Consider the following 144179-nt stretch of genomic DNA (forward strand, 5'->3'; position numbering starts at 1 on the left):
AAACCAAGTGGCAGAGGCAGCAGGAGGTGATTTGCATAGCACCAAGGACACAAAAGCCATAACTGGTTCCAATACCCTATTGGGTGAATGCCATAGCATGCTTGAGGCCAGGGGTGTTTGTGGCTAAACAACAACATAGGGGTGCAAAAACAGTAAAGCAAATAGAGAGGGAGAGAAAGATCTATTTGTAAGCAGCACTCAATGTATTCATTGCCAATTCCCATTGAGGAAGAGAGTAACAAGAACAAGAACAACAACAAGGGTCTTGCTGTGGCGTGGAAAAGAGACCTCTGCTAAGTACAGGTTGGGTTGTGTTGCACTAAAAGTGGGAAAGGAAGATCTGGACCAACTGGTTCTTCCTTGCTATTGGCTAGTTGGATGGAACCTTGCTGCGAGATGCTGAACAGTCCTATTTCCTGCCTGGACCTCAGTTTCCTACTTCACAAAATAAGGAGCTTAGACTAGATGAGTCCTAACTGCCTTTTGGTCTGCACTTCTGAGATCATAGTGCTGTATCTTTCTCAACTCTGAATTTCCCATAGTGCTTTGCACAGACCAGAGAGTATCAAGGGAAGCTGAGCGACCTTTTGGACAGGAAGCACAGCAGGTAGCTTCATAGCACCAAAGTCCATGTGCCACCTTTGTGTAGACCTTTGCTGAGCTCAGCCTGCCCCGTCAGATGCTCACAACTTACCAAAGTTTACCACCTTTGGTTTCCTCACCATGAATGCACTGACCCATTCAACATGAGGAGGAAAGCCTGGTATTACACAAGAGTACTATGGAAATACTTGGAGTGGGCTTCATAAGAAAATAATCTTTCAGCCAAGAGACAGGGATGTTCTTCTCCTCGGGGATGGAAAGAATGCATTACAATCGTGGGAGAGAGGCAGACATTCACCACTCTTGCCACCCTCACCAAGGGAGGTCACAGTGTTACAGAGGCTGTGAAGATGAGTAAAGACTGTGGTATTGTACCCCAGGACAAGAAGTAATGAGGCTAAAGAGATGAAAGACGGAGGAGAGAGGGAGCCAAGCTACGTTCTCATGAATAGGATATTATATGAGGGAAGAAGAAGGGCAGTATCTAAGAAGACAGAACTCCTATTGATTTCCAAATCCGGATTGAATACTAGCCAGCCATGGGACAATATGATGACTTGGTGAGGCTACACTTAGACATGACTTTCCACCCTGCATGTGAGTCTTGAAGGTATCATGGGCCCGAGTGTGACCGTCAATAAGAATGAGGTGGCAGGTAACTACCTCAAAGGAATGGCTTGAAACTCCTGGCAAAGTACAAACAATTCTGGTGCCCTTTCCACCATAGAGGGAATTACCACTTGGCAAGGAACATCAAGTTTGAATGGAGGATGGAATACAATGTGCATGTCTTGGGCAGAGAAGAAGGGAGGGAAAGTCAAGAAAATGGGAATTTTCCAAAAAAACTTTCACGTTTTGCTGAGAGTTTGTGCTACTTACAAGCAAATCACTTAGGATGAAACACCTTAGGGTCTCTGAAAAAGCAAAAGGAAAAGGAAAAGAACATTGAGATGGGCCTATTCTAAAAACAGTAAAAGAAAAAAGAAATACACACACACACACACACACACACACACACACACACACACTTCCCAGTGGCCTGAGAATCATTTTGAATACCAGGTGTTAGAAATATATTTCCTAGGGCTTCTCCTGCCTAGATGAGATTCACATTTGTGAATTTTCTAGAACATTCTTTTACAACCTCTCTGTTGGATACTTAACGAATACCAGGATTTGTTCTAATATACCAAACATGCTAGTACCTCGATGCCACAATAATTTCAGAATTCTTGAGAACAAACATCCTGAACATATCCAAAATGCATTTGGCAGGAGGCCCTGTGGAATGACACAGCAGAATTTTCTGCATTCATTTCACAGCCCAGAATCTGACAATGAGTTGATCTTTGTGTTCTTTTTTCCATCACACTCATTTAAAATTCCAGTTTTTCTGTACCCAAAGTATTATGAGTGTTTTCAAGTGCTTTCTTTAACTTTTACTCATTAATGGAGCAGACTAATAGTAGGAAGGTATTGGTAAGTTGAAGAAAAAAATGGGTACAGCTGATGCAAACTTAGCTAAAAAATAGTAGGACAGAATGATCAAGTTACAGAAGGTAGTACCTAGAGTTTAGGAATATAAAACCATTATTTAAAATCATCATAATTTCCTTTCCAGATAAAATTGTGGTATTCCCAAAATTATAGAGCAAATGTCGGATGAGTTCAAGTGCCATAAAATTCTTAATTTACTATCCACTGTTCCCTATGCCAAGCTCTCTTTGCTAGAAATTTCTTGCCCCTCTGTATCTAACTTTTGTTTGAATTATAAAATGCTGTACCTCCCAGGTCCTAGGCCTAGAATTCCAATCAGAATCACAAAAGAGAAATTCACCTGCCAGTACTTGCCACCCACTTGGCACGTAGATTCAGGATTAGTGTGAGGAGTTACAAATCTCATAAATTCCAAGCACACACCCAACATTGACTCTAAAACACCACTTTAAATTGATAATACTCATCTGAAAAAAATATATATATGTTTCACACTCTATGAAAAGTTTCTCTTGAGAAGGGGCAAGTGTCTAGATGCTTTTAGGTCTGCATTTAATGGAGATTACAGCTTTGAGACTGTAATTTGTCTTGAAACTATACCTCATATCTATATTGGCAGAGTTGTTTTATGCCATCCTTCAGCTCTCTCCTAAAGGATATTACTGAAATACTGACTATTTAGGTGCTCAAATCTCTCATTTCACAGATGCTGAAACTGAGGCACAGTGGGTTAAGCATCTGGCCCCAGTCGCCAGACTTCTTTCAGTCTGATGTTCTTTCCACTCTACCTTTTTGTATTTCCTCTGCATAACCATTTTTGGAATGAGTCTGAAAGAAAAACAGTGTCAATCAAGTTCAGAAAAATAATAATGGACACTAAGGCTTTTATGAGTATAAAGAGGATGCTGGGAAATCTATATTCAAAGCCGGAAGTGTCCTATGTTTTAGCTTACCTAGTAAGAGAACTGTAGAATATGAAAAAGAAAGATTGGCTGAAGGGAGAATGAACATCACCTCCTGGCAGTCTGTGGGTGTCTTGACTCAAGATTAAGGGTATCTTCCCTGGGTCAGGAAGGCTCCAATGTGTACCTGCCACTCATGCACAGCCCTTTATTCTATATTTTTATTTTGCAATCAAGAGTGTGTTGTATACCAACTAGAATCCGTGGGTTACTTTCCTAGATAATCCAGACTCTGCAACCAAAAGCATAAATATGGTCCCTGGATCTCAGATGTCCTATGCAAATTTTAGATAATTCAAGCACGTTTAATCGACATTAAGTATTTGGTGTTTTGTAACTATTCATATTAGGTAAGTTATTCTAATAACCAACAATGTAACAGGAAAAAAGTCATTACCCGTTATCATCTAGGTCTAATTAATCATTCTTTAAAAATTTTAGTAATTTTTTTTGTGTGTGTGTGAGGAAGATTAGCCCTGAACTAACATCTGTTGCCAATCCTCCTCTTTTCGCTGAGGAAGACTGGCCTTGGGCTAATATCTGTGCCCATCTTCTTCCACTTTACATGGGAGGCCGCCACAGCATGGCTTGACAAGCGGTGTGTCGTGCGTGCCTGGGAATCGAACCCTGGGCCACTGCAACAGAGCGCGCACATTTAACTGCTACACCACTGGGCCAGCCCCTAAAAATTTTAGTAATTTCATGAATGAAATACAGAAGAATAAAGAGATAGTGAAAAACATCATCAGAAATTTTAATAAGAATTTAAGTATAGTAAACCTATATTTTTTTTCTTTATTTTCATGATTTGAGAGTTTCATAGACACAAAATGGGAAATATCCTCTGAATGCAATTAACTGCTCATGAACTACCATGCAACCTTGGTGGCATGACATAACCATCTTATAAATACTGATCTCAAATACATCTTTGGTACTTCCTAGCTTATCATTACTTCTGATTTGTCATCTTGCATTTGTATCATCAAAATGCAATACTTGAAAAAAATTTTGGAACGTTTGATGGCCCATGATTTTGTTGAAGAGAGGATGACTGTGTTCTTTGCTCCAAAATTGAAAAGTATTTTTATTTTGACATTTATAAAGACCAATTAGAATGATCAATTCAATGAGTTAAATGTCTACATCATCTATTTTCTTCCAGTTACCTTTGATACACACCTACCTTCAGCATTGGTCCACTTGTGAAGCATACTCGGTAAGTTTTGGTGCCCAAAAGTCGTTAGAGCTAAAGAATACTGTCACACGTCCTTTTAGAAAAATAGGAAGGCCAGGTTCTTGTCGCAAAAATTTGCATGGCAAAATTCTACTTGTTGAATAACTATATAAGAGTACCCTATATCTTTTTCATCCTTAAAACTGTATCACTCAACCATTGAGTATTTTGTTTGAGAAAATTTATCTAGATATCATCCCACCAAGATTCAGGATGAGATTTAACTTAGACAATCCATTTCACCATCATCATTAGAGTCCCAAGTGGCACTGTCTCTTTTAATTCATCTTCTGATTTAATAATTTTGAAGCATCTTCCTCTGTGAATTTTAATCTCTTTGCCACTATGGGGAGAAAATGAAAAATTCTGAATGCTTATGAAAAACTAAAAGCAGACTACAAAGATAAATGTCTCTCATGTTATTTCTACATCTTCTTGAAAAATGATGCAATACTTTTGGGCAACACTGTAAGAAACCTGGGTAATTATACTCTAGTAAATTCATTTCATCACCCTTCTAGGCTTCTTATTGCATCATCTTTCTAGGCCAGTTCTCCAACAGAACCAAAATGAAAGCCACTTACATAATTTTACATTTTCTAGAGGGCGGAGTCAAGATGGCGGCGTAGGCAGACTCTGAACTCACCTCCTCCCGTGGACACAGCCAATTTACAACTACTCGTGGAAAAATTTCCCCTGAGACAGAACTGAAAACTGGATAAGAGGAACTCCTGCAACAACGGACAATCTTAACTGGGGTAGAAGAGGCAGAGACCCCCTTCCGGAGAGGAAAAACGCTGCCTTCACAAGCCGCCAGCTTCACGGCCACCAGGAGCAGCGCACAGGTACGCACCCTCCCTGGAGGCGCGGGGCCCTGAGCCGGGGAGCGCCCCCGCTGTGGGCATTTTGTGGACCCAGCACAATCGACACCAGCGGCATAATATCTGACTGTGCCTGCTACTAAAGCATTGCGGAGCACCCCCAGAAAACCCGGTTCACAAAAAACTAAAACTGGCTCTTAAAGGGCCCGCGCACAAACTCACCCATTCCAGAAAGCATCCTAAAATCACCAGAAAGAAAGGTGCACAGTGCTGTGGTGAAAAGAGACTCACCTAATAGGCCCCGAGTGCATCTCGGTGAGAGGCGAGACCTCTCCAGGGACTGGGACATTGGCGGCGGCCATTATTGTGGCCTGGTGTGAGCGTGCTGACACAGACGCCCTTGGAGTTCTCCCTGAGGCCTGCTAGCCCAGGGTCTGCCCCACCCGCTAGAGCACCGATTTAATCCAGCTCAGCTAGGGCAGGCAGCCCACCCTAGAGACTGGCCCCACCCAACAACAAGCCCTCAGGCAACGTGTGGGCCTGCATAGATTGGTGACTGGATTCTCTGCAGCCTGGCAACTGAGCCGACTTGAGCGGGCAGGGTGTACACAAGGAGCGGGTGGAGAGTGTGGGGCGGTGGTGGAGTGTGTGGGACTCCCGCTGTGCAGAGACTGGGTCTGCTTGGGGAGGTCGGGGTGCTCACACGGGGCAGGACTGTGTTGACTGTGTGTGTGGACCTGTGGGCAACAGGGCTTGTCAGCTGCAGAAGACTTGTGCTTCTCAAAGACCCACATAGGAGGTTTGCCCCACCTTCCAAAGCCTGAAACAATTGGGTGCTCCCGTGCCTGAGGCCAGCCCCACCCAGCTGCAATCCTCAGAGAGCTGACAAGAGACCTAATAGGCTAGAGGCTTACAGCAATGGTAAGGCCCTGAGCCTAACAACCTGCCACGCTGGGGGCCTACTGAGTTAAAAGAAATACTGCAACACAAACGTGGTATTAGAACTTACAGCCAATTGTGCTGGGGCTCCCCACACCTGATAAAGAGACTGAAGGGCCCACAACAACTACAAGCAGCTGAGCATAACAACAGCTGGCCAGCAGCATAACTCAGCCTCCCTGGGCGCCTATAGGGAGAGCTAACAGGCCACAATAGAAGGACACACGTAGCCCACATAGGGGCCACCCCTGGAACATTGAGAACTGAGGGAAGCACACTGGAAGCCTCCTAAGGCATCACTTACATAAGGTCACCTATCCAAGAGTAGGAGAGGTAGCTGACCTACCTAATACGTAGACACAAGCACAGGGAAAGGGGCAAAATGAGGAGGCAAAAGAATACATTCCAAGTAAGGGAACAGGACAAAACCCCAGAAAAGGAACTAAGTGAAACAGAAATGAGCCACCTACCTGACAGAGAGTTCAAACTAAGAGTGTTAAGGATGCTCACTGATCTGGGGAGAAGAATAAATGAACTCAGTGAGAATGTCAACAAAGAAATGGAAGATATAAAAAAGAACCAATCAGAAATGACGAATACAATACTGGAAATGAAAAATTCATTAGAGGGACTCAAAAGCAGAGTAGAGGATACAGAAGAACGGATCTGTGAGCTGGAAGAAAGACTAGAAGAAATTACCCAAGGTGAACAGGTAAAAGAGAAAAGAATTAAAAAGAATGAGGACAGTCTAAGGGACCTCTGGGACAACATCAAGCACACTAACATCCGTGTTATAGGTGTCCCGGAAGGAGAAGAGTGAGACAAGGGGGCAGAGAATCTATTTCAAGAAATAATAGATGAAAATTTCCCTAACCTAAGGAAGGAAACAGACATCCAGGTACAGGAAGCACAGAGAGCCCCAAACAAGATAAACCCAAAGAGGCCCACACCAAGAAACATCATAATCAAAATGTCCAGAATTAAAGATAAAGAGAGAATCCTAAAAGCCGCAAGAGAATGTCAAGTTACGTACAAAGGAAACCCCATAAGGCTATCAGCTGACTTCTCAGCAGAAACCTTACAGGCTAGAAGAGAATGGCACAATATATTTAAAGTGCTAAAAGGAAAAAACTTACAGCCAAGAATACTCTACCCAGCAAGGTTATCATTCAAAATGGAAGGAGAGATCAAAAATTTCCCAGATAAGCAAAAATTAAAGGAGTTTGTCACCAAGAAACCAGTGCTACAAGAAATGTTAAAGGGACAGATTTAAGGGGAAAAGAGAAGACCACAAATAGGAAAAATTATCTATTTCCATGATTAGAACATAATGGATACAAATGCACAAAAAAGAGGTTAGATATGATATCAAAAACATAAAAGGAGGGAGGAGGGGAGTTAAAGAGTACAGCTTTCAGACAGAGGTCAAACTAAAGTGACCACCAATTCTGTATAGAAGAAGTAAGGAACAGAGAAGGACTACTAAAACACTGAGAAAAAAAAAAAAAGTTAAAAAATGGCAGTAAGTACATACTTATCAATAGCTACTTTAAACGTCAATGGACTAAATGCTCCAATTAAAAGGCATAGGGTGGCTGACTGGATAAAAAAACAAGACCCATATATATGCTGCATACAAGAGACACACTTCAGACCTAAAGACACTCACAAACTGAAAGTGAAGGGATGGAAAAAGATACTCCACGCAAATGGCAATGAAAAGAAAGCTGGAGTAGCAGTACTCATATCAGACAAAATAGACTTTAAAACAAAAACTAAAAAGAGACAAAGAAGGGCATTACATAATGATCAAGGGAACAATCCAACAAGAGGATATAACACTTGTAAATATCTACGCACCCAATGTAGGTGCACCTAAATATATAAAGCAATTATTAACAGACATAAAAACAGAAATAGACAGTAACACAATAATAGTAGGGGACTTTAACACTCCACTTACACCAACGGATAGATCATCCAAACAGAAGATCAATAAGGAAACATTGGCCTTAAACGACACACTAGAACAGATGGACCTAGTGGATATATACAGAGCATTCCATCCAAAAACCGAAGAATACACGTTCTTTTCAAATGCACATGGAACATTCTCCAGGATTGATCACATATTAGGCCACAAAACAAGTATCTATAAATTTAAGAAGATTGAAATAATACCAAGCATCTTTTCTGACCACAACGGTATGAAACTAGAAATCAACTATAGGAAGAAAATCAGAAAAGCCACAAATACATGGAGATTAAACAAAATGCTACTGAACAACGACTGGGTTAACGAAGAAATCAAAGAAGAAATCAAAAAATACCTGGAGACAAATGAAAATGAAAATACGACATGCCAGAATTTATGGGATACAGCAAAAGCGGTTCTAAGAGGGAAGTATATAGTGATACAGGCCTATCTCAACAAACAAGAAAAATCTCAAATAAACAATCTAACAATGCACCTAAAGGAACTGGAAAAAGAAGAATAAACAAATCCCAAAATCAGTAGAAGAAGGGAAATAATAAAAATCAGAGCAGAAATAAAGGAAATAGAGACCAAAAAAACAATAGAAAAAATTAATAAAACCAAGAGCTGGTTCTTTGAAAAGATCAACAAAATAGGCAAATCTTTGGCTAGACTCACCAAGAAAAAGGAGAGAAGGCACAAATAAGTAAAATCAGAAATGAAAGAGGAGAGGTTACAACAGACACCTCAGAAATACAAAAAATTATAAGATAATACTATGAAAAGCTATATGCCAACCAATTCGACAATCTGGAAGAAATGGATAAATTCTTAGAATCATACAACCTTCCAAAACTGGATCAAGAAGAAGTAGAGAATTTGAATAGACCAATCACCAGTAAGGAGATCGAAACAGTAATCAAAAACCTCCCCAAAAATAAACGTCCAGGACCAGACGGCTTCCCTGGTGAATTCTACCAAACATTCAAAGAAGACTTAATACCTATCCTTCTCAAACTCTTCCAAAAAATTGAGGAGGGGGGGAAGCTCCCTAACTCATTCTACGAAGCTGACATTACCCTGATACCAAAACCAGATAAGGACAACACAAAAAAAAGAAAATTACAGGCCAATATCACTGATGAACATTGATGCCAAAATCCTCAACAAAATACTAGCAAATCGCATACAACAATACGTTAAAAAGATTATGCACCATGATCAAGTGGGATTTATTCCAGGTATGCAGGGATGGTTTAACATTTGCAAATCAATCAACGTAATACACCACATTAATAAAATGAAGAGCAAAAATCACATGATCATCTCAATAGATGCAGAGAAAGCATTTGACAAGATACAGCATCCATTTATGATAAAAACTCTGAATAAAATGGGTATAGAAGGAAAGTACCTCAACATAATAAAGACCATATATGAGAAACCCACAGCTAATATCATCCTCAATGGTGAAAAACTGAAAGCTATCCCTCTAAGAACAGGAACCAGACAAGGATGCCCACTGTCACCACTCCTATTTAACATAGTATTGGAAGTCCTAGCCAGAGCAGTCAGGCAAGAGAAAGAAATAAAAGGGATCCAAATTGGAAAGGAAGAAGTGAAACTGTCACTATTTGCAGATGACATGATCTTATATATGGAAAACCCTAAAGAATCCACCAGAAAACTTTTAGAAGTAATAAACGAATATGGTAAAGTTGCAGGATACAAAATCAACATACAAAAATCAGTTGCATTTCTGTACACTAACAACGAAGTAGCAGAAAGAGAAATTAAGAATACCATCCCATTTACAATTGCAACAAAAAGAATAAAATACCTAGGAATAAACTTAACCAAAGAGGTGAAAGATCTGTACACTGAAAACTATAAAACATTTCTGAAAGAAATTGAAGAAGACACAAAGAAATGGAAAGATATTCCGTGCTCTTGGATTGGAAGAATTAACATAGTTAAGATGTCCATACTTCCTAAAGCCATCTATAGATTCAATGCAATCCCTATCAAAGTTCCAACAACATTTTTCACAGAAATAGAACAAAGAATCCTAAAATTTATATGGAACAGCAAAAGACCCCGAATAGCTAAAGGAATCCTGAGAAAAAAGAACAAAGCTGGAGGTATCACACTCCCTGATTTCAAAATATACTACAAAGCTATAGTAACCAATACAGCATGGTACTGGCACAAAAACAGACACAGAGATCAATGGAATAGAATCGAAAGCCCAGAAATAAACCCACACATCTATGGACAGCTAATCTTTGACAAAGGAGCCAAGAACATACAATGGGGAAAAGAAAGTCTCTTCAACAAATGGTGTTGGGAAAACTGGATAGCCACATGCAAAAAAATGAAAGTAGACCCTTACCTTACACCATGCACAGAAATTAACTCCAAATGGATTAAAGACTTGAATGTAAGACCTGAAACTATGAAACTTCTAGAAGAAAACATAGGCAGTACGTTCTTCCACGTCGGTCTTAGCAACATCTTTTCAAACACCACATCTGACCGGGCAAGAGAAACAATAGAAAAAATAAACAAATGGGACTACATCAAACTAAAAATCTTCTGCACAGCAAAGGAAACCATCAACAAAACGAAAAGACAACCTAACAATTGGGAGAAGATATTTGCAAACCATACATCTGATAAGGGCTTAATCTCCAAAATATATAAAGAACTCATGCATCTCAACAACAAAAAAACTACCAACCCAATTAAAAAATGGGCAAAAGACCTGAACAGACATTTCTCCAAAGAAGATATACAGATGGCCAACAGACACATGAAAAGATGTCTAAAATCACTAACTATCAGGGAAATGCAAATCAAAACTACAATGAGATATCACCTCACGCCCGTCAGAATGGCTATAATTAACAAGACAGGAAACAACATGTGTTGGAGAGGATGTGGAGAAAAGGGAACTCTCATACACTGCTGGCGGGAGTGCAACTGGTGCAGCCACTATGGAAAACAGTATGGAGATTCCTCAAAAAATCAAGGATAGAACTACCATATGATCCAGCTATTCCACTGTTGGGTATTTATCCAAAGAACTTGAAAACACCAATTTGCAAAGGTACATGCACCCCTGTGTTCATTGCAGCGTTATTCACAATAGCCAAGACTTGGAAGCAACCTAAGTGCCCGTCAAGGGACGAATGGATAAAGAAGATGTGGTATATATACACAATGGAATACTACTCAGCCATAAGAAACGATGAAATCCAGGCATTTGTGACAACATGGATGGACATTGAGTGTATAATGCAAAGTGAAATAAGTCAGAGGGAGAAGGTCAAATACCGTATGATTTCCTTCATTAAGTAGTAGATAATAACAACAATAAACAAACACATAGGGACAGAGATTAGATTGTTGGTTACCAGGGGGGAAGGGGGGAGGGAGGAGGGCGAAAGGGATAACTCGGCACATGTGTGTGGTGATGGGTTGTAATTAGTATTTGGGTGGTGAACATGATGTAGTCCATGCAGAAATAGAAGTACAATGATGTACACCTGAAATTTTTACAATGTTATAAACCAATGTTACTGCAATAAACAAAAATTTAAAAATAAATAAATAAATAAATAAATTTTCTAGTAGGCACATAAAATATAAAAAAAAACAGGTATAATTAATTTTAATGATAGATTTTATTTAATCTGTAATATTATTTTTTGATATGTAATCAACATAAAATTATCAAGCTATTTTACATTCTTTATTTTTATTTGAAGTCTCTGAAATCTAATGTGTATTTTGCACTTATAGTACATCTCAATTTTGAATAGCCACATTTCAAATGCTCAGTAGTCACATGTAGCTAGCTAGTGACTACCACATTGGCACAGTTTTGGACAATTCTGTCATTCTTCCTTTTTTAAAATTTTAGTCTTTAGTTTTTTGGCTCATTGGAATTCACTGATAAATAAGGATCGAGTAATTCCTAGAATGGTAAAAAGAGAAAACGTTTCAAGATATGGAAAAACAAAATCACTAATTTTCCATACTGCATTTTAGATTTATAAAAGTGCCTAACAGACCCTATGATAATTGCCAGAAATAAATTTTATTCTTTTTTTAAAAAGTAGTTTTAGAACTCTTAAAACTCAACAGTAAGAGAACAAACAAGCTGACTAAAAAAATGGGCCAAAGACCTGAACGACATCTCACTAAAAAAGATATACAGATGAAAAATAAAAATGAAAAATATGGTCCACGTATGTCACCAGGAAAATGCAAATCAAAATGAGATATCACTACACACCTGTTAGAATGGCCAAAATCCAGAACCCTGACAACATCAAAGGCTGGTGAGGATGTGGAGCAACAGAAACTGTCATTCACTACTGATGGGAATGCAAGATGGTACAGCCACTTTGGAAGACAGTTTGGCAGTTTCTCATAAAACTAAAGATATTCTTACCATACAATCCAGCAATTGCACTCCTTGGTATTTACCTAAAGGAGTTGAAAACTTATGTCCACACAAAAACTTGCACACACGCAAAACTTTGGCAACTTTATAATTGCCAAAACTTGGAAGCAACTTAAGATGTCCTTCACTAGGTGAATGGATAAACTGATACATCCAGACAATGGAATATTATTCAGTGCTAAAAAGAAAGGAGCTCTATTAAGCCATGAAAGATACGGAAGAACCTTAAATGCATATTACTACGTGAAAGAAGTCCATCTGAGAAGTCCATCTGAAAATCATACATACTGTATGATTCTAGCTATATGACATTCTGGAAAAGGCAAAACTATGAAGACAGTAAAAGGATTGTCAGACACTAAAAGCGGTTGCTAAGAGTTTTTGTGAGAGAGGGATGAATAGGCAGAGCACAGAGGATTCTTAGGGCAGTGAAATTATTCTGTGTGATACTATAATTGTGGATACATGTCATTTTATATTTGTCTGAACCTATAGAATGTACAACACCAAAGTGAACCCTAATATAAACCATGGACTTTGCGTGATAATGATGTGTCAATGCAGGTTCCTCAATTGTAATAAATGCACCACTCTGGTGGCGGATGTTGATGAGGGAGGCTATGCATGGGTGGTGGCAGAGGGTATATAGGAAATCTCTATACTTTCCTCTCAATTTTGCTGTGAGCCTAAAACTACTCTAAAAAAAACCCTTAAAAAAGTTTTTCTTTGCACTTCAGAAGACCTCTAAGAGAGAATAAAAGTCATGAAGTGTCAATCCATATAAATGGTTAGAACTGCTCAAAAAAGAAATAAACTACAACTGAGTCCAAAGTATTCAATAGTATATCAAGGATTAATCATTTTGATTCTTTTTATTTTTCTTTTCCTGGCACTATTGTATCATCTATTTCACTTTGGGGGGATTTATCCCCCAGATTTTAAGGAATAAGAATTGGAATCTTTTGGTACCCCTAATTTAATCTGAACCTGCCTTGCCTACATGAATGTATATACTCACTATGTGATTACATCTATAGATAGAAAAAAAAATTGATATCTTTAAATACTATATATTATATACAATGTTATTCCATAAAGTTATTTATAAACCTAAGGTATTAAATTGTTTTCATGTCATCTAATGTTAGCCCATAAAAGAACAAACTTTCTCATCTCTTTAACAAAAATCATTTAACCATTTTGATAGTAGATATTTTATTGGCTGAATCAATGTGTATAATTTAAAGGTGATATTTCACACTGAGTTTAAAGGGAAACATGGCCAGAGCCCGCCATCTGCAATGCTGTTCCCACTCCTGCAGTACCTAGGAGGTCATCGCTGAGCACCATGGGAAGGTCACTAAATTAAACATTAGGAGTATCCGCAGTCTAGTCCCTGTTCCAAAGAAAACTCATTCTGACCCCAATCAACTAAAATCTTAAATCTGTGAGTATCTCATGTACCAAATGAGGATATCCTCCTGGTCTTTCCTACATCATAGATTGGCTAAAATAAGAAAATAATGATTATTTGTTCTGAGATGAGAAGCATCAATATATGAACCTCTCTAATGTTTCTTTTGGAATCTTTTCCTCTTCCTTGAAGATAAAAATAAGGCCAAAGGACAGACACACAGATGCACAGACACACACATACATCCATACACACACACAATTAACACCATTTCTCAATGCGTTTTTATTTATTTTTTAATTTTATTGCATGTCCTGGCAAACATAAGTGGCTTGTAGACTTGCCTCTGGCTCACCAAAAGCCCATTACACAAAATACCAAAAGACAAGCAACTGAAGCGTAAAAAAAAAAAAGTATCAGGTATATAAGAACGAACATTTCAAAAACATTAATAAAGCATATAAAACATTTGACATTTACTTTCTTTCGGTACAATTATAAAAATAATAAAAAAAACACAACCTTTAACATTCAACACCCCACATACTATGTTTTACGGGAATATCAAGAAAACAAAAGGTAAATGGATTTAATGAAGAGAGTTCTATTCTCCATTTCTGTTTCTAACCTCCTCCAAACAAAAACCTATCCATTCTTCAGCTAACTGCATTTTGCTGAGGCCACAAGAACTCCATTAAGCCCACTCACACTTGTCTGTCCTTAATATTCTTTCAGCCCTATCCTAGCTACCCAAACACTCAAAGAGAGCGTAAGTTGCCACCAGGATGTGAGGCCAGTAGTAGCGCCTAGTCTTGGCTAATGCCAAACTGAAGAGATACAGTACAGGAATTTCTGAGTCCCTACTGCCACCTGAATCATGCTGAAATAGCTCAGAAAAAGTCCTAGGTTGATTCAAAAACTTAGGACAGTGGCTCTCCTACCATTCTCCAGCCATTTGCTCTCCTAGCATTTCCCAGGCTCGGCTTTCATTCTTCTGTTTAATAGGTTTTCAAAGCTGCATGCTTACTCCACAAATTAACAGTGCTTACTACCATTGAAGCACAATAAAACTTTGAAATCAAGGACTCACTCTCTTTAACATACACAATAACAAAAAATAATAAAAAACAAATTTCCCTTCCCCCCATATTACAGTTACGGGATTTTTTCTTATTTGACATTGTAGTTTTACTAAATGGCGTTTCCATGAAAATATAAAAACAATAATAATAATAAAAAAAGTTTCAATGGTGGTTCTGGAAAACCCACTATCCCAACAAGAAAAAAAAATAATCGAAACACAAAATATGTGATTTCACACACAAAACATATATGTACACTTTTAAGGCAAAATTCGTACTTTATATTTTTGAGCCATAGTAGCCCATTTGCACTTTAAAATATAAATGGAGCTTACGTGCAATGATAGCCATTTGCCAGAATGCACGGAAGGATTTTAGACCTCATTAGAATATATACAACATATTTGTTTTATAGTTTGAAAAAAAAAATTTTGCTACAAAGTATATTTCTGAAAGATCTAGGGGAATATTGTCATATACATGTTTACCTAAAGTCTGAAAACAACTCTTTGTCTATGTGTTTCAAGCAATAGCTTCCACGGAAGGCTTATCCCCTGATCTGTGAGGACATTTGTATGTCTACACACAGTCCAGAAGAGATGGACGGGTAATTGGGTTCTCACAGTTACTTTCCAACAAAGTGAAACTCTTACTGATCAAAAAAGAAAAGTGATACAGTAATGCAACTGATGTCACAGGAAAATTGATCTCATGATTTTATATTTTCCAAATCACTACTCCTATTTTAAACCTTGAAGAGAAAAAGAGAGACAAGCTTCTACATGCAGAATTTTATCGAGTACGAGGGTCTTTAAGAGAAACATTTACCAAATAACATTATTTATGTTTCAAACAGTCTTCCAAGAATTTCAATTCATGGCTCACTGAGATCTCTTACTGTTCAGTGGAAATTCAACATTTCTGTATGATTTCTGTTTTTCCTGGATATTCTTAATGGACATTACAACTTCACTATAAGAACTAAATTGATGGCATTCGTCCCAATCATATCAACCTTAATTCTAACAAGAGTATCAAATGTGTAATTGAGTTAGTTAATGTAGCGGTGAAATTTAGTTTTAAGGCTTCTGTAATGGCAGCAAATGTTTTCCTAATAAGTATTAAGAGATAAGGCATCTGGTATTAAATTTGAGGGAGTTGCTGATATACTCAGATTCATGATACCAGGTGTTTTTGGACTGGCTACCATGAACCTTTTAAGAATTGTAGCCATGACCCACACTCCCCATTCCCAACCAAAATCAAGAGAGGATATTTCCTTTTCTCTAGTGTGTGATAGTGTAACATGAACTTTTTCTTGTAATTGGACTAAATAACCCCAAAGTGAACCACCATCACTAGTAGGGATGTCAGTAACATAAAATACACCAACATGGAGAATTGGGTACATATGTATACAGTCTCACCCACATAATAAGCAATGGTAAATACAACTGGATCTATCCAAAAGTTTGACGTGGCGTGTGTTTATCATCAAAAGAACTGAAGGGACCTATACGTCATTGTCACTCACACGTACCAACAAGCTCCGACCCTTATTACCATACATGGTACTCCTTGAGAAAGGGGGTATAGATAAGCCACCCAAAACAAGTAAATTAAAAAAATAGAGGGATAAGTGCAACTCAATTTCTTTTCCTTTAAATTACATTTTAAACAATACTCAATGGCCCCCACCCAAAAATATATACTGTGTATTTATATATTTATATATATAGTCTTAGACTATAATGGTGAAAATGCTTTATAAAAGTCAATGAGAGATCTCTGCAGCTTAAGGAGACACCCACTGCTTTTTTGTTGATTTCTACCCAGTCATGACAACTTCAGTCCTGCAAGCAATAGATTTGAAGGCTTAAAGCCAGAATCAGAATCAGACGCCAGGTCAGATATTAGGTAAGAGGTAGCCTCTTACTTCTCCTTTCCTTAAGAAACAAGACTGAGAAGAGGAAGGAGAGGAGCTAGGGCGAATGCTTTGAAAGTCAAGCAATAGTGCCTTGTAGTGGGGTGGGCAGGTGGGAAGAGATTGGGAAGGGCTCATACAGTAGTGCTCACTCCCCTTCCTCTTTGATGCGCTGTTGCTTGTTGCGACGAGCATCCATGTCGAAGTTGAAATCATTCCACTCATCACGGGGTGGGAAGGAGATGGTCTGGCGGAGGGTGAAGCGCACGGCGTCAATAACACGCTCGCCCCGGGTCTCACTGGAGCCCACACTGACTGTAGAGGCACCACTTGGGGTCCGCAGGAGGTGGGGAGGGGAGGAGAAGTCATGGAGCTGCCGGTGGTCCAGGATGCCCTTCCAGATGGCATGTCGAAATTGCTCAGGGATTTTTAGACTTGCCAAATCCTGTGCAATAGGGAAGGCAGTCAGGGAGAATTAGGACAAAGGGACAAATTGACATTTAGTCCACACCATTTTGTCATTCCTCAGTGCTCTGGTTTAATTGACCTGCACTTAATTCCTAAATTGGAAAATAAAATTAGCTCTCTGACAACCTGCAGCACTATATGTAACTAAGAACAAAGGTACAGCTTTGAGGTGCCATCTCTGCTCGTGGATAACACTTCACTTATTCTCCACTGGTCTCAGTTTCCTCATTGGTAAAACAGGGATCGTAGTTAGATCAGAGGGCAAAATCCCAAAACAAAAACATGAAGTAAAGGTACTCTGACTCTTAAATCTGCTGGGGTCTAGTCACTAGAAGAAAGGTATTAACGGAACATCACCATCGCTTGAGGGAGGAGATAAGAAAAGATTACTAACAAGTATTGAACACTTCCTACATGCCAGGCACTGAACTAATTATTTCATATTCATGATCTCCTTTAATGCTCAGATTAGTAGTAGATATGATCACACCCATTTTATAGATAGGAAAGCTGAAGGTCAGAGAGGCTGACAAGTCTAAATTTATACAACTAAGTGAATGACTTGGGGATTTAGGACAGCTGCTGAGCCCAAAGCTGCCCTAATGGTCAAAAGGTCTCCTGGTGTTTGGATAAATCAGGGTATCAAAATGCAGAGTATGTGTCCATGTTCTATGGATGGGGGTAGAGAGCATTACAAGTATGGTGACTCTTAACTAACTGTGGTGGCATCTCTTACATTTATCTGCGTTAGCTCTTCATTAGCTTGTTTCAGGGATGGCTCATGTCTTTTATGGAGCAACATGGTAGGTAGAGAGAACATTGTGTTTGGAGTCAGAAGACCTTGACAGAGGTTCTTATTCTGTCACTGACTGGCTCTAGACCTTCATCAGGTCACTTATTCTCCAGTGGCTTCAATTTATTCATTGGTAAAATGGGATACAATTCTTTTTTAGGTCACCACATATTATAGATCCTATGTAAATGCGGATACGAAAGTATTTTGCAAATTATAAAGCACATGATACAAATCTTAACCATTTGTACCATTACTATGTTATATTACTGTTAACTCATCCTTGCCTCTTACAGGGGATACTTATGAAAACTCCCAAATTTAATCACTTTCCTTCTCCAGGAAGGGAATGCCACATAACTTAGACTGGTGTTGAGAAACAAGCTGAAAAAGAGGTGTGTATTTCCAGTAATGAGCAGGAAGAAACTGAGGTAAAGATGCAGAAATTAGACAGCTTCCCAATATTTCCCAATTCAGAAATTTGTAACATGGGTACTCCAATTTCCGATTCTAGCAGAATACATCACAATGAAGGTAATCCACAAACAGATAAGTGAGCATAGCTCTTTATGCTTCTGAAACTTTCAATAAGTCCAAAACTCTTTGTAAACTAGGCTCCACTAATCTGCATGACTGTGAGTAGATTTTAACTGATGACTGACAGGCGAGAACACTGTGGCTCAGAGACTGGCACAAGACTTAGCCAACACCAGCAGAGATGGACTTGTGGAGAGCATCTGAAGATCCTAGAAGCTAAGGGAGCATCCTGACATACTACCCAGTGGGGACAAATGAACAAGAGGAACATATAACTTTAAAAATATAGAGAAGGGACAAATTCCCTATTCCATCATGTAGGGGTCTTGAATATAGGGCAAACTCTGTTCTCTTCAGTGGATGGACGTCATTGTAAAGTTACCTGAAACCTGTTGGAACTTACTCCTAATGCTTTCTCTCTAGTTTTCACTTATAATTTATTCCATCAGGGAGTAGCAGACAAGGGCGATTTATGGGATGGAAAGGAGTGGGCATAGGGGCAGCACAGCATATACTTGTCCCCACAGGGCTGGGACATTCTCATGCTGCAGGGGCATCTCTAGCATCGGTGCTCAAGGAGGGGGGAAAAAGAAGTCCCAACTACAGAAGCAGCAGCAGAGGCAGAGAGTATCTTCTTCCATGAGTCCAAAGGGCCCTCCGGAAGCTGGAAGAGAGGATAGTAAACCCCAAAGAAGGCAGCATGAAGAGCAGCCCGAGAAGAAAATCAGATTGCCGTAAACCAGAAAAACATGAGCACCCATGTGAGCAGTAGAGCAAGAAGTGATGCAGGAAGCAAGAAAATCCCCCTCCCCCGCCCCAGCCAGCTTGCTCGAAAAGACAAATCAAATACCAAAGCCAGAAGGGAGTGATTTTTGAACCCAATTTGATTAACTGAGACCCAGAGAGGCAAAGGGATAACACCAAGTTCTCACTGCTATTAAAAAGCATGGTTGGGACTTGAACCCATGACCAGTGATCTTGCCCAATGATCAGGGATGTCAGGGTCCTATTCTGATAGAATTGAAAAAGAATGGACATATGGTTATAACTGCGAGGAACAGCTTAATCCTCCTTAAGATCCTACTCTAAGGAGAGGCAGAGAAGGCCAATTAATGAGTTCAAGACTAGAAGCTTACACCTCAGGGTCCTATTCCTGGTTCTGTCATCAACTCATCAGGGTAAATGACTATATTGTCATCTCTCCATGTTTTTAAGTGAGAATAATATCACCTGCTTCCTGCTATCCCCCCTGGGGTCTTAGACTGATTAATGAGAACATCCCAAAAGTTCTCTGAATTTTTTAGAGATTATAAATTTCTTGAATGTGAGAATTAGTCTCCTCTTTCCCACTCTGCATATAGTATGGATGCAATAGACAATTGTTGATTGATCAGACAAGCTGAGGAAGACTGATTGCTAAGCTTCTCATAGGTATAGGTTGAGGCCTGGGAATCTTTCTAATACAATTATGGGTTACATCAAAATTGAGGATTGGGAGTATGATTAAAAACAAATTTTAAAACTAGGGGTATTGAACTACAAGGAGGATGTTGCCAGAGGGAGAAAGTGAAGAAATAAAACTCAAGAGAAAAGTCTAACAGTTACTTACATCCATGGAGTAATGCTCAATCTGATAGATGGTGGTCAGCCCCTGGGTCGTGAAATAGTCCAGACATGATGAGCAGCCCAACCTCGCTAAGAAGCTGCAGAGGGAAGAGGGAAGAGGAAAGAGGAAACAGAAAAAGAAAGTTCACCCCAACTGCACTGGCGAGATAAAGGGAAACCCAACACTTTGCCCTGGGATGCCCTACAGAACAGACTAGGGGAAGATGAAATACATGTGGGCCTTGGATTCGAGGTTTGGAGATGATCAGTGAGTTGAACTTTAGGTCTATAGAAATAAACATCAACTGCAAGGATTCCTGCAGAGTAGCAATTTCAAATGGTGATCTGTGGAATTCTAGCGGTTCTATATAAGCGCCTTAGGAGCCATTGCAGGGGGTGAAAGAAAGGAGTCCAGTGGTCAGGTTCCCAGCCCTCTTGCCTCCTGGCTCTTCACTTCAAAAAGAGCATCTCTACTTTTAATCGTTTTGTATTTGGGGTTTCTGAGGATGGTTCATGTGGCTAAGAAAAAATTGTAGGCCACTATAGTATGAAGTCATCAATGCTGTTTGATTTCTGTCCTCCTCAGAATACAGAACCCCTCTTTTTTGGTGTTTATCTCAGACTGATGACGCCAACCACTGTCAAGAGCCAGACGCTGGGTGGGATAAGCCATGCACACTGCCATCTCTCTACTGACACTTGTACCAATCACATGGAGATCAACACACATTATTCCAGCAGCCAAATGAAAGAACATTCTGCACATGAAGCAGGGGCAGACGACATGCATTAGGCACGAGATTTGGGCACCTACTCTTGCCTCTGTGAGAAACAAATCTTTAAGGCTTCATGTGTTTCTTTCTTCTGGCTATTTGAATTTCCTTGCCTAAAGTGTACCCACTGCCCATATGGCAAAGCACCAGAGGCCATCTTGAAAGTCTGTGCCACTTTAGCTAACATTAAAACATTTTATGGACATCCAACTCCATAATAATGATCCCATGGTGGCTGAGAGCTATGAGGCCTAGAGAGCAGGAAAGGGAGCGAGATAGCAAGTTTACTGCCCTTTGGGGAACCCCAGCCCTGAGCACCAATTTGAAGCCCACAGCTGACTGTGTAAAACTATGAGGGAGGAGGAGGGGAATAAGTGAACATGGGGAAAACAGGCATGAAAAATTATATGCCTATAAACTCACATTTTCACTTTTCCCCCTTGCTGATTATAGTGGTTTTACTTGATTAAACAATGCTGACCACTCCATAGATCAGAGATAATAGTGGCTGAACTTCAACCACACAGCTGACATCTTTGTTTCCAAATGTGCTACTAACTTTGACAGTGTCCACCCTCCACCACCCAGAGATGCTTAGGACAGGCCCCCAGGGGCACATGCTGTGGACTCACCTGACAAGGCTGCAATCTGTGGGGTACGGAGGTGGGGGGGTGCAGTGGGAGGTGGATGGCATGGAGAGTGGGGGAGGGAGGGCTTGGGTGGGGCTGAGTCCATTCATGTCTCCAGCCATTGGCATGTGGGTGCCCATCATAGGAACTGAACAGAAGCAGGAGGAACAGAGAGGGTTACTGCCGTCATCATGTACCAGCATCCCAGGGGTCCAACTTGCCTGGTTTAATGTTACCAAGGGCATAATCTACTAGCCTTCCTTTCATTCTTATCTCTCACTATACCCCTTCAAGTACCCTATCAAACAGAATAGTCACCAAACTGCAAACTAATTACATGCTTCTTGACCTTTGTACTTTCTCTTAGGGCAATCTCTTCCCACTCCTTTCTATACTTCTAATGTTCTGTCCAATTGCTCATTGCTCCTGATGTTAATATATTCCTCCTGTATTTGCCTTCCTGGGTATATTTCTGTCTCTTCACCAGACTAATCTCAAGCATAGAGATTAGACCTTGTACGTGTCTAGAATCCCACAGACCCTAACACAGTGCCTGGCAGAGAGCAGATGCTCAGTAAACTTAGGTTAAGTGAAAAAATGAGTAAATCTGTGAATGAGAGAGTGACTTTTGGAGTATTTGTTTGGGAACAGGAGAATTTATTGCAGTATTTGTAGGGAACCATAAGCCTAATAAGGAGAATGTAATGAAAGATGCCAGTTATTTCTTATGGTCCATTTCAGGATTATATTTGGGAATATTACCAACATTGATTGTTTTTTTACTAAACCATAAACTGTAAACATTTACTTAAAGAGAAGAAAAGCTTAATATAAACAATATTTATGAAATAAACTTTGCCTTCAGCTCAAAAAAAGAGCAAAATAACATATCCACAAAAAGATGAATGTAATTTGCTTCTACTTTAGACAGCTGTGGTGTGCCCAAGGGGAAAGGCCTCTGCCACTAAGCAGCCAGCTAAAGAGCACAGGCCGATGCTGTCTCATTGGTTTCCCCATTGACTTTCCTGACAGCATCAAAGGATGATTGTGAAGTATAAATAAGAAAAAGGTGGCAAACTGTAAGATATATAAATATGAAGGATCATCACCATTACCACTATTTTGTCATCCCAAGAAAAAAGTGGAGGACTCTAAGATGTCACAAGAAAGAAAATAAAGTAAAAAATAAATGGTTCCTATTCCTTTTATTTTTTTTTTTAAAGAGAGAACTTTATTTATTTATTTATTTTGTGAGGAAGATCAGCCCTGAGCTAACATCCGTGCTAATCCTCCTCTTTTTGCTGAGGAAGACCGGCTCTGAGCTCACATCTATTGCCAATCCTCCTCCTTTTTATTTTTCCCCAAAGACCCAGTAGATAGTTGTATGTTATAGTTGCACATCCTTCTAGTTGCTATGTGGGACGCGGCCTCAGCATGGCCAGAGAAGCGGTGCGTCGGTGCGCGCCCGGGATCCGAACCCGGGCCGCCAGCAGCGGAGCGCACGCGCGCGCTTAACCGCTCAGCCACAGGGCCGGCCTGTTCCTATTCCTTTTGCAGTCAAAGTAGCAGGCCTGTCCAGGGATTGGGTTTTGAGCTTTAGGATGCACTTATCACTAGTGAGAGAGCAGTCTATCTCTAAAGTCTTTGCTGCCACACCAGGCAACTATACTACATACATCTCTATCTCATTAAAATATGAACATGTGCTGTCAGACCATAGAGAGTCACCATCCAAGCCTCCCTTAACTTCTTTAAGAAAACCCAGTCCCTTCAAGGCAACACTGAAATGCAAGTTTAAAGGCTTGATCAAAATAATGAAGGATTTCAAAGGACAAGATTGAAGCATCATTTTATGAGGGGGATTACACAATATATGTGCAAGACTCAGTCTTCTACATCCCTGAGGATATTATAGATCCTTCTACATTTTTACCATCTTTTCTTTCAAGTTTGGGTATCCACTTTGCTCCATTTAGTTTTACTGGACGAGATAATTATATTTACAGCAAAGCCATATACCAAACCACCATCCATTTGGAGGCCCAATTCTCACATTGCCCCTAAGTATATTTATTTACACTTAGTTAACAGGAGAAATTTGTGTGTCATTAAGTAAAAGGGAGACTCCTTTCTCTACGTCCATTCCCCAATGACTGTGTATGAGATGGAGCAGATGAGTTAAGAAGGTCAAGATTGTAGGCACATAGAATCATAAAAGTCAAATGTGCAGAGTGATAATTTTATGATTGGAAAACTGATCATTAGAGCAGAGAAGTGACTTGTCTATAGCTACACAGCTAACATTGCAAGAGTCCAGATTACAATCTATTTCTCTAGATTTTATGTCCGCCACACCATGCTACTTCCCACATGTTGGATATATTTCCTTTTGACTATCTCAAAGCATGTAGGAAGTGGGTCCCCATCCAGGTTGTCAGGAAGTGTACTGTTCTTTTCAAAGAGATCTTTAGCCTTTCTAAAGGAACAGCCTTCTCTATCTCTACCAATGTGCTTTATAATGAACATACACCTCAAAAGTGAGAAAAAGTTCACTGTGAGAAACCCAAGCCACTCGGCTATGTTCTGTTCTGTCCCACTATGCCTCTCACTTAGCTTAAGAGCAAGCCCTTCCCCCATCCCAGAGCAGAGTCTTCCCCTACACTAGCCCTGTTGGTCCTTCAGCTGCAGCTAAAGAGAGATGCTCTTACTGTTGGCTCCCATGCCATCAGGAATGGTGGTAGGAGTGAGAGCGTTGCGCTGCTGAGGGTTGATAAGCTGGCTCACGGAAGGCAGCTTGTTCATGCTGTTCATTTTGTTCAGAGGAGGGGAGCTGTTACCATATGAAGACTGAGACTGCATAGAGGTCCTAGGAACACAAACATGGGAATGATGGTGAGAATGGGACACTGAAGAGCAGGGACTGGTTATTTCCAACAAGTCTCAGATTAAGATATGGCCTTGAACTGTACACTTGCAAAAATATTCCTCCAGGATCGATGACAAGAAGTTATCTGTGTTTCCACCTCAGAACTTTTCCTGACTAGGGAGGGATCACAAGGCTATTATCAAATCATATCTTTCCTGAATGTGTAAAGCACAAAGTCGAGTATCTTCCTGACGTCTCTCCTTTATGAGAGGGAAAGTAAATGCATCCTTTTTCCTCTATTGCTTTCTCTATCCTTTTCCCCTCTCTTGTCCTTCAACTCAAATGAGTTTGAAAATCAATAAGGGAAAATAACTGAGTGAAGACCCAAAGGCTCATGAAAGACATAGAGATGCCAAGCTCAAATTGCAGCTCAGACATTTCATCTGTAGCTTCCCAGGCCATTTGGGGTATGCAGAAAACAAGTATAAAGCCAATCAAACTGGGCACTTGACAGCATCCCTGCTGTCATGCAGAGGCCCCAACATGGAAACATGCTTTCTCAGCTTAAATGTTCATGGGCCATGAGAGAACTCATTGGAATTCCAACAGCCTCTCTATGCAGGAGAACCGTGGAGCCCAAACAACTGTTGTGTTGTCTTTCCATAAGCCTCTTGGGAGACAAAGAAAAAAAAAAAAAAGAAGTTTTCCATTCAGCATAGCTTCATTTTGGAAATTTACTAGAATTGGTCTGTCATACTATGCATTATATTACATATGATATTTCCTACTCAACTGCCATTCCTGACTTTTTCTTTGAAAATAGAACTAGTGATGTTTACTAGAATCAGGATAGGATACAGAGTTGGATAATCAAAGTTTAAGCCTTCCTCCAGCATGTATTAGGAAGTTATAGGTTCCTGTGCAAGCCACTAAACATCCCTGCCTTTGTTTTCTCACAAGAAAACTATATAAACTACATACACATACACTTACTGCATGAATTAGATGTTAGAGGCAGGAAAAGTAATGAGAAACGGTCCCATCTTTGAGAAGCTCATAGAGTAGCGGATACACAGGGATAATAATCCAACCTACCTTGCAGGGCTATGGTGGGAACTGAAAAAGATAAGATGAGGAAGAACTTTATAGACTACATGACATTTACAGTGAGTATTTACTGTGACTACAGAACAAAGATTGGGTTTTAAGCATGTTTCTAACCTATGGTGGGAAAAGCTCCCCTTTTATACTCCTCAAACAAAATGTATCATTTTGTTCCTGTTTGTCTCCTTCCCACTACAGCCATATTTCTATTAGAGGAGAGAGAAAAAATATTTGAGTTTTATATACATATACATATAATACAAGTTTTGAAGGCTCTATAAATGAACCCAGGTTACGAACAAACATGGTATGATAATGTTTGAAAAGATAATAAAAAGTGACTCTAGCATGTGAGTGCTATAGTAGGACGCTTGGTCTTTGAAGCTGCCACTCTGCATTCTCCATAATTACACAAAACAGGGAAGGTACCATTCCATATCACTGAAGAGCCACAGCTGGAGGAATTCAAACAATATGCTGTAATATGCATTTACATAAATGAGTATTGTACAATTGTACATATTGTACAATAAATCAGGAATGTACAATTAACAATTCAGCTGCAATTTACAATCACTGCCTTTAAGCTAGAGGGCATTGATTTTTCTCTTTAGCCCTTCTCACGTACTCATAATTATAGACCCATATCATATAAACAGGTGTTTATATAACAAACTCTACCAACTGTAAGATACTTCAGGTTACCAAGCTCTCCTTTATCCATTTTATGAATGATTCTCACATCCCTGTTGAGGATGACATGGTGCGGCAGGGCAGGGATGGGCAGAAATGATTATGTCTATTATACAGATGGGTAAATATAAGGTTCTAAGAAAAAATGTGCCCAAGTCACACACTGTTAAATGATGAGTTGAGAGGTCTCCTGGCTCCTAGTCCAAGTTTTTTTCTTTCATTCTCTGGCACCTTCCCAGAAACAAGACAGTCATGTGTAATAGTTTGCAGAATCAAGAAATGGGTGGAATGGAAAAGAAATGTGGGAGACCAAAACAGAGCAGGGAGCAAGGGATCTAGTAAAGGGAGCCCCTCCAGCCATCACCAAGCACTTCCAAATCTACTCCATCCCTTTGTACAAACCTTGCATAAGAGTCAGCACATTTGGATATACTTAGGAACATCTGTAAGTCCATATCAAAGTGTAGGAAAGCACAGGGCAAGGTAGCCAAGAGATGTTTTGCTAGGTGCTTCTTCTTCCAACCCTCTTTGCCCACCACAAAGTACCTAAGATGCCAGGTAGTTCAGACTCTAGAGGCAGGTTGGTGCTCTATAACCTAAGGAGACCTCTATCTATCTCTCCTATTCCCCCAAATCAGTCAAATGTACAACGAAAGCTAATTGAAGCATTGCTTGAACTATTAATGTCCACCCTTAGGAAAATAAAAATAGATTTAAAAGCTTTGCATTTTCTCTGGACCCTCAGTTACAGTAAATGCCTTCTTCCAAATCCTCTTACAACCCATGTCTCCTTTTGTCTTTGTGGTCTTCAGTTTTGACCATTTTATTAGCCATTTATTATTTTTCATTATAAGTCACAAACTTTTCTAGTTTTGAGGAGAAATCCTGGTGAAGTCAAGTCCCAGTACTTTAACAACTTAGGCTTCTATACACATTGCTAAGAACAAAATTCAGTATCTCAGAACTATAAGTGATCTTTAGGTCATCAAGGATCAGAAATCAATTTCCTGATTCCAAGTCTAGTGACTATCTACATGGTAGAGAGTCAAAATTCTTGAGAAGACACAAATTCAAAGTCATCTCTACCTTGCTGGAAATGCCTAGAATTTCACCAAAAGATTCCCTCTTTTGTCTTAAATTTCCATTGTCAATTACAAAGCAATTCTCTAGTAGAATTTGGTGATACCTCAGGGTAAATCTATTTCTCCAAACCATTTCTCTAGTGCAGAATCTGAGAGGAGAAAGGGAGGTTGGGGGTAGAGCAAAAACTCCTGGTGTGAGGAAGGTCAAAAAAAGGGAAGACATGGAACCTCAGAAAAGGAATTGTTCTTCTTCTCGATTTTGCCCAGTACTGCTTTCCCTGTAAACTTTTCTCTTTAGCTGGGTCATCTTGCTTCTAAAGACAAAGGGCAGCATTTATTCTCTAGCTAGAGAACACAAAATTATAAAATACTGCCCATCAGTTCAAATGTGTGCATTTATATAAAATTCACTATAAACACATCGAAAATTTACATAAAAACAGGGTGAAAGAAAAAAACTTCTGAAAGAAAAAGCAAATGTTAAAAAAAAACTAAACATACTCATTAACTCTTTAAGGCATTGTGAATCAAAGTTATTAGATTAATTGAAAACACGCTGCAAATGTGACAAGATTATCTGATTTTGCTAATATACTTTTATCTCAGACATAAAGACATTTTTCTTAAGTATTTTTTCTAAGCTACTAAATTAATTATTTTTACTTACAACAATTGTTTTTAAAGCTTTTAAAAGCCATTACTCAAAAATCGGAACATACTGTCATTCTTTAAAAAAAGCATTGGACAACAAGCTCCACTACATATTTCTGGATGAATATTTGCTAGTGTCTATGTCACAGAAGCCGAATTACTTAATAAATTTTGATTTATTTAAATTCCTTTTAGTAAATCTGGTAACTTAAGATGTAACTTTAGACTTGTTCAGAGGCGTGAACAAATGATACTATAGTGCCTGTCCCCTTACGATGAAATTAAACACTCACAACTAAAATATATTTTCAAGTTAGTGTGGACATTATGATTTATTTTTAGGATTGAGGACTTTGATACAGAGAATCTTAAACAAACACACCAAATACTACCAGAAGTGTAGACAGAACCAAATGATTGTTCTATTATTCTTGTTCTTTAGACTTACATATGGTACTTCAAACACTTAAACGAAAATACTCTAGTATTTAAGGAATAAAAAAAAGCAACAGAGACAGAAAAGAAAAACAGCAAGATAAACCAAGATGCAAAAGTTTATTGAAAATTAAAATCACACATCCATAAAGCCACAGCCTCAATAACAAGAAATCAGTGTTGTGGTGACACAGAATAAAGAGCTGGTGATCTGGTCTGGGGAGGTAGGGGATGGAAGGGATTTTAAAAGTTTTTATACTATTATTTTAAAATATGTTTTTAAAACAGAAAGAAATACATTCTCTAAACTCTTTGAGCCAAAAAAGAAAGTCATCTACTCTATTTTTAATTTTTAGGCCAGGAGTGGTGATTTTAACATGTGTCTGCTTGGACATCACTTAAAACATCAGCTTCCTGGGCAAAGGAGTTTGATCAGTGTAATATGGCTAATTTTATAGTAGGATTGAGGGATAGGAGCTCCAGTCAAACAAATTAATCATAGATTTGGCGAGAGGACTTGGAACTCCATTTTGGGCATTGAAGAATGATATATAACTGCCTGGAACAGTATTACTGGGGTGGCTTCACCCTTCCATTAAAATGACAAAATAGGTTTACTTGTGTTGGCATCTAAACAACAGTTTTGGGGATAGCTCTCCGGGGTTTCCATGAGCAAGGAAGACTATCATATCAGATGCTGACATACGTGGCAGTGGTAGGATCTGATACAGCATTAATGAACTTTCTATTTACATATGAGGGGAGGATACTAATAACGCAAGTTTTCAAAAAGAAGAAAAGAACATCCCCCACATTGGCTACTTAGGGTAACTATCACCTCTCTGCCCAGCAGTACACTTGACACCTTAGTTTGTTATTATTTGCAATATTGTTGCATGACCAGCATTAAAAGGGCCTGACTGAGTCTCTCAGTCACTTACAATTTACTTATGCACAGACAATAACAACTTTTTCTCCTTTTCTTAAAAAGACATCTTAAGTTTGAGACCTGCTCAAAAGCTTCTTTATGAGTTTTCAAACACAACAGTAGGTAACAGAAAAGGGTTCCATAAACATCTTAATGCCCCTCTTCCCAACCTGAGCCCCTCCCTCCCAAGAAACAACACAAAAGCTCACAAACACAGAGGTTCTCGACTGACTAATGCTAGATCTAAGGATACAGAATCTGCAGAAAATGTCCTTTCTTGTAAAGTTTTGAGTCCCTTCAAAAGATTTTTCTCACTAGTGGCTGTGTGCCTTTGAGCAGTTGGGTCTCTGAGCCAAAGTGTCTTCAAGTCCTGCTTACAAGGGCTGGATACACAACACACACAAACACACACATAAAGAAACACAACAAACACACACGCTCAAAATACAGAAACGGGGCTCTATGGGTACACTGATCGGTTTGGGAGGTTGGAATGTCTAAAGAAGACGTCAGATTGTTTCGGAGCTTCTCTCCGGGGCTCCACAAGCTCATTCCTGAAGCAGGCTGAAAGGAGACTGCAGAGGAGAACCAGAGAAAAGAAAAGATGATGGCTTAGGACTTCATATGCTCAAATCAGTTGAATACAGAAACACACCCTCCTACCTTCATGATCATAGTATAGACAGAATAGAATGCCCTTAGAGCTGTTTCTGCTCCTTCTTCTTTATCCTCCTTTAAAATTATTCATAGATAACTTCTCAAGATTTTTATGAAGGAGAAATGATACAAGGCAGTGGTAGTTAACCAGAACTACCAGAATCACCTGTGGAACTTAAAAAATGTATTTTCCCGCATTCCTTCTGAGACCAGGCTGGGGCCCAGGCATACATTTAAGAAGTTCCATAAGTGATTCAGTTGAGGACTACTGAGACAAGGTAGGTCAAGGTGCTTAGCGCACACTGCTTGGCATATTGGACTCGACTCATTGAAAAAGGGAACACAGAGGCAAGAATTAACTTTAATATTTCGTAAAATGTCATCCAGCCAATTATGATACCTCATTACTGTTTCTGCCTAGGCTAACTATGAAGTGTGAAGAAATATGATCTTATCAGTCTGGGGGCTGTGTCATCATGCATTTCTAAAGAACTATTTAGCGAGCATTTTGTATGTGCTCAGATTGAGACGGATAGATATCTTAATCCCTTAACTCACAAATTTGGCCTATAAATGCACATATCAAACTCATGAAAGCAACTTTTGCATAATTTAGAAATCAATTATGCTATAAGGATGCCAAGGATAAATCAGTTTATTTTGCTAAAGGTTGTGCAACCCCATGAACTGTTTGGGAATTGTTTCCCAGATGGCTCTTGAATCACATTTGGTTACTCCTTGCAAAGGAACAAAGCCATTTCTACTTGGTTAGTGCTGGGATTCAATAAATCATCTCAGAAAGAATTGGTGTCATCTTAAAGAATATGCCAGAAATCAAATTAGTAGAGAAGCAATTTGCTGCCAACTAAAGAATATCGCTTTCACTTCTTGTTTGAATATTACATTTTAGGGCTTCTCTTGGAGCAAGGACTGAATGGGACAACATGCAGAAGTCATGTTTTAGTTATGATAGGAGTGTATGGACCACAGGAGTTCAAATGTTGAAACCTAGAACTGAGATCATTTCTGCAATGAGATGTAAGAACTTAGAAAAATGATTTAATCTTAGTTTAATTAATCTGATTTTTTTCCTCATTACCAATTCAGAGCTAATAAATCTCTGCCCTGACAACCTCATAACATAGCTGTTAAGTTCAAAAAGTATCAATGTGCAAACTGTAAAAGCTTGTGCAGTTCCACAACCTGTAAGGCTGAACCACATGAAATTGCCAAGATTCACCTGTTTTTTATCTATGAAACTCACAATTTCAAACAAATATTCTGGAAATGCGGAGGGTTTCTAAACCAAACTTAGAAATACGGTATTAATCACATCTCTCAGTGAGATAGAGAAAGATTTGTGTCCTTTGCTCTCTCCTACATTGATAATCCTGAAAATATTGCTTGTTTCTCCCTCAGATATGCAAATCTGAGGAAAAACTACCAACATTCTTGAAGAAAATCACAGACAAATGAGCTTAAGGAGATCGTACTTTACACTGAAACCACAAAGATAAATATCAACTGACTGAGGGGGCAGCTTGGTGGTGTAGCAGTTGAGTTCGCCTGCTCAGCTTCAGCGGCCCAAGGTTCGCTGGTTCGGATCCTGGGCACGGAACTGCGCACTGCTCATCAAGCCATGTTGTGGTGGCATCCCACATAGAGCAACTAGGAGGATGTACAACTGTGACATACAACTATCTACTGGGGCTTTGGGGAGAAAAAAGGAAAAAAAGGAGGAAGATTGGCAATAGATGTTAGCTCAGGGCCAATCTTCCTCAAAAAAAAAAAAAATATATATATATATCAACTGAGTGAAACAGAGACAGAAAAGAGGGAATAGATGCTTGCTTTAATTTTATTCTTGCAACTTTCTTAATTAATGAAGCAGACCAGAACATTGCAAAGAGCTCTGTCTTCCAAATCTGATTCTAGTCTTAGCTTTATTATGAACTGGCTATGAAATCACAGGTGTAGTTCATTGGACCTCAGTTTTCCCAGATACAGAATGAAGGGGTCAGAACCATGGTCTTGAGGATCCCGCTCTGCTCCAGTACTCTCCGACCTATATTACTAATGAGCCACAATCATAAGTGATCATAAAGAAGAAGGAACCCCTAAGGATGCCACATATTTGTATTAAAATTAAAATGAATTCATCCCATAGAAACTCAAGAATAATTTTCCAGATGAAAGCAAAAGTTAGGGTAGGTAAAATTTTAACAAAGTGATGTTGTTCTGAGGTCAGGATGGAAGCCAAGAAGGAGGATAAACTACAGGAAAAAAAATGAAAAAGAAATAATATTGGTCTAAAGTACATAAGTTAAAAGATTGCTAACTAGGCTAGGTCTCAAATGGCTTCTGCAAAGCTGTCTTAAGAGTTAATGTCCCTTGAAAATATGAAGGCAAGGAGTCTAGTGTTAAGAATGGGTCCAATCTGTCCTCCCACCAGATTCTGGCTTCTATAAACATAACCCCCTTTGTTTATAACAATGTGAGCAAATCAACTAAAATCAAATTTCTTTGTATAAAGCCTACTTACATCTATAACAATTTGATTTACAAAACCTCAGTTTTAAATTTATCCTCCATAAAGCCTATGATCATGAAGGTAATTGTGAAGGAATTTTTGAAAAAGGAAAACCATGCACAAATGAAAAGCAAGCAGAAAGAAAACGTATAGTGGGAAACTAACAGGAGTAATTAAACTGAAAATATTGTATTGCCACCTTGTAGAAAGTGTATTCCCTTCCCACTTATTTTCTCTCTACTATAAAGAAAAGTAAAAAATTGATTCCTTACCAGCATAAAATTGGTACTATGTTTTTAGAAAGGAAATCACAGGCTATCATAGGCATTTTCCAGGCTGATTTATTGTTTTCAAATGATTGCCAGGGAATTAGATTTCCATTTTTCTTTGTCTAGTCATTCATGCTCTTTCTTGGAGCTTTACATGAAAATAAAAGAGCTGAAAAAAACTTAGCTGAAGAATATAGCAACTGGAGAATTTATATAGATGTATATTAATCATTGGAGACCCATGTATATGTAAGTTAACAAAGGCATAATTAGACCAAACGTCTATATTTTGCCAAGATTTCATTTTGCAGTCTGTTAGATTTCCACGCACAAGTTATCACAGCTGAAGTTAGCTCTTATACACTGTGAGATAACAACTCAAAAACATGCAGTGATACTTTTAAATGGACACCCCAGAGAACTATGAAGCTACTAATTCTTCTCTATTTATCTGTGGCCACACACACGAAAAAGTGAAAATATATCTATAAAATCTTTTGGGCTTTTTAAAATAACCCAACTTTAAGATGCATTTTCTTCTTTGATGAAATAGACTGTTTTATGAAATATGTATTATAAATCAAATAATTTCCCTTTAGAGCAATGCCAGCCAGTCAGACTGGATAAGTTTTAAGCACTGGACAACTCATCATCTGGGAACAAAGGGCTATGTATTTTCCTGTATGCCATGTAAACAAACACAAATAACATATGCCCTCCACTGACTGAGGTAGATCCTCTTAGCTTGTAAAGTCTTTAAAACTATGACACAAAACTATTCCCTTTATTGTATGATCTAGAGAAGCTGTTTAAAATTGTCCTATTAACTTACACGATGCTGAGAATAAATCTCCAGAGCCTTCTTAAGACTCAAAAGGTGTTCTGGTTGGGAATTCACCATGAAATTGTAAACAATGGGAAGGCAGGAACCCCATCTTTCTCATCTCTATCCTTAATGTTTTCACAAAGCAGATCTTCAGTAAAAGTTTGCCACATGAATCAAGTCAACTATTCCAGTCTTAGCTGATGATATGGTTCCATCATTAAGCATATTCTGTGTCTGGATGGGCATGCCTAACTTTCTCAGACAAAAGAGATCTCTCTTAAAGGCTGTCATTTTGTTAGATATTGAAATGTCACCTTAAAAGATTTCCTAAGACCTTCTTCTATCTCTCTATTTTAGAATATACATATTAGCTTCCAAATACTCCCACCAAAAAATCTGAGCCTCAAGAAGCAATAAAGGAAGAGGCACTCATTTATCTAGAACAAGGATGGGCAAACTACAATGAATGAGCCCATAAGCTAAGAATGCTTTTTACATTTTTAAAAGGTGGGAAAAATTCAAAAGAAGAATAGTTCATGATATAAAATTTAAATTTCAGTGTTCATAAAATAAAGCTTTATTGTAATAGCCACTCTCATTTGTTTATATATTGTCTGTGGTTGCTTCTGCACTACAAAGGCAGAATCGAGGAGCTGCAAGAGACCATATGGGCCAGAAAGCCTAAGATATTTACTACTGATCCTTTACAGAAAAAAAGTATGCTGACCCCTGTGCTAGATGGTTAGATATTTTAAATCACACCATTTAATAAATATCAATTTGACCTGAAACAACTTTTCCTGTTAACCAGAAAAAAAACAGGAAATTATCACAGAGCAACTAGTTCAGCATGATATGCTACTGTGTAATTCTTCTGAGGTCATTTTGACTGAGCTAAACATGACCAGAGTGAACTGGAGGCAATTTAGGAGTGTTTCTCAAATATCATGACATGCACATCTCAGGGAAGGCATATATCCCCTCTGGGTCTGTAAATGATTTTACAGGTCTGATTCTTTGATCCTTATTGTATGATTTTATAAGAACTAAATCAGTTTTACACTTGAACATATTAACATATTTCTATCTGATATCCTAAAAGATCTATAGGATTGGCAATGGGAATTTGTCTGTACCTTGAGTTCTTTTTTTTTTTTTTAATAATTTTATTTATTTATTTATTTCCCCCCCCAAAGCCCCAGTAGATAGTTGTATGTCATAGCTGCACATCCTTCTAGTTGCTGTATGGGGGACATGGCCTCAGCATGGCCGGAGAAGTGGTGCGTCGGTGCTCACCTGGGACGCGAACCCGGGCCGCCAGCACCGGAGCGCGCACACTTAACCGCTAAGCCACGGGGCCGGCCCTGTACCTTGAATTCTAATTCTCCTTCGAAACGCTCTGTATCCTCAAGTAACCTCCTGATTAAACCTTCCACTCAGCCTTACATATAAAAGCTTATAATCACGATTTGCAAAACTTTCATGCTAAAAGTAAATGGTGAGATCCCTTCCAGGCAAAAAAGAGCCTTGAATACTCAACTAGTCTCAAGTCTTTTAAAGAGAGTCACTTCATTTTTATCCCTCTGCTGCTCACCTCACACCCTATAGCCCCTAGGTACTCAAGGATGTTTCCTGACTATCAGAGATGCAGCCCTGCCTCCTCAATTGAATTTATGTTGATGTTAAAAAAAAAGAAAAATGAGCCCTCTTTCTTACACTTTCCATAGCTATCTCTCTATAGTAGCTAATAATATATCAGAAAAGAACCATTATTTATTGTTGATTTACATTTCTCTTGTAAAAGACAATCTTTGCCTTAGGCAAGATGGTTTTGGCTTCATTTCTTTTTGCCTGAAGAGTAAAGTCAAATGTTTGAATTACTCAAATGGGCCCAAAATATACACATTTTACATTTATCTTCAGAGACTCTGGCAATACTTCCAGTACAGACAAATATCTTAATTAAGCCAACAAGTGATAATTCTTAACCACAGAAGGATAAATATAAACAGATCTCTGATTCACCAACTTCCCTTCCTTTCATCAGAACTATTCTATTCTGGTTAGTCATAAAACAATTAACATCATCAAAGATCCAAGAGTCAAGGTAAAAATTAACATATAAATAGAGTGTACATATATTCTAATATGTTTGCAAAATCTGGCCCAATTTATGTAAAAATGTACTGCATTGCTGGAAGACAACCCAGAGCCGAGATGCTGAAGCATGGCAATGTGATGCTATTCTGCCCTTCTGTATCCAGACATTTTCCCAATGAGCATCCACTAGGTCTCAGAACCCTCCTCAACACAGCAATCAAAGGAGTCACTATATAGTAAACCCTATGTGCTCTCCCTAGTCTATAACTGATTTCCCAAAAGTGGACTCTGTGCATCCCAGGAGATGTACAAGACAATCCATTGGGGTGAGGGAAGATTATATGTTTTTAAATATACACATTATTACTAGAATAGAGTGTGTGCTCAAATTTCTATTATTGATAGATATGTATGGATCAAGAGTATAGAGAAGAGAACTAACTGTTAGTGTGAGTCTCTTTATAATTCATCTGAAATAGTTTGTATTCAATTTCAGAATATAGGTGGAATTTCTTACAGGGAAGGTTATGATAAGAAACGTAGAAGTTTGTTGAAACTGAAAAAGGAGCCCCACACCAGCTTGTCAGAACCTGTTATGTTCTGCGGTCTCACAACCTCTTCAGGCCTCCTAAAATGACACGTTGACAAACTCACTGTTTCTGAAGTAAGTGCTGGTGCTGCTGCTGCTGCTGCTGCCTGTAGGTCTCAATCGTGTGCTGAGGAAGGTACTGCATGAGTTCCAGGGACTCTTTGATCTTCAGCAACATTTCGTAAGTCTCACGGCCCCTCACCTATGGAAGAGAGCAGAAGGAAAGAAAAGAAAACATGAAGAACTGTAGAGCTGTCAGAAGTGCAGTCGATCCTCATTATTTGTGGATTCCGTATTGGCGAATTCGCCTCCTTGCTAACATGTATTTATAAGCTGAAAATCTACCCTCGCAGCGTTTTGTGATCACTCGCAGACATGTGCAGAGTGACAAAAAAATTTGAGTCACCCATGCATGCCAGCTGAGGTGGAACAAGGGGCTGCTCTGCCTTCTTGTTTCAGCTCTCATGCTGCAAACAAGTGTCCTTTTCCTGGTCTATTTGGTGCCAAATTTTTCACATTTCTGCATTTTTTGTTGGTAATTTGCTTTTCAAATGGTTCCCAAGTATAGTGCTGAAGTGCTGTCTAGCGTTCCTAAGTACAAGAAGGCTGTGATGTGTCTTATGGAGAAAATACATGTTAGATAAGCTTCGTTCAGGCATGAGTTACAGTGTTAATGAATCAACAGTATATATTAAACAAACTGTCTTTAAAGAGAAACACATATAAAACAAGGTTTTGTATTGAGCAGATGCTGAAACGTTGTGACCAGAGGCTCGTAGGAACCTAACCCTGTATTTCCCCTAAGAGCAATGATTCAGTATTTGCAAGTACAGTGTTCACAATGATGTGACAAAACATAACTACCACAAATAATGAGAGTTAACTGTAACTATCTTTGGAAGGACGAAGTTTTCAGCTGGGCAAAATGTGCTTCTCTCTTTACGACAGTCTCATGCTAAAAAGTATGAGCAGGGCCAGGACCAGGGTGAGGCCAGCAGGCACGCAGGGCACTTGCAGGGCCTGAGAGTGAGTGTGTATTTAAATTCTGCACCCTGGGCACACTTCACCTGCCTCACCCCTGTCCCTCCCTGAGTACAAGAGGCAGAGTTTGTCAGAAGTCAGAAATGGAAAGATTTTCTCTACCTTTTGTTGGGTTAACTCCTACTCCACCCAGCTCTGGGGGCACCTTTCCTGAGAAGCTTTTCCTGACCTCACTCTTTTAGGTCGAGTCTCCTGTCCATCCTACGTGCTCCCACAGCATCACGCCCAGCACCACTGAAGTATTTATTTCATTACATTGTAACCATTTGTCTCCTCACTAGGAGGCACGCTCTTTGAAGGTAAGAATTATATCCTACTATCTCTAAATGCTCAGGGTCTGGCATATTTGCCACTCAACAAATATAAACCAAATTTTGTTAAATTAAAAGAGTTTTTTCTCTCTTCACACACTTCAGATTGGGTAACTCTTCACTAAACGTAAGATGTAACTGATTACTGGGTGCCTCCTTCATTAGAACAAACTGAAATTTCATTAAAAAACATAGCTTTTCAAGTGGTTCCTATCTCAGCAGTTGCAAACATATTAGGCCTTTTGTAATATTTAGTATATCAAGGAAAGGTTTAACTGAAAGTTCCCAAGTCAGTTTCCATATGCAGCCTGAGAAACAAGACACTGAGAATATTGGCTAACTCACTGTCTTGATTGTTCTGCCAGCAAGCAACCTATTCCCCTGACGACAGGGCCCAAATAAGGGAGAGAAGCACGTATGGCACACCCAAACCTGTTGAGTTGCTTTAGCTTCAATGCCAGGGTGGCAGCTCCCAGTCAAATCCCCTGGCCTTGCTTGCGTGTGTTGCATGTCAGTTTAGATGGTATCAAGGGCTATACTGGTTACCAAAACTTTGCTGCCGCTGTAGATGGCAAAGCCCTAAGGTAATAAGAATTCAATGAACTGCAATCATAGTCTACAAAAGGGCACCTCAGTGACCTTGAGAGGACTAATGTTCCTTGTAGGAATGAACAATGCTCTTACACAACAATTGGGCCAAGTCTTCTGGCCAGGCACATACAAGAGAGGATTCTACCTTGCTGGGCGTTCTTTATAGCACTCCCTAAAAGAAATCACAGTCAATTCTCCATAATTGTTGTATTATCAACTTTGTGAACTCCTTCAGACAAAATTTTAGTGCTAAATTGGTATGGCCATGCTGTCTAGGATCAACTTATCATGCTTAAATATGAGGTACAGATTCATTTTAAATATTTGGGCAAGAAAAATTCTATTAGGAGGGTAGCTTTGACCAAGTGAGTAGTAAGTAGAGCACACACTATTAATATATTCCAAAACTGTGGAAGGAAGGGATAATTTCCTCATTTTTTCAAGAAACATATTCTCTCTGTTTTATCTCACTATCCACCACCACCCCTTTCTCACTGCCACAGACGATCAGAAGATGACCACAGGGTAAAAGCTCCTTCAGAGAAGGTGAAAAGCAAGCAATCATGAAGACCCAAGGGAGACTCACTGGTAAGTATAACAGTTCATCATCTGGGGATCTTCGTTTCTTGATGGATGTCATCTGGATGCCATGTGTGTTCTGACGAAAAGCTGGTGGAGGAAAAACGCAAGTTTCATCCCGGGAACACTTCTGAAGCAATAATACATTTATTAAACAGACAATAGCACCAGCAAAACTTGTGAGATTACAGCTTCTAGTTCTAAGCATCCATTTAACTGGTGATGATTGCTTTTACAGTAAGTGTAGACCTAACAGTAATGAGGTGGAGGGAAGATGAGGCAGAACAAGTGAAAGGAAGAAATTCGGGACGCTGGGAAATGGCCTTTGGCTTAAGGAGTACTGCAGGAAACCCTGCGTCTTACTGGCGTGTGTCTACGAGCAGATGTTAAGGAAAGGAAGAGAAATAGGTTTTGTGTTTTATTTTTCAGGTCATTTATCTTCCAACGAGGTAAATGCATGTTGAGAGGCTGTCTTGCCAGTGCATTCAGCCTTGTGCATTCACCCCTCCCATGTTAGTACATACATCACATAACTTCTGACAAGCAGTCTCATCCTCCAGGACCTCAGTTTCCTCCTTGGTAAAATGAGTGAATTAAGCTCATAAATCCCTAAGGTTTCCAAAATTGGAAACAACACTCAGGATCCAGGGTAAAGAGATGATCCTTCTACCAAACTGCAAATAATCTGTCCTTACTGAAAGTCATTAGTTTGTAGGTAACTGAGATGCTTAGCGAAGAATACAGGAACTATGCCACCAGGCAGACTCAAGAGCAAAATTAGGTGGAGATCAAAGTATTTATATATATAAATAATATATATACATGATTTTTTAAGGAATAATGAGAGAGAGTAAGAGATTAACAGAAAAAGCAAATCATACTGAACAGCTATAAGTTGACGGTGACTAGTCACAGCATTCTATTGTTCTGTAAAATGCAATACAATTTCTATCTCTTCTGGATACTAATCAGTAATAAGATTAAAACCTTTTTTCATGAAATAAGTCATAGTGCATTATACTTTAAAATACTTGTTATAGTGATATCAGGCTTATGCAAGGCAACTTCTAGAATTAAATCTCACGAGTTAGAAGCACATGTGGATCAATGGTTTTCAAACTTTGTTACCTGAAAAGCTAGGCCTCTGTGGAGGTGTACCTCATGGGCAAGGTGTGGTTGTGAGTAGAGCGTGGAGCTGCAGACCACCCCCAAGTCCTGTCCCCTTCAACTAGAGCAACTCTGCTTTCATCTGTTTTGCATTGTGGGTTCCTTGAAATATTTTGTTTTTGAAACTGCTTTCACTGCTTAGAAAAACAAGTTTGAAAACAACTGCCCTAAACCATTAGCCTCACTAATGTGAGGTAACTGGGGCCCCAAGAGGATCACATCTATCACGTCAAGACTCAGTGAAAACCAGATCTGCATATTCCCCAGGCTATGCTTTATGGAACGCATTCTTAAATCCCCCTCTTCCCACAGACTCATGAGGTAGGAAGATGTTATTTTCAGCCCTCATGCTCAATAACAGAATGATAAGCTGATACCAAGAGGCTAAGATACGGGTTCTCAAGCTAGCCTTCAAGTCAGCTGGAGGGCTTACAAAACAGATTGCTGGGCCTCACCCCCAGAGTTTCTGATTCAGCAAGTCTGGGAACTAAGAACTTGCATTTCTACCCAGTTTCCAGATGATGCTAATCCTACAGGTCTGGGAGTCACATTTTGAGGATTACTGGACTAAGGAATCCTCACCAAGACTCTTGCTTATGTGGTGCATACCCGGAGTCCATTTCAGCACGTCCATCAATGCTATAGCTGTTCCCACCAGCTCTGGGGTCTCAACTCATACTTGCCCCTAAAGCCCTTAGAATCTTAACATGCAGCTTCTCAAATATCACTCGCCAGTCCCCATATCGGGAGAAGACTCAACCCTACCCCGTTTGGCCACTACAGCTACTTACGGCGCTTCGTACCATCGCCGTTCTTTGTGCTGTCCGAGACTTGCTGCTTTCTGATGCTGTCTTCATCCGCCTTCCTGTCTCTCCCTGGGCAAGCACAGATCCGGGCCTCAAAGCAGCGTCGGCCCAGGACTTGCCCACTAGGAATTAGGGAAGAGGGGAAGAAGGGGTTAGACTAAAAGAATTTTAAAAGTCCCCTGGCGTTCTCTCATTTCCACTTCCGCTGCGGACCATTACCAGTGCACCACCACCACCCGCTCAATCGTGGCTGCTTGGAGGATGGACCCAAAAGCGCTTGGCAGAACACAAAAGTGCTTACACGCCACAAGCAATATTAGTAAATAACATTCCATTTGTTCTGCAAAGAACCTCCAAGCCATTAGCTGAACAGCTGTATTTAGCTACATATTTTGAAGGAAACTTGTGTTAAGCCAGTGGATGTCTCCGGATAAAATCCCCTTAGGCAGCCCAGACTTACTCAAAGAAACTGTTAAATGCCTTGGGGGCCACAGAAAAACAAACCCTGTCTAATCAGAAACTGTTCCAGTCAAATGTCAAGAATTCAGGTATGAAGTGACTTGCATGCCTTCCTGGTTCTTTTTTTCCCTCTGCCTTTATCCACCCTGTTCTGTCTCTACTTTCTTAGATCTTTTATGTGTTTGCAGCAAGGATTTAAAACACAAAGGACAAAGGCAAGGGGAGCTCTTTGTTGTATATGCGAAGTTAATGATAAAGCAGACACAATTTCACTTTGCCTTCTGCCCATGGTTTTTGCAGAGTGACAATTTTGCATACGCCACTTACTCTCTGGTTTCCAGAGTAACAATGATTAAAATTGGACGGCGGTTCATCCCTCCAACACAACTGCTGTTACACATGAAATTGTACAACACCGTCGTGAATTCGGTGCCAACCTGAACACAGGGGAAAGAGAGCGTGTTAACAATGGTTTGAACTGATGTTCCTCCTTCTTGGTTCTTCCCACTATTTAAACAACTCCACTTCCAATGAAGCAAGCTCTAACCCATTGTAGATTCCTCTTTGCCTTGCCTCTTGGGAAGCTTAAAGCTTATCTTTGCACCATATATTAGGTGAAATAGGCTTTAAAAAATAATGATCTTTGACCCTATTCATTTGCAAGCTGATCGTTATCACCCAATTCAAACAAGGTATGTCACATATATGAATATTATTGAAAAGGGAGAGCTGAAAAAATTACCAAATATAGCAACAAGGCTCCAGAGATATTTTCCCTATTTGGATAAAACAGTATACCCTAGATTTGAATGTATGCTTCCATAAGTTACACTCTGGGACTTAAAAGGTCCTCAGAATTAAATCATCTAGTCCCAAGTGCTCGTTTATGGATGAGGAAACGGAAGCCCAGAGAGGGAGAGTCACAAGCTAAAGGTCCACACAGCAAGCCAGCAAACCAAAAGACCTGTCCTCACTACTCCAGTGTTCTTTGCACCACCCCATTCTGCTTTTCTAATATGCTACCTGTTTATTTAAACTTCAGCTAAGTGGGTTGGCCCCGTGGCTTAGCGGTTAAGTGCGCGCGCTCCACTGCTGGCGGCCCGGGTTCAGATCCTGGGCGCACCCCAACACACCGCTTCTCCGGCCATGCTGAGGCCAACTCCCACATACAGCAACTAGAAGGATGTGCAGCTATGACATACAACTATCTACTGCGGCTTTGGGGGAAAAAATAAATAAATACAATTAAACTTCAGCTAAGAGATACATCTTAGGGTCTCTCATCTGCAAGCTAGTGTAAGAATATCTGCATCCAGGATTGATGCACGTCCAGTTCAATTTCCAGTTAAATTCTCTGGATAAGATAATGTCATGTATTAATCCAATTACAAGTTCAATTACTATCTGCCTTTAAGATGGGAATATGGGCACAGAGCCATGTTAGCAAGTTAATTTAGTACAAATTCAGGAGATTTTGAAGGGGATAGAGATGAGGCCTGTGGAGAAGAGGGATAGAATATAAAAGAAGTTACATATTTAACGACAAGGACTAAGACAGAAACAGATGCTCAAATACCCTCTATCACCAAAACTAATGCTCTCTGAAGTCTGCCCAGTCCTTATCTTTTTACCTGGGGTGGCTCATAAGGTACCAGCACACTCTGTCTTCCTGTGATGGGGTCTTCTACGTATTGGGCATGGCTGTTCCCTTCTACTCGAATCAAATGACTAGGAGGGGCAATCTGTCCTGCAGAACAGAGAAAGACAAAATAGTTAGTTCTTCACCCTCAAAATAAAGAAAACAAAACTGCATGGACAGAATGCTGGTGGCCAAAGAAATAGTTCATGTAATAGAGGAAATATACATCCTTGAAAAAAGGAATGATCCTGTTGCCAGATATCTAATACATGAAGGTGTCATAACCTTTATAATAACAGAAAGGACTGGAATGCTCATCTATATTTAAGGGAATAGTCCTGTGTTTCTAGTGTCTAAGGTTAACGACTCAAGCTTTTATAGAACTCTATGACTATATCTCTGATCTGATCCATAAAGGGAATTTTCCAGCATTCCTGGAAAATGGAAGGCAAAAAGGAGCAAATTAATAAAAAAAATCAACTTGAGAGAAGATGCTGCCCCCAAATTGACCAGCAAAAATACTTAATAAATGGGAACAGGTGGCCAGGATATAACTTTGACTTCGTCTATTCTTTTCTCCATCATCAAGTGTCCATCTTTAGACTTTGCTGTGGTCATAAAGATGAGAAACTTACTGGTTTGTTGTGCTGAAAAAGCCCCAGGTTGGAGGATAAGAAAAGGGAAGCAATTTTTTTTTTTGTGAGGAGATCAGCCCTGTGCTAACATCTGCCAATCCTCTCTTTTTTTTTTTTTTTTTTTTGCTGAGGAAGACTGGGCTAACATCTGTGCCCATCTTCCTCCACTTTATACGGGACGCCGCCACAGCATGGCTTGCCAAGCAGTGCGTTGGTGCGCGCCCTGGATCCGAACCGGTGAACTTAACCACTTGCACCACTGGGCCAGCCCCAGGGAAGCAAATTTTAAAAAGAGCATAGTCAAAGTTTCACAAAATTGTGACACTTGGCAGAGCTCCAAAAGTAAAAAGCTGCTCCAAGAATTGGGAGTCATAAAGGTAATCTCGACCTTTGACAACACATTCCTATTCTACAAAAACTGATATTTAATATAAGTAAAAAGCTAAGTGTATCAAGGTGCTCTCTGAAGTATCATCTATTATGGCAAAAACTGAAAATAACTATTATGTCAAACAATGAGAAAACAATTTAAAAAAACAGTTACATCATCTTGATGGAGCAAAGGCAATTATAGAAACCTATAATGAAGCCTAGCTATGAGGAATAATCCTTATGGCATATTGTTAAAAGAAAAGCAAGATGCAAAGGAATGGCTAGTGAAGTCATGTGGACAAGGACTAGAATTAGCGTGAAAAATAGTTGTGTTAAGATGGGAGGATTTTAACTTTATTTTCTCTTTGTAAATTTCTATCCATTCTCTTCCTCCATTAATTTTTCTCTATCATCCATTATATTGTCTACATTCATACATTCTAGCTACATACCAATCTTTCTATTTTGAATATATTTTCTATATAAAGGATCCTAACTCCCAACCTTCCTGTCCCCTCATCACTCTCTGATGAATCCTTTGGCTTTCTCCTGTCCTTCCCTTCCAGTTTTCTGTGTTCTTTACTTAGCTCGCCTTCACAGAACCTTAGATATCAGAGGTAAGGGAACTCTTGGAAATAGTGACCTCTTCTGTAAACCTATTGTTGCATCTGAGGCTCAGAAGTCAGGGCATGACTTATCCATAGGTACAGAGCTTAAAGGTGACTCCAAGATACCTGCTCCCTGACTCCCGGTCCTTCACTTTCCAGTTCCCCCTCCCTAGCTTATGCTCTAGATCTTCTATTTACTCCTCTTGCTCATTAACGGTCTTCATTTATTTTTCTTCTTTTCCACTTTCCTCTTCTATTTTCTCTCATTTCTCATGTTTGATGCTCCTTCCTCTGAATTGGTCTTCCAGCTCTCAATTGGTCTAGCCTTGACAATCACTCTGGGAAAAGCACTAAAACTGAAAGATTCCCTGTCCTGGGCTGAACAGACTAGATTCCATGTTGTTCTCCTTACAACCTCTCATTTGAGGAAAATAAAAAGGTAGGAAGCCTTAGAGAGTAGAGAGGCAAGTCCAGGTCATCTAGTAACTATCAATAATAAAATTAAATAGTTCAATCATTGTGAGAGCCCCCAACTTATTTGTCATTATTCTCAGACACTGTGTCAGCCAGAAAGACAGACTGAGCTGCCCTCAGACTGCAGAGGTTGGAACCAGGTAGGCGGGCCCCAAACAAAGATCTCCACAGGATATCTATTTTCAAGAAATTTAGTCGAACAACCACAAATTCCTAATCTTCTTACCTTCGTTGAATTCCCGGCTCAGCTCGTGGTTGGGGCACCGTTTCACCACCTCGGTGACATGCTCAGCCTTCTTGTAGACAGGCATGGCACGGATGACAGCGCCCTGAGGAGGTGGGGTCATCACCTTGATCTGGATGGGGCATGTCTTGGCAATTTGGCAGTACAGTTTCTTCAGTTCGGTGGAATACTGCTTAGAGATGGGCCGATGGTAGAGGGAAGGAAAGAACCAAGAGGAGATATGGTCACATTCCAAATCAGAGCAAGGAAAATATGTCCATTTTTTACAGCCTTTACAACTGCATGTTTACCATTGGCTACAATATACACAACATCTAGTAATCTTATTAGAGGGAGTTATATTCATTAATCAATCATTTTTTTTCTACTCAAATAAAATCCTATGTCTACAGAAGTTTTCACATTTATTGAAAACACATTTATGCCATTATTTCCTGTTATCCTCTCTCTAGGATGAGGAAACTGAGTCTCAGAGGGGTTTAAATGATTAATATCATGAGCAGCTTTATAGAGTACCAGAAACTAAATGGAAAAACATTGTTCTCATGTATTAAGTGATATTAAACAGATTGTAATTAATCCTGCCCTTAACAATACTCTAGAGAGACTCATAGGAATTAGGGTTTATGGAAGTTTTTTTGTAAGATGGAATATCTGGCAGAGAGTAAAGAAATTTTACGCGAGGTCAACCAACTAGAAAATGGCAAAGCAAAAATTCCCCCAACCTACTGTACTTATCTTCTAATATCACAGCCTAGGAGAATGCAAGATCTAGAAGGGGCTATTTGATCTTATTCTCTCATGAAAAAAAGGACTGGCCCACTGCAACACAGCAAATCATGGCAGCAAAAGGATCAAGACGTAGATCTTTTCACTCACAAGGGACTGAAACTTTTCCTCCCCATACTTCCTTCTGCAGGGAGAGGAAGTTCGGTGGTTGGTTGGTTGGTTGTAGAATTGGCAAAATAGGGTGGAGAAAGCATGAGACCCAGAACCAAATAGAAGGGGAAGAAAAGTCCCATCCTGTGTTGCTTCCCTTATACCTCTGAATCAGTATAGGAAGTCTCCGTTCTAATTCTTACACTGTATTAAACCTTATCACCCCTGTCCTCTGGGTCAATGCCCCATCACTGCATTCCTACTCATTCTGACGCTGGAGTAAAACCACCCCAGCACCAGAATTGCCGGCCAAGAGTAGGGCACCTAGTAACACTTACCCAAACAAAGGTAAACAGACACACGCAGGTTGCAATGATAGGCTGGCAGCAACATCCTTCCAGGGGAAGGACACTGGGGAGCAGGAGCCAGAGTGGCAAAGGGATTCATTATTGATATGTTCCAACCCAACTCTGACTAAAAGCAAATATCCTACCAAAAAGCACATTTAAAAATAATTGTTTTATCTCTTCCTTTTGAAATATAATATTTATTTAAATAATCTTCCTTTTAATCCTAAGTATTTCAGTATATGAAATTTTCAGCTAGAAATTTCCCAGTACCAGAAGTGTATTGCATAATCAGTTCTCCATGCCTGCAGGCCAAGGATTAGACACAGCAAAAGGGTTTTACATAGCTTGAAGAAATAGGATGTATGCCAAAAATCAACCACAAAAATAAAAGTCTATTTGGGAAACACTGAATGAAATCTAGATGGATATTTTTGCTCTAGTGTTTTCAACCGACTTTACAAACAAAGACGTTGTCTTAGGATACAAGAATTCACTTTTATTGAGAACTCCAAGAAAATAAGCAAATCTGTTTGTGTTTTAGTTAGGAGATGTACAATCTAACTGTGAGTTTCATAAGGTGCACCTTAGGAAAGACGACTGAAAAATAAGTCTGTCAGCAAACACCTGAAGGCAAACAACAGCTAACACCACAAGGCAGCCATCCAAGTATGTAAAGATTGCAAAAAAAAGAAGGATAAGTGTTCAGAGTAGGAGAGTTCAGAGAAACATTCCATTTCAATAATTGATATACTATAAATCAAACTGGACAGACTGAAATATAAAAGTACTAAGAATAAACTTAGGCATCATCAGGTGTTAATCCTCACTCATTCTCAGGGATGGGAGTGAGGGATCTAATTTCTGTGCTTAAATAATGATAAATCATAATAGTTTCACCATTTTCTGAGCTCTTTTGTAAGAAACTTAATCCTCACATAACCCTATGAAGAAGATATTACAGGTATATAATCTCTTATCTGAAATCCCTGGGGCTAGTTGTTTCAGAATCCAGAATTGTTTAGATTTTAGAAAGGGGGTAAAGTTCATAGAGCACATATTATAAACACCTCCAGCAGGATTTAGGGCAGCATCCCATAACCAAATCATAACATTTCTTCAGAATTCATGAACAGTCACAGCAACTGGGAAATGATGATAAAGCTTTAAAGTTCAGGTCAGGTTTCACCACCAAGTGAGTTTGCCATGAACTTATGAAATTAAAACCAAACCAAACCAATTTTTGGTTTTCAGAGCTCTTTAAATTTCAGAATTGTAGACAACAGATAATGGAGCAGTATTATTATCCCCATTTTATGGATAAGAAAATTAAAGCATAGAGAGGACTTGCCTGAGGTCATAGAGAAGAGCTGGTTAGCAACCAGTATATGAGTCTGTCCTACTTCTATAACAACAGTCTCTTACCTCTATTCTCTTGGCTCAGGAATGTAAATTTTTGTACTTTTACATTTTTCTAATTCCCAAGAATGTGGCTATTTTCTGAATCAACTTAAAAGGTATACAATCTTCTCCAACATTAAAATGCAGATCAAAAGTGGTCTACTTAACATCAAAAATTCTTCTATATTTATTTCTCAGTATTATAATGTTTTGCTCATTTAATTGCAGGGAGCAGCAGCAAGTGATGGAACTAATAAAACCCCGGACTAGGAGGAATTTTCCCTGGATGCTAGTGCCAGCAGTCAGGACTTCTAGTACAGCTCTGGGGAATTCAAGAATAAGGTCCTGCTCTTTCTCCTTTGTATTCTGGCTCCATCTATCTCTGATTCTCTCCCCTCACCCGCTAAGCACATACACTTTTCACCCACTGTTCTATCCATGCAAACCTCTTAATGCCGCAAGCACACCATATATTCATCACCCGCAGTTCAGAGGTGCTATTCCCTGTCTGGAACACTCATGTTTTTCCTCTGTTCTCCACACTGTGCCAGGACAATGTAGATATCACCCCACAGCTAGGGCTGCATCTAGTACTGTAGACTATATTTTCCAATTTTAGTGATGAGAGTTTCATATTGACTAAATCTAAATATTTGGCCAGAGCCAAGGCACCTTCTGATTATTGCTTCTGATAAACTACCAAGCCTGCCATTCAGTAACTAGGGGGCTGAAGTGGTCTGGCGTGGTTGGTTCTTTATAAAGCCAAGCTTCTGCTACTCTATTGGCTTCACTGTTTGCAAACTGGTCCTGTGATGATGTTTAATATTTTCCCCGTACTAAATTCCATCTCCATGGCCTTTAATGTATTCATAATTCCTTGTAAAGATATAAATATATTTACATTAATTTTATATTATTTCATACATTTATTTGCTGTTCTTTTTTTTGAAGTGTCTGTTCAAATCTTTCTTTTCTGTTGAAATTTTTCATTGGATTTCTTGTGTTCTTGAGTTGAAAGAGTTCTTTAGATATTCTGGATATAAGTCCTTTATCAGATATAAGTTTTTTTTAAATATATTTTCTCCCAGTCTGTTGCTTGCCTTTTTTATTCCATTTTATGTGCTTTTTCAATACAGTTAATTTTGAGAAATTATCAATATTTTGCCTTTAAGGTTCACACTTTTCGTATCCTAAGAAATCTTGGCTTAACCCAATGCTCGAAGGATTTTCCATGTTTTCTTGTAGAAGATTTACCGTCTTAACTCTTGCATTTAGTCCTATATCTATTTTCAGTCAATTCTCCTCCTCCTCCTCCTCCTCTTCTTCTTTTTAACAGATATGCAGTTGTTCTAGCAACACTTGTTGAAACGATTATCTTTTCCCCCAGTTGAATTGCCTTGGCATCTTTTTTGAAAATTAATTGACCATATGTGTTCCAGTCTTTAACTGAACACTGTCTTCTTTTCTATTGATCTATATGTCTAGTCATACATCAGTATCACACTGTCTGGATTACTCTAACTTTATAGCAAGTCTTAACATCAGGTAATCTTAGTCCTTCAATTTTGTTCTTCTTTTTCAAAATGGTTTTGGCTATTCCAGGTCCTTTGAATTTCCATATAAAATTTACAAGCAGTTTGTTGATTCCCATAAAAATGTTGGTAGGATTTTGAATGAGATTATATATAGGTCATCTTGGGGAGAACTGATATCCTAGCAATATTGTGTCTTCTAACCCATGAACATGGTATATATCTCTATTTAATTAGGACATCTTTAATTTCTTTCAGGAATGTTTTGTAGTTTTCAGAGTGCAAATCTTGCACAAATTTTGTTAGACTGCTCTTTCAGTATTTTATTTTTTAAATTGTTGTAAATGGTACTTTTAAAATTTAAATTTCTAATTTTTTTCTAGTACCTAAAAATATAATTGATTTTTGTATATTGACATGTATCCTGTGACCTTGCCAGAATTATTAGTTCTAATAGCTTTTTGTAGATAGGATTTTCTATATAGATGATCACGTTACCTGTGAATAAAGACTGTTTCACTTCTTCCTTTCCAATGTACATTTTAATTTTTATTCTTCTGCAACTGCAAGAATTGAACTATGGTTCAATTTGCTATTGTTTTCTTTTGATTTCTTAAATTGGTGTCTTAGATCATTGATTTTAGACTTTCATATTTTTCTAATATAAGCATTTAATGCTACAAAGTTCCCTTTAAGCACTCCTTTAGCTATATTTACAAAAGTTTGATATATCTAATTCTTGATATTGAGGAACACAGGAAGCATTTCTTTGGGGGGTTCAATTAGTCCTCATATTGAATATAATAGGGACAACACTTAAACTCCAGAGAAAAATAATTCTTTCTCTAGGCCTTCTGCTTGTTTCATGGGTTCCATTTCTAGCTCAAATTTATTTTTCCCTTTGCACATTTTCATTCCATTCTAAACAGATTTTTTCATTGCTGTTCCAAGATTATTTTTATCTCTAGCTAGGTTTCTCCTACTTACAGGTATCAAATCAAGAACCTAGTTAAGTTTATATCTGAAAAGAGAATCTGCTATAGCTAAAAACTTCTTTGATGATGCAAGGCCATTGCACTGAATTTCTGGCAGCTCTTTGGGTGGATATCAAACATTTCAAATATATGTCTGAAGGTATAAAGTATCTCTCCCTGAGTGCTGTCACTATGAGAAGCAGTTATAGAGGATTAAAAGCATATAAACTTCTCCCCAACTTCTCTTTTTCTATAAAGCTGTCTGTTTTGTTTTGTTTTTTTGTAATTGTAACAATATGTGCACATAGAAATTCTAGAAAAAAGAAAATATATGACATATTCTCTCTACCCAGAGATACATGCCGTTAACATTTTAGACTTTTTTCTACACATACAAACACACACACACATCCCTTTATACAAACTGGGGGCATATCATAAAAAGTTTGGTATCTTTTTTTATTTAACTTATAATGAGTATAGTCTAATTTAAAAACATAAGTTTAAGTGGTTGCAATTATAGTACTAAAAAGTGATATACCATGATTTATTTAATAATGCTTTATATAGTATACATAGTTCTAATATAGTATAAATTTTACTCCAGTTTAAATTTACCCAATTTAAAAATTTTACTCCAGTTTAAATTTACTCTAGTTTAAAAATATACATTTTAGTACACAAATCTTTAGAACATAAATTAGTTTTAGCTGGATCCCTTGAAACTGGATAATTGAGTCAATGCATATTTTAGTGTTGTAGAGAAGTCCGAGCTCAATTTGAATTTTCTCGCTTTAAATTAAGTAATCTGCCTATTTCTCCCTAGATTCTTGCAGGATTTTATTTCCTTCTTTATTTTGCTTTAAAAAAAAAAGAAGTGAGAATGTTTCTAAATGTGTTTTTTTCCCCCTTGAAATTACTTGGAAATTGGTGAGCTCTTTCAACCTACATGTGTGAACTCAACTCAATAAAAATTTTTTTCTTTTTTTAATGTGTGTTTTTGTTCCTTCTGCTCTTATTAATTTCCAGAAACATGAAAGTCTTACTTTGGAACACCATTCTCTATCCACCACACACCTTATATACTCAACACTAATTACTAGCATCTTTTCCTTTAGTTTACATTCTGAAAAAGGTTCTCAAGTTTGTTTTCTATATCCTATGTTTAGTTTTCTAGAGTTAATTCTGTTCTATTCTACTACAAATAATAATTTTAATTCTTATACTGCATTTCAAATGTCCTTCCTTATCTCATCCATCTCTCTTTTTACCTTATCCAGTTGTCTTTTCATCTCAGCCTGCTGTTCTAGGTTTATTATTTTCTTCTCTCACTTTATAAAGCTTATGTTTCATTGCTTCGTACTAAAGCAATCTTCTAAACATTTCTTCCAGTTGCTAGGAGGAAGATGCATTTGCTTTCTTTGATTCTTTAACATGATGTTCCCTTATACTTAGTTGTGTGTAATTTTTTTTTAATATAGGCCCCTAATTTGCTCTTGCAGTTTTCTGTGAATATAGCAAGATATAGCCAGAGCCAGTAGATGCATCTTTCATGTCCCTTTGATATTTTTCAATTCAGTTCCATCAGCCTTTTAAGTCAAAAAATTGCTACAGGATTCTGTCAATAGCTTGAGTGTCCAATTTAGTTAGGCAGTTTTCTGAAATTCATAATATTTTAGTGGACATTTAAGAGTGACTACATTAGAAACTGCTAATCGGTTGCCATCATAAACTAGAAATGAGACCAATTTTTTCTCCCCATTTACACATCGTTCAGTAATTATCTGGTGTGAGGAGGATATTATTTTATCTAGGGTTATCAGGGAAATGATTCTTTGATAAGATAATATTTAAAGAAAGATCTAAAGGAAGCATTGGAGTGAGCTATGTGTATAACTGGAGAAATAGTGTTTCCATTACTGGAAACAACAAGTGCTGAGGTCCTGGAGTGAGTATGTCTGTCATGGAGGCCAGTGTCACGGGAGAGCAGTGAGCAAGGCTACATTGGGAAAGAATAAGATCAGAAATCAGAGAGAATATGGGGCCTGGATCATGAAAGACCTTCTAGGCCAGGGTAAGGACTTCAGCTTTCCTTGATGTGAGATAGGAAGCTACTGGAGAGGTCTGAGAAGGTGATATGATCTGATTTGCATTTTAATAAGATCTTTGACTGTTATGTAAAGAACATATTTTTTGGATCAAAGATGGAAGCAGAGAGACCAGTAAAGAGGCTACTGCAAATAATCCAAGAAAAAAATGAGAGCGGCTTTGACCAGCAGTGGAGGTGATGAGAAGCAGTTGGTTTCTGGATATATTTTAACCAGATTTGCTGATGAATTGGTGGGAGATAAGAGAGAAAGAGAAAAGTAAATGCATTCCACTAATGTAGAGAAGAAAGATTTCATAGAGGTAGTAATATTTAAACTAGGTTTCAAAGGACAAGTTATTTACCAACTAGATACCCAGAATGGGAAGAAGAGAGAGCCAAGAGGCAGAGAGCAGGTTTTCTACAATGAGAGAACATCATGAGTATAAGCAAAGAGATGTTAACTATGGTTGAAATATAGATGGGCTGGTGGAAGGAGGAGGAGGGGCAGAGCAGAAAGCAATGAGGCTAAGTTAGGAAGGCAGTTACCAGATTCTGAGGAGCCTTGGATGCCACCCGAAATAGGTGGACTTTACCAGCAGGCAAAGAAGAGTCACTGAGGATTGTAAAGCAGGGGAAAGACCTAATCAATCCTATGTATTAAGTAAAACAAAGCTGGTAGGAGCAAGACAGGAACAAAGTAGGAAGCAAGGAGACCCATCAGGAACTATTCAGGCAAGCAATGAGGAAGGCCTAAACTAGGGCAGTAGAAATGAATGAAAAGGTAGAGAGATGGGGCATGGGGGCCTGCCTGGTAGCGTAGTGGTTAAGTTTGCATGCTCCGCTCTGGCGGCCTGGGGTTCACAGGCTCAGATCCCGGGCATGGACCTATGCACCTCTCGTCAAGCCATGCTGTGGCAGGCGTCCCACGTATAAAGTAGAGGAAGATGGGCACGGATGTTAGCCCAAGCCTAATCTTCCTCAGCAAAAAGAAGAGGATTGGCAACAGATGTTAGCTCAGGGCTAATCTTTCTCACCAAAAAAAAAAAAAAAAATGTGGCGAGATGGGAGAAATGTTTTAGACTTACTAAATTCAGCCTTCTAGTTTTTATCATGAAAGATATGCATGGAAGCACCAAAAGAGACCAAGAAATGTTATTCATTAGAACAAAAGATGCTTGCAAAAACAATACCAATTATTTGCTTATCCTTTTTCTAAAATGGAAGAAGAATGAATGAAAGTTGGTTTTAACACAGGGCTCCCAATATTCAGTAGCCAACTGAGACCTGGCTTAGTCAGTGGACTCCAACAAATAGAGAAAAGAAAAGATAATTAGTTTTAATTCTGGGCAAAGAAAATAAAATAACATGAGGTAACACTGGAATTAATAGGCCAATTTTGTTGTGAAAGAGGAAAGGGCTTAGTTTTCAAAGCCAAGAGCATTGGAAAAGGAATCTTATCCAATACCAACATTGTAAGCAACATTTACTAGACTAAGGGTCAAAAGACAAGATTTAAATTCCACCTCTTCTATTTATTTCCTGGGTCTTTATGCAGTCACTTCACCTCTCACAAACATAAAATAGAAAAAAATTATAATACACAATATACATCTCTTAGAGTAGAGGAAAAAATTCACAGATATGAGAAGCGTTAGTCAACTACAAAGACCAACATAAAAGCCATATATTATAACTATTACTAAAGCCTCATACTGCTAAGATCCTCCACATAAAGCGTTTAATGTAGCTTAAGTAATCTGAGGTGCATTGTGAAAACATTATTTCGACCTGGTCAGAAGTGGTCGTTGCCAGATAATAAAAGTCTGCTGAAGTTTGAATGTTAACCATTTACAATGAATCCCACAGTTCATCTTTATCTGCTAGTAATCACTAAGTTCTAAACCATGTCAAGTTACTAGACTCACTTGTTTAAAAAAATAAATGAATTTGGTTTATCTGCTTCCATACATTTTTTTAAATACACATGCATATATCCATAAATATATGTAATATAATTTTAAGTGTCCTTAAAATGTACCTAATTACACTGCTCCAAAGTTAATCTTAATAATATGCTATTTCCACATCCCATGTTTTCAAGAGTTATCCATGTTCTTACATATAGACATATGTCAATTGGAAGGAGAGAGGGGAATGAGATAGAATGGAGGGAGAGCTTTTACTTTATCTGTAACATTTTATTTAAAGCAAAGATTTGAAGCAATATGGAAAAATTTTTAACATCTTGGTAGATTCTAAGGTGTCTAAATTTACCTACTGTTTTTTGTATGCTTGAACTACTTCCTAATTAAAATTTTTAATTCATGAACTTAGCATGGGCAGCACCAACCTGTAAAATTATGGCCGACATGATTTTAGAGGACAGAAAATATAGAAATAAGATGTTAGAACCCAGAAGGAACATTACAGCACCTTGTCCAAACCTTCTTTTTCTCTGAATTTTCAGATATAAAACAGGCTTAGAGAGGTGAAGTTGGTTTATTAATTCAATTTATATTTATTGAGCACCTGCTCCATGCCAGGCTCTGTCCTGGGTTTCAGGGAACAAGTAGCGTCCCTTATCCTCAAACAATTGGTGTAAAGGAAGCACTGACATTAAATAAGTTATTTCTAAAATTGTGATACATGTTTCGAAGAAAAAACAGAGGGAGATAGGGCAACATGTGGGGCTCTACTTAGTTTGGAGGGTCAGGAGGGCATCCCTGAAGAAATGATTTCTAAAGCTGCACAACCAAATCTAGGCACTGTGGGTGTGAACTCAGATTTCCTTACTTTTGGAAAGCTAATACTTTCGCAAGTACATCAGACTCTAATTACTGAGTTTCCACAGAAAACCAAACTGACATTTTAAACCAAGGACTTGGTTCTCTGTTTCTGTTATTGAGTCACTTGTTTCAAGGCACTTTTAGTTTAAGATACTGCCGCTAAGCTTTTCTTAGAAAGTCAGATCAGGAAAAGCTTAGAGATTATTTGGTTCAGCTGCTTCACTTACAGAAGAGGAATTCAAGCCCCAGAGAGGAGACAACACTTGCTCAAAAACACAGCAACAAGGACCATCTTGACACACAGACCAATGTTCTTCCCCATGGACCACGCAGTCTTAACACTCATAGCATGGCGCCAAAGGGGAACCGGTGTATTTGGTACCAGAGCGAAATTACATAAACACACAATATGATCAGAAAAAGAAGTATAAAGCTCAGAGGTTATCTAAAAAATATGATCATCAATTTCCTACAGGATTACGAGAATATTCCATATTACTTTTTGACTCAAGATCACATCCTTTTTAGTTTAGTAAATAAGTTTACCTAGGAATTGACATTTTCTTCCCTAAATTGTAACTATATTTTTAGAATGGGATCCTGAACATAAGAATAACATGAAATGCTCACCAACTGTTTTAAGAACCAATTCTATTCCATCAGGTCCTAGGTTTGATAAGTCAGCAATGGGATGTACTAATCTTTTCACATGTTTACATAAGACAGCATATGAGCTCGTGGCTCTTTAAATTATGCAAATATTAATATGAATTAGAAAATGAAATACTGTGATAGAGGGGAAAAAAAAAAGAAAAGAAAAGAAAACATATGTGAAGGAATTTACTTCCAAAGATGGAAGTAATTGACCTCTCAAAAATCATGGTCTTCTGACGCTCACTCACTGAGGAATTTCAGGCAACTCACATGATCTCTCTGAACCCTGAGCTAATCATCCATAGGGGGAAAATGAGGAAGCTCCGTTAGATGATCTATAATGTTTTTTCTATTTTAAATATTTTATGAACTAATGCTAATCTGTTAGAAAATCCAATTACCAGGTTTACACTGGCAAGGTAATTCTAAAAAGCATATGGAAAACAAGTGTTAATAATGTTTCTGATTTCTGATCAGAAATATATAAAAGAGTAGGAATCAATGTACATACTTATGTATATGTATACATATTCAATAGTGTCTTTATTCCTAGAAAGTACTATTCTATGAGCAAGAATGAAGAGCCAAATGTTTTGCTGGGCCTCAACGAAATTTCCTTTTACACAGTCTTAACATCCACATGAATGAAGTATTTCTACAGTGGCATGGAACAGAGGTGCCTCAAAACTAACAAATGAATTAAATGCTTTCTTGCTATAAAATATCCCTGACAAAATGGAAAAGCAAGCTTTCCCTACCTTTTGTGTTTTTTGGGGGGTGGGCAGGGGGTTTGGCATATTGAGGAGTGAGCTGCTCAAAGCCAAATATCATGTTCAAATAAAATAACTCCAGAGGATTGTGGAAAACAAGAGTAAATTCAGCTCCTTTACTAATAATATGTTGCAAAAAGAAGAGAAAAAAAAAACATTCCAGTAACTACGACCCCACCATCACCACCTGCCTCAGTAGACATACTATATTACACGCTCTTGGCTGCCAGACTGGTAATTCAGTATCACAATGCATAGAGATGCCAGCTAATATCAGCACACACCTGCATAATTTTTCAACAGCTCCCTTTCCTAAAGGTGCAACAAAGACCCTCCCTCCCCACTCTATCAAAAAAACAAAAAAAAAAAACTTTACTCTTTCAACCTCTTCTAGAAGAAATGCCATACTGTATGCAAATGCCAAATTGCAAGGCTACCTTGACCCACAAATCTCCAAGAATATGGATGGAATAAACTTCCATGGAATAAATTAATAATTATATAAATCACCTCACTACTCAATCCATCATCAAGGGAAGCAACTGTATAGAGTAGTGTCAGAGCCATCCTGAAGCTACAATGCCAGCTTCCAGATAAATCCACATCTGGCATGCTATCATGCTAAAAGGAAATGTTTTAAATTTTTTTCTAATGTAATACCATGTACTTTATGACCTATTGGCCATTAGCCCACAGAATGAATCTTAGCATATAAAACCAGATGCAGCTGTGGCCCATTAACACTTAGAGCAAATGACCTACTCTGAGGATGACTGGGACTTAAAAAGAGAGTAAAACCCAAGCCAAAGCTTAAATACATCAACATTTCTGGCCTTCTGCATGAATTTGGGTTGATTAAAAGAAAAGAAAAGAAAAATAATGAGATTTACAAATAATCTAAAAGATTCACTAACAGGAAGTGCTAGGTGCACTTCTAATTTATGGTTCTTACCTTCAGAGAGTTCAAAGAATACAAGAGGTGAAAGGTGCAGTCTGTACTACCTCAAATAACCTAAAGTATTTGATGAGGGAAAAAAAAAAAAAAGGCAAGCCCAAAAGCTGTCACAACTCCATTCATCCAAGTTTAGCAATCAAGTACAAAGCCTGTCTTAATTTAGACAGAGCTATCCTAAAACATTCAATGACTTAAACTTTTTTCTTTTTGAAACTGTATTCTTGGGAATTGCCCAATTAAAAAGGCCCTTTTATAAGGGTAAGAGGGTGACAAAATCAATAACTGGAATTTGTAGGAAAGAAAATCATACAAAACAGATGGGGCATTCAGAGAGGACAAAATAAATTTCTGGCAGCTGACTTGGCAGGGGAAAGATTAATAGGGAGGAGAATTGAGATACTTGAAAATAAAAATATAAAGATCAGAATATAATTCTTGATCAAAAGGCTTTGAAACATTAAATATAAATATCCAAGTCACTAAAGTGCAAAAAGAGTCTTAGCTAGAAAGAGCTAGAAACAGCCTCAGTATGGTCTGCTTGAAATATGTTGAATAACCTTATCGCCTGTAATTGTATGGGCTAATTATATACTATATTCCAGATTTGTTCTCTACAAATAAACTCACTCGAGAAACATTATAAATTCCACATCTAGGAAGAGAGGAGTTTTTTTAATTTTTAATAATTAAGAAGTGATCACTTCAAAGGTTTTAGTTAAATACATACACTCTAAACAAACATGAGGTTAATGTTCTACGATGGCTATGATGGATGGTATACCAAAATACCAAAAACAGAAAGGGCGGGGGGGTGAATGTGTGTATATAGTTTGGGGGTAGGGTGGGTGAGGTTCTCTTGAGAAGTCAATTTTAAAAGGTTAGGCAGAAAACTTACATCATTCAAAGCCAACTAATTATCCTTCCTGCGGCTAGACCACAGTTGTATCTCCCCATTTCTAACCTGCGTGTGTATAATGTGGTAGTAAATATTGCCAAAGAGCGCTCTAGTCCTTCACCTGCCCGCTGACTTCCTGCATCATCTTAGGCAAACCAATTCCCCTCTTGGGCTCCAACTTCTTCATTCACAACTAAGGCTTTCCACTTAGGATTGTATCCACTTCAAAGGAACGGGGAGTCTGCAAACTGAGCTTGCAAACAGGTCCCAGGCCACCATATCCTATTGGATCCACCATAAAGATCAGGCAGGAGGGGATCCCAAAATTGGCCCCAGAGTCGTCTGGCAAGGTATTCACTTCTCCTCCCCGTCTCCTTTCCTGCCACAGTCGTCTAGCTGCCAGACATGTACGAATTGTGCTCTTGATAGTTTAAAAAAAAAATCCTTCCTCCAAGCACTTTTCCTGATGGGCCCAGCCAAAGGGCCGCCTGTTGCCACCTGTCAGTTGTGGGGATTAATTACCTGAGCCGAGGCTGGGAGCGGCACATTCTTCCCGGGGCCGCGCCCACAGATGTTGACATCAAGCAGGTGGGCTGTCTGCTACCCGCTTACCGTGAAGACCAGCCTCGAGGGAGCCCACGGGGCCTGGCAGGTAGGGGGTGGGCGGGGGGAGGGACACTTAGACTGCTCCACAAAGCAGCAAAACCTTGGCAGGGAGGAATGTGCCCTGGGACCTCTCCGGGAGGCCACAAGCAGCTCTGCGGCCAGCCCTGGGCACCGGCCCGAGAGGCAGCTGCAGCCTCCCTGCTGGAGGGCAGCATGTTGGCACCGACTTCGGGAAGGGCTGGGGGTGGAGCCCGTCAGCCTCATTCTAGTTGCCTGAGGGTATGAATTTGGAAAGCCAGTTTAAAAAGATTTGACAGACCTGATTGGTAATTTTGCAACTTTATCTCCCCAGGAGGGTAACATGACCTCTCATTTAGTGTCTCCTGTCTGTGCGACCCCCTGCCAACCCCGCCTGACCAGTAATACCATTCACAGTTACCTTCACAAAGCAGTCACTGGAAGGCATTTATTAGAGAGACTGGTATACAGCAGGTACTCAATAAATGTTAGCTTACCTTTAATGTTTCCTGAAGTCACAACAAGCATGAGAAGATTCATGTAGTGAGGTGACTCTCCTGTTTTACCCGTGTAGAAACGGGCTCAATGTTGAAAGCGACATTCCAATAAATAGTAGAAGTGAGCCTGGAACTTCAGGGCGCTTGTCTCCTTCTCAGCGCTGATTAACCACCAGCCAACCAGTCTCCCGACTACCTGTCCATGTCCCTCAGTAAAACAAACCTGGACATTCCCTAGACGTACCGGAAGATACAATTATCTGGGGAATAAAACTTCTTCCAGCAGGAACCCTGGTGGGCAGAGAACTCCTACCTCCCCACCCCACTCGACATACGTAATTTAACTCCCCAACGTATGAATGAGAGGACAGACGCAGAGGAGAGGTCACAGCAGAAGTCAGCAATAAGACAGAATCAGAACCTGTGACTTCTAGCTTCCAAGCCCATGGTCTTTTCACTATAAAACATCCCTAATAGCTCTTCTCTCCAAGCAGGTGTTATCTGGAGGGTACGCTGGTGGCCACGTTGGAGTGCTTTCTGGGAGCACACACACACTCTAGACAGGAGACAATCTACGCCAACCATCGGCTTCCCACCCACAGCAGCAGTAGCATGTCTGGCTGACCAGGCCACCCCGCAGGGCACTGCTCTGGGGTTCAGCCGTTATTGCCCTTAAGGGAGAGAAAGTATCTTCCTCCTCCCTCCAGGTGACTCATTGTTCCCAACAGCCTACAAAGCCCTGGGCTCCTACACCTGTCTTTTCTCTCCCCTCAAGGCCCAAACTCCATGCCCCTGCTCCTTCCCTAGCCCCTACCTTGGCATACCGAGAAGGCAGCCTTGGGTCATGAAGGCACCAGTCTCGCCCAGAGCTCAGGTCACTGCCCACCAGGAATGTGTCCTAGCCTCTGGTCCAGGACTGTGCCTCACACTGTGGCTCTCAAACTAGCAGGAATCCCTTGCTGGTGTCCTTCTTCAACCCCTGGATGCTAGAGTTGAAGGTTATGGTCTATCCTTCCACACACACTTTTGTGCTCTCTTTAAAAATGACTCATGGTGTACAGTTCCTAAACCTCTAAGCCCTGCATCTTTCCGGTGAACAGAAACACATGTAGAAACTATTCATTGCTGGATGCACTTATAGCCTTACCCCTATGTAACAGCCCAGGCACCCTTTGCAAGATAATACCAAACTTGTTCGTTCTCTGTCATTAGATTCATTGCTTGCTGTGGAATTGCAGTTGTAAATTAACCCTAAAAGTGAACCCTCTATTCCAACTATGGTAATTTGTTTGGTTCTGTGGGATATTCTTTACTGGAAGACTAGGCCAGTCTTATGAGACGAGATGGGAGAGTATGTTAGACAGTGTGGAGGGTAATAGCATCTACTGATTTCCAGACATGACACCATCACCCACCCATCTGCGTAGTCCTTAAAGCTTATAGAGCATTTTCATACACACTATTCATTTAATTCTCAGCTAACTCTATGAGCAAATCATCTTTATCCCTTTTTGTCAATGAAGAAGCAGAGGCTCAAGTAGGTAAACTAGTTTGCTCACAACAAAACAAGGGTAGAAGACGAGGTCAAGCCTCCAATCTAGGTTTTAATTTCAAATCCAGGGCACCTACTGTCCATGTAATACACATCGTACGGTACATTGTATGATGTTTCCCTGGGCATTTATGGAGCCTTCCTGTGTGCAAGTCACTGCGCTCCATGGTGGGACAGGAAGGGGTGGGGACCAAGTCCCCACAGTCCAGAAACTTACCATTTGGGAAAGATCAATATACATGAAGATTGCTGACACACAATAGAATCTAAAATTAGGACACAAATATAATGAAACATAAATACCAAAGTGCTTTCTAGCCTCTAAGTCCCAGACGGTTTTTGAGAGGCCTTAAAAATTTTTATCACCTCACAAGGATGTAGGCTTATAAACACTGCAACAAATACCCTCCAAACCCTTACTGTGTGTGCTTACCATCCTCCATTTCTCTCTCTCTCTCGCCCTCTCACACACACACGTCAAGAGTTTAATAGCTTTTTCTTTTGAGAAGAAAAACCAACCCAATTCATTCCTAAAACAATTGTACAAATTCCCATTTCAAGTTTTAATTAGTAGACAATTCAATGAATAGGTATCTACAATTTTGAGGATTCCTGCATAAAAAAGAAAAATTTATAATCTGTACCTCACAACAAATGACAACATTCACCATCCCTAATGTATGCTCAAATTTCCTGAATACTGAGGGGTGGGTGATATGGCTGTAGGAAACAGGACTCATGTGTGATGTATATTAAACAAGCTAACACTTATTGAATATGAGTTAGTCTAGGCACTTTGCTAAGTTCTTTATGTCTTATATAATTTTCACAGTAACCTGTAAAGTAGATATTATTACTCTCATTTGCCAGATAAGTGAACTGAGACTCAGAAAGGTTAAATAAGTTGCCCAGTCTTTCACAGCTACTAAGTGGCAGGGTCAGGTTCAACTCCAGGTCCTCCTGATGGCAGCACCCTTGCTCCTAACTGCAGGGAGATAGTTCAGGGTACTAGGGAAGAATCAGTCTGACCCACTGCAAACCCTGTGTGACCTTAGCCAAGTGATGTCCTGCCCAAGCCTCAGGTTCTTCATCTCTAAGATAGAGATAAGCCCACCACACACCAAAGCTCATTGGGAGGGTTAAATGAGGGGAAAGCCAGGCAATGTTTACAGTCCAGAGCTAGGTCCCAGGTAAATTCTTGATGGAGAGCAGCTCCCATCATTGTGTCACCATGTTCAGTCTCCATAGTTATTTCCACCGTGCAGCTTCATTGCTAGACCAGCAACCAGCAAAATGATTTTAGTGACATAAAGTATGTTCAAAAAAAACTTCTGAAGATTCATCTTTGACTCACGTCCTAGCTAATGTAGGGCAAGATATGTTTCTAAGGTGAATCAGAAAACAAAGAAAAGAAAGTAGAGACAGAAAACAAATTGGAAGGCCAGTTTTACTACTTTATCCGAAATCCACACAGCTGGATTCTTAATTCTATTTCTGATGTTCCTAATAATGCATCACATTTGATTATTCCGGGGGGGGGGGGCAGCAGTACACATTCTACTCTGTGCTTCTACCTGCAGTATTTAAACTGTAATCCTACTGTACTGTCCTTCTGACAGGAACTAAGTCAGATTAGCAAAGAGGTTTAAATCTCTCCCTGAAAGAGGACCAACAATAATTGTTGAGAATCATTGTTACTCTGATATTTTATATCCTTCATTCCTTTCACCTCAGAGAAATGGATGCCCAGGTGTAAATATAATAGGATTTAAAAATGAGAGAAATGAGTAGCAAATGGATTTCAAAACATAAACAGAGGCCATGCTTGCTGATCTCCTTCAACTTACTGTATTTTTATTATACTTAAGATACCAGGTGCTTTTAAGCGTGCTATAATGAATTTGTGAAAAGTTTAAGAGACTTGAGGGTTCCTTCAACTACAGCTGTCCTAAAGTTTCCAAGCGAACAACAATAAGATGAATTTCTTTCAAGGCTACACCATCTCACGGGCAAATTACTGAGTTTCTTTATTCCACATAAGTCCAGGAAGTCAACATGCTGAAATACTGAGATCCTAGGAGTATTGTTAAGATACTGACAAAAAGGAAAGATGTAACTTAATAAATTAGATCAGATTTGCTCCTTAATGCCTTTAATCTGAGTCTTAAACTTTTGCTCTCCTTCCTCTTTTTAAATAAATCCATAAGAACTAAGATAATTTTGAGATGTCTATTTCCATGGTTGATAATTAGGGACTGTGGGGGCCACTAATATGCATGTGTCTGTGTCTGCCGGGGATGGGAGTAGGAGCTGGTGGGTGGGGAGAGATTTAAACAAACCCTTTCTTCTACTTGCAACACTCCTTAAAAGCTTATCATAAAGTTACTTCCTATTTCTTTACAGTTCATTTGTTTAAGATGGAAACATGCTTCATCTTGCTCTCTTTTTCAGCATTCCTTATAAACTTAATATTCTAATTAGCCCCAATGGGGAAAAGAATGCAGCATACCTGTCTTAGCTATGTCGTGGAGTTACAGAGTATATCTACTAAAATGTTTTAGCAATAACAAGAAAAATAATAAAATAAAGCTGTTAAGAGCAGCTGCCCTTGCTAACAAATTTGAAACATTACCAGGAAAGAAAAGAGGAAGGAAACAGATATGACACTTACAAAGAAAAAAAAAGGAAGAAAAGAAGGAAGAGAGGGAGAAAGAAGAGAGGGAAGGAGGAAGAAAAGGAGGCCCAAGAGGCAGTGGAAGACAAGTCTGATAGCTCAGCTTGTGCTAAACTCATGTGCAAACTTTTGTGTCACTTCACTGATGCTGAACTCAGTGTGGGTAGAGGGAAGAAAACTTCACTTCTGCTTAAAGAGTTGTTGTTTGAGCAGGAATTGCCAGAAAAAATCCAGCACACACATTGCAAAACCAGTGAATCAATTTTTAGCATAAGTATGTCCGAAATATTGCACGGGATGTACTTACGCTAAATTTTTTTTGCTGTTTATCTGAAATTTATATCTAACTGGATATCTTGGATTATTTTTGTTTTTTGGCTAAATCTGGTAGCCCTAACTAGGAAGGATATATAGAAATTTTCTTAAATTTTTATAATCAAAATTTTCAAAAGTATTGAACCCCATATACCCATCACCTATCTTCAACAGTTATTAACACTTTGCCAATCTCAATTCAGGATAAAGGGGATTTTGACAGGCAGGAATGAGAGGAGAGAGAGGTGAATATTTTGGTCAGAGAGAATAACAGACCAGGGATGAGGGTGGGAAAACAAAGCAAAAATCATCTTCTGCTGACTGTGAAAATTACCCCCGGCCATGGAGCAGAGTGTATATTTGGAATCACAGCATACTGTGAGGGACATGATACTCACCGAGGCAGAAGGCTGGCTCCCCTACGTACCAAATTGGTGTGTCATCTCAAGAAAAGTTACATAACTCTTCATTTGAGAAGTGAGGGTAATACCTGTCAACTTGACAGATTTGTTATAAGGATTAAATGTGATAATATATACATGTATGTGTTTTGAAAAATATATAGCATTTTATAAACAGAAAGGGATTATTGTTACTACTGGGAGATTGGGCCAAAAAGAAACACTCTGATCAAAGCATGACATGCTTAGAGCTCACTGTGGAGTCACCAACAACAGGCCATCAATCATTCTTGATCGGAGCTGTGTGTTAGAAAGATCCCTGTGCCTGACTGTGAAGAGGAAGAGTTGAGACAAGCAGGGATGGGGACAATTGCACTAGCTGAACCAGAGGTATATGAGTTTGCTGTGGAACAGGGATAACGAGAATAGGTATAAGAGATATTGCCAAAACCAAATTAGCAAGATGCCATTGACTCTAACTTTCCAGGGGGAGTGAGCTGAGAGATGGTGGCATAATTTGGCTAAGTGAAGTCATTTATACAGGTCACAGGGCAAAAACATTTTGGTTTGTCCAACCCTAGAGGAGGTACACTTTCTAATTGCCTGCTAATCCCAGTGCTAGAAGGTATTTTCTAAACAATTTCATTTTCCTTATGTGAAATTGCCATTAATAAATGATGATTCTTGTAAACCTCTTAACACTTTGAGCACATTCAGTTTCCTATCATACGCCAACTGAAACAAGAAAATCTACTCTTAGAAGAGGGATTCTTTAACATTCTAAGTTACATATGTACATTTGATTTATCTCCTTAGAAGAACCAAGTAAACAAATCTCTTCTTCCAAAATTGATGTTTTTCTGAACGTGGACTGTGGATAGAATCAAAAATGAAATCTCCTGAACACAGCAAATACTCACGGAAATAAACCACTATCCATTCAACCAAAGGAACGTGCATTCTGAGCACTTGCTTTGAAGACAGACCCACTAACAGTAACAGCTGACTAGTAAGCCAAATCTTTCCTAACCCACTTCTACGGAACATCTCATAATGGTTTGAACCCAGATTTGCTCTGGTTGCATGCTAACAGCTATTAACAGAACAGGGACTAAGCATGCAGTAAGAATGTACTGCAATGCTTTCATTATGCCCATTATATCTGAGATAGCAGGAGGCCAGTATACACACACCATAGTCAATATTTCCACTCATTTTATCCTACTGGCTAACTGATTCATTTTCAATTAGGACTTAGACAAAAAAAAAAATGCTCAAGGTATTCCCAATCAGAGAACCAAGGGGAGAGAGCTAGCAAAGATCTCTTGTTTCAAAGGCCTTCGTAACCTATAATTTATTCTTCCCCCTTCCTGTTGGCATTAGGAGTTGAAGTTTATCACCTTTGACCATCCATTTGTATTCTTTCAGATTATACAAGTAACCTCCTTTGTAGCTTAATAAGCTATATAGACTCTGAGAATATAAAGCTCAAAAGGGATTTAATTCTCAAACCCTATAACTCTACATCTGTGGGATCCCAATCTGGGCACAAGACTGGACTCCACCAAGGTCACAGTGAATCAGGGACATACCAGATTAAGAACTCAGGATTTCTTGTCTCAAAGGACTCCTTTCATAGGACCAGACCACCCATCTCTATCATAATCAAGATTAAAATATTTAGAAGTGTATGATCTAGTTCTCAAAAATCCTTTAACAGTTTAGCCAAAAAAAAAAAAGAAAGGAAAAGCAAATTTATGAAATCAACATCTAATTATATTTGAACAAAATATCAAAATACACGTGATTTTTTTTTTCCAAAAAATGACCCATCCCAAGCAGAGATTTAGGTACAGAGATTTAGGAATTGTGCTCCCAATGGAAATAAAAAAGGGTGTGCTTGCTCTGTTTGGTGCACCAGATTCTCTCATCAAACCAGTTGGATTAAGGTCTTAAACACCATCATAGATGAAAGCAAAATATAAGTTCGGGACCCACAGCCCAAGTGCTAGGAAGAATCTGTCCTGTGGGAACAGCAGCAGTATAATTGGGGAGACATGCACAAAAAGTACACAGAATAAATAGACTTGTTGATCCTCAGGAGAAACCCCTAATGGAAAATTCCTAATGTAGACTTTATTAGGAGGAGGAGCCATCTCATAAATTTGACTGGCACAGAGCCCACTTTCCCCTGCTACTAGCAAGTGGGTAAGCATAAGAATTTATGTTTTCCAAATAGAATATTAATAAATTCCCCCCAAGTCTCTCCTCTCCAAAACTTAAAAAGAAAAAAAAAAGAATCTGTCAGACTATCAAAGTATTGTCAGTGCCAGTAAAACACATCATTAAGGTGAGTAATTTTCCTGTTTACTTCAAACAATTTTTTTCCCAAACTCAAACCCGGGCAGGTCTGATCAGGTAAGGCTTTGGAACCAGTAAAAGCGTCCCCAATTTCTACATAAACGCTGCAGGCCATGAGGCAAAGGCAAGTCTCAACTGAGCACTCCACAGTAGTCAAGCTTCCCGGCGCCTCTGGTCTTGTCTCCCTCATACCTTACAAGTATCGTCATGTCTCCTAACCTTCAAAATCTGTTTTATCTGCAACACACATACACACATGCGCATACACACCCTACTTGTTTTCTTCCTTTTACCTCTAATTAATAATATATGCACGTTCGGAACAAATCTCCATAACAATTCTTTTTTTCTTGTGCATCTTTTAAGAGAAAATATTTTCCACTCTGAATTCATGGGTTCTTTATGTGAAGACAAGTGGCAGATTGCAAAAGAATAATCTTTTCTAATTGTTAAAACTGCTCTAGTTTTGAAATCCAGTGGAGCAGAGATCTGACTTTTCTTTTTAGGGAAACAGGTACTATTGTCTTAATAAAACAAATGTTTTCAAGATCTACCCTTTATGCAAATATATCTAAAACGAATTTTGTGTTTTCCTTCTTAAAAAGAAAGGAAATTAGAGAAATGGCTAGCTTCGACGTCAGATTAATCTGTCAGTGTGGTCTATTTCTAAAGAGCCAGGAAGCTGGAGTTAGAGTTTAGTTCTAGATCTATTTTGTCTTCATGGACAGATAGGTAGATCTTGAGTCGACTTCCCAGGCTATAAAATAGAGCATAAAAAAAAAAGTCCCTAGATACCAGGGGTATTGTGAGTTCTACTGTTTGCAAAGCACTTCACATTCTTTGGGTGAGAGGTGTCGGGCTTGTTATTAAGACACTGCACTTAATCCTAACCATGCTCACAAATTGGGCAGGCAGTTTTCAAGCCAAAGGCACAATATTTTTTTACACTAGACATGAACTTATTTACATACTGGTCTGAAGCACTTATCTGCTCCTTTCATTGGCCCTATTTTCTTCTTGATGCCATCACCATCATCACTACTGCTTCCCCTCACCATATTTACTTTGGAAATGGAAAGGAAATTCAATAATGATACAGGGCTTAAACTGAGTGGAAGCTCATATGATTTCCCCTCCCCAGGGATGGGGAGGTGGGAGCACAGTAAAGGAATCAGGAAAGAGGGAAGGCCTTAGCAACTCTGATCCCATTTACTGTTTACCAATAGGGAATAAGAGGAGATCAGCACACCTTTGCCCTTGCTCTCTTTATCTCATTAGAAGCACTTAAATTTGGGCAAGCAAAAATGACAGCTATAAAACAGTAACAGACACACAACAGTGAAAGTCAAGATACTAGGAGGAAGGGCCCTTCACTCAAGGGTCATTCATTCCTGAACTAGCAGCATAGCTCTGCTTTATTTGCTGGGTGACTTTAGGCCTAGAGAGGTAAGTAACTCTGCATCTGTAAAATTTGAATATTAATCACCTATCTTGTAGAATTGTTGTAGGAATCAGTTATCATAATGTGAAGTACCTTGTGGAGTTCTTGGCCTGATGCTCAATAAATGGTAACTACCAATTTCATCTCCATCATCTCAATTTTGGAGTTGGCCATCAGTTGCCAAATCCTGACACCATAATACCATACTCAGGAGAATAAACATAACTGACTGTACTGCCAGACATAAAAATTAAGTCAAACACTATGTTTTACTGGAAAATGAAGGAAGGAGCAAACAACTTTGCATTTTACCCTTCCTTGGTAAGTCATTACTGTCACTTTTGGTTTTAGCTAGTAAGCTGTCCCCAGCTCCAGCTCCAGCACCTGAGTTGTACCAGAGCTACTGGACCTGAGCTATACACTCAGGAAAGGTGGCCCTGAGCATCCTCTTCGGATTCAGGACTGTGGTTCTAACAGCTGTCCATCTGCCAGTCCTTGGGGTTGGCATAAGAAGAACAGTATGGCCCATCAGGCCCTATGCAGAGAAGTCAAAGTTAACTGTCACATTTTCCATTAGCCAGTCACTTAATAAAACTCAGTGAGAAGAAGAAATTTGAATGCTCATATCATCTGAAGATTCATTTCCCCTAAAGAGAGCATGATAACATTCACGGCACACCAAGTACCAAGACAAAAATTAAAATGCCAGCTCTATGTGTTGTAAATTAAAACCTACCACTTATCGGCCAAACTCCTGCTTCTTTAATTATAGTGCTCCTGTAACAGAGAAATAAGATTAGAAAGGGGGAGGGGACTCAGTGCAGATTAGGAACAGACTCGCACCGCTATTGTAAAATGAGCATGTGATCGGAAAACAAGAGCCCTAACTCCACCATCTAGTAGCCTAGAGACTCAGGCTCCTCACTCAACCTGTGAGCTTTCGTGTGCTCATGCTCAACAAAAAGATGAGGATGACAGCATCGAACTTGGACTGTTGTCGTGAAGTTCAAATGGTATCATGGAAATGAAAATAATCTGTACGTTGTAAATGTATAAGTAAAATCATTACTTTTAAAAAATAATTTAAGAACTGCCCTCAAAGAGAATTGTGGCACTTTCTGCCTACTTAAACTATACTCTGCAAGAGACCTATAGTTAAGTCAACCGATTGGGTGGAAAATTAATAATCAAGATAACCAATCGATTCAAGTGGCAATATTTAATAGGTACAGACAGAATTCAGGCGCCAAGGAACTTCAAGCAACAGCTTTAAAGAACTGTCTTCCACATCAAAATTACAAGGATTTTTGTTGTTGTTGTTGTTGTTACAAATAGTACAAGCCTCTTCTCACCTAACTAGACTCTGAACCCCCTATCGGTTTTCATTTCAGAGGAAGCTGGCAGCATTGGTACTGGAAAGTAAAACCACGCAGACAACAGAAAGGCCGCTCCTCTGAGTTAGCCCTTCTGGCCATCTCATCCAGAAAAAGCTGGTACAGGAACTTGGGGGTTTTTCCACTTCCCTAGTACTGTAGTGGGATGATTTTACACAATGTTTTCAAACCTTACAGAGTTCTACATGATTGTTCTGTGTTTCAATTGCACCAGACTTCATAAGTGATGTTCATTCCGCTTTTATACATTCATTCCTTTTTTCCAGCAATATTTACCAAATGTCCCTGTACTCTCTTACTCCTTCAAAGCCCTGAGAAATTTATCTTTATTTTTTCTTGTGACACATATTAATTTGTCTTTTATTATAATTATAGGTCTTCATTTGTCTTTTCTGCCAAAAGACTATGAACTTCTAGATGGAGACCATACCTTATCTATCTTCCACTCAAGTGGTAAACATAATAAAACAGGAACAAAATTGCATGCTATATAAAGGGAAATGACACATATAAAACAAGTAAAAGAAAAAATATATTTGAGGATTAATAAATACATCACTGAGGTCTGTGATACAAACTCACTATTATGAAAAGGAAAGATGCTAATGATTTTCAACCCCTGTTACTAAACTGGGAATTTTTCACTCCATTAAAATTAGTGCTGATATCCAATTTCCAGATGGTTTCAGAATATTTTTTTTAATTCTTAAAATGAACTTTGTCCCTAACCCTTGCCATGAAACTGAGAGTTACAGTAAATCAAATTGAAAGATGGTTTTTTGTTTTGTTTTGTTTTTCAAACCCACAAGTTATCAATCCTTTGTATCAGGAACTGTGACAGATTGTTAAAAAGGGTTGCTCTTAACTACAATTTATAAAGGTCTACCTTTTATTCACTACCCAGATTCTCTTTGTCATATCTAAAATCTGAACTCCAGATATGCTGAACTGTCTTTGTGTAAACAGTAGTTTAATACTCTCTCACCAAAGGCCTTCTACTCCATCTTACACTAATCCCGTAAATGGCCACTTGCCTTTCTTTCCAGAGTCCAAGAAAATGAAGGTTGACAATACAGCTAATATTTAATCAGTATTAATAACTCCCAAATTGTAAAGAGAGATTACTGTATATCAGATGAGATGGGCCTCTGAAATGAATACACATTTACCCCAGAAAAATAGTTTATCTTGGTTGAAAAAAGTTTTGGTTTGCTAATTAAAGGATTAAAAGGGCAAATATTTGAAGAAAACTGTCATAGCACTATAGAAATCATTGACACTGAATTTAGTTAGAAGTGAAATGAACTAATTTTCAAAGCAGTTGTTCTAAACTCTAGCTAGTTATAACTTTAAAATAATACATATGCTCTTCTCTAGCTCTGCCATTCCCTCCCTCAATATCTGGGTCAAATAATTAGGTGCAGGAGAAGGGGAAGTGGATTCTCTAAAAATTGACAGTCAGATTCTAACTTGTTTGCATGGATCTAGCTTTCAGAATAAACGCTTAAGGCTCTTAATCATATTATATTTAGTATCAATTAGAGCAATCTCTGTAGTATACTTCTCAGAAACAGCATGTTCCAGGCACTAAAGCAGGAAGAAACAACTAATTGATTTCCTGATTCCTCTTTTCATATGAGTCTCTAGGCAAGTGTTTACAAAGTCTTCTCTCTTGATCCAGTTCCTATAGCTAGATTTAGAAATATGGTATCTGTCAAGAATTTTAAGTCCTTCCTTGGGTACCAGTAAAAATAAAAGTAGTTTATTAACGATAAACATCCTCTGTAACAAATTCATCTCTAACATTCAGCAAAAAGGAATGAAAAGATTTTATAATTCAATTCACTGAACATTCATTGAGGAATAATCATGGGTCAAAGCACAAATATAGTTTTCTAGTTACTGATTTTGAAAAACAGCATTGTCATTGTTAATAGCATGCTTTTTTTTTTTTCTCATTATGCCCAAAGTAAAAGATGCTGCCATTTTCTTTGAGCTACTGTTAGATATATTATTTTTATCCACTAAAAGGCCAAAAGAGTTAATTCTTATATTTAGGATAAGAAACAGGAAGAAGGCTTAAAGATTTAGTCTAATACATTTCTTTCATAGATAAGAAGACTGAAGCCCGAAGCTGCAGAATGGCTTGGCCAAAGCCATCAAGTCAGTCACCGGTGCTCGGGCCAGAGCTCTTCCTTCTGCAATCAATAAAACTTCCTCCCAGATATTTCCAATACAAGGCAGAGCCAGAGAGGGCAGAAAGCGTTCCTTTATCCAGCCAACTAGAGACATGTGGGTCCTCTCACACACAACGCAGGATCCTAAGAGAAGAAAGTAAGGCATAGCACCAAAAACTCCCCAAACGCTTGAGGAAGATATCATTTGACTTGTTTATTACTGCAGTGCTGATAAGATGTGGCTCTAAAACAATTGTGTAGGAAATTATACAATGTTAGGAGTCAAAACAACCCCAATTATGGGAAGTGGGTTTCTATCTCTGAAATAGATGCTGTAAATCTACTTCCAACCCCACACACACCTCCATTTCCCTTGCCCTTATCTCTTATCTGAATTATTTCAACAGCCTCCCATTCAGCCTCCCTGCCTTTAGTCTTCCCACCTTCATGCTGCTGCCAGTTATCTTCCTCCAGTAGAATATGATGTCATCCCCCTACTCAAAGCCCTTCCATGTCTCCTCAATGCCTGCAAGACTAGAGCCAAACTCCTTTAGGATGATTCAGAGCCCTTCTCAATCCAGCTCTGTAGATTTCTTTCCAGCCTCATTTCCTGCTCCTCTCCCATTCCTCCAAACATTGTGTGGTCCGGGGATACCAGACTGTTTCCTACTCCTAGACTTATACAACATGCTCACATCTCCATGCCTTCACTCACCTGGATCCTCTACCTGGAATGCCCTTTCTCTTTTTCCCATTGCAAGACCTGCTCATCTTCGGAGCGCCAACTTTAAATGTCAAGTCCTTTGTGAAGCTAGGTAAATCAGTCTGTTTTCTGTGCTGCATTATACTTTGTTCAAGTATATTCAAGACAAGGAATATTATTTGACAAATATTTGTTGAGACTCATTAGATGTGCCAGCACTAAGACACAGAGATGAAAAGACAAAGCTACTGCCTCTGAGTACACAGGGTAATGGTGAGACAGGTATGCCATACACTGTGATTCTGAATATACGTACAAAGTGTAATGAACATACGAGAAGAAACATCTGAACAAGGGCGTGTGTGTATGGGGGGTGGGCAGGGGAGGAGGAGCAGGGAATGACAACGGAAGATTTCATCTACAATTAAGGCTTCCGAGGAGTTTCAAAGGATGAGTAGGAGTCTGCCTGGCAGACAAGGAGGGCGGTGGGTAGGGGGACATTCCAGACAGATTATAGCACCTGTCACACTGAATTACAGCTAGGTTTATCAGTTCACCCTGACAGATTGTGAGCTCTTTGAAGAAGGGCTAACTTACCTATTAATATGATTACCCTACAGTGTCTAGCTCTAATAATAACCAGCATGATTGATCAAGAGTCCTGCTTAGTGGCCGGCACTGGACTATGGGCTTCACAAACTGCACTCTCAACAAGCTGCAAGTAAGACTCCACCTGAGAGAGGAGGAAATCGAGTCTCAGAGGGGTCTGGTCAAGTCCTTAGGCACCCCAACTAGTAAACTATGGAGTTATGTCTATTTTCCTTCAAAGTGCACCTTCTGGTGCTCAAGAAATGACTTTGAAACTAAAGGAGCAGTTTAGTGAATTGTAACAACAGGGACCTAAGGATATGGGATCTTCAACTTAGCTGCAACAGAGGCACTTGAGGACATGTGTGCACACGCATATGATCCAAAACATAGAAAGCACCAGTTGGGGAAATTCTGTGACAGCCAGGATGAGTGCACACTTGGTCATCCCAATTTGGGTGGGTAGTAATTGTGAAGCTTCTGAGAAGATAAAATTTAAAATATTTCAAGAAAAAAATTTTAACACTGTCTTTTTCACGTAATTAATTACTCAGCTCCCCACATAGCTGGTATTTCTTAAAATTACTGGTAAAGAATCCTCTTTATCTTTTTATCGGGGCATTTCACTCAGATCCTTACTTCTGTATAGTTCTTCCATACTGTATTTTACTAATATTTCCCTCAAGTAAAAATTCTGTGTGTCTTGAAATGCCAAGAAAAGTTAAAAAGAGAAAAATAAAAAATAGTTAAAATGAAAAATATGCAGTCTCACTTCCTAGAGAGACCCATTGTTAACATTTTGGTCCATAAAATCATTTTTAAAGTATGTATGAATAAAAGGGAAATTAAGTTTCTGAATGTGAACTAATGCCTTTTGCAAGAAACTGATCAAATATAATCAACCCCAATTCATTTAAGTGACAAAATGCTTCTGAATTTTCCAAAACAGAGGGCAATTCTTGTCCTTGCTGCATACAATAAATACTTACAGATGCCTCAGAAGGTATAAAAAGATTTGGTTTTATGGTGAAGAAAAGTTTCATTACACTAACTTTCCTTTTAGAAACCCAAAAGATCCATTTTACTAAAAAGAACTACTAAACATTAAGTTTTGCAAGTTTCCTTACTATTTTTCTTCTTACTCCTTACCCTTTTCCTGCTTTCTTTGCCCATTTTGCCACGTACCTCATGTACTTGAGAGAACAGAAAGGAAGAAGGAGGAGGATGAGGAGGGAACAAAAGGAGGGGCTGTAGGAGTAATGGGGATCAACAGTCTTTCTTGTGAACTCTGAATGTTTGTTATAAATTACAGCACATACCCCCAACTTTCTTCCCAAAAGATGTGTCAAGAAGTAGATCCCTGCCATAAAACATTGCTACTTTTGAAAGCACATAGATTTAAGAAGGTACATAAGTAACGTCTATTAAAAAAAACAAAGCAAGTGGGTTTCTCAGTCTCGCACAGGATATTTCCTGCTATGTATATATGATAAAGACAAAGTGGAGCGAGGGGTAGAGACAATTTAAAATCCTGTTGTTTAACTGATATTGATAGTATTTAAGCTTATTCCCCCTCACCAACTTCTGTCCCCCCTTCCTTTCTTTTCTTTTTTTTTTTTTTTTGAGGAAGATGAGCCCTGAGCTAACATCTGATACCAATCCTCCTCTTTTTGCTGAGGAAGATTGGCCCTGAGCTAACATCTGTGCCCATCTTCCTCTACTTTATACGGGCTGACACCACAGCATGGCTCGACAAGCAGTGCATGGTGCGCGCCCGGGATCCGAACTGGTGAACCTCGGGCCGCCACAGCTGAGCACGCACTTAACCGCTTGTGCCACCTGGCCAGTCCCCCTTTATTTTCTTTTTAATCCAGTTTTGAGCAATACCTCTGAGTATTTGGGAGCAAATATCCAGGTACGTCGCTTGTTATTCTTTGCCTAAAATCTCTAACATGAACGTTAAAAAATCTGGAAAGTATAAATTCTTTGTGCCTATTGCTGGATCAATAGGTAGATTCATGAACTATTCCTGATATTCCTAATATTTTTATATCCATTTCATATTGACAACCATTTTTATACCACTTAGCTCAATATTGGCACTGCCCACACACGGTGAGGGTATATATTTTAACCCCTAGGCTATTAATACATATATTTATGATATGAAGAAATAACATTTTAAAGGGAATCCTTTGAAACTTTATAAATCTTTTTAAAATTAGACATGTTTGAACAGGCACTAAAACACAAACAAGTCTTGGCCCTATCTCACGCAGAATGGGTTGGTTACAGATGTTCTCCTGCAAGCTACGTCTTGCCTATTACAAGAACATTCATCTCCCAAACACATCATTTCACTTACTTTGCCTGAAGGAAAACAAAACACACACAAAAATCACAGGGCTTTTAAAATATTATCATTAACTCTTAAAGAAACTCTCATACTCATTCTACGTCCTTGCAGAGGAAAAGAACCAAACATCTGATTTCCAAAATGCCACTGTCTGACAATTGCTCGGTTTGCTTTCCCTCTGCACAAGCTAATGACGATAGGGGAGTCTAACCCGCGTCTTCATTTTCCTTACCTACAAAACTGCTGCCTGGGCCAGCACTGACTCATAAAGCTGGAGACATTAGCTCATGGCAATGATTCAGTCGTGAGAATTCTGACAAGGGCCTCTCCCCTCCCGGTGCTTCAAGGGGAAATCAGTCCCTGGAAGGTACGGCTTATGACCTCGGCACAGATGTTAATGTGTCTGTGATCAGTTACAGTGAAAAAGGGGCAATGTTGTGTGTGTGACAGCAGCCACACTAATGAGAAAACAACTGTGTCCACACAGAAGCATCTGCAATACACCCCATTCAGAAGGGCCTTACAGAAAGGTCCTTATCTCCCACAGCCAGCCATTTCAATCAGCCCAGAAGAGTGTGAAATCTATTCTACAGGTTACTTGGGTTTCTCCTCAAGGAGAGAGGAAAAGCAGAGGATCAAGTGTCTGGGAGCTAGTAGGCTTTATGCTTTTATTACCAGGGGTGAGAGAGAACATGGTAGGAAGTTTTGAAATAAGCTGGATAAGAATCATCTTATTCAATGAGTACCTTCAGCTTGGACCCCCGGTGAAAGGACGCGAATGTTAATTTTGCTGGAGAGGGAGCTCCAAGCCTTACCTGCTTCCTCTATGGCAAGGCAGCAATAGCAGTTTGCATGAGAACAGACTTCCGAGTTTACAAACTACCTTCACCTCCTTATCTCATTCGATGCTCACAACAACCCTGGAGGGTAGCATCATTATCCTGGTTTTCAAGATGGGAAAACTGAGGCACCAGGGAGGTTAAGCAATTTGCAAACGTCCTACCTAGAAAATGGCTGCCAACCCTTAACTAACAGATTCCTCCTGGTAAGACAGCTAATCATTTCAGCTCCTTCCTGGCTCTCCATTCCTGTTCCCTACCTTCCTATTCAGCCCCTGGAAGCAATGACTTCAATAACTGACTCTTGTCCTCTCATTTCTGTTCTTCCTATACCCAGTGCACCGTATCACTGAATGAGTGCTCAGCGCCACCACCTTGTGTCTGCACTATGGTGGCATTTTCCAAGCTGCTTCCTTTACTCCAGTCCCCCCTCCAACCAACCTCCAGACACTACTGGATTAATTGATTTTATATACAGATCTGAGCATGATGATTGCTGCGCCCAAAAAGTATTCAGCGTCAGCACACTGCCCATGGGATATAGTCCAAATGCCTTTATGTACATAAGCTGGCCATATTCTACCTTTCGAGCTTCATCTTCTGTAGTTTCCTACACACGACCACAGTTTCAGGCAGAATAGTCGAGTGGCTGCCTCTGAAACTGCACAGCAGGCTCGCCTCTGTGTTTTTACTTCAGCTACTCCCACTGCCTGTCTGGAAAGTCGACTCTCTTCCCCACTTAACCAACCACCTGGCACAGAGTTGGTCAACGGCTGTCCTCCTCTTTCTTTCCAGCTATGAAAGACTTCTCTCCTGGATGCACAGAATTTTAATTCAAAGAGAGCTTCAGACGCCACTGGACTCACTCTCTCATCTAAAGCTTGAGTCAAGTCTCCCCTCTATTTTCACACTCGCCAGTGGCTAAGAGCTCATTACCACTGGAGGCAGTGCATTCCATCCTAGAGAACCCTGACCATTGTTCACTCCGAGCTGGAATCTGCCTCCCTGTGACTTCCTCTCTTTTGTGGTAATTGTACCCTCTGGGGCCATCCAAACAAATCTAGAATGTGGCTAGTTTCAAGAAAGCTGGCAATAAAGAATGAGCTCTGAACAACTGATTAACAATATCCCCATTTCACAGCATAGGTTTTAGTTCTTTTGGGTTGAGGCTGTAAAAATAAAACCCCAGTGCTCTCTTCCAGAGCATATTAATTTATCTTAAAATTGTGCTTCTTAAACAATTGTTTAAGGTACTTGTACATCAGAAGTAGAGGTGGGAGTGTGCCTCTTGTAACTCAAAGCCACAAGATAAATATTACTCATCTTCCTGGAACTTCAATTTTAAAGACTTTTTTTTTTAAGTGAGGGAAGAAATATTTACATTTAAATATATATTTATATTTAAATGCAAAATTGAAATAAGTTTTCCAGAAAAATAAACAGAAATTAGAAGACATATGTCTTCTATGAAACACTTCAGATTATACCCTCAGGATGCCTAAGGTAGAAGATCATTTTCCTATGCTCCTAATTGAGATAAAAATTTTAAAGTATTGTTCTAATATGTCACCTGCACCAGAGAGTGGAAGGCTATGCACCAGAAGCTAGAGTTATTCCCTAGAGAGGATTCCCTATTACATTCCTGATGAATCTGTGAGTAGGGCAAGTTTCGTCTAAATTCTAATCCTAGATTTATGATCTGTCCTAATAAAAATCACCATTTACCAGGAACTGTGTTAGACCCTTTACATTCATTATATCTAATCCTACCAATAGCATTGCTACCTAAAGACGTATTATTCTTACTTTAAGGATGAAGAAGCTGCCCTAGAGACAGTGTCTTGCCCAAGGCCACATAGATAGAGAAAGGTGGAATTCAACCCCAGGTCTATCTGAGCACAAAGCATGAATTCTTTCCACTGGCCGCCCTGCCTCCTTAGGCACTTTTATTTGTCCTTTAGTAAAAGAGCCATAGTCTCCGCTTCCAGGAAGAAGCAAGGATGTGCTGAATAGCTAAGCATTAAGATAGGTCACAATATTTGTAAACTTCAGTCTTACAAGATAACTAAAAAAAAAAATACACTGTAAGTATCTCCCATAATTTACAGGATTACATGCTCTATATCACATCTCATTGTAATTTAGCAGTTGAAAAAACACTTTCATTTTAAATCAGGAATTTATGGAAAAAATATTCCCTATTCTGCTTAGCTGTTTCAAAGTCTTAAATTATTTGTTTCTGAAGTCTAAACTTCCATGTCAAAGAAATTAAGAAAGCAGTAAATTAGGAGCTAATCTACGCCCCAAAACCTTATGCATGCCCAAGTGACAACTTCAAAACAAATTTTCAAATCGTTTAAAAAAGAAAAATCTGTTAGTTTGGGAAGGCTTGTAAGCAAGTCTTAGAAGGATATAACCTCTCTCGCTATTCACACAACAGTGTGGGCAGTACCCAGACAAAATATACCCATTCTAATTCCTCCTCTTCTAATTTACTTTGTCTTGAAGGCTTCTCCTTGTGGTGAGCATGGCTGACCTTCTATTGAAGACCAGTGACAAAAGATATCCAAGTAGCTCTGGTCATTTCTTTGTATATGTGGGTACTCACTAGGACCCTCAAAGGCAAGCAGTATGAATGTCCAATCAAATCTAAGCTCTGTAAAGTTAGGATATGTTCTGAGTTACTGGGAAAGAAAACTTAGATTCAAAAGTAACTATAATAAAAGAATATTTCTAACAGGTAGAAAGAACATATAAAATGAAAAACGCTTCTACATGAAAATATTGCTTCATTTACATTATGGGACTAACTAAAGAGTTAAACCCCACACCTACCAAAATAACACCACCACTACTACACATGCAAAAAGGGCCTTAAAATTTATTACTTATCTTTATTTCACTAACATACAGGCAGATAATTACAGAGATCTTCTTTCCTGGAAATTTCAAAGCATTTTAGGAAATTACATAGAATTATATATTGACCATATTTATTCACTAAGACCCCTAGTATTGGGTATATTTTGAAGAAAATGCACAGTTCTCAAAAAAGAACAAGGCTTGGTAGGCAAAAGAAAGTAAGAAGTCCCCTCTCCTCTCCTTTTCTAAAACAGCTTAATCAGCTCTCCTAAGAAGATAACTGAAGAAAATAAGAGGTATGCTCTCATATTTTGAAGCAAAAACAGCCAGTAGATTGTAGAATGCAGTAATCAAGGAAGTGAAGATTCTAGATTGAATTTGAACATTCCATTTGAACTGGTTGGCTCTTTTCCTCAAAATTAGAAGTCCATACCATGAAACTATACTGCCAGAGCCACAAAAGTGTCTTAGAAAACATCCAACAAATTTAAAGTGTGCACATTATACTTTTATAGAAGGATCCACTCATTCTTTTCTAACAAACCATTTCACTTCCTCTCTCTCCTATTCTTCCTTCTGATTCTCCTCTCTCTACCCCCACACCTAATCCTAAAGTATAAAATGATAATTACACTTGAGTGGAGGTTGAGAAGATTCCATAAAAACTTAACAAAAAGACTGCTCCCAGCACAATTTTCATATCTTTTAACACCTCTGTCTACAATGCTTGAGCAAAGAAAAGCATTATAACTGAAAATCACAGAGTGCCAGGCAAGAAATCTATTCTGAAATATGAATACATTGTAGAAACTTATACAAATAGCTATATATTTTAATTACTTTTTGAGTAGGAAAGTAGATTGGAAGGAGTCTATATTTCCTTCTGGTTCTGCTGCTGAGTGAAACATTTCCTTTTCTCTAGACCTCAAGTTCCCCATCACTTGCCATTTTAGCTTTAAACCAAAAAAGTGCACAGACGAATTACTGTTTGTTAAATTATATGACGATTCTCAGACATAAAATATAAATATCTGCAAAATACACCTTTGTTACATCTATATACAGAAGTGTAAGCTGTAGTCTTTGAAGATAAACACAAAATATACTCCATTACCAGTGAATATTATAAAGAACCATAAAAGCCTAAAAAATGAGTTATCCATGGTAATTCTTAGAGGTTGATGATTTTTTTTAGAAAGACTGATTAAAACAGTTATTTGCCAATTGTTTTCCTAAACTCAAAAGGAATAAAGTTAGGGGCCAGTCAAGTTCATGCACTCTGCTTTGGTGCCCAGGGTTCACAGGTTCAGATCCCGGGTGCAGACTTATGCACCACTCATCAAGCCATGCTGTGGCGGCATCCCATATACAACATAGAGGAAGATGGGCATGGCTGTTACCTCAGGGCTAGTATTCCTCAGCAAAAAAAAAGAGGAAGACTGGCAGTGGATGTTAGCTCAGGGCCGATTTTCCTCACCAAAAAAAAAAAAAAAAGAAGGAATAAAGTTAGACTGAAGCATTTTAAAAGGATGTGCATTTATTTATACTTGTATAACCTTTTAGGCAAAGAAAAAGCAAAGGAGAAAGAGGTTAGTTATCTATGTGGGTTAGTTCAAGAAGAAATTATTAATTATTACTTTAAGAAGAAATTATTGATTATCACAACAGGATACATTTTCTACGTATCCATTCTAACTGTGGAAGTATAGAAAAAGTTATTCCATATTTCTATTATGAAAATATTTTCAATTTGACCTCTTGGTCAATCTGCTTTATCTAATTATCAACTAAACACCATTTCCCAAAGGTCTTACCCACTAAATTCGTGGTTTTCTACAGAAAGATTTGGAAAAGTGAGTGTACATGATAAACTTGGAAAGTGTTTAAAGGGAAGCACCAAACCCTGGGTCTAATATATAATTTGTGCCCTCAAAGACCTCCACTAGCCATCACCAAGGCAAAGGAACAGAACTCTCTCCATTAGCCCTTCCCAGCCTCTCCCAGCCCTTCTCATAACCAGCTGCCTTTAGGGACATTTTATCCTCTCAAGACTACTGTGCTTTGGAGAGTGGGGAGGCAGGCAGAAATAATAAACACACACAAAAACTCTATTTTCAAATTCAATAGGATCCAGTAATTTTTTTTCCTTACAAGCAAAATCTCTAATAATATCTTTAAAAATTAATTTAATTTCTTAAAATAAAGAATGGTCAACACTACAGAATTTTTTTAATATAATTCTTAGCAAAAGAAATATGTATGTAAGTATCCATTCTAATTTCCCTAGAGGAAATTTTGACAAACAAAAGCTTCTCAAATTATTACACATCAAATGCATCAAAATTCTGCAATTGTCAAAATGTTAATTAAAATATTTATTATAATAGCATATCAGTTTTAGATAAGTCAAGCTTATAAAAATAAGAAGATTTTATGTTATAAGTAAACTTAATACACATATGTCAAGGCACACAAGATATTTAAGTAAATTGTATATGACTGTGAGAATCACCTTGCTATTTTAAATGATTACAGGCTTACAGCACTCAGAGCTTTGCTTTTATGACATACAGTTAATCATATCTATGACTTACTTGATGACAATTCCTTCGTCAGAAATGTAATCCATAATTATAACATTGTTCTTATGGGAAAAGGAGATTTACTTTTCCAAGCATACAAAGTAGGAAAAAAAAAAAAAAAAAAAAGTAGAGGCAATGTATATTGTTTAACATCAGGGCTCTATATTCACAAATATGAAAATCTCAAATTAACACAGAGTAGAAGGAAAAAGTAAGTAACCGGGGAGAGAGAAGGAAGGAATACCTTTCCAGTCCAAATTATAATTATCGTAAATTAATTCCTTTATTACTGAACTAGAGTAACATAAGTGTATTTACACAAATATGCATATTTATTTGTGTGTATTTGAGAACAAGAAAGTAAATTCTTCTTTTAATGATCCCGTAAAAGTGATCACAATTTTAAACGTTTTTACTGGTTCTGCTGAAATGTTACCAATAAAACAATGAGACTCTAAGAAAAAAGGTAACTGATTAATAGTTACAGGGCCCAATTCAACATGTTTTAAAAAGAAATTATTTTACATTAGAAAAAAATACACATGTATGTATACACATATTTTCATCCCATATTTATTTCTAGGGATTTATATATCTATATTGTATCATTTCATGTCTACCTATAAATGGAAAATTGCCTGAACTGTAAGCATGGGGATATGATGTAGTATTCGTGCACATAAATCTAAAAATGAAAATCCAGGATAAGATAATAACATATTACGTTTTTAGAGCTTCATCTCTCAGGCTCCCAAAGTACTTCATAAACTTTAATTAAGCCTCACAGCAATACTGCCAAGTAAATATTATAATACCCATTTAACAGATGGGCCGAGACAGAGCAACTTGTCCCAGATCACACAGCTTGTTAGTACCCAGTAGTTGTCCTTCCGAGTTCTGTGTTCTACTTAATGAGCCACACTCTTCAGGAGCCTGTCAGAAGACTTCTCAAATTCAAATGAGGATCCTTAAGGAATTATTATTCTTCCTACTTAATACAACTTGGAAACCACTCAAAGAAAAAGAAATGATGTCTTTTGAAATGATGTCCTCATCTTATCCATTATATTTTCCACAAGATTTAATGCAGATGATACTGGCTAAACAGCATAAAAAGTAAAACAAAAATTAAAACTAAATGAGCAATCCACGAAGAAACACCTATTTGATGACCTTGAAAATTCAGTATTAGCTCTGCGTAAAACAATTAGAAATGCCATCCCAATTCTTCAGACATTTCTAATACAATAACAAGACGGCAAATTATACTGGTGTGTTTTTTTTTTTTCACTAAGAAATCATGAGTCTTCATAATCAGATTCAAACTAAAATGAGAAGGCTTATTCTACTTGTAAGGTGAGAATCCTTCCCTAATTTACCTCACAATAAATTAGATCCAGGGTCTCTAGCTACTATCAGTTTTCTTTTAAATTTCAGCTGAGGGAAGCCTGATGATGGGGTCATAATCGTTATTAAAAACCATGAGAGACACGGCTGCTAAGATCATTACTTTTAGGCCTCTAGGTGCCTAACTACAGGACTCCTCGTTCTGAAAACCATCCCATGTCCACAACACATCTGCAGGGCTTCAAAGAGTCTAAGATTTTCCTTCCTATTCTACAATAAACTCTTTTTCAATCTCAAAGAAGTGGAAGTTGTTGGGCAGAAAGCTGTGTTATCTCAAGTCTCCTTCCAGTCACGGTGACCTGAGTAGACGTACTAATGGTTATTGATATAAAACCATGAGGATTTATTTTATATGCAATTGCTTTTACTCACGACATGACAGCTGATTGCTAAATACCTTTCATGAGAAAAATACATCTGCCCCTCTCCACCTGACGGGGTGGGAACTATTGCAAGACTCGGTTACACTATGCAAACGGCTAATATTGGGGGATGCAAACAGGAGAAGGCACAAAGCTCGTAAATGGGAATGTACCAAGAGCAGCAATCCCACAGTAAGTGGCACACATCACTCAGGGCTGATTTAAGGGATCTCTGGCAAGCTTAATGATATACTGTATTTTTCTTGAGTCATTAAAAAATTCTTATGACATTATTCTGTTTATACCTCAATTTTCAGGTGATTTTTGTTCCAGTACCCTCTCTATGTGCCAATTCAAAATAAGCCATCAGTTAGTGAACAGAAAATTGATTTGAAGCTCTTTAAATCTCACTGCCCTTTTCTGATTACAGCTTTGGCCAATTTTAGAGTTAAGTTACAAAGTCCCACAAATTCTCTAATGATAAAAACAAAACAAACACATAAGATTCTGTCTTTATGCAAAGGATCCAACACTGCATACCATTATATTTTTTTATAAAATAAAATTTTATAGGGACGTGAGGGTAGGAAGGTCATTTACTGCAAGAAAACAAATTGAGAAAAATCTACTTTGACAATGTGTTGCTTAGTTTATTGTAGAAAGGCATTAATCTATACGACTTCTGAAAGAGATAGAGAATTACTATGTCTAAATGGAATATATTTACTAGTAACTTTTCCCTTAGATGCTTGCTCTAGTTTCCAGTTATTTTATTAAAACTTTAAGTAATCATCCCTTGTCATTGTTAAACATATTGCAAGGATGACGTTCAGTCTACCTATTGTTTTGTTTGATCTGTAGCATTTTACATTTTTTTTTTGAATTATTACTATCATTTAAAGATCTAGAGATATTACATGCAAATCCAGGTTTCAGGTTTCTAGCTGCTCTTAAGAAATTAATCTTTTAATGTCAGGCCTGCTTTCCCCCATGACAACAGGCTGGGGTTGCAAAGCAGATACTCCCATAGACAGGGCACAGAGCATGTAAGCTCACCTTGCCATCATCCCCATTCTCACCATTTGACTCATTTATGCTACCTCCCTGCCCTCACTGAGATTTGGGCTTGCCACTTCCAAGGTAGCCTATTACTAGTCAAAGTGATGAGATAAATGAATGGGTCTGATGATCTGATTCCTGTTTTTGATGGAAATTTCCATAGTGATTGAGTCATATCATGATCCTCCCCATAGTAATCTACTATTCTGGGAAAGCAAAGCTACGGTGAAAAAACAAGAAACTGAGTGGCTGGTAATACCTACAAAACCAAACTGACCACTACTAATGATAACCTAAGTGAAGAAGAAGGAGGAGGAGGAAGGAGAGGGAGGGAGGGAAGGAAGGAGAAGATGGAGGAAGAGGAGGCGAAGCAGGAGAAAGAACACGGGGATAAAGGGATTTGCTGTTATTTTTTTGTAGTAGAAAAAGAAAGGCAAGCTTTATTTAAATTTGCTGTTTATTTCTTTTCAATCAGTGGTCAGTCTTGTAACATTAGATGCAGTAAATCATAATACCAAAATTTTTTCTTTTAAATAGAAACTCTACAGTGCTTTCAACAAATCATTCAGGAGAGTGTGGGAGGGCCATAAACACTAGATTAGGTAAAACGGGCTTATCTCAAAAACGTTAACCTAGAGTCAATATAAACAAATTAGAGCAAACATTCTGATTAAGTTATTCTGCTCTGGACTGGGGACACCACCTCTGCAGCATGTCTTCCAATGGAAATTCATTTTCAAATCCCAAACCTAGAGTTAAGTAAATCACATGAACCGTCACTCAGAATCTCCAAGTCCTTTATTTAGGTCTTTCTTCCTCAATACTCTGTGAACTAAGAAATAGCTTGGATAACAGGTGAATATGTTCAATGTTATTACTTTCTTCACCATGGGAAGGACATAAAAAGATACTCCTATAAGTATCTGAGAAGATTTACACGACAGCTACGGCAAGAAGTGAAAATAACCTTGTTATGATTAACAAATGTATCACTGGCAGGAGCCAAGTCTACTGACTTCGCTCCTGCCCCTCAGCAATAAATTCTAACAGCCACTCAATTGTAAGACCACTCAAGCCCCAAATAAGGCTCAAACTTTGAGGAGAGAAGTGTTTCGTTTGTGAAAGGAAGCTGATAAATCATATTCACCATGGAAAAGTACATCATGTCCTTTGATGGGCTATTCTTAAGAGTCCCAAGATTCCAGAGGGCCACGCAATGGGCTGGCTTGCATTAGATTTCTGCAAAGCTGGCAGCCTTATTCTGGAAGTCTTACATTACAGGTAACCTGATGACAGGGAGGGTGGGCCACAGGCACGCATCTCAGATCGCCTTTGGAGCCAAGGGGAGCGAGCTTGAAGACCAATATGTTGGAATCAATGAAACTCTCTGGGGAACTGGCTGTTCCCCTTTCAAATGCCACCTCCCTAATCTCTCCACTTGCTCATGTCAGATTCTTCAAAGCTCTGAACACGACACGAGGCTGGCATGATTAGGAAAGGCAAAGGAAGAATGCTCTCTATAAATCATGGGTGGGGGCAAACGGCATCAAATTCATGGACAGTTGACAAATATCAGAATTGAGGGATACTGCTTGGAAGTATAATTGTTTGCTCTAACCATGAGGAGAAAAACAAAGCTTCTGAATATTTATTAATGGCCTACCATATGCTGGGCACCGGCTCAGGATGCCTGCCTTACAAGACCTTGAAGACTACAAAGGGAGAAAGTCACAACAGCAAAAAGTGATTGTACGTCCAAAGACCAGGGTCATTATCTCAGACTAAGCACAATAGAAAAACACTAGCCTGAGGATTTTCAGCGTGTTTGCAGACAGATAATACAGCATGTCAGGGGTTGTGAAAAACAGCTCTGGAACTGACGAAGGTGTGTGAGGTCGATAATCAAGACAGACTGACCTATATTCACAAAGAGCCCTGGTCACTAGAGGCCAGCAAGAGAAAACACTCTGCCCCAGAAGTGGTGTTCTTACCAGTCTTCTCAATTCTCAAGTAGGTGCCATAGAAAGCTTATCTTTCCCTCACAAGTAACGTCAAAAGCATTCTAGATCAGTACACATGATTCTTTTTAATGGCCATAGAGTATTTTGTTACATGGATTTGCCATAATTTATTGAACCAGTTCCACACTGGTGAGCATGTAGGTTGCCTCCAATACTTTGCCACTACAAATTAATATGCCAACTCTTTAATAAGTGAGGTCCACTATTATTCTTTATTTAACATGGGGAATCAAAAAAGGTATTCTCATAAATGAAATGGTAGATTAAAAAGAGAAAGAAATGCTGGAAGTCAACAGGTCCTTAAATCTGGAAAGATCTCTTCCTTGTGCTGGGAAGGAGAGCCTGCATCTGCTTGGGTAGGCTTTGGAAAGCAGCACAGCCAGCCTGCAGAAGTCTGCATAAGGGAAAGCCTGTTATCACTCTATGTCATCTATTCATATATTTGAATAGTGGATAGTATCAGTCCCTTGGGGCTGGAGTATGCATGTTAATACCCGAAAAGCATTAAGAAAAAACAGTAGAAGAAATTTTGCTTTGTATTCTCTCAAATTACTAATTATTGTACAATTAAACCTTCAACAAAACTATAATAAATTCATGAAACAAAGAGATTCATGTTCAGACTCAGTAAATACTTGTGGGCCTATGACTAGCCAGGCGATGCTAGGTGCATGTCATATAATCTTCATGATAAGGAAAGTATTAACCTCCATTTGTAGGTGAGGAAAGTGAGGTTTAGAGAGATTGAATTCTTTGGGTAGGTACCATATGCTGCTAGCAAATTTCAGGGTTGAAATCTGCACCTAAATTTCTTGCCATTTCCAAATTACCATCGTGTCAACTGTCTTATGGTTGATGATTCCCGGCTACGATACTAGACCAGCATTTCATTATATTAAACGGGAGGCCTCTAGAACTAGTGGCAATTACATTGTAGAAATAAGAAGAAAGTCTAAAACTAAATACTAAATTCAGTGTTGATTTGGGTGGGTGGGTGTGTAAAATAGAGAATGTGGAAAAATGTCATCATACTTCATTTTATTTCATTGGAAGAATTTTAAAATAAATACCACATTTTTACGGAACTGGAAACACAACCACATTCATGATTTAAAACATAGTGAAAGCAAAGAAAATATGCATACATGCTTTAAATATATTAATTATATTTTGGCAGGAATTCTGAGTAAAACCAGAAATTAAGAGAGAAAACAATCCAAAAGGATGACAAGTGATAAAATGGCACTAAAACGATTTTTATTAAAGAATCACCAGAAGACTATGCAGTAAGTATAGCCTCCCTCTAATGACAGCTGCTTCTGCTGCTTTCAATTTGTGGGCAGTTTTAAAATATAGCATTTTATTTTGAAAAATTGCTTTAAGATGCACAGATGCCTGAGAAATAGGTGTTGGTGTAATATGGCATAAAAAATATCCTCCATAAGTTGAGCCTCCATTCCATACTACACAGTGCCTGCATGTTCCTGTATGTCCGTGCCTTCTATCAATCAAGAGTAAAGACAGTCTAAATAGAACAGTGGAGAGATGTCAACTGGAAGTGAGGAGGGCCTGGGTTCCTCTCCCTCCTTGGCTGGTTATTAGCCATGTAACCTTTACTTCTCGAAGTTTCCTCATTTATAAGACTGAGGATAACAGCCTTGGTTATGAAGCCCACGTAAGATGAATGTAAGAGAAAACACTTTTAAAAATGTGAGGTTTACATATAAATGTGAGGATATATGATTTGGCTCAAAGAGGTAGATGCTGCTATTTACAAGACACTGGTGTCCAAGGCTAAGAACTGATATCTTTTAGGTGATCTCAGCAGCTACTGAGATAAGGGATCAAGTGCCCTGGATTTAAATAATGCATCTGGGCCTCAAATATCCTCATCAGAGGCACACTCTGAATTCTAGAAAGATGAAGTGACTTGGCTAAGGTCACAAAGATGATCAAGACGAGAATCTAGGTTTTCTGACTCCCAACCAGTGCTCTATCCCATGACCACAGGGCCTACCCCCTTTTTCAGAGTACTGATATCACTATCGTCACATGAAAGGAGATTTTACCAGTGTACTCCATAAAATATATATTTTTTTCTTTTTAACTTATCATTTAGGTACAGATCTCTAGCCTTTTTTTTTTTTTTTTGAGACAATGTACTTCTCTGAGAGAGTGGCTTTGATCGAAGATGGTTGAGGATTGTGCTAAACCTGAAAATAGCCTTAAGAGTTCTGTATGAGGAGGTGGTGAGGGAGGTAGGAGGGAAGAAGACCGATTTGATGTTGTACTTGCATCAAGCTCCATTTCCATGGTTCTAAACCATTTAGAAGGGAAGTAATCGATCATTTAGTGGCCCCAACATGCCCTTTATCCCTTCAGATGTGCTCACTCCTAATATAGTGGAGCTCTGTCTAAGTACGTCAAACAAGAAACTGTTAGCCTGAAAGATCAGTGATTGTAAACATCCAATCGATGACCCCTATTCTAAAACACACCAGTGCTCCATTCATAAAATGGTTACTCTAGTGGTTACTCAGCAAAGTATTACTTAGGTCAATCAACCATATTTATTTAAGGCCTGTGGACTCCAAGTTTACTCACCTGTAGTATCCATCTCCAGGATTATTAATATAAAAGAGATTAAGGATTATAACACAAATGATAAAAAAAAACGCATGGATGAGAGATCCGGTTTAAACTACTACTTATACTTGGTCGGTGAACTATGGGCCGTGACAGACCGCTTCTCAAATCACGAAAGAAAAATCATTAAAATAAATTCTTAGACAACTTTGGGACATCCTGATATAAAAGGGTGGAAAAAGAAAGAAAAGACACAATCTAGTGGGGGCAGGGAGCGTCAGAAATAGGTCCAGTGACACAAAAGCCTCTGCGACTTGAGGATGCCACCTTCTGTCACTAGTGAAATGGGAGTTATCGAACTTGTCCTACCCAGTTCACAGAGACGTAAGGTCAAGACGAGGGAACACACGTGAAGTTGCGTTGGAATGTAGTGTTAGGAATGCAGATTATAAATTCTGCACAACCGGATGAAAGCCTGTAGTGAGCTGAATGCTGTGACGTAAACATAGAAACGCTTTCCAAACAAATCTATTTGCCAAAGAGGGACAAAAACTGTTAGAACAATTCGCAAGCTACTTCTCCACAAGATGGTGATATTTGGAAGCATTTCTATAATCAAAGCAAACGTTATATTGTTTGACAAACACACATGCCACTTTGGTCTTGGGCATTCTTTGATCGACTACTTAAAACCAGTCTTGTAGGTCTCCTCCCTTATATTTGAGCTCTATTCATGTTTGATAATACATTACACAAGAAACCTTGAAATAGAATAAACATTCTTGTACCTTTTTAATGTTTGAAAATATTTCCATGTTTTCTTAGAAAAGTTATGGAAATTTTTTTTTTTTTTTTTTTTTTTTCAAAATTTTAAATCAGACTCTCTTTAGACTAATTCAGGGCTCTGATGTATAGTTTTAGAGGTTTCATTTTGGGAAAAGACGTTTCTGCATGTAATAGATATATATGCATCAATAAATTATGATTCATGTTATAGAACCTATCTATGTGTATAAACAAATTTAGCACTTCCTTAATGAGTGAGATTTTAATTTCTTATTATGCTGTGTTTGTGATTTTATTCCTTTTTTTTTAATCACATCTTAATGTGACATTTTCTTCTTCAAAATAATGAGACTGGGAACTATCCTACACTCTGGGGACTGCAAACACATATCCTATGATTATGATACTTGTTGGCATAAGGCTTTACATTTTTCCAAAAAGAACCACACAAAGAATCTTCCAACAGCGTGAAGCAGAGAAGAACACATCAGCTGAAACCGCTAGGAGTCAGCCAGAACACAGGCTTTTGGTTCCCAGATCCGGGCTATTCCCATTAAACGACAGTTTTTCTCTCTCTGATTCACTGTTAAATATTCAAAACCAAAATATCCTTAAAAGACAAGGGAGAAATTTTCCACCATTCAACAGGGATCTCTAAACTTTGAGGGGGGAGAAATCCCTCCTGGGGAGTGATGAAGACGACTCTTGAACTTAGGGGTCAACTTTAATGGCACATAGGCGCCCAGTACTCTTACCGTCCAGGTGGCCGACTTGGCTGTGCTGGACTGCTGGAAGGACACGTCAAAGCTGTGCGGGCCCGGGTAGTCGGTGTTGGAGGGGATGGCGGGCGACGGCGAGAGGGCGTCGAAGGTGGAGCTGGGCTGCGCATAGGGTGAGGGCGCCGTGACGCTGTTCTGCGCGTGGTCTGTGTTGTAGGGGCTGGTGGACGAGGAGCCGTTCTGAATTTGCTGGTCCATGCTGTTCAGGAGCCCCAGGTTCGTGTACTGTGGCTGCAGGACACCCAGAAATCCTGATGTTAGCCATTTAAACTGCAGATCATTGCTCCAATAAAGGCATCATTTGGTCCATGCATTCTACAGTGTTCGACCTCAGGTCATTCAAGGTAAAATGAGCAATTTGTGACACGCAGAAACACCAAGAAAAGTCTGAGGACTGTGTGTGTTGTGTAATGACCCGCACAGATCACACAGCTCTCATGTGCAGCCTTTGGAGACTGTGGTCTCTAAAAGAGCATTTGAAAGTAGAATATGTGCTTATTCATAAACTGGGCAAAAAAAAGTGCCCAATGCTCAGTAGCTGCTTAGGAATTCTTTAAATAAATGAACACCACCAGCTATTTCTTATTGATTTTCTTCTGCCATGGTCTTCAGAATGAGAAAAACCGTTAGAAGGGATTTAAGCATTAAATTATTGTATATGGGGCAAAATCAGATGACTTTCAAATTTCCTTTTAGTCTTATAATTTTATATTCTGCCTCAGGGTATCAAGAGTTCCCCATAAAGGACTAGTTTCATAAAGACTGGCGGGGCATGGGTAGCAAAATTAGGGAAAGCCAACTATATATTATAAAGGGTAACATGCTAGCGTATCATCCAAACACAGCCTAATTTTTTTGTTTTTTCATTTTCTTTGTAGCAGTTTATTCTTTTCTAGAGTAGGACATGTATAAAAGAAATACCATCTAGTTATGATTAAAATTCTATATTTGATATAATTCAGAAGTAGGTTAGCTCATGGAGCTCCTCTGCCAGATGCCTCGTCTTCTATGCAAATGAGCCTGAGCACAGAGTAGGTACTCATTAAGATGTTCAAGGAAAGAATGAATTAATTTCTTCTTATTTAATCTGCAAAACAACTTTACTGTATTACTATCAGAGAGAGGAAGTGATTTGCTCAAGCATTGGCTAATAAGCAAAGAGTGGGGATTTTGAAACCAAATCTTCTGATTCCAAGTCCAGGGCTCTGCCCACGCCATCACACCTGTCAGCCTGATCAGATAATTTAAGTCATTCCTAAACCTGAGTCCAACTGGACACGTTTCCCAAAGGGGCAACCAGCCCACGGTACAGTTTTCCCCTTGTGAAACCTTCTGACACATGGAAATCTCATTGTTTCTTCAAGTTAGTGAAGGGAAAACAAATCAAAAGCAGGAAGAGAGAGGCAGTCCTGTTGGTACATATTTTATAAAGGAAGTGAGGACTCTGGCTCTTCAATTGAAATAGAACTCTGCGAGTCCCAGTCTAAGTAAAACTATGGAGAAGAAGAAACTCACAGAGAAATAGACACTTGAAAAAATTTTTAATTAAACTTTGTTTAATAAAATTATTTTATTAAACTTTAATTATTTCACATGGGGAGGAGAAATGGACTCTGCCATTCCATTCAGTCCAGAGAGCATCTGTCTAAATGTTAACGGTCGCATGCCCATTCCATTACATTTATACATTCGCATTCCCCTGCCGAATGCCACGTCCCCATTTGCTCTTTAAATAGCTATTAATCTCTTTACACTTATCCCCATGCTGACAAGAGCAGCTGTTTGTCTCGCCTCCTCTCCCCTCTGACTTCTACAGCTCCTGTTCCTCTCCTATGCTCTGTCTTCAGCTTCCCTTCTTGACAGGTGCTGCGAAACTGCAGGTGAGACAACCAGGGGAGAAAAAAATAAAACCTGAGGCCGGTACAAATGCGTCCACACCCCTGGCTGAATTAAAGCTCTTAGGTATCCAAGCCTGCGGCAACAGCCTGGGAAGGGGATTGAAAAGATATTATTTGTGTTCAAGTTAAGGGTCAGTATACAAAGCACTCCTGAACGTCCTGTAGGAATCAGATAATGCTCCCAGAGGCACGTGCTTCCCTACAGCAGTACAATTAGGGAGGCAGCCGTCTCTGACAAAAAGGACAAAGAAACTTGCCGAGCACTTTCTCACAGGCAGTAAAATGCCTGTTGGGCCACCCCTGTCCTCCTCCTTCTAGCTACACAGAATGGAACTTCAGCTAATTGTGGGCTTGGATAAGAACAAAGAAACGTGGCCCTTTGAATTTGTTTTTTTAATATATATAAAGAGAAGAGTTTTGGGACCTAGCTTTAAAAGCCAGTGAGCAAACACTCAGTGCTTCTTGAAAGACTTAAGAGAAATGGAAACTCCATTTACCTCCGAGGCACAAAGGAGACCCCGAGAATAACAGGAAGACTGAACATATTTGGGTGGCACCAAAGAAGCAGAAACTCTATTCCAAAAGTCTTTAACAGCACCGTGGGTGCTGACAGGTATACTTTTAAACGCCGTAATTTACAATCCATATAGTTCCAGGTAAAATATTTTACTTAACAACAGTAGGATTTGCTTCCAATGCTAATTCCTCAATTTATGTAACATAAAGCTAGATTTCTCAGGTTTGGGCAAAGAGCTGTTTATCATCTACGATAAAAATGGAAAAACATATTTCAATTTAAACTTTTCCCCGATTTTAAAGAAACATAAGCCAAGTAGTATAATCGATTGTCGTAACAAAAAAGCATAAAACTGATACTAATAACTTCAAATTAATTCACCTAAAATAAACAACAAACCCACCAAAGTAAGAATTATATGATTGGAAATCTACGTGGATACTTTTCATAGCTTCATTAAAAATCAATGTCATAAACCTGCCATAGGAAACTGCTTTAGACGTTAATTTTAAAAACATTTAGTTAACAACAATAACAAAAAGCCTCTTATTTCTTTGATCTGAAGAGAGAGTGGACATGGTCCCAGAGTATGATTGGAAGCCAAGGGCAGACCAACATAGCCAAGAAGAACAAGTGTTACATAGACAGGACCAGCAAAATAATTTGCACAGCCCATTGCAAAATGAAAACTCAGGGCCTCTTATTCATAGGTTATTAAGAGTCTCAAAATGGTGATAGCAGAGCATTAAACAAGGCACGAGGCCCTTTGCGACTGCAAACTTTGCATGCCTAAGGAGCTAGCTCTGTATCAGGTTAATGTGCATAATATTTATTCCTTATTTCCCACCAAAGTGAAGCTGGTGGGTTGAAGGGAGCAATACCTGTGTCCCTTCTTTACTGTCAGTAATTCAATAAACACGGGGGAGAAACTTGTGTTATGCTGGAACGCGAATGTAATGCCTATGTACAATGACAAGAAGAGTCTCAGAAATTAGAACATGACACTTTCATAGCAGTCACAAAAACCGCTCTCGGGAGAACTCTAGGGAGTCTCATATGTCCCATGTGTTTCTTATGTAACAAAAGCTATTAGAATATTTGAAATGAAATAGGAAGTAGATTGATAACAATAATAATAATTTATGAACACTTTTTAACCACAAGGTGTCTTGATCTCAGAATAACCTTAACATACTCATGGACACTCAATGAATGAATGAATGAAAAATGTTACATATCTACCGTATCATGTCTGAAAGAGGAGACAGTCTTCTTCCCACAAAATATAAAAGGAGAAAATGAGCACAATTTGTCTCATGTCTACTGTAAGCTTGATAAAGTAAAGCAATTGATTTTCTCTGAATTCAAACAGATGCTTCATTTCCTATAAAATAACTTTGAAATAGGAAAGTCACCTCTTAGAGCCTGGAAAATTACCAACATCCTTAGCTGGAATATATTCAGGTTCATCAGACTAGCTGATCTGACCACAGAAAGGATGAAACACACCTTGGTCACAGAGACTTAACATACTCCGTATGTTAACTCTGTAATCACAGAACACCCTGGGGGTCTTCTGAAACATGGAGCTAGAGTAATAAGTGTAGGGATACCTAGGGGCTGAATCTCAAACTGCTTGCTTTCACCATTAGGAAAGAACAAGAATAACTACCATTTCCAAACATAGGAAAAGTGTTTTCTTGTTTTTCTTCTCCCATAAGTCCTTTTGCATTCTCATAGCCATCTACAGACTCTGATGTATTTCCTCACCCAACTTCAATTTGGATGCTTAGAATTAAAATAGCTGTATAGAAGATTTGATTTTTCCTGAATGGTCACTGATTTAAAAGTGTCCTATAAATGCAATCCCTTTAGTTTTATTTTATTTTTCTTTCCTGGATTATATTGTTTGATGATCTTACATTCTGAATATACTATGGGCCTGAATTATCTTCTCATCAGCTCAGAAATAATGTATCTATATATATTGCTGTAAACAAAACTCAGCATTGAATACCTGGGTTTACACTTAATTAAAGTTGAGGACGCAATTAATTTCCTGGAAAAGAATTTAACATCAGAAAAGGATTCCAACCAAGTCATTTGACCAGTACAATGGAACCAGGGACTTAGATATAATTTGTGTTTTTGAAAATCTCGCTCTTTCAGTTTATCTGTATAAAGGAAATTTTATAAGTTCTCTTTCCCAGATATTACTATCTGTAATAGCTAATTTATGGCTACCTGGTGACAATAGCCATCAATATACGGCAAGGATTAATAAAAAATGGGAATGAGAGGCAAATCAGGGATAGGAGAGGTTACTGTTGGGATATATAATCATAATTTATTTATCTCGATTTAAATGTTCCCTTGTCACCGGAAACAATAACTTGCCAAAATTTCATTTGGAAGAAAATATATTTACCATCTTTGACTGACTGTTAGATGAGGCTAGGGAATTGAACATTCTTCAGCACTCCTTACATTCCTGAATGCATTCTAGTAATGCAAAAGAACTCTGAACTTAGAATTGGTGATGTGGGGTCTAAGTCCCAACACTGCCACTAATGTGATGTATACCCCTCGATAAGGTACTCGACAACCTGGACCTTAGTTTCCTATAAAGAGGTTGATTCTGATGATCAAACATAAAGGCTGTGCCAGTTCTAACATTCTGGTAGATATGACCATCCTCAACCGTAGAGCTATTTGAAATGTCATGAGATCACTTTCAAAAAGTGAGATAACTGTATTTCCTTTATATGGATTTGCCAGGCCAAACCTAGAAATCGAAAATGTTTCAGACAGCATATACGATTTCCTCAGCTGATAGAACCTTTCACCTCAGGCTTCATGGAGGAGCTTTTGTGAACATTCTAAAGCCCCTCCTGGGAAAAGAAAACAGCTTTCTTCGTGACCCTGGCTTTACAAAGCATTCATTCGATTATGCTCCAGCAGACAGTACTACATTTTCATTCCCAAATATCAGCCAGATACTGACTTTTCAACAAGCACTGCCTTAGGGAGAAATACTTGTCATTTTTTAGTCTTATACCACCTGCCTCACGTGAAAGAATGATGGTTTGTGTTATGCTAGAATTAAAAACAATTGACTTAAAGTGCTCCATTGGAGGTCAAGAAGATATTTGTATTAGAATGTCAATTTACTGCACCATCTTTCCCCCTTAAGAATTTATTTAGTATCACATTTTTCTCAAAGCCAGATTTTGTTAGGTATAAAATATTTCACCTCTTTTGTCTTTCAAATGTTCTTAAAAAGTGAATGTTTAGAGGTAAAATATACTCATACCTTATAATGAACAACATGTAAGAATAAAGCACTTAAGCACACACGAACCTTCTAGAAAGACAGTAGGCAGAGAATTTACTAGAATTTTCTAAAATGTTCTCACACACAGTGTCAAGATTCCTTTGAGGACCAAGATTCCATAACTTAGGGAACAGCTCTCTAAGAGCCCCAAGCAACATAGACAATGGCCCATGAGACAAATAAATACAAAGTTGGCTGATCAGGTGAACAATGTCAACAAATATTAGACATAGCGTTTGAAAAGCCAGTAAGCGTGAAACATATCAAAGTTAAAACTCGATCCAAATAAAGCTAAATTACACTGTGTAGAGCTCAACTAAGGAAAAATAAACTTTAAATTCTATGATTTCTGTAAGAACTCCCTTCTAGTAATAATGACAAGTGAACAAAATTATAATCACGAGCACCTCAATTCTGAAGGAAACTGACATCACCATTAGATACCAAGGAAACATTGGGCTTAGCAAAAAGCAGAAAGCTATAATTTTAATATTCAATAATTCTTGATCCAGATATTAGGCAAAAATTCACAGAGTTTCAGTTTCTTCAAAGTGAACCAAGAGATATTTATTAAAGTGGGAACAAACATATGTTTGAGGACATTTTCAATCTGTAGTAATCACTGTTTTTAAAGCTTTATTTAGCATACAAGTAATGTGAAGGGAAGAAAGTACATAGTAATAAAAATCTTTAGTGAAGGTAGATCATCTATAGAAAAACAGACCACGGTGACTTTAGAAGCTCATCAGTAGTGCTTCATTGGTTTTTAAAGTGAGCTTAAAATGTTTTAAAAATAATTTTGAAAGTGTATCTGTCTAGACCATATCAGAAATTATGACCTAATACAATGGGGTGATTAAATGTGATTAACATTTTATCACAAGAGATAGCTCTGCTCATCATAACATGAAACTGAAGACATATCAATTTCAATAAAATAATAGTGACCATCAAGATTTTAAAAAGTCTGAAATATATTTAGCATCCATATTCAATCCTCTCTATGAAAAGAATATTAACCAGTACTGCTACTACTACTGTGAACACTATTTCTCAGTCCTTACTCTGATCCTTAGAGTGTTCAAGTGTTTTGCATGAACTCATTTAATCCTCATGAGCTAGGTGGCATTATTATCCCATGTTTTATACATATTTTCTAGATAAGGAAACTGAAGATCTACAAGATTAGGTAACTTGCTTACGGTAGTAAGTGACAGAGCCCGAATGTGAAACCAGTAAATCTGGCTTGAGAACCCGCTTTCTTAACTATCTTTCATTCTGATTGCATGTAAATCGGAGTCACTCAAATTTCTGCCTGGGATTTTTATCTAAAAGTTACACTCAACGAAAACATGCCTCTTCTATAGCTGAAAAAGAATGTTTTCCACTCCTTAGAGACAGGATATAAAACTTGAACCATTCTGAGAATGTGTAACTGCAGAGTTAGAGACCCAGCTTCTTGGAGCTACCAGATGGTAGCTCACTGCGGATCTGATCACCTCCTTCTCAAGTTTGACTACCTTGAGCAGGTTCCCATTCTCTTGGAATAATGGCCCCAAATCTTTAAAATGGCCTATGCGCACTATTGAAACTCCCCTTGCTCACTAAAGGGCAACCAAATAGGCATTATTTCTGTTTTTCAAAGGTGAATTCCTTCAGGCCTCAAGCCTTTTGCACTTGCAGATTGTTTTCTGACTCATTTTGCAGCTTTTAGCTTCAGTGTCATCTCCCAGGAGAAGCCTTCTTCGACTGCCCAGATAGGTGTTTTCTCATTTGTTCCACATTGTCATAGCACTCTAACTTTCTCTTTGCATCACATACTTATAATGGAAATTAATTATCTGTATAAATATTTTGTAATGTTGGTCTTCTCTGCTAGACCATAAATTTATGAGAGATTATATCTGGCTTGTCTAGTGCTGAGTCTCATATCTGGAACAGTGTCTGCAACACAGTAGAGGCTCAGGAAATATTTATTAAAAAAATAAATGTAAAACATTTCAAAATAAAAATCATTTTGAGAAAATATCTCTTTCATGCTAACACAACTAAGTATTGATTTTTTATGCTGAAGTAAGTCTGCCTCCATACTGGATTCACCTCTTCACATCCTCCTGCGAGGTGAATGTTATAGGCATTTCCAAATACTCTCTGTGACCTTTACTTTGTGTTTTGCTTTGTTTTGGTGGGTGAGAATTGTGCTGTTACCTTCAGCTTTTATGGGAACTAGTAGCAGAATAGCCAGTCCTGTCACTCACAAGGCAATGAGTAATACTTGGTAGCTCACACCTAGCTGGGAAGTTTATTAATGAGCTTCTACTTCCTTAAAACAAACACATACACATTTTTGTGCCACGGCAGTGTTTTTTACCTGATGGTCTAGAGTTTGTTTCTAACGCATCTAGGTCAGCAATAAGAATCCAAATGTTTGTGGTCATATAATTACTCACTTCCTACGGACGGTACTTGTGGCCAAATGCAGGTTGCTTAGGAAAGAAACCAGTCAGAAACAAGCTTAGGGTAAGACATTCATTTCTGGTAGATAGGCCACAAAATTGGTCCCTCCCTCTCTCCTTCCCATGATTTTCTGCCCAGTTCACCAGAATTCAGTTTAGAATAACGCCATAATTAAAGGCTTACAAAGGTAGGTTTTGAGGAACTGTGATTGTAGTTTATCAGACTTACAATCCACTTCTTGCAAATAGTCTACATTCATGACTTCATTTCCCAGACTTTATAACCCACACTCAGAGGTTGAAACACTAGCCTTTATTTGCAAATGGAAAACCAAAGCATGAAACAAGCAGTACACTACTCTGCTTTACTATTCTATACATATTCAAAAGAGGAAGACTGTTTCATGAGCGCTAATTCGCTTTTGCTTGTCAAAGTTCTTTGCTGATTGCTACATACTTCATTATATGTGAGATAAAGTGTTTAGTGATTTACTATGCTTTGTAATTAGACATGGTGACATATAACATTGGAGTGTTCCTTTAAGCTGTCACTTTTAATTGCAAAATAAAACTGAAGTTTCCAGCTATGCAGAAGACAGGCTTCCTTTGAAAAGGCACTCATCTATTCATTTTGTTCTATTTACCCCATTATGAAAGTAACAATCAATCAATCAGTTTAATAATTACAACAGCTCCTTAGTGTCTTATTTGAACAGGGAAAAAAAAAAGCTGGGACACCATGTTTAAGAACAAAATGACTTAAAGATTTCTCAGACATCCTTTAGTAATAACACCTTAGAACATAAAATGAGAAAGTGTTTGCAAATCGTCAAGCTTATTCACCCAGGGCAAACCACCCACCTCTCTAGTGACGATCGAGAGACATGCAGGGGACAAAATGAATTAAGGGAACAGTGTAGAAGCAAGTAAACACTTTTAAAAAGTGACTGCAAAGCAAGATAAAAATCTAATCTGTTCAGTTTTTTAAAAAAATCAAACAGATTCTCTGTCTTCATGGGTAATCAATTCAGTGAAAGCAGCACACACTTTACACTGTTTACCTCTGTTAGAGTACAAGTCATTCCTCACTCAGGAAACTACCCTGTCTTTTCAAAACTTTCTTGCTACTTGAAGTATAATAGAAATAAATACCCGGGCTCGTTTAAAAAAAAAAAAAAAGACTTGCAAGATGTCAAGGAAAACCATATGATTCAGGGCATACAGGTAGAGATAAGGCTTGTACAGCATGTGCAACTGCTTTGCTTTTTTTGCACAAGTCAGGGACAAAGAGCCATTTCTGTAAGTTTATTCAATATGCCATATTTTTATGTGAAGACACTCCTTTAAGCAATAGCAACAGACACTGCCTCCATTGAATTCAGGGACACTAGTTAGTGGCCATGGAGAGGATACAGAGATAAATACCACACATCCTCTACTCTCCAAGAGTCTTCAGCCTCGAGAGGAGAGAAGGCATCTGCTCCACACAGAGAGCAATGAGAGAGGAACAGAAAAGTACAAAAGAGTTCAGAGGAAGACAGAGTTATTCTGAATGGGGAGATCAGCAATTTTTTTAAGGGTGAAGTAGCCTCTCAACAGGGCCTTAAAAATGGAAAGGGTTTGACCTAGATAAATATTTGGGTGGTGCTGTTGGAGTGTAGAAAGAAGACAGGGAAAGTATCCTCTCTGAAATCTGACTATTCTGATTTTCAGCCTTTCAAGCTCTTTGGGATTGTCTATTGAAATAATTTCCCAGGCCTGAGGCTTATCAAGGGCTTTCTACCTCACCCAGTGTTACCATTTCTCTCTGTGTATATCTTGTACAGTCCACAACCTTAGTCTGGTGACAGAGTCTCCCATGGTCTATTTAAAAGTAATCAAGCCATTCCCAAAACACCTGATGTTGCCCTTTGAGAGGGTAATGGTTTTCCTTTTAATTCTGATTCCATCAATAGAGTGACACTAATCCAGACTGATTTGAGTAAACAGGGCATATTCCCCATTGTCTCTGTGATCTGAGAAAGAATAAACTTGAGAAAGATCACTGCTTGGATTGGAAATGGCCCCTTTGGGTGTTTTGCGCAAGCTTAAAAGGAAAAAGAAAATGCCTGTGCAGAGTTCTTTCCAAGGCAAGCTCACTTTGGGGGTGGTAATTCTTATAGGGGTATTATACTAAACTGCACCTATTAGTGGCTTTAGCACCAATAAGAAAGTAGAACTATTTCTTTTGTAGTGTTTCCAGAAGAGCTGATGAGAGTGTTTCATAAATTTCCGCCTCTGGCAACACACCACAGCTTGACTCAAAATTCCCTCTTTCAGCTTTTATAAGGAAATTTTTTTTTTTTTTTTCCATTTAAGAGACACAGACAAGATGCAATTCAGATCACAAGTTTTGCATGAGATATCAATTTACACTCTACACACATCCACTAACATTCCAAAATGTTTCATTCTTGCCAGTTATTCCCTCACCTGGAACCAACATGTGCTTTATCTTACCACCAGTTACTGAATATTAAATTGACAGGTGAATATTATCCGATGAAGACATCTCAGCTAGAATCTACAAGACAGTCCAATTTTACTTTGTCTTTGGAAAAGAAACAAACAGAATATACATTAGTCATTATCAAACATGAAATAAATTTAGAAATCAGAACTTTCCAAGATTTTTTTTTTGCAGAAGATAGAAAGGAATGCTTTTTGAATAGTAAAGGTGTGCTTTATTATCAGATCAAATAAGAAAATCAGATGTGGAGAAGTAAAAAGTACTGTTTCTGAAAAGACTTGACAGATACTTCATTTCACGACTTATTTCTGCAAAGGAGGTTGTATAGCAACGAGGTAGTTTGAGGACTTCACTGTTTCCCCTATGCAGAGAGTTAAAAGCAGCACAATCACATGTTAACGTTGGATATTTTCAAAATCTACGCAAGCGGAAGATTAGATTGAGGTGGAAGAGAAAGGAATGAGAGACGAGCTTGGATCTCCCCCCATTTATCATAGAGCCCAGTTCTCCCTCCTACCCCCTCCCTTTGCCTTTAAATCAAATCACTGAGTGTCCTCCCCTGTACCTACCCTCGCCTACCCCACTATTACCTCTGAAATTGCCTACATTTTCTTCCTGGGTGCGATGGAAGTGATGAAAGAGGTTTAGTGGAAGGAGAAAATATTAATGTGGGTAAAGACACGTCTTCCCTCCAATATTTCTGTTAAAATCTTAAGTGCAAATGTGTATCGCTGTCCAAAATGGAATTTGAAAAATTTATGGCAAATTTTTTTAAAAATTTGAGATACTAAGATCTTGATTTTTTGTTGTTGCTGTTTTTTGTTTAATTTGGGGGTTGTTTGTTTCTTAAATGGACATTCATATTTGCTTCCGCTTTATTATTTCCCAACTGGGATTCTCATCTTGGACAAATGTCATACTTGGCATATTCTCTCACATTTAGTTCCAGGATTACTATCTACATTTAGAGCAGTGACCAGAGAAAAAGGTTTTCCTTTCCTGATTCTAAGATGACTATTTTAAAATAAAGTTAATCCTAATTAACATAGAGAATCTATCTGGATTTTGTTCCTAGCTTTGATTAATTTAAAAATGTAATTACAGAGTCCCTGTAAGGGTCAGGCACCTTATCTGTCTCTATAGAGGTCTAAGGAATGGGAATAGGAAACCTTCAACTTCACCCAGCAGAAGCAATCACTTAGGCTAATAATTCCTCTCCCTCCCTGTAGGATGCTATCTATCGCCCCTTCACCATGCAGCCAAAGTTTTGAACCTCCAATTCTGAACACTGCCTACGCTTTCAAAATATGCATGAGTTCTAGCTCTTACTGAGATAAAAGCCCCTACCATCTTTTGTTGCTGTTTCTACAAAAGCTTTCCATTTAGACATACATATTAAATTGGATTATGTATTACATATTAAATACAGATCAGTGTTTAAGTCAACACATTCTCTTTTCAAGTCAATATATCATGCTCTTTCATCTGGTCCTATGCAGTTCCTCCTTGAATTTTTATTAATTTTCTACCCTCTACCCAGAATGACCTTGCTCCCTTCCCCCCTTGGCTAAATTCTGGTCCTCAAACCATGTGAAATATTACCTTTGTCATAAACAGTTTGAACCATTTTCACTGTCTTTGAGAGCCTTTGATGTCTTTTACCACAATTTGTTTTATACTGGAGTCATGTATAAACACCTTATGTACACCCTAAGATTGTGAATTCTCAGAGGCCAGTGGCTGCAACTTACTCATTCCTGCTTTCCTTACAGTGCCTAGCATTGTGACTATACTTAATTAGCTCTCAGTTAGTTGGGTTGTAAGGAAATGCTTCTTTTCGTGCGGGAAATAATCTAAACGGTTTGTGGCTAGGATATCAAAATCACTGTATCTGGTTTACAGCCAAATTTATATTACTTTTTCATTTTGGGGTGGGGGGTTGGGGAAAAGAATGGAATAAAAAGTGGGGTCTTTATTTACAGGGTGACTCTATACTTGGTCTTCTAAATGGAATACTTTTGAAAGTGAAAGTGGTGCTATTAATAATTACATTTGAATAGCAAGCATAAATAAAGATAAACCAAGACCAATGGTTCCCAACTTATCTATGGCACAGACCACAGCTATTAAAGAGAGCCATGGGCAAAGAATACATGAGTCATATGAGACTTTAGAAACAATCCATGTCTGCCCTTCCAAAGGTCCCAGAGAAGTGACGGATATTCTTGCAAAACAGGCAGTCAATGTACAATGCAGAGAAATGCATTTTTATACTTCTAAGTCGTCTTGAGCGAAGCCATTTATCCTTCCCAGTGTACCCTACCATAGCTCCAATGACTCCTCTCCTCTGTTCAAATTCCTGCCATGGGTTATCACGGCCACTATATTAAATGTGTTATGGCCCTCCACGGGCCATTCTGTCTTCCATTTCCAAGTCTATTTCCTAATTCTTTCATACTTTCAATTCCATCTGAACTATTTGACATTTCTGAGTACATCAGCATTCACCCCACCTCTGTGCTTCTGCTGATGCTTGTTTTTTCACCTGAAATCCTCCTTCCCTCTTACATTGCTAGGACTTAGAAAGTTCATCCTGTCCTTCTGAGTGCAACTGCCGCCTATATATACATGTCGACTTTCTCGGTCCTCCTGCTTCCAGCTACTCTCTTTCTCTTTGACTTTTTTTATAATCTTGCTCACACTTCTCATATGACACTGAAGATCTCTCCTGTATTATAACTGTATGTATTTATTCCCCTTATGAACTGTAAACTTCTTGGTATAGGAACTGTTTATTACTCATTATCATATCCTATGTACCATCTTACATGCAACAATGCTCAGTAAACATTTATTCAAAACGAGTGTCAGTCCTTCTTCTAACCTAAGTTTCTCCTCCTCCATACTACTATTCATGAATATTACAAAGTACAAGTTAACTAAAAGGTATAAGGGAACATTATAAAATATTTAGAGAAGTAACACATTAATAAGCCACATTTCACTATTTTCTTGTGCCTCCAAATTGTGTTCTTAAGAGAAGATTAGGAATAAGATGTATAGATTAACTTTTGGATCAACTGTTTTACCTTGACACTTCAATCCATTCTCTTACAGAACAAAATCTGCTACCCTACTGGCCACCCTTCATAGGCATCGGAGTCTACTGACTTGGCACTGGACAATAATGCTACATCAGTCATCTGCCTTTTATCTTATTATACATTCAAAAGAAAATTCTGAGTCCATTGGGCCTGAAAATTTTTTATTTTCATAATAGTAACATTTTATGGAAATAACTAAGTTGTTTTTCACTGAGGTATGTTTCTGGTATCTGTGTTCACTCTTCCTTATTTATTAAATGACATAAAACAATTAGAAGTTAAGAATGTATTCAACCGGGGAAAAAAGTTTAATTTCATAATATTACTATGAAGGGAGGATTTTTACCTATCCCTCTCTACCCCACCAGCTCAGGTCCCACCCAAAGCAATCACATGTATCTCAAAGCAAACTTAGGTACATTTGTGATAACATAGTCCTTAACTGTTTGACCCATATTCTTCCTTGATAAACACAAAATCTCATGACCTCAGATATATATCCTCCCTTAATAGAAAGAGTATAGACTCTAAGTTCTGTATATGCTCATTGTCTCAGAAAATTCTAGCAACTTTGCATTCAGAAAAAGTATGTGGTAAGATGTAAGAGCAAACGATATTTTTTTGGTTGCTATAGCTAACCCAGATATTCATTCATGCTTCCTACTATACTCTCCACCCCCCGTTGAGGATCATTGCTCTTCTAAAAAATAAAACAAACTAAACATGCTTTTTCCTTATCTCGGTAAAGGATAAGTGATTTACTGTTTTCACCACTCTTTTTTCCAAGCATAGTGAAGGAAGGTATGATCTATGATCTGTGATCTCAGATCTCTTTCTCCCAGTCCCCTCTGGGCTTGAGGGCAACCAATTGTAAAACAAGTAGTGCAATCTAAGACCGCAGCTTGGAGGGCAACAGAGCCTGGCTGACACCTGAATTAAACTGCAGCTTCTGCTTCTTACCTCCCGTGCTCTTACCTGTGGTGCTCAACATCTCAGAAGCACGACACAGGGAAGCTTAAGATAATACATTCGTTGATTATTAAGAGAAAAGTTACTCTCTTGGGAAAAATACGTTTCAGCCCTTGGAAACAGAGTTGGAATAGGGAAGATTACTGTATCTCCTTTGACCACACAGGCCCAGGGGTCAATTAAACGGCAATGACCTGGACTCCGAGAATTTATACCGCTGTCTCAGCACTTTTCTTCCTGCTCTCAACTAGATTTGCACATCAGTTCCTAATGGAAACTTTTTGGAGTATCTACTATGAATCACAATGGCCCTTTTTAGGGTGTATTCTAGCTCTCCTTGGTATTAAAGAGAAAAACGTTAAGTAAACAGGACTCATTTATACACCTATAGCTCTTTCAACTACAGAAAGAAAAATCATTAACCTCAGTTTGTAAAATGAGGTGTTTCAGTATATGAGCCTTGAAGTCCCGTTTAGTTCTAGAATACTATAACTCATTTACCAAAGTACTTTTTCCTCTTCATCAAAAACCCCAAATGGGGATTTTTAATAAAAATGTCCTTCTAAGGAGGAGTTTGGGAGCCTCAGTCTCTCTCTCCCTCTCTCTCTCATACACACACACAGCCCAGGTTTTTTTGGCAAGAAAGTTGACCTAAAACTTAATCTGTGAAGAATTTCCTTTCTTTTGAGCCTCTCTCTCCAAGCCTGAGACCAGTCCCAGAGGCTGTGTCATTCCATGCCTGGCACATTGGAGCCGTGCTTGCTTGAGGCCTCTCCATTGTCACCCAAGGGTGGAACCTTAACCTTAAGCTGTGCCTGTTACATCCTGCCTATGTTCTCCTCCCTTCCGGACCCTTTCCTGTTCATTAACAGCTTCCGCAAATCCAGATCTGCTTGGGGGGAAAGAACTGGCAAGTTGTGGAAAAGGGAATAGAGAAGGAATAGTATTTTTATATTGTTTTTGAGTTTTCAACCCAAAGAAGTTACTAGCAAATTAAAAATTATTTGATGTCAGAGAATGGGTTATAGTTTTAAAATAGCTTTCATTCTCACAAGGAGTTACATAGCCTTTTTATTCTTAATCTGCCCAATTTTTAACAACTTTTGTGTGATAATAGTGAATTGCTGTTTCCGTATTGACAGTTACTAATAAACGGTATCTTAAGGTGAATCCCAAAACATTTTAACCTTTGTATAAATTTCAGGAGTCTTAGGGCCATGTGGTCCCAGGCATTTCATATGCTCAGATGTAGAACTGCATGTTTACAGAGAGCTAAATATTAAAACATAACCCTATACGGAAAAGAAAGCTGCTCTTAAGCAATAGAATGGAAGTCAAGCCATGAAGATACCATATAATATGCACACTAGAAGAAGGATGTAAAGTTCATGATGAAAATATACAAAAAGACGCAGGAAGGTAGAGGAAGTCAGCCATATTTTTTCATAGATATCCTGTATGTACAATAGCAGCATTCCAACAGAAGACAGACAACTGCTGCCTTTTGAGCACCTGACCACACATTTACCTAAAGTTTTGAAAACCTCAAAACCGTGTAAAGGTATTTTCTTTCATCATAAGGATGCCATACTCTCACAAACGACATGACTCTTTTGCCTCCAAAAAAGGCAATAATTCCTACAGATATCTTCTAATCACAGTATTTATGCAGTGTCTTTCCTTTCATGAGAAATAATTATTTCCACTTTCCATCAACTTCATACTTTTTTAATAGATACCTCTAAACCAACTTTGCTTCTACCCTTGTATACTTAGACACACATAGATCCCAGCCAGCTTATAAATACTGTATGTGAGCTATGGACAAACACAAAATCAGCTATGATATGACTAACAGATTATTTTTTTAACGATTAAAACTGCACAACATTGGATCAAACAGAAACAAGATAATCTTAAAAGTTACCTCCATGCTTCAAAAATTGTTTGGTAACATTTTAAGCTAACTTTCAATATTAAAGCAAAACAAGAAACTCAAGTTTCTCCACTGAGGACAAGGAGGCCTGCTTGAATGTTTTAAAGGAAAATAGGTACTTCCTTTTCCTTCTTTAGATAACTCGATATTTCCCCTGCTATATTTACACAGTTCAGGTGTCTAGACAATAGCGCGGTCAATATGATAGCCAGGCCCTGCTCCATTGCCCTTCGTGGGACTCCTCCTTTTGCACCAGAGTGCTGTGCATTTTGTTTTGAATTTTAAGGAACTCAATTTGAGTTCTCGAGTCTACTTTTCCAAGCATTCGCCTGCAAGCATTTTCATCAGAAACAGTGAGCTCGCTCTCTCCACACCGCACCCCCCAATCTGATTAGTGTCAACACAGCTGCCCTATTCTGAGGAATGTAAACTAATATTGTTGTTAGACCTCCCTCAACCTTAGGAAACTTCCTCAAAGCCTTACAATCTCTTCAGGAGTTTTTCTTTCTTATCCCTTCGCCCAGTGATTTAAATCTCTAAGACACAATTTTTGAGGAGAGATCAGAGAGGGAAATCATCAATTCCTTAAATAAAATCCTATATGCTATAATACACATTGATATGTATGCAGGTATAAACATTTAATAATGCATCACTGCAAGATAACTTTGTCATTACACAGTGAAAGTCTAAGTCAATCACCAGACAATAGGGACGTGACTGAAGTCCCCTCAGGATTAAGGTAGGTCTCTGGATTGATAGAATTCAAAATGAAGATGGCTTAAAAAAAATCTCACCTGATTATTTTGAAAAAAGCTTCATTTGCTTTTAGGATGAAGTCTGGAGATAGAACTAAGAACTTAACTGAGTTAAGACACAGTGAACTAATTTGTCTCACTGAGATATGAATACCCAACAGAGGAGTCATTTCAATGTATCTAGCAGAATGTGATCTGCTTTCTCAGTCTATACTTATAAAAAGTGATTTCATAAACTCCTGAATATTGGGTTTCTTCAAATACATAATGTCACCCAGAAATTTTTCTTCTCTCTTTTCTCCTACTGTTTCATCTCCTACTTAAAGAAAAAAAAAATCTTACAGTCACCACAGAAAACATTTACCAAGAAAAGGAGATTCCTATATACAATTTGCAAAAACATTACGTTGGGTGACGGAGAACCACAATATGTAAGCTTTTATTTAAAAAATAAAAATGAAAAAGCACCTCTAAATAGAGTGCTAAAATCTAAAATCCTTACCTCACTAAATTGAGTCTGGGCATTGTTTTCCAGGTACAACATGTTAGCTGTAAGATTGATCAATGCCGCTGTCCTCTCTTCTGGCTCCAGGATTTTGCCAACCCCCCCACCCCCTCTGAGACCCTTACAATAGGAATCTACTAAGAAGATAACAGAACTCAAGTCCCTCTCTCTCTTTCTCTCTCTCTACATAATTTTAGGTTCCCTAATATATACCCAACTATAGGCATGAGGGGCGGGACTCTTCTCTTTACCTGTCCAATCCATCACCTTCCACCTGGACTCCTCCACTCCAATGGAGTGAGGCCTCTCCCATCTCATTAAGTAGTTAGAATTCCTTATCACCAATCTTTAAAAGAAAAAGAAAGAAAGAAAGAAAAAAAAACAGGAGAGAGACAGACAGGTAAAACTTTCCCTTGTCTCTTTCATAAGAAAGTGCACTCTCTCCTAAAAACAAAACAAAATCTCCCCAAACAAACCACAAACCCGTACCACCACCAGGGTTTAGAGAAGGCATTTCAGAAAGTTATTTTACACTGCAACTGAAAAGTAAAACTTTAGGGAAAGCTTTTGGAAGGTTTGTTTTTTTTTTTAAACCTCCAAGTGGAGTTTCAAGGATGATTATACAAAGTTAGAAATTGGGGGAAAATACTCAAATCCACAGTTATATTTCCTCAGTTTAACAATTAAAGTCCACTGCCTGATAGCTGAAAAGTTTTCAACTTATTCTCCCCAGAGAAATGCCAGTGGTTGCATCAAAACCAAGCCAACATAAGCCACTTGATTTTTCAGAGCATACTTCAGTAACAATTTAAACCATTGGTCCCGTTAACTTGTAAAAATAAACAAACATCCCTATTATGTACAGGAAATAGAAATCCTGGGAAATGTGCCGATTTTTTTTAATGCCCTTTAAAAAAAAACTGCTTCTTTCTATCATTATTTCTTGAGACATGGAATCAATACAATAGCTTATCTATTTGAATATTTATTTTCTCTATTGTATTTAGCTTTTATTAATGTTCAAAAATAATATCTTTTTCTCTAAACAGATAATAAATTACTAATAGAAAGAATAAATCTTAAAGTGTGAGAAACCAATTAGCTTTTGCCTTAAAAATATATTTATATAAATACATAAGAACGTTCATGTAGAATCTGGCCTTGATTACCATAATTTAGAAGACGAAATGCACCCTGATGGTTTTTGTGTGATTCATTACAATACTTTCATTACTGCTGAGTATTCCATGTAATTCAGTTAAATTTAGATCTAAACATCCCCACCCATACTTGGGAAATCAATTCCCTTGGTCCTTCCTGAAAGTTACAACTGGCCAAGATATCTATAAGTGAATATTTAGATTTCTTCTAAAATTTAGAAGACAAGAAGATTAGAAGAAAATTAGAAGCCAGACTAGATTTGTCTATAAACTTTGTAAATAAAGCTTGCAAATATATTCATGACTTTGGATTTGCCTCCTCTCTCACATCCATAAAATGCATGCACATAAAGGATGATGTGATCATTGGAGTGAGACTTACTTTAAAGCCCCTGAGTTACTGATAAGAAGGTTTCTTTCTTTGCAAAAAATTGTCAGTAACATCATTTGATTTCAAGTGTCCAAGAATACGACAACACTCTGTAATGTTACAAATTTACGTCAGACATAATGTTCATTTCTTCACTGAAATATTGGGAAGATGACCTCTTACCACCTGTAATTAACCAAATGAGCACTGACTACAAGGCAAAAAAAAAGAAATTACTTACAAAATTTAGTGTAATTATTTGTACCATGTATTTAAATTCTATACCCACTGACAGCTTCAGGGCCTATGGTGGAAAGCAGATGGTTGCTTTCTTAGAGCTGTATTCTAGTCCAGTGGTTCAAAAACTTGGGTGACCCTGAGAATCATCCAGGGTGCTTTTTAAAAACAGATTTCTGGACCTGGCCCCAGATCTACTGAATCAGACTCTTCAGGGATGTGAGCCCTACATCTGTATTTTATATACCCCACTAGGAAGTTCTGAACGAGTCAGGCTTGAGAATCAATGCTCTAGAGTAACTGCTGTTAGCACAACTGCCCAGAGAGTTATTATTGGATTCTTTTTTACACTAATGGGGTAGTCTAACCATTTGAACTCTTAAATCTAGGGTTCACAGTTTCAAGTGCTGATGATATTTTATCAAAATGTAAGCAAATGTCATCTTTCACAAAGTCAAAAGATACCCAACAGGATTTGATGGACTAAAAAATCAAATTCCTTCTATGTACCACCTCAGCATTCAGCACGATCAAGTCTGACTATGATCTCTAACATATCTACAAGATTCTGGACAAAATCTAAGACATATATCTTATATATAAGACAGGACATATCTGCTATGGCTACTCGAGTGCTTCGGGTAGTTGAGGGGAAAGAGCACTGGACTGAAGGTTGCAACAGGAATAACTAGGAGAATACAGGCTCTGTTCCAGCTCTGCCTTTAGCTAGCTCTGCCCTTGGGGCAGGTTACTTAACCACTCTGGATTCAGGTTCCTCATTTGTGAAATGAGGGGCAGAACTAAATAATTTCTAAAGACCATTACAAAGATAAGAATTTCTGTCCAGAATTCACGGAAGTGATTTAAAGGATTATTCACATTTCTCCGATTATATTTGGATATTTGTACCTCAATTTGCTCATCTGTGAACTGTAGAATTGAAGCAATCAAATTGTACACATATTAAGATGCTTAAATGACAAAAAGGTACGATATATTGGGGCAAAAAATCCATGTTTTTTGCTTTGAAGTATCTTCACCATAAAAAACTAGTAATAATCCATTTAAATTTGAACTTAGCACAAACATTTTCATAAAAGAGCTAATTAAAGTATGTCTGATAATGTTTGATTTCAGAATTAGTGTGAATACATGATGTAAATATCGTGCTTTTATTTAAGCAGGAGATTAGAAAGAAGCAGTCATTCTCTGCACTCACCACACAACAATGCTTATCCTGTGATCTCAAAGGTTTAGTAATGTGCATTAATTTTCCTAACAACCTAGTGATGTAGGTAAGTATTATTATCCCCATTTTGCAGATAAACAAACTCAAAGATCTTAAGTGGGTTTTCCAAGTCCTCAGAAGTCAGAACAATTCTGTTTATAGCTCATAACTTTCTATTCTCAGCCATTTCCCACAGATTTCTCAAAGCTTCATGGCCTCAGAATTAGGGGTCTGCACTGTACTCTGGATGAAAATGCTACTGCTGTAAATCCAGTGTATTGGGAGCAGAAGTCATCCAAGACATGCGATCAACATGCATGCTTTCCTGAAATAATACTGTTAACATTTTGTTGAATATCCTTCTTAACAGTTATTCTTGTAAGAGCTCTTTGTATATTAAAGATATTAACCCCTGATCATAAGTACTGCAAATACTTTTCTTCTGTATGTATGTATGTGTGTATGTGTATATGCATGTATACATCTGGTCTTTCAAACTTGTATATGGTTTTGTGGTTTGCTTTTTAGTGTAGAAGAATTCTAATTTTTTGATAGTCGATTTATCACTTTTCCCTATGACATTATTTTTCAAACATAGTTTGAAAGGCCTTCCCCAGCCCAACAGTATAAAATTCTTCAACTATATTATCATCTGATATTATTATGGTTTTGAATTTTTTCACATGAAAATCTTTTAACTCTTTGGAATCTATATTGGTATAAGAATCAAAGGAAGACCCACTCTCCCCCCAAACAGATAACTTATCTTCATCATTTTATTGAATATTTTTCTAATTTGACATTCCATCTTTATGATATACCAAATGTCATGGGTTCCATTTTATATCTCTATGTGAGAAAGTGAAGCAAGTATATAAATCTTTGGCACACAGAAAATGTTTGTTTGAAGTTCTTAATCCACTCTATGTAAGGTTAGATAGGAAACAACATGGGACCCATAAAATTCTAGAAAGTAAAAAATGGAAGCCAGCTTCCATGGATCTAGGTCTGCACTCAGTGGTTGGGGTAGGTGTAGATGGTAGAGAAATGCTTAGGTTTCATGAGTCCATGGAATAGAGATAAGTGTTCTAGTGGGTTCCCTCATAAAGATCTTAGTTCTATTGAATTGAGAGAAAAAGAGAAGTTAGGAGAGGCTTGGGTAAATTTGACTAGGATTACGTAGTCATTTATTAAAGTAAACAAAGATTGGTGACTTGTTTTTGTAGCAGCAGTTGAGACTCCAAGAAACAATATGTACCTGGTTCTAAATAATATCAATCCTTCTATGCTTTAATCAAAAATCTACCTGAGTGAGGTAGAAAAATGAATGTCAAGCAACGTCTCCACTTTCTCACCTCCCCTCTAGAATCCGCTTACCATCACTTTGTCACCATATGTCTCTGGAGTGATGGTATCCTTCCCCACCCACCAAGCAAGCTTGGTGCCTTTTGGTTTCACCTTCTCTCTATTTGCCCCTTCCTTTCCCCAGTATCAATTTCACTTCCTCTTGGTTTTTTATCAAATTTGTCATGATATTTCATCTGGGTGGTCTGAATATTACAGCTCTTCATTCTGGGGAAAAAAAAAATCGTCATCTTTCCTGAAGAACAACTCTGAACATGTCAGTCCTCAGGACACCTCAGCGGCAATGGGAGAAAACCAACTTTTTCCACAGGCCCTCAAGGCCCTTCACAATCTGGTCCCAAGCTGTCCTCTCAGCCTCACCTTCCCTTCCCTGTATGCCACGCTGCTTGCTACATGGCCCAGCTGACCATTTCTGCCCCTCTGCTCAGTCTGGTCCCTCAGTTTGGAATGTCTCCATTGTCTTTACCTGATAAATTAAAACATTTTCAGATTTTGTAAATGCCACCTTCATGAGGAGTTCTACAACTCCCTAGTTAAAGTTCAATCTTCTCTTTTTTTATATGAATGTTTTCTATAAGAACAGTAATGAAGTACTATCTTACAATGCAAAAAGTTGTACACTTGTCTGTCTCCCCCATTGGGCTATAAATTTTTGAGAATGAAGTACATTTCTGTTCATCATATCACATTTAGTGTCTAAAAGCTTGATGACTATAAGTTGAATTGAACAGTTTAATTTTATAAGAAAGAACTAGAAAGTTGAACAGTAGATTCTTTACCCAAGGTATTTATTTTGACACAGATGCTTTTCCTGTAGGAATCAATGCACAATATCTAATTAAAATAGAAGAGGGAAAAAATGATGCTTTCAATCTAAGCACAGTACCTCAAACCCTCAATAATTATTTGTCAATGGGGAAAATTGTCAGCATGATAAACCTGCAATAGTCAAAAAGATAGGACTTTTATAGAGCATATGTGAAAGCTAATAAATGTTGGGACTTTCCTGGCTGCTGCAGAACAAAATCAATTAGATCATTTTAATGCCAGCTACCGTAAAGTTAAAGGATGACCAGCAGAACACACTGGGTAACTTTCAAAGCTCTGATCTTTCTCAAGTTAAATGATTTCCTTCCCCTCTTGCTCCAGATAGGTGAGAAGAATTAGTATTTGTAGAAGCTATTGAAGGCCACTCAATTAATTCACTAAATTAATTTTCTCTTTAGTCTAAGGCTAAATTCCAAAGCAAGATATAAGATCATATCCATTTTAGGGTCACTAGCTAGGCTCTGAAAAATGCATAAGCGTTATGGGCAGAGAAGGGGAGATGAGTTTTGTCCTAAATTTTACAGTTGTACTGAAGCTACAATTTTTTTTTATTTTTGTAAACCTTCAAGCAGAAGGTAAAATGGGCAGGGGTTAGATTCTCTCTCTTTGTATTTTTTACGGGTCAGCCACTCTTCAAAGCACTTTATATATCTCAAACATTTAATTCTTATAAATATTTATGATTTAGGTACTGCTATTAACCCTATTTTAAAGTTGAAGATGAAGACACTGAGATGCAGACAAATGCTAAATGGTGAAATCGAAATTAGAACCTGTGCATTTTGGCCCCCAAATCCACGCAAACACTGTGCTGTACAGTTAGATTGTGTCTTCAAATCTCCTCCCCTCCATATTTATCCCTCCTTCAATGTCATGGCCACAGCACTCCTACAGCTCATTTACCAGATACCCCGCTCTGTGATTATAATAACAATATTTTTAACCACTTCCCCAGATTTAGATAGTACCTTACTTTTGAAGGGCTCCAAAACAGTCCAAGTAAATAGGTGTACAAATAAGATCATCTGTCCCCACATTATCTTTCATTTTGAATTTAAAAAATTTTAGATTACAAAAATAATGTGATATTTATACGTAAAAAAATCAAAAATCAAAATTTAAAAAGTGTCATCAATAAGCACACCATGGAGAATTATCATTAAAATTTCCATGGTCTTTCTCCTATGTTTATGTATGTAGTCTGTAAACAAAATCAGGATCATACTCAACATAATTTTTTTTAAGTTATCATAGTATTATGAGCATTTTCCCGTGTTAAGTATTCCAACAACTAAAAGTACTGGGTCAGAGGTTATGGACTTAAGTCACCTGTTAGGTACATAATCAAGTTATTTTCCAAAAGAACTCATCAAATTGCATTTGTATGAGGATAAGGACCACAGTATTGAAAATTATCTTTTCCAATTTTACAAATGAAAAAAATATTTTCTCATTTTAATATGAATCCCTTTGATTGCTAGTGAGATGAAATATACTTCAATATTTTTCTTATCCCTCTGCATTTCTTCTTTCAATGATCTAATAACATCATTTGCCTTCCCCCCAAACTCTACCCCATTGCAGTAGTAATGTTTTCCTTATTAATAAAGATATTAACTCTTTTTTTTTTTTTGTGAGGAAGACTGGCCCTGAGCTAACATCTGTGCCAATCTTCTTTTATTTTTTGTACGTGGGATGTCGCCACAGCGTGGCTTGACGAGCGGTGCGCAGGTCCGCGCCTGGGATCTGAACCCACGAACCCAGGCCGCCTAAGCAGAGCGCACGAACTTAACCGCTACGCCACTGGGCCAGCCCCAAGATGTTAACTCTTTGACATATTTGTCATATATTTTCAAAGTCTATTTGTTTTTTAGTATTATACATATTGAAATAAGAACTCTGATTACTTTATTACATAAAAATGATTTCTATGGTCATTTATCCCAGAACCTACATGTAATTACTGTTAACATTTTGGTATATTCTTTTTCACAGATATATAATCCACACATAAAACAACTGTGTGTTTTACAAACTTTACATATGATAGTATATATTAAATATATATTTTGTTAAATATGTATATATCTGTCTATATAAATATATGCATATGCCTATTTTTAAAAATTAGCCTAATAGGAGTGCGTACTCAGGTCATTAAATGTATTTTTTTTTTAAATACCATGTTTCTAAATTGCTACATAGTCTTACTGAAATAATTTAGCCATTTCCCGTTAATTGAGCATTCAAATTGCTTCTATTTTGCTTTAACATTATAATCTTAAAGCAAAAAGTACTATACTATTAATTAAAATACATTATTAGAAGCTGAATTATTCAATTAAAGGATAAAAATATTTTAAAGGCCAATAGATAATACTATGTTGATTTCCACATATTATGTCAGTTTATGTTTAGACCAACAATACAAAACAGAGCCCACTCTACCACAACATCTTTAGCAACTACTATTATTTAAAATATTTTCAATATTTTAAAGTAAAACCTCACGCACAAAATTAACTTCTTCCTCTTGCCATTGCACATTATTCACTAAAGTGAACACACTCATCTCCATCCCCATTGATCGGTCTACTTTGCAAAGGGCAGGTCTTTAAATCAAACCAACTTGTGTGTGAAAACTGGTGCATTTATTTAGCTTTTCTGAATCTTCATCCGTAAAAATCAAAATATTATAACCCGTATTATCACATTTAACATTTAGCTCATGTTACAACATTTAGCTTCCTAACCAACTCTGTAGCCGTCATTAGTCTATGATAGGTTTTAAATAGATTTCAGTACCCTTTTATCCTTTTGTTTATTCATATCTGTAGTTCTGGACATAATTACTAAATATCTTCTATAAATTCTTATTTTTTTAAACACTAGATTTTACATTGTTTCAATAGATAGTCTGATTAAAACTATATTCAATAACTTTCCTTTCTCCTTACTGCCATACCCTCCAAATGGCTGCTGCCACAGTAATGTCTGTGGTCACAGATGATGCCGTCAACTTCCAGCTTGGAAGAGTGGAAAAAGCACTGGAATCAACAGCTGAAACTGGGGGCCAGTTCTCCCCTCCGTGATTTTGAGTTAGTCCCTTTTGTTGAATGGATAGATAATGAACAAATATTCACTCAAGCTAATCGCATAACACATATCTTTCCTTCTGGTTCCATACTGGGTTATATTCCAAAATGATACCAGCTTTTAAACAATTTACCCCACCTAAAACCATAGGAAAGGCAACCTATTTTGCCTTTAAGGATCGTGCATGAAAGGGTATTGTCCCAGGAGTGGTAGACTTTAAGTTCTGGCTCTGCCGTAAATTGATGACCTGAAGCAGGACACTTCCCCGTCGACCTTGCCGTTGTCCAGTCTGTTAATTGGACTGACTTTTGTTACATATTCGGCATCCTATACTACTGTGATTCTAGTCTCCATGGAGTTCATGTTTGTCATTGAACCATGATCTGAATTTTACTGTTGATGAAGACAGACAACTTCCCTATCAACTTTATATCTCACATCTTTCCCTTGCGGTAATTCCTTCCTGATAGGCCCGGGAGATAGTTAATTTTAGAGACCAGTTGATCTCTACGAAGCTTTCAGCTCTGGAGATTTTAGGTTTCATTTTTAGTTCCTTAACTTTTCTTTCCTCAGCATGAATAATAAGTTGGGCAGGGGATGCCTCATTCTTCCTGGAGGCTGTATTTTGAGGCAACTCAGCTTTCTTTCTTACGTAAATCCTCCCCGCCCTTTCCAGGAAAAAAAAAATCCCTAGGCAAAATTTTAAATAGGGGTATTGACTTTGGAGTCCTGGATGAACTCCAGGGAAAGATCACATTTTGCCTCTTTTAATTCAGACTTTCAGAGAGTTCCAATGTCTTCTCTCTGTGACAACGGGCCGTTGGGGAAAAAGAACCTGTCTGCAGAAACCATTTCCACTCACTGTAAGTGAGGGGCGTAGGAGGACTTGGTACCCCAAAATAATAAAGACATAAAAATAAGTGGCTTCCTAGTGTCATTTTTGTCCTGAGTACAGAAGAAAGTGAAGCATACATGGGAATTAAAAAGCAAGGCCTAGGGGCCGGCCCCGTGGCGTAGTGGTTAAGTCCTGCGTGGTTAAGTCCTTGCTTTCAGCAGCCTGGGTTCGAGAGTTCGGAACCCCGGGCGCAGACCTACATCAATCATCAAGCCATGCTATGGCGGTGACCACATACAAAATAGACGAAGACTGACACAGATGCTAGATCAAGATGAATCTTGCTCAGCAAAAAGAAAAGAAAAAAAAAAAAAACAGGGCCTAGTAAGCAAGGTTTGGAGGTGAAACCTGGAGATTATTTACCAAAATGGAAAACCAAATCCAAGTCCCAGGGTACATGTAAATGTTGTGGTAAGAACCCCACAATCAATTCTAGCTTTAAAATATTCTATATTTCTGTCTAGTATAGTCTTAATTGAGAACATCTATTGAAAATTTTCTATTAATGGGCAAAGAGAGCTGCAGCACTTTGGGACTATATAATAAGAGCATTAGGATGTGTATCATGCATTGCAGCTTAAGAGCATATATATCTTATATTTCATAATTTTGCAACTTCGTACACCCTGGTTCCTCTATTCTCTCTGATAGGCAAATTCAAATGCATCCTTCAACGCATTCCTCCATTTTATTCAACATTTGAGTGTCTGCTATGTACCCAGCATTGTGCCAGCCTCCGTAGATCAATTCTTGTCTTCTCTAGGTAGCCAGTTGCTTTTGCCTCTAAATTTTTACCCGATTCTGGGGATACCTATATTCTTATAGATCTCATCTCGTTACTTTTTAATTCTGTTTTCATGGCTCTTGCACTAAAATTAGCTTCAGGGCAAGGGTGGTGCCCCATTTAGTTCTGTACTTCCTGCAGTTTAGAAAGTGCAGAACAGGCACTCAAATTCTGTTTTCCAGATGACTATTCTGGTTTGATCCATAAGATATATCTGTAAAGCAGGCACGGCCTTATTATCCCCAATCCTCGGATAATGAAATCACATTACAGAGGGGTTAAATGTTATATTCAAGTTCACACACTAACTATGCTTAAGGCTGCAGGCTCCCCTGTGCTACACAAGTTGCCCCGTCACAAAAAAGATTACCCTCTCACACACATGCCCAACAAGGGGGAGGAATTCGGTCTCGGGGCAAATCAATTTCTTTGCATGCTCTGTAGGAGAAATGAGAGGTCCTGTTGCCACAAATGACTCCCAAAGATATTCTTTCCCGTTCAGCAGCTTTTTCCCTTTCGTGTTGATCTCCTGAGCTTCCTACTGTTACAGACACAATAAACTCACTTAGTTCCAGCTTCCCAAGCCTGATTCACAACTCGATTAAAAAGTGGTGCAACCAAGTAGGTGTGCCTCTGTGACCCAAGTGGTTAAGCCAGATCTTCTAGCCTACGGAGGCCACCGGTCTGATTTTGTAAGAAAACATTATCTGCATCGATCATTAACTGGACAACTCTGCAAGAGTTGTCACAGAGAGATAAAGAAAAGACTCAAGAGGAGTGCTGCATCTAAAAAAGATAGGTAATTTCCAGCAAAGACTGAAATTTACTTTAGGATTAAAATATATGTTGCCTAAAAGTAAAGGGAAACTAAGTATTATAGCCTCTTAATAAAAATGAAGAAATCATTTCTTCAAATGGAAACCAGTACAGTTGTGTTCAAATCACAGAAAAAAACATAAGGCAAATAATCTGAAAATACACACACACAAGCTTTGAAGCAGCTGACCCAACAAAAGGAAAAATAAAACTGAGGAATTATTTGTAACTCAGTTGCTAAGTGAATGAAATGGGTATACTGCTCCCATCTTAATCAACTATTTATGCAATCTTCTTTAATTATTTGTTTTTATTCACTACGTTTTGTAATTCAGATACATTCTCTGCAGGAGAAGGGGTTTAAGTTGCAGTGACAAAGGGCTGAGTCAACGACAGTATAAGTGGAAGATGATGACCAAACCAGAGTACAAATGCTTCAGTCTGAGCATCTCTTTAAAAGATATGTTCAGTTTCTTCTCGCTCAACTCATTCCTCAAACAGTCCCCATTCTTATAATTTTTATTTAGCAACCATAATAAATTCTTAGTTACAGTCAATAGCTAGAAGACTAGGTAAACTAAAATTCATGCATGATCCTCCAACATCAGACCACTTTCCTTTTCATCTCCATCGTTACTAGAGAGGAACAGGTCAAAAATGCTTATTGGTTCACCTCATTGGGAAAATTGTCAAATTTGAGTTTTACCTCCTCTCTCTTCCTAACTAGTGAATCTAGACAGAAAATTGAAAGTCAAGGTTAAAGCAAATAGTAGCTGATTAAAAATTAGTTGATTTATGGGCCAGCCCCGTGGCTTAGTAGTTAAGTGCACGCGCTCCGCTACTGGCGGCCCGGGTTCCGATCCCAGGTGCGCACCGACGCACCGCTTCTCCAGCCATGCTGAGGCCGCGTCCCACATACAGCAACTAGAAGGATGTGCAACTATGACATACAACTATCTACTGGGGCTTTAGGGGAAAAAAAAAAAAAGGAGGAGGATTGGCAATAGATGTTAGCTCAGAGCCTGTCTTCCTCAGCAAAAAGAGGAGGATTAGCATGGATGTTAGCTCAGAGCTGATCTTCCTCAAAAAAAAAAAAAAAAAATTAGTTGATTCGATTTCATTCTAAGTTCCAATCATAGATCTATTTGGGGTATGTTAATGCAAGAAGGGATATTAGAGCCCATCAGTTAGAGACCATTTTATTTCTTCTCACACACATACCTGCACACATACACATTTCATTTCAAACATTAACTGTACACTTTATTGTACATGGTCCTGCAATGAGACTCAAAGAAGAATATGACTTGGTATCTGTCCTCAGACTTCCTGATCTAGCAGAAGAGAAATATCTAAAAAAAACTAATATGTTTACAAAATCAGGATGAAATATATGTAAATAGTAACTAATAGTAACTAAAACAATCTCTAAGGAAGTGTTAAGTTACAAGTAAAAGTTCTATGCAAACATAGAAGAAGGAATGATTAACTCCCCATGAGGAGATAAGAAGTTGAGTCTTAAGGTTGAAGAAGATTTTGGAAGAAGAGGAAGAGGAAGAAGATGTTCCTAAAATAAAATAATAGCATGGGCCAAAAGACAGAGGTATGAAATGATGTATTCAGAACTATAGGGGGCCGGCCCTGTGGCTTAGCGGTTCAGTGTGCGCGCTCCGCTACTGTCAGCCGGGGTTCGGATCCCGGGCGCGCACCGACACACCACTTGTCTGGCCATGCTGAGGAGGCATCCCACATACAGCAACTAGAAGGATGTGCAACTATGACATACAACTATCTACTGGGGCTTTGGGGAGAAAAAGGGAAAAAAAAAAAAGGAGGAGGATTGGCAATAGATGTTACCTCAGGGCCAGTGTTCCTCAGCAAAAAGAGGAGGATTGGCATGGATGTTAGCTCAGGGCTGATCTTCCTCACCAAAAAAAAAAGAACAACAAGATGGAGTTAGGTGAACATGGGGTGATGTGGGAGATGGATGATGGAGTAGGAGGATATGTTGGAATAAGACTGGTGGACTTGAATTCTCTTTATCTTTCTCATACTTAAGGTAACTAAGCCTTTATGATTTATGATTTAAAGGGCTGAAGATAAAGGGCAGGGATAGATCATCTCTTATTTCCTATGATTCTATTTTTCTCACTCCTTAGATTAAAAATGGAAAATCTTCATGTGAATTGAAAGGATATAAAAGACCCTAGAATTCCAGGGACTGTCTTCTGCCATTGCCATCACCAAAGATCAACATCAACTGCTCTTCTCTGTCTCATCCTCCCCAGAGAGGTGTGCCTGCCAAGTCCACCCAACTGTCACAACAGCGGTTGTCCTCTGACCTTTAGCAAACAATGCACAGAATGCCTTTTTAAACTGCTGGATCCTATAACCTTGTTTCTGTAAAGACTGACCTGCAAGGCTAATCAGAGAGTTCAATGTTCCGCCCATCTGCAGCTAACAATTACATTTAGAACTGTAAAGCAAAACCAGTCCTCCTAACAGATCCACAGCTTTGGAGGACTCTAACCTAGCAGGGGCTGCTCTATGTTCTCAGGATAATAAAGGAATCCAAACACACGGACTCATGTCCTCATCATGACTCTTCTATGAGACTATGAGTCTCAGTAGTTGGCAATCAATGAAGCATTTGCTCATAAATCCTTTTCCTATTACTTCCTAGGACTTTAAGTGGACACAACCATAACAATAGTGGTACTTTCTCTTCCTGTGCCCCAGCAAGAAGAGGAGGGAAAGGAGAAAGGGCTCTGACTCTTTCTCTGGAGGGAAATGTGGTATTCCAAAGATAATGGATGAAAGAAAATATCTGGCTTATAGTGATAATAATATGAGCAGTAATTATAAACACTGGTTAAACTAGAACTAAAGAATATTACATCATTAAGAGACCTTGGAAATCTATAACCAAGCCTTTTCATTCTAGAGATAGACAACATAAAACTCAAAAGTGGAAAATAAGTGTCCCAATGTTTTGCAACTATTTTCTGAATATGAAGCGGGTCTCCTCACTCTTAGTACTGCATCCCTATTTGAAAGAATTACACTATCCATTGCATTTAACTAAGAGAAATACACATTTACACACGTCACCATGGCTTGTATTCCAAGGATACCAGAATTACATCTCATGCACCCCATTCGGTTTCCTCAAGTTCTGCTTTGAAATCTGTCATGTTTTTCATCGCTAGGATAGGTTTTCTAATAAACAGATTAAGGTGTGAGTCGATGTTAACATCTGTTTCTCTTTGGTGAAAAGTTTTTCAGTTCTAAGTTTAGGCCTTCTAAAAGAAGACAGATAAGAGTAACGAGAGATATTAGTAAAACATGATGATAAGATACTACAGACACTCAAAAAAGTATAATAGGTGCCCAGGTATGCTGGAAGTTACTTTACAAAAGCCTGGAAGCAAAGAGCACACACAAACAAATAGAAAGACAAAACTAAGTAGAAACATGAGAGGAAAAAGTGACATTACAATCTAGGTCATTGTGCAGAAGGTTCTTTTCACCTTACACTGAAAGGGCAGAACACAGAATCTAGCAAGAGGAGCAGCATCCTCCAGGTTTGGGGTGAAAAAAAGAGGAAATAAGACTGACAGAGGAGGATGAGTTTGGAGTCGTAAAAACCTTATCTACCTATTAAGCTAAATCAAGTGGACTCAGTTCATGGCAAATGACTTATTTACATGTAGTTTTTAACTCGATTTCCTTTCTATAGAGTGTAGACTTACACCCTAGACAGCCAATTGAGTACCTGGGTCTGGAGGATGTATTTGATGACAGTATTTACTAATATTTTGTACAGCACTTCATAATAACAGACTGCTGTGCTATATCTGACGCTATATTTGAAAGCACTTTGAACTTGGCTTGGAGAGCAGTGGCATCAAGTCAAAAGGTCTGCCTTAAAGTCCTGGTTCTGACAGTTGCTAAATCTGTGGGCCTGGGGAAAAGCTGAAACTCCGTTTTCACATCTATTAAATGAGGATCCCACCACCTACACCATGTCACCTACAAGGTAACTGTGAGGATTGTCAAATGAGATAGAGTGTTTTATCAACTATAAAGTGGAAGGGAAAATTAGAAGACATTACAATAACCAACAGTATGCTGAGATTGCCAAACAGTGACACATGTAGTATCTATGTGTTCTCTTTACCACATCCCTTGCCTCTAAACACACACTGACACACACACAATTTCTTTCACATTTTATCTTTAATTATCTCAACTTGAGAACCATCAGTTCACAAAAGAATTTGGTCACAATGAAATTTGGCTGTGGAAGTAGTATTAAAATACATAGTTCTTTTTTATCTTCTGCCAAGTACGAAATTTGTTTTAAAGGAAACGCTGTTCGGTAAAAGAAAGCAAATTTACCTTTAGACAAACCGTAAAACCTGAAACATCTAGCCATGAATTACGTGTTTTTTTTTTTTCTCCCCCCAAACCAGTGATATTTTTCTGATCTTCAGGGGACAAAGACTGGATGAATCTGTGTTCTCTTTTCCTCCTAAGGTTATGCCAGTTACTAACATATTGTAATTATGGAGCTAAAAGCCAGACTTCTTGTCTGATTAGAGCTGATGACCTTTAAGATCTCTCCTAACCCTAAGATTTCTATGATTAAAAACAAAACAAAACCCACGCAACACAGTTAAACTAGCAAATAAAACAAAAATGCCAGAGACGGAGAGGATGATTCAACAATTTTTTAATGGCGCTCAGTATTTATATTTGGTGGTTTAACGTCTAGAAAGTTATGCTAGCCTCTGTTAAACAAGAGACAGAGTTACCTACAAAAACATGTGGCAGCAGTATTGTTCTCTAACTGTCCTAGGAATTGCCTTCTGAATTTTAAGTCATGGTCTGCCAATAGGAAACAATTTTGGCTTAGTAACTTACCATCTTTCTCTGAATTAACAAGATGTGTACAAAATTAATGAAGGCATACTCTAAGAGATCTCTAACGGGGTCCATCAACCTTATTAAACACAGCTTCACTTCACAATGGTCTCTTGGAGCCATAATGGCCTGAAGCTGTCTGAAAGATTTACTATGTAAGGACTTTGACCTAAAATAAAATTTACAAGGGAAATTTTTGAGGAGTAAAATAAATGCAAGAAGGAGAATTACTCAAAGGGAGTGAGTCTGACACAATTAAAGGGATTAAAAAATACAGTGAATGCCTTAGTTGGTTACAGTAGAAGTTTCTTTTTCAGATCCAAACATTGTAAGGGAAAGTGCATACAGAACATTGCATCAAGATTAAGATAACTTTTAGAGCGATTGCTTCATATCCTGGTGGCTTAGCTTCCCAGAGAAAGGAAAAAAAAAATCTTTACCACTGGTCTCCCTTTGGAAATCTTTTCACTGATTTATGGATCGTGGAGGAGGCCACCAAGTAAAAGGAAAGACCCCATTCTCTCTCTACACAGAGGAGCCTTGACGTTTGAGGATACAGCTGCCTTCAGATGCTCAGATAAAAGACACTAAATGCAAAGCAGTAGTATTATCTACTTATTACCCCACTTATCTGCTTATTCCTTCCTTGAAGTCTTACTTCTGTCTACAATATCAATCACTTCTCCAGCAGCTTGTCCCACTACAAAGGGAGGATTTGATTCTCTGCTTAGCCCTCCAGAAGCAGCAGACTCGTACAAGACTAATTCATTACACCACCAAGGCTGCAGGACAAGATTATCTGGGGGCTGGGGATGGCATGCTCTTAGAGGCAGAAAATGAGGCAGAAATTTAATCTCCCTCTCCATCAAACATGATAGTCTAGGCACTCAACTTGGCATTGAGTAAGCACCAAACACATTAGAGGAAAAGTCTTGATACTGTTCTCCAAGTAAATATGAGCTACAGTTAGGCAAAATGACAATGGGAGAGCAACTATTTAATGTTATCCAAAAAAAAAGTTTGATGGTCTCAAGTTGGTACATATTGAGTGGTGAAATACAGAGTTAGTTTAAAAAGATATTATATAGGTACTTAATTTTTCAAAGGAAGCATTATAGCAGAGTGGAAACAATCAGGAAACCTGGATTCTAGGCTGGCTTCTTCACCAACTGGCTGTGTGATCTAGGGCTTGTCACTTCACTTCTCTGAGCTTCAGTTTCCTTATGGGTAAAAAAACATTAGCTACTAGATAATCTCCAAAGCCAGTTGAGCACACATATTCTAAGTGAGTGAGAATAGTGTTAGGTTATGAAGAAAAACAAGCTGGCTTTCCATTAAATTCAAAATAGATGTTCCACTTGGGAAAAGACACATACAGGTTTGAACCAGGGAGGAGAAGCAAATTAGCAGACTGTGTCTGCATGAAATTCCAGATTCATTATAAAGGTTTGTTTATTTAACTGTCTTCATTAGCTGCTCTTAATACATCAAAGGAGTGTTTCCAAACCCTTACAATTAGCCATGTAAACAAAAGCACAATTTATCACTTCTCCATGCTCAACAAACAAGGTTTCTGATACACTATCAAATCCTACTGAGAATAATATCCTGACTAAAACCATTAGGTTGGGCATACAAATTTCAACACATTTTAAAAAGAAGTAAATCAATGAATTTGCTGAATGTTGATGAGAACTGACCTATTGATCGGCATTAACAGACATTGCCCAGACATTTTCTGCTTTAGTTGAATGACAGCCAAGATCTCACTCGCTGATAACCGAGCAATCAACCAAACAGACCTTTATTTAATCCTAAGTAGTATTGATACCACGGAGTGTGCCCAAACATTCAACTCAGAAGGTCTAAAAAAGAGTTTGCAATATCATTACAAAGAAGGCAATCATAGTAATTAAAGAAAGTGAGGGTTTCTTCAAGGCCAATCAGGTGATCAATGCTGAAAATATCTTTCATAGTTAACTTTATTATAAATGTCACCTGAGGAGAGTACAAGAACATTAAAAGAACATGTATCTTTGCGATGCTATTCTTTTCACTTGGAGCTCCAGGAACAAGAGCAATATTTTCAATTGTTTAACAGTATAAAGTATTGAGTGCCTTTTATTTAGTCATACATACTAACCTGTACACTAATTAATTAAATGGCTTTTAATAACACTTAATTAGACCAAAAATCCAAAGAGTTAATGTACTTAGAATGGCATAAGGTATACAATGTGTGTTGTGAAGATCAAGGGTGATAATGGATGTAAAATAACTTTTTCAAACTGCAGAAGGTTATTCAAACATAAGATATTTTATTTATTTGTTTGTTTTTGGTGAATAGGTCTCATTTTCTAAATCCTTACTGCAATTACCTTTGATTCATTCAATCGAAAACTTCTGACATAGAATACGATTTATATAGTGGAAGAGATTGATTAATTTCAAGAGAAAACTTGCAACATTTTGTCTGGTCTAACAATCTTTAGAGAGGACTTGGATTAGCCTCTTTGAATTTACATAAACTCAGAGAAAAAGTGTTCTTCAAAGGAAAAAAGAACAGCCTTCTAGGGACAATACTTTTTGATAATTCCCCAAATGCTCAAATTTCTGTTGCTTAATTCTATTGCAAATTGCTTCATAGATGTCAAAGAAGCATTTTAAATTAATATTTACACATTCCAGGTGAACAAAAAAAGCAATAGATAATATACAGAAATGGCAAAAAAAATCCAACAGGGATGGATGAGAAATTGTTGGAGGGATTGTGTCTAGTTTTCAAAACTTACCTCAAGACAATGGCAAAGTAGACTGATCTGATTTTAAAATAACACAGACTATTAAGGACCACTTATTATGAAATCTCCATTAGGTTCTGTGAGGAACTCAGAAGACTCAGATCGTACCACTTCCTTAAGGAGCTAACAATTTAGTTAAAAAGATAAGCCCACTGTACCTCCAAACCATTCAACGAACAAGTGCTGAGGACTAACTGGTGCCAGGTTTGGTTAATGTGGTTTACAGAAAAGAAAGTAATGATTCCTGCTTTCATAGAGCTTCGAGCCTGGTGAATAATCTGTTGTAATTTATGAATCAGTTTGTGACTCATTATTGGAATATAATCAATTGTGACAAATTTTCAGCCTTTAGAAAAATTAACCAAAAATGTAGTCAGCATTGCCAAACTTAAAGTGAGGGATCAAATTGGAGAAAATGATTCTAATCCAGAAAAAATTAGCATTGAAATACAGACACATTTTCTTATGCTTCTGATAAACTTTCGTTGAAGGTGAGTGACAACAAGAAGGTCCAACAGAATTGCCTAAGGTGGTCACTTGGAAGGATAGGATGCTTGAATGTCTAAATGGGCATAGTCATTTAAAAGTTTTATTTCTTTTTTTGATGCATACTTGATAGTGTACATTACCATCTATAGTGTATATTTATTATAATCATATTTTTACTCAGAGACCATATTATTTTATCTATTTGATTAATTCTAAACAAATTTAATAATTTGCTTCAAATGAATACCAACTAAGTGGGAGAATACCAACGAAACATTAAACATAGCTCCTACATCCACTGGGCACACAATCTCTAATCTAAACAGATGGTAGAGCTGGTTTGTTAGACATAAATTGCAACAAAAATACACACACAGATAACATCGATAACATTGTTTATGCCCAATGTTCTCAAAGGGACTGACTAGAGATAACATTTAATGAAATAAAATTTACTTTTCTTTTTACCCAGAATAAATTTCTGCTCTGCAACTCAACTTGATCATTACATAGAATCAAAGTTTTGAAGGATGGTAGAAATTATAGCACCTTTAATATTAAACATTTTAAAAATACACATACGCACAATAGAGTCAGATAACAATAAGAGCAAGCCTTTGTTAAGCACTTCTTAAGACTAGGCATGATTCTTAGTGCTTTATTTACATGGTCTGATTTAATACTCATATTAGCCTATGAGGGAGGTACCATTATAATCCACATTTTACAAATGAGGGAAGCATAGGGAGATGAAATAACTTGCCCTACATCACCTAACTAGTTAAGTAGTAGACCTGGGCTTTGAACAGGGCTACAGCCAAATTAACTTGCTTTTGTGCTGACCACGTATTGAAGCTTCTGTGGCCATCTCTGTGCATGTACTTGTACTTCTTGTAAATGTCATTGACTAGAAAGTTGTACATCTGTGCTTTTTTTTCAGGCCTGCACTTTACCCCTTATATGCACTTGAATCTCACTATGGCATCCATATGCTACCGTCAAATACATTTTCAGTACATGCCCTTGTCACAATCTAATGTTAAGTCAACTATACAATGACAAGTCAACCCTTAGTGCTTTTATATCATAAGTAGTTTTAGCGCATATGGTAAGTTTGGGATTTTTTGGTCAGAATTGTTTGTTGTTTATGATAAGGAATGAAAGTAACTGTTTAAGCAACTGTTTGATAATAGTCCTTTGACTTTACTATATATATATATAAAATATATACATATATTTTTACTATTGGTCTTTCAGGATTTTGGAGTAGTTTGATGAGCGATTACCCAGAGACTGCAAAGAAAGTTTAAAAAAATAATTTGCAAATACTTATAATCTTTGTGAGTCAAGATTTTTTTAAAAAAGAATTACACAATAATAAAAATAACACTGCTACCAAAATAAAAAAAAAGAATTGGATCTTGAGGCTGGCAAAACACTGTAACTTCTATACAAAACCACCTTTTAAATTGTGTTTATTTAAAACAACCCTTTGTGTTTCATGATTGGCCTAATAAAAAGTAAATATTAAAGAAAGCCAACATTTATTGAGCAATGCTATTGTGATAATTTCTTTATATTTACTATCTCATTCAGTTTTCACAATAATCACATTAATCCCATTTTATAAAAGAAAAAAAACCCTAAAGTTTAGAGAGTGTATTCATACACCCGGGGTTTTTGAACAGAGCCCAAAGTACTTAGCCCTTGAAATAAATCTCTAATAATAAAATCCCATTTGATTTGTTTTATGTGTTGGTGTACCACATGCAATTTCACTTTTATGGGTTATTCTAGGAAACCCTTGATATCTAAATCTAGATATCTAGATTTGAATATCAGTTATCTAGATTATTTTGTAAGCAAAGAAACTGAAACTAGAGAGGGTTAGTGACATGTGTCAGATCACTTAGCTAAATGGTATAGCATTCATGACCAGAATTTAGGTTCCCAAACTTCTAAGATAGCACCCTCCTCTCTATCCAACATCTATGCAAAAACAATCTATGTTTGCATAGACTGTACAGTCTATAGGGATGTTTGTGCCAAGAGTTTCTTCCTTCTTGTAATTCAACCATAAGATAATAGCTTGTTTCTATTGCCTAGAATTTAGCATTCAGACAATTTAGTATCCTAGACTCTGCATGGTAAAAATTTAGACTCATGGTTTTTCAACCATGAGCTACTCTCTGGCTGAACTTCTTGACAGATGAGTAAGGCTAGTTTCACCATATTGTTACAGAAGAGGAATTAGAAATTAAAACCAAACTTCAAATTTGCCAAACCTCAAATGATTCTGGGAATTCCTTCAAAAACAAAACCAACAAAGAGAAATGTCTATTTTATCCTTCACCATTGAGACGTTCACAAATAAAGCAGGAAATTCAACTTCTATAACACCATGAATAGTAGCCTATTTCCACCCAACAAACAGAAATCAACACACTTTTACTCTTTTTTTTTTTTCCCACTGGATTCAAGTCACAAACTATCCCTGTTTAGTTAGGAGCTGTACACAATCAGAATAAGAAAGTGCAATGTGAGTCATTACCACTCAAGGTTTTTTGGTAGTACTAGATAAGTAAATGGGTCAGAAAAGAAAAAGGAAAAAAAATCCCGATACCTCAGTTAATTGCCTAACATGCTATTATACAAAGAGCAAAAGATTTGAAGTACATACTCTGTAATTATTACCTTTCTGTCATAGATTGAGAACTTTTTATGTGTTTGTATGAAGGTAAGATTTGTCACATGGCAAGTTTGTGTCAACCCCTAGTTTATATCTTTTGCTTCACAGTTTATTATTTGTTAATTTAAAAATGCCAGCAAAGACAACATATCCTTAATATTTTCATAAAATCATTCCTAGACCACACGATGAGGAACGGAAGGAGGCATGTGTGTGATAAGGAGAAAAGATTACACCAGGAGAGTTTAATCCCTGTCACCCCAAAGAACAAATGCAACCAAGAAAAAAGTCTTCTCTTTAAAAGGAGCAAGGCAATTCTTGTCCTAATCGCTTTTGTTTTTGCTGTTGTATCCGGGCGGGGTAGGTAGGTTTATTTGCACATTTTTTTAAACCAAAGAAGAGATTTTGTGTGCAACATTTACCACTGTTTTTTGTTTTGTTTTTTAAACACGCTTTATGCTTTTAGAGAGGTTCATTTTCAGAGGAAATCTGAATGAGGAGACAGTCTGTAGAAAGACATTCCAATGAACTGGTTAAACAGGTAGTTGTTTGGAAGGAATACTGCCTCCGGGACTAGCGAAGAAGATGGAGGCAGGACAGTAGAGGAGGGAGGGAGAGTAACAGAAGGAGTTAGTTACTGGTACTTTCACCAGCTCCAGACAGTATTCATATTTATGACTAATCCTAGGAGTGCAATCCCTCACCGCCCACCTCGCCTCTACAAAAAGCACTGACTAGGAAGTATTCATTTTCTCAGATATAAAAATGTTGCTTTTGTGTTCTGATTTTTGCAAATCTCCCCACCTCCTCGCCCTAGAGAATAGAAAGAAAAGAGAGTCACAAACTCTTTAGAATCCATGCTACACAGCTATTACTTAGAACAGGTTTTGTTATACGTTTCAAACAGGGCACATTAGTTTGTATGTTCTTTTACTAATGGTTCTGGAAAATGTGCTTGCCTGCACACATTAAGACACAAGAAGAATCCTAGCAAGACTGAATTCAGAAGCGAGGGATAGGTCATTTATCTATTACGGAGGATGAGAAGATTGAGTAATTACCTAGTCCAGTTCCATGTTTCTACACATAAGGAAACTAAGACCCAGAGGGGGAAGTTATTTGTCCATCAACAGAAAGCCAAATTGTGACAGCAGCATGAGGACTAGAAGGCAAGGCTCCTGACTCCCAGGCCAGGGTTTTTTAATTAAACCTCATGACTATTCAAGTTTGAGTGCCTTTCAAAATGCCAGGGATGGGAAATTTATAAAGCCTAAAATTTAAAATCCTAAATTTCCTTCCTATGCCAAAGGACCTCCAAAGACCTCAATTTTACATGTGATGTGTGAATCCTTGCATCTCAAGAAAAAGAGAACACACTGGAATACATTTGTTTCCCAGTATCAATTATTCACGATATAGATTTCTTTCCTTTTCTGTCTCCTCCTTGGTTTTCCTTCCATAGGATCAATTTCAAGCAGCTGAGTTGTCTTTTGTTCTGAACAGGCTTATGCTGAAAGGCAAATAAAATACCCTGGTTAAATGGGAAGCGGGCTGCATCTATTTAATTTAATAGCAGAGATGTTTGCGCTGATTCCCTTCATCTAGGGCAGGCCAACACTACTAAATCGATAATGCTCCAATCAAGTTCAGGTTATAGAAAACTCATCTTGATATCCGACTCAGACATCTAAAAGAGAAGACTATTTTTAAAAGCCATTTTTTATAAGCCTATCTAGTCCTAATTTGAAAGAGAGCAGGTAGCAACGTCCATTGGAACAAAGTGTACTCAATTCCAAGACAAATTATATGGGTTTTATTTCTAATTTAGTTTCTGATTCATTATCCTGTGCCAGAGAGGTACTGAATTGAGATGTTAAAATACCTGCTTTCTACCTCTTTAAGAGGGTGTAGTGAGAAATGACTTGAATAATATCCATTAAGAGCTCTCAGCTTCTTGGGAGGATGATAAGTAAATACAATGAAGTAAGAACTGTTTTTTTAATCTATAGGTGAATTACATGTCTTTTCTAAACACAAAGAATAACTCTGACAGACAAAAGAGACCAGAATTAAGCCCACATCACTGCAGACAATATACTTCTGATAGACACCTCACTCAGCTAACCAATGTCCACAAATGAAGTGAGAGGCTTGTACTGTACAAACTGAGTGTCACACAGACACACATTTTTTTTTTAACATTTTACCTTTTACCAGATGAAGACTCTCATAATCCTTCTAATCAGAAATAATCAATGCAGCTACTAGTTTTATCAGCCTTGTTTTATCCCAGCGTTTTATCAACATGGTTCTTGTTTTCTAGTTAGTGGGATAGTGGCATACGCACCTTTATCCCCCAATAGATTGTCAAGTAAAGGTACTCTCATTTTCATCTCTGTTTCTTCTCCAAGAACTGGCACTTAGCATATTCTGAATAAATGTTGGAGGAGGAAAAGTAGACAATGAATAGGTCCTTATCTGAAAAGAACAGTCTGCCAGAAAGACTTAGTCATAATCCCAACACACCCACTTTTCCTGACAATAAGCACATAGCATTGCAGAGTTTGAGATCATATGCATATGCTGGCACCTCCACCTCTCCAACCACCCATCCTCTAGTTACGCACACTCTGTATCTTATAAGTAGTTCAGCAAAGCCACCAGGTTGGAATGTATTACTATTTTCCTTGAATTGACCCCAACTCAACTATTTGTCTAGTCCCACACTCTTTCTCTTGCCTGTTGGGTTCCAGCCAAACCAAACTGACACTTCTCCCATTACACAATTTACCAAATCATGTCTACACTTAAGTCAAGGGTCTCAAACAGATACCCCATATATATGTTCTGTGGGTCCAGGGAACTTTAAAAAAAAACAATTTGAATTACTCTAGGGAAGGCAAGTATTCTTCAGTTCTGTCTAATCATAACAATTTCTTATTCTCTTACACTGAATGCTTTACATATTTAAGCCTGGTCTCTAATTTAAATGGTTCTCTCTGCCTAGAATAACCTTTCTCCCTCTCTTTCACATGGCCAATATATTTCCCAAGCTTTCAAATACAAATGATCTTCAGAATTCCTGCTGAAGTTTATCTACCCTCTCCTCTAGCACTTAGCACTTACTATCTGATAAGAGTTGTGTGTATGTGTCTCCCGCCCCATCATACACTGGGAGGTCCTTGGGAGCAGAATGTGCTCTTTGTTTATTCCTTTATTCCTCAGACTGTCTCAAGTATAACAAGCATTAAATGTTAGCTGGATGTAGGACCACTGAGTTGCTAAGTGTCTAAGAGTTAATATTCGTATAGAGTATGATATGAATACTGTCTCTGAAGTTATGCAGCCCAGCAGTCATTGCTGATGACTGAGCTCTGGTCTCTTGTTCAATGATGGGTATCCATTTATTGTCTTTTCTATTTATTCCTCAATAGTTAAGCAACAAATATTTTCTTGGAGGTGATCATTTAGGTCGTTTATAATTTAGTTCATTAACTTCATATCTGTCTCTCCCATCAACTCTAAGTTACAGGTAGTGATAGATTCAGTTCTTTTATTTAAACTTGGTACCCCTAGCAGAGTATGTTGAACTTAGTAGGTAATCAGTAAATTCTTGTTGAATTGACAAGAACACAATTTTAGTTGTTTTGCCAGGAAGAGATTCTTATGAACCATCTCTAAAATGAAAGAAATCCAGGTATGAGAACTTGCTCAACATCTTACTGATAAAGACACATATAGCCAACCACTTAATAAATATATTTAATTACTTCTTCTAAAGTATTACATTCTACCTTTTTATTTTCTAAATGGCATAACCCAGCAGACCTTTTCACATGTTTTAAGACGAGTCACAGCCAGAAATATCTATTTTAAAGTAGAGACTGGCCTAGAAGTTTCTTCTCTGTCATTATGGCTGTTTACCTTTGGGCAAGTCACTCCCCATTGGAGCCTGAGTTTCCTTGCCTGTAAAAATATATTTTAAATCGCTGGATTGCACCAGTGGTACCCAAACATCAGAATCACCTGAAGGGCTTATTGAAAGATTATTGTCCTCTCTTTCCTTCCAGTTTCTGATTTAGTAGATCTAGAGTGGAACTCAAGGATATGCATTTTTTAACAAGTTCTTAAGTAATGTTGTTGGTGCTGGCCCTGAGACCACACTTTGAGAACCACTGAATTAAACTGTCTAGGAGTCCGTGCAGCTCTAACTTCATTATCACACTAAGATTCAAAGCCAAGTGCATCCGTATATCCAATACCAAAGTTTCTCCTCTTAATTATTAGACTGGAAAAGGGAATATTTCATTATGTAAAGATTACTGAATGACATCCAAATAACTAAAATAAAATAATATTTAGTAAAGTAAAAATGTTTCCTGTGACTTCTATGAGGCCTAAACAGACGCAAGAGTATATTGGCTTTTAGAAGAAGTCTGCTTCAAAATTTGGTTTTAAAAAATCTTAGTTTGAAAAAAAAATCTGGGGCCAGCCTGGTGGCGCAAGCGGTTAAGTGCCTGCATTCTGCTGTGGCGGCCCAGGGTTCACCGGTTCGGATCCCGGGCGCGCACTGATGCGCCACTTGTCAAGCCATGCTGTGGCGGCGTCCCATATAAAGTGGAGGAAGATGGGCATGGATGTTAGCCCAGGGCCAGTCTTCCTCAGCAAAAAGAGGAGGATTGGCAGATGTTAGCTCAGAGCCCATCTTCCTCACAAAAAAAAAAAAATCTTAATTTGAAGAAAATTCAACTCTATCAAGTTTCAAATGGGATACGATGGTCTAGTAAGATTTTAGAGCATGCTAGCATATCTTCAAATATTACCTTCTTTTTTGGAAATACAAAAATACAAATCTATGCAAATTTCATTTTTTTCCTGCACCAGTAATTGCTCTACTTGGGATTATTAATTTCCTGTTTCCAGATTTATCATGCTCTAAAGAGTAACAGCAACAACCATCACCACTAGGAACTGACCACATGCAAGGTATTGTGTTAACTGCTTTACATGTCTTATCTCAATTCTCAAAACGGCTTTTCTATGGGATGTTACTAACACCATCATCCTCATTTTGCAGATGGGGAAACTAAGGCTCAGAAATATACTGATTTAGCCAAGGTCATCCAAACAGTGAATGACAAAGCTGGATTCAGTTGCAGGCAGCCATCAACCTCCAGAGCCTGAACTCTTCACACTATCACTAGTAGACGGAAAGACAGATCTAGAAATCCAGAAAGCTGAGTTTAGTCTTGACTGTCCCACAAACTCTATTGGAAATGTTGGAGAAGTCAAAAGTAATCAACTCGGATCTTAATTTTCCCATCTATTAAAGGAAGGCTGGACTAGAACTAGATCAAGTCTAAAGTTCCTAAGTCTAATATTCTAGAATTTTCCAAGTTTTGTAGATTAAAACTATATTAAATAAACTGGTTGCCAAAGGAAAGGATAGGTGACCACTAGCATGAGTATTACTTCAAACAAATCAGATTCTCTTTAAGCCAGCGTGCTAGGATTTCAACGTGATCGGTTTTTAAGATGATGCAAGGTCAGAATCAGCTCCTGCATTTCTGCTGAAATCTCTCTCTGTTTATCTGCCCTCTTCAACTTTGTCATTCTGAAGGCATACACGCTAAGCCCAGTGTCTTAAGTAACATTGCTGAGGTTACACCAAAGACAGGTGTTAGGGGAACTATTTCCCTGGGGCTATCATTTCCAGCTCTCCCTCCTGAAAAACAGAAGGAGGGGATAGAAGGAAAAGGGTTTCTTTTCAAATTAAACACAGCAACTGCAAACACCTTCCCCTAGGCAATAAATTCTCTGCCAGTGCGTGCTGCAGTTTACCCAAACACCAAAGCAAAAAGCAAATAGCCCCTTTTGTAAGGGAGGAGCTGTCACCTGTCAAGTGATGTTTGTGAATTTCTAGGGAAGGGAAAAAAAGAAAACCCTTTCCCTTATTTTATTAAGCAGACTGTTTGTTCAAGGTTTGAAATGCATACTTGCGTTTAAGGTAAAGTCCCCGGCTTGGCACTCTTGAACAAAGTAATGCCTTCCGATTGGCTACGCTGTACAAAGAGCACAATAGAAAGAGTCTGCTCTTCTGGGGACACCTGAACTCAGTCTAAACTGAGTGGATATTGAGCCATCTCATAAGCAACATAAGTAACTACAGACCCATTTTCCAAAAATTAGAGGAGTTGTGCTATGTGGAATGTTTTCTTGTTTGCTTCAATTGTGTTCATAGAACTAGTACACAAAAGCCTATTTGGTACAAATTATGATTGAACAGTTGTTTTAATGGTACGAGCCAAGGAGTAAGAGTACCAGGAATACTGAAAGCAAGGGTTAAGAAGTGCTGGTTGGAAAAGGAGAAAATGTTACGTCCATTCCCATGTTCAGGGCTAATCCTGGGGGATAACTTGGAAATGGACTTTATCTATTCCTCTTTCACCTCTTTCCTCAATTGTTCTCATCCCAGTTAGGCCTGTCCACCCAACTCATAGATGCTCCAATCTCCAAGACGTCTTACTCATCTCCAGTCAAAACTACCATGCCTTCCTTATATTGCAATCAAAGTATAAAAGGTATAATAGGAAGAACTATTTCATCTTGATGTGCAAATGACTAGAAACTCCTTTAGTCACCTGGAAGTATTTGCATTTTTTAAAGAAGAGATTGTATAACCAAAATTGATTTCAAGTTTATAGACACTTTTGCACAGCTGATGGGAGTGTATATTGAAAAAAAACTCATGAAAATTAATGCGATAGTAAATATCAATAACGCTCGTGTTCATACAACTTTATTCAATAATTACACTTCTAAGTATCTAGCACAATATTTTATATATAAATATTCTTAAAAATCTGAGTAGAATAGTAAAATAAATCACTGTAAATCCATGTAGAGATATATAATACAGCAATTAAAGTTGTTTTGAAGATTAGTAAGAGAAAAATATTCACCATAGAATGCAAAGAAAAAGAAGTAGATTACAAAATTTATGTGATATGATCCAAATATGTTTTATAAAATTATTTCTTCTAGAAAAAAACTGGAAAGGAGACCAATAGATAATGAAAGTAACTGTCACAATTCTCTGAGGCTGATGTTAGATATTACGTCCATCCATACAAATGAAGAAAGAGAGTCTCATAGAGATTGTCAAGTTCATGTAGCTAAAATTGGTAAAGGCTGAATTCCAACTCTAGTGTGTCTGACTACAAATCACAGGCTGTAATTCTAAAATAAGTAATAAATTATAAAGCCCTATATTAAATATAAAGTAGTTATCAAAGTAAAAAAAAAAAGCCTTTAATCAAATCTGCCTACACTGAACTCTAGTGGTTTTCTGGAAGAAAAAGTGGAAAGTGGAGATGGGAGCGAAGCAGGAAACCTGAACAGGAGCAAGGGATTGTATAGGAGGAACAAATAGAGGAAGGTGGTAGTGGCATGAGGGTGGCTCTGGAAGCCTGAAGGAAACCAAAGTAGGAAGAGAAGAGAAGGAAAATAGAGTTGGTTTCCCTGAAGTGAGCTCGTGATACTTGTATCAGACTTACAGTTGGGTGTCATTGTGCATCTCAGGTGCCTAGGAGACCAGGACACATAGAAAATGACTGCTGTTTATATGAGATATCAAGAATCATACCCTTTCTACCTTTAGAGCTGGGAGAAGGCATGCAGGGAGAGAGATTAGAATGTTTGAGAGACACATGTAGCAATGCTGTTAACCATCCCTTGCAGCCTGACTGGAGTGACTTACTGAAAAATACCCTGTTCATAGAGTATATGCTTAAGGATAAAGAATCAAGAGTATATGCTTAATAATAAAGAATAAAATTTATTAAATGAAGACTTAAAACAATTGGCATATCAAAAACTATTATGATACAATTCTATAATATTAGAAAATATAGGTGTGGTTCAAATTAATTTATATGTGACTCAAGTTGTGTTGTGTGTGTGTATGAAGAGGCAGGGAGGGAAGGATGCACGAGGAAGGTATGGATGAAATGTTTATAAACTTTTAATCAACAAAAATTGAGCAAATTAGAGCTTTGACATAGTTTATGGTCCTGATTAGAAAATGTAAGTACTTATTTATTTTGTTTATTCTGATGAACAAAAGGGTGCATGGAATTCTGTATTCTTCCTGATAATATCCAGTTAGAACTTTAGCTTTGGTACAAAGGAAGAGCAATATCAATGATAAATATCCTGTTCAATAAAATAGATTCTTGAGTTCTTTAAAAGACATTTGACAGTTGAAAGCAAAATTATAACATTGTCTGATGGAGCGTTCAACGTAGACAGATGTAATATATATAAAAACTACATCATGGGGGAGGGTTATGAAACAAATACTGTGGTAAGGTTTCTACATTCCATTTGAAGTGGCAAAATATTGCTTCTCAGGAGACTGTGAAAAATTATGAATATTACAATCCCTAGAGCAACCGCTAAAAAATATGCAAAGAGATACAGCCAAAAACAAAATAGATCAACTAAAATCAAAAACTAAAAATAAGTCAAATAATTTGAAAGGCAGAAGAAAAAAGCAAAACAGAAGAATGGAGGAAACGAACACACAAAAATAGATGGTAGACCCAAAAAAACCCCAAATCAATAATTACTTTAAATGTAAATGATGTAAATATACCAATTAATAGAGATTGCCAGAATGGGTAAAAAATGATCAACTATGTGTTGTCTAGAAGAAATGCACTTGAAATATAATGATAAATATAGGTTAAAAGTAAAAGGATAGAGAAAGGAGTTACCAAAACTAACTAATCAAAAGAAAGTTAGATTGGCTATCTTAATATAAATATAGACCAAGTAGACTTCAGAGCAAAGGACATTAGCAGGGATAAAGAGAAAAATTATATAATGATAAAAAAGGTCAATTTGCCAAGATGATATAACAATCTTCAATATGATGCACCTCAAAATAGAGCTCATCAATATACGTGAAGTAAAAACTGACAGATTTGAAAGGAGAAAGAGACAGATCCATAATTGGAGTTGAAGATTTCAACACTCTTCTCTCAGTAATTAGTAGAACTAATTGACAGAAAATACACAAGGATATATAATACCATAAACCAATTGGATCTAATTGGCATATATAGAACATTCCACTCAAAAAAAGCAGAATACATAGGCTTTTAAAGTGCCTATGGAACATTCACCAGGATAAACCATATTCTGACTCATGAAACAAATCTTAACAAATCTTACAAAATTTGAAATCACACGAAGTATGTTTTCTGACCATAATGGAATTAAACTAGGAGTAATGGAAAGATAACAGAAAATATCTAAACGCTTGGAAATTAAACAACATGCTTCTAAATACGTGTAGGTCAAAGAGGAAGTCTCAAGGAAAATTAGAAAATATTTTAAACTGAACAAAAAGAAAAATACAACATATTAAAATTTCTGGGATGCAGCTAAAGCAGTTTTTGATGGGAAATTTATGAAAGTAAATACTAACATTAGAAGGAAAAAAAGACCTCAATTCAATAATATAAACCTCCAATTTAAGAAACTTAAAAAAGAGCAAAATAAACCCAAAGAAGCAGAAGAAAAGAAATAAAATAAGACCAGAAATAATGATGTTGAAAGCAGAAAGACAGCAGAGAAGAATAATGAAGCCAAAAAGCTAAGCTGATTCTTTGAAAGATGAATAAAAATGATAAATCTCTAATAAGACACAGAGAGAAAGAGAGAAGACACAAGTTACCAACATCAGAAATGAATGAGAAGGATATCATTACAGATCCCACAGACATTAAAAGGATAATGGAGTACTCTGAGCAATTCTATGTACATAAATTCAAAAACTTTGATAAAATTAACCAATTCTTCAAAAATCATAATTTATGAAAACTTACCCTAAAATGGATTATCTCAACAGTCCTATAACTATTAAAGAAACTGAATTTATCATTAAAGAGCTCCCCCCAAAATAATCTTCAGGCCTAGATGGTTTCACTAGCAAATTCTATCAAATATCTAAAAGGAAATAGTATCAACTCTACATAATTTTTCCCAGAATATGAAAGATACCTCACACAAAGCACAAATACAGAAATCACACTGAGGATCATGAACAATAGAATTACCAAGATAAAAATGACCACACATCATAACTACTATAACCATCTCTCAACGGGCTTAACTCTCATTTGCTTTAAGCCGTAGTTTCTTTCCTATCTATCAGAGTCCAAAACTTTCAAGTCTATAGAATTCTATCTGGTCTTATCATTTTAGATATTATAAACAACGCTGCAATGAAGTCTTCCTTTCTGTATATATATGTGTGTATGTGTGTCGGTATGCATGTGTGTGTATTTGTGTGTATATTTATTCATATTTGAATCATTTGTGGGATAAATTCCTAGAAGTGGCACTTAGGAACAAAAGGGTAAGTGCCTTTCAAATTAAATAAATTAGAATGAGCAGATTGCCCTCCAAATATATTATATCAATTTGCACTCCCACCAGAAGTGAAAAGATTGACTGTTTCCCAACAATCTCACCAGCACTGGATATTATCAATCATTGAAATCTTTGCTGAGCAGATAGATGATAAATAACCTCATTGTTTCAATTCACAAATTTTTTATTATTAGAGAAGTTGAACGTTTTATATCTGCTAAACATCTGTGAATTACCTATACTCTCTGCCAAAGGTGGGGGGAATTTGATCGTTTTCATTAATTTTTAAGCATGTGGTTTATTAGGGCTATTAAACCTTTGCCATGTGTTATAATTTTTTAAATTTATGTATTTTTTTCTATACAAATTTCTCCTTAGCCAAATTTTTCAGTCTTTTCTCTTTACAACCTCTGATCTTTACATTACAGTTTTTTAAATTATTTTCATAACAGTCACCCAAACTTGGACTACTTTTTCCTTTCCCTCTTTTGATCAATTTGACTCATATCAAGGCTTAAAAAAAAATCATCTTCTCTGTAACATATTGTCAGTCTCAGGTAAAATAAATCATTTCTTTTTTATGTCTCTTTAAAAAAATACATGCAGCTGAGTACTTTTCAAAGGAATTGTATACACACTTGACTTTCTGCTATACTATGGTCTTCCCGAGTTGAGAGATCATGATTTGTTCATCTGTATCACAAAGAACATAGCATATAGTAAGTGCTAAAGAAATGCCTGTTGTTAGACCTAGTATATAAACTTGAAATCTTATATGAATCTTGAGTCATATAAGATGTAGGGCATTATGCTAGACACTGTGGCCTAAGCCTTTACAAATACAGACTACCAGCTCTTTTGACATACAGAGCTGAAGACTCTTCATGTATATCTGGGATGCTATAATATGAATTTACAAAAACAGATGGCTTTATATAATTACCACTCAAATCCCTGGGGAAAAACCCAATTCAGCTTAGCAGGCCTTCCTTCAAAGTACAAAGAATAAACAAATGCAAAAGTAAGAGTTTTGTAGTTTCCATCAATCATTTCAGGAGAATAGTTAAGTGCTAATGTCATTATCCATCTCTTGAAGACACAACAGGGATACTTAGTTCATAAATAATGCAAAGCTGAGATATAAAGTAATATATTAGACAACAAAATCAAGAGCCAACAAGGATCTTGGAAACACAGGCTAAATTATGATAATTTTGAGAAATCCCATTCACCTTCATTTGCTAATCCAATGCAGTTCATTTTTCAGTGACATTAAAATCATTCTAATGAAGAAGGCACACACACTCTCTGCAATTCAAATTTCCTTTGTTAATAATCAGAGCAAAACATTTTGATGCCATTTCATGACTAGCTGGTAAGGTGAAGGTTGTATCAAAAATCAATAAAAACGGGACGACAGTCTCAATTTCAAGACTTCTGCCCTTAATAATCTGACATGTCGTTTCATGCCCACAGATTCATATTTCTTGCATGGTGAGAAAATGCTTGGCTGAGATTCCAAATTTTTTTTATATTATATGCAAGAGGAAAGTAATTTATGTGCCAAGTTTTAGAACTATTTAGCTATTTACCTATACACAGAAAAGTGAAAATGTGCTACCAAGTAATGGAAGAAAAGAGCCTCACATCAGTTACAGTAGCTGTCAGTTTAGAGGGACTAGTCATCTCAGAGAATGCTAGTTCTTGCTTTCCAAACCAGAACACTAGTTACAACATCTTGAGCAAGCCCACCATTTTGCCAATCCTGTTGCCGAGGACTATGTTGTTATCTAGTCCCCTCTACGTGGCTTTCACATGTGGATATGTACGAGGATTTTGATTGGTCCTAAGCCAAGGGAAGACCCAGGATTCATACAGAATCATAATTTATTAGCAATGTCTCAGTTCTTTGGAGATAAAAACAGGGCAGCCACAGACAGGCAAGTTTGTTTCTTTAGATAGGTAAGCTCATTCTCACTCTACTTGTACATTCTTTTCAATACAGTTGTTTCCAAGTCACTATTTTGTTTTCCCCACTGGCAAAACCCCATTTCATTTGGTTTTCCAGCTTTTTCTGAATCACTTAAATCCCCCACTCCTTGCAAGTTTTTCTATCCTGGGTCATTTTTCCTGAATTATGGTTACCTCAATTTAATCTGGTAAACAATTTCAAGTTCAAAGGTGCTAATAAGTGATGGTAGAACTCTGTTTTATCATTCCTAATTACCAATGTCCTGTGCCTCTCCAGAGGAGGGGAAAGTGTGGAGACTCTCTGTTGAGGGAAAGGTGGGGGTTTCCCCACACAGGGACCCCTAAAGTTCACAGAAAAAGATATATTCAAGAAGAAATAGAGCTCAAGCCAGCCCTGATGGCCTAGTGGTTAAAATTCCATGCTCACCACTTCGGCGGCCCAGGTTTGCTTCCCAGTCACGGAACCACATCATCCATCTGTCAGTTGCCATGCTGTGGAGGCGGCTCACATAGAAGAACTAGAACGACTTACAACTAGGATGTACAACCATGTACCAGGGTTTTGGGGAGGGAAAAAAAAAAGAAGAAGATTGGCAACAGATTTTAGCTATGGGTGACTCTTTCTCTGCCAAAAAAAAAAATAAGAGATTGGATTGCAAAACCTCATTTGAAAAAAAAAAAAGAATAGGAACTAGAGCTCAAGTTCCTCTCAAATACAATACTTGCAGGAAGAATGAGAAAAGAAAAGATCGAGTCCAGTAATGTGGGTAGAATGCTGACATTGCTGCTGACTACACATGTCACCCTAGAAAAGTTATTCAACCTCTTTTTCCTTTGATTTACTTAATTTATAAAACAAGGATAATAATTTCTACCTCACAAAGTTATTGGAAAGATTAAATAAAATATCAGATGGGTAAAACACCAGATCATCATCAAATATTGAAGCCTAGGAAAAATGTAGTTTCAAAAATTTGTAATTCAGCCATCTAACACAAAAATCTGGATCACTCTCAAATTGAATACTCTCAGTTTCGATCAGGTCACTTCTCTAATAAGCATTA

General features: G+C 38.0%; 1 protein-coding gene across 2 annotated transcripts; it reads right to left on the reverse strand.

Annotated features, from left to right (window-relative positions):
- Positions 1 to 14206: 14206 nt before the first annotated feature.
- TP63 (tumor protein p63) lies at positions 14207 to 109090 on the reverse strand. Of its 2 annotated transcripts, none has more exons than XM_058556123.1 (12): positions 109018 to 109090; positions 91011 to 91265; positions 45369 to 45555; positions 43046 to 43161; positions 41742 to 41851; positions 40953 to 41077; positions 38990 to 39072; positions 36526 to 36662; positions 24439 to 24596; positions 21734 to 21878; positions 20333 to 20426; positions 14207 to 17370 (listed from the first exon to the last, which is right to left on the reverse strand). In XM_058556123.1, the coding sequence occupies exons 1-12, from the start codon at positions 109057 to 109059 to the stop codon at positions 17074 to 17076; spliced, it is 1749 nt and encodes a 582-aa protein (XP_058412106.1). In that variant the 5' UTR covers positions 109060 to 109090; the 3' UTR covers positions 14207 to 17073. The 2 variants fall into 2 exon arrangements, with proteins under 2 accessions (XP_058412106.1, XP_058412105.1); XM_058556122.1 differs by having other exon boundaries at positions 40941 to 41077.
- Positions 109091 to 144179: the final 35089 nt, after the last annotated feature.

Source organism: Diceros bicornis, chromosome 15 (genome assembly GCF_020826845.1).
Source record: "Diceros bicornis minor isolate mBicDic1 chromosome 15, mDicBic1.mat.cur, whole genome shotgun sequence".
NCBI lineage: Eukaryota > Metazoa > Chordata > Mammalia > Perissodactyla > Rhinocerotidae > Diceros > Diceros bicornis.

Bases quoted from the DNA above. Each gene is read 5' to 3' on its own strand.
- TP63 (XM_058556122.1), bottom strand. From the start codon at position 109,059: ATGTTGTACCTGGAAAACAATGCCCAGACTCAATTTAGTGAG. The intron at 39,073-40,940 runs GTAAGTAGCTGT...TTCCTCCACCAG, and splicing joins CGGCGATGGTACGAAGCGCC to CTTTTCGTCAGAACACACAT. The intron at 36,663-38,989 runs GTGAGTCTCCCT...TCTCTTCCATAG, and splicing joins ATGAACTGTTATACTTACCA to GTGAGGGGCCGTGAGACTTA.